General features: G+C 34.8%; 2 protein-coding genes across 7 annotated transcripts; one reads left to right on the top strand and one right to left on the bottom strand.

Annotated features, from left to right (window-relative positions):
- Positions 1-6,181: 6,181 nt before the first annotated feature.
- Positions 6,182-36,276, bottom strand: CENPQ (centromere protein Q). 4 transcript variants are annotated; one of them, XM_056818383.1, is made up of 9 exons: positions 35,954-36,276; positions 31,823-31,986; positions 30,243-30,294; positions 24,071-24,185; positions 21,790-21,858; positions 21,525-21,654; positions 16,230-16,349; positions 15,500-15,577; positions 6,182-7,349 (listed from the first exon to the last, which is right to left on the bottom strand). In XM_056818383.1, the coding sequence occupies exons 1-9, from the start codon at positions 36,063-36,065 to the stop codon at positions 7,218-7,220; spliced, it is 972 nt and encodes a 323-aa protein (XP_056674361.1). In that variant the 5' UTR covers positions 36,066-36,276; the 3' UTR covers positions 6,182-7,217. The 4 variants fall into 4 exon arrangements, with proteins under 4 accessions (XP_056674361.1, XP_056674362.1, XP_056674359.1 ...); XM_056818384.1 differs by having other exon boundaries at positions 24,071-24,182; positions 35,954-36,217; XM_056818381.1 differs by having other exon boundaries at positions 16,209-16,349; positions 35,954-36,190.
- An 11-nt stretch (positions 36,277-36,287) lies between these two features.
- Positions 36,288-78,422, top strand: MMUT (methylmalonyl-CoA mutase). Of its 3 annotated transcripts, XM_056818380.1 has the most exons (14): positions 36,288-36,463; positions 38,573-38,671; positions 39,706-40,126; positions 42,109-42,476; positions 47,678-47,835; positions 50,185-50,356; positions 52,860-53,108; positions 54,908-55,019; positions 64,074-64,189; positions 69,395-69,510; positions 71,348-71,479; positions 72,568-72,715; positions 75,705-75,872; positions 78,000-78,422. In XM_056818380.1, the coding sequence occupies exons 3-14, from the start codon at positions 39,742-39,744 to the stop codon at positions 78,126-78,128; spliced, it is 2,253 nt and encodes a 750-aa protein (XP_056674358.1). In that variant the 5' UTR covers positions 36,288-36,463; positions 38,573-38,671; positions 39,706-39,741; the 3' UTR covers positions 78,129-78,422. The 3 variants fall into 3 exon arrangements, with proteins under 3 accessions (XP_056674358.1, XP_056674357.1, XP_001363687.2); XM_056818379.1 differs by lacking the exon at positions 38,573-38,671 and having other exon boundaries at positions 36,288-36,457; XM_001363650.5 differs by lacking the exon at positions 38,573-38,671 and having other exon boundaries at positions 36,289-36,463.
- The last annotated feature ends 49,170 nt before the right edge of the window (positions 78,423-127,592 follow it).

Genomic DNA, 127,592 nt, shown 5'->3' with positions numbered 1-127,592 from the left:
TTTGTACAAGTCTTTGTGTCCATTATCTCTTTGGGGTACAGACCCAGCAGTGCTATGGCTGGGTCAAAGGGTAGATATTCTTTTGTCGCCCTTTGGGCATAGTTCCAAATTGCCCTCCAGAATGGTTGGATCAATTCACAACTCCACCAGCAATGAATTAATGTCCCTACTTTGCCACATCCCCTCCAGCATTCATTACTTTCCTTTGCTGTTATGTTAGCCAATCTGCTAGGTGTGAGGTGATACCTCAGAGTTGTTTTGATTTGCATCTCTCTGATTATAAGAGATGTAGAACACTTCTTCATGTGCTTGTTAATAGTTTTGATTTCTTTATCTGAGAACTGCCTATCCATTTCCCTTGCCCATTTATCAATTGGAGAATGGCTTGATTTTTTGTACAATTGATTTAGCTCTTTATAAATATAAGTAATTAAACCTTTGTCAGAGGTTTCTATGAAGATTTTTTCCCAATTTGTTGTTTCCCTTCTGATTTTAGTTATATTGGTTTTGTTTGTACAAAAGCTTTTTAGTTTGATGTAGTCAAAATTATTTATTTTACATTTTGTGATTCTTTCTATATCTTGCTTGGTTTTAAAGCCTTTCCCCTCCCAAAGGTCTGACATGTATACTATTCTGTGTTTCCCCAATTTACTTATGGTTTCCTTCTTTATGTTTAAGTCACTCACCCATTTTGAATTTATCTTGGTGTAGGGTGTGAGGTGTTGATCTATTCCTAGTCTCTCCCACACTGTCTTCCAATTTTCCCAGCAGTTTTTATCGAATAGTGGATTTTTGTCCCAAAAGCTGGGATCTTTGGGTTTATCATATACTGTCTTGCTGAGGTCGCTTTCCCCCAGTCTATTCCACTGAACTTCCTTTCTGTTTCTTAGCCAGTACCAAATTGTTTTGATGACTGCTGCTTTGTAATATAGTTTTAGGTCAGGGACTGCAAGGCCCCCATCATATGTGGTTTTTTTCATTATTTCCCTGGATATCCTTGATCTTTTGTTCTTCCAAATGAACTTTGTTATGGTTTTTTCTAAATCAGTGAAGAAGTATTTTGGTAGTTCAATGGGTATGGCACTAAATAGATAAATAAGTTTGGGTAGGATGGTCATTTTTATTATATTGGCTCGTCCTATCCATGAGCAGTTAATGTTTCTCCATTTGTTCAAGTCTAGTTTTAGTTGTGTGGCGAGTGTTTTGTAGTTGTGTTCATATAGTCCCTGTGTTTGTCTTGGGAGATAGATTCCTAGGTATTTTATTTTGTCGAAGGTGATTTTGAATGGGATTTCTCTTTCTATTTCTTGCTGCTGCGCTGTGTTGGAGATATATAGAAAAGCTGATGATTTATGTGGGTTTATTTTGTATCCTGCAACTTTGCTAAAGTTGTTGATTATTTCAATTAGCTTTTTGGTTGAATCTCTAGGATTCTTTAAGTAGACCATCATGTCATACAAAACTTAACTTTCTTATCTGAATAAGCAGGCTAGAAATCCTGAGTCAAGAAAGACACCTGAATAGGTAAAACGCTGATTCCTGGAGGAAGAAAGTTTCAGTTGTCTTCAATCAGCTTCCTTTAGTCTTTTTGTGAAGAACCTTGTAAACCAATGTGAAAAATACCTGTAGCCTTTTGTTTTGTGAATCATTTAAATAAACCCTCTAGGCCACTCTTCCCTTGAATCAGCTTGGCCTTTCACTGATTCCAAAAACTGTCTCTGTGTCTTATCTTCTCTATTTGTCTTTCATTTTCACCCATCCCTTTCAGTCCTCAGCTTCCCTTCTAGGTCAGAAGAATCCATGTGTGTCTGTTGTGGCTGGCTTGTAACAGTTTTGTGACTCCTTTTGTTTTGAGGCACTATTTTAAGGTTGGTTTGAGAACATTCTTGGAGCAGTTCCAGCTTTCACTGCCTCTAAACCGCCATCTTGGCTCTGCCCCCCTTTAATTTCAAATGGATCACACATATGCTTAAATTACATATATGTTCCTTTGACTTACAGGTTTTTCCCTGGCAAGCAGCTAACCGTTCCAGACTATCCATGGGGACTAGTGACTGCAGGGCAGGTTTTTTTAAATCTGTGGCAACAGAACTTATGCTAGTGTTATATGCAGTATTGGTTATCTAGTACCCTATCCATCTGTTTTGACTCATACTACAAGATCAGGAAAGCATGTTTTTAGTAATCTAGGAGTTTATTGGCATAAAAGAACTAAGAAAGTATATATGTATCAAACAACTGGGCAGTACAGGGCTTTCATTTTACTCTTCAGTAGTTCCTGCAGTGGGGGATGCACTTCCTTATGATTAAGCAGTCAGAAATCTCTTCAGTGGAGCTTGAAACTAACGCTTATCGCTCAAGGATTTGTAAACACTAAGGATGCTATTACAAACTTGCAAACTGAAATGAATTCCTTAGTACAGGTGATTATTCAGAATCAATTTTGTTCTTGACTTCATTTCAGCTGCTCAAGGAAGAGTCTGTGCTCTTACTAACCAGACCTGCTGTTCCTACATCAATCGTCATGCCCTCCAAGGAGTCCTAGCTAAGATTCACCAGATGAGAGATGAAACACCTGCTTCAAACACTCACCTTTCGTGGAATCCCTTTTCATGGCTTTCCTCTGGCTTTCATCTGGCTAGCAGGAATAAGCATTTTTCCTACCACATTCAAATGGCCATTATTCTGATCATCATTCTCTTTGGACCTTATATGTTATAACTGTTGTGGCAGGTTTCTATCCAAGATAACTAGGTGTTTTTATAATTGCTTTTTTGAAGTAAAGAGCCAAAAACTCCAGTTTATGAAGATTTACGTAAATAAAGAGGATAATGATGATATTTTCTGGCATGAATATGAATACCCTAGGTGTGACCCATATGATCTGAATCCACATAAATATCTTAGATCTGAGTATACTGTTCGTAATTAGTGACTACTTGTTTATAACAAGTTTCATTTTTTATTATTATTATTTTTTGTTCTCTTAGATTATGTCTAAGCAAGAATTGTGGCCTGAAATTCAATTCTCTGACTTGCAAGAGGACTTCCCTTTTTTGGTTCTATCTAGTCTAAGCTCCCAGATGTCACCTAGGCCTGTTCCCCGGAAAGGGGTGCTAACTGTATCTGTTTTGATAGATCTTAACTCTTCATCATGTAATACAGCATCTATTACAGAAAGGGTCCAGTTCCCCACCAATATCCCCAATCACAGTGATCTATCAGATCTGTGGGGATTATTCCACTAATGGGCTTTTGGAACATTTGTTTGCATCATATGTATAATGTTTTTTAAAGGGAATTTCATTAAATGATATACATTACTGTGTATTGAGAATGTGTCATTACTCTTGTGGAAAAGGAATGCCCATATTATTTTTAAAAGTATCTTGATTTAGGAATGGTTTTGTGTCTAAAATAGGAAAAGCTTTTTCCTGATAGGTATCTGCTGGAATTGCCATTGCTTTAAAGAATTTTGCAATACCTAAAGCTCACTACAAATATTTTTACAGCTGGATCAAGGTAAACAAATCATTTTATCAGGTCATTAGTCTAAACATGTCATTGATAGAAGATAATGTTTCTTTGACCTTAGACATTAATTAGCCATTGCTATTGCCTGTTCTTTGAGAGCCGAACCAGTGGTCTTTCAGAGGGTAGGGTCGTTCTGTCTAGGTGGAGCAGTCAGTTGAATAACGGATGAGAGGCACTGCATGCTCAAGTCCTACGTGCCTAGGCATCACACAGTGCTCTGCCATGGCATGAAGTTCATTTATTATATAGGCTCAATGAGTACAGACTTTTCTGGCATACAATCAATTTTCTACATATATGATCTTCTACATTTAATTGGATGCCACACATGAAGAAATCACTTAATCAACATTCTGTGATCATTTGCCATGTTGCTACAACAGAGAAATTTGTGATGGAGATAAATGACATGGATAGGGTAATCTGGAGGTTAGTTCCTTCTGACCTGCTGAGAGAATGATTGTTGCTTTTGATCAGCTTTCACAATTAATCACAATTACTTAGGAGATGGGTAACAAAACATTTTGTAGCTAGATACAGGGTTAAAGGGTAACTTAAAGCCCACCAAATTTGGGGTTTTCCTCAATTTATAAGTTGTTTTTCTTGTGTTACTTTAAAACACCTGGCAATGGTGCCTGGTTTGTTTGTAAACAAATTCAGTGGAGTGTATTAACAGTGTATGTTTTAGAGGAAAGATTTATTGTGGTGCTTAAGCATTTGGCCAGTGTTGGGAGTGGGGGCCTTAGAATGTGTCTCTGCTTGAGAAAGGAGGAGTAATGGGTAGTAATTTTTAGGTTTTAATTCTGTGAATATAATCTTTTTTGGGGTACTAATATGGGGATATTAGGGTGGGATGTATATTTATTCTATAAATCTGCTCATATCATTTCATTTGTATTAGAGAGAGAACAATAATCATCCATTAGTGAGGGGAATAAGAGAAATCACAGAGGGGGATCAGTGGGGGCCTTACTTTCTGGGGGCTATCTTTCAAATTGTGACTCTTGTCAGCCAGTGAGGGTGTGATGGCTCCACACACCTTTTTCTTGTATTTTGTGTCTCAAAAGGGAAGTTTCCCTTCTGGTTTGTTTTACCCTTTGAGGAATGCTATGTAATAAAATTTTAACCAACTCACTCCTGAATGCAGTCAGGATGTGTCAAAAGGGGAAAATTGAAATGGAAATTGCCATTTATTGCTTTCATATTATAAATCATAAGCTGAGTGATCATATGTAATCCTTTAGTTAATAAACTGCAACTGCTTTGTGTATAAGCATAATAGTAAAGACATTATTAATCTTAATAGGTAAGGATAAAATTTAATAGCAAGTGATAAAATAAGAGCTTCTGCAATGCTAGAAATTGTTTGACATTTCCTGTGCCACTCATTCTAGAGACTGAGACACTCAGGCAAGAGGCCCTGACATTATAATACCTTGACTAGGAAACCCAAAAAAGTAATCCTAACCTAATTAACTCATTAGGACAATGGGTTTGACCCAATTTTAGTCTTTTCCTCACCTTTAACTGAAATGTATTATTTCATCAAAATGTTCTCACTTGGAACATGTTCTACATATTTTTTCTGTTACCTGTTAAGCAACTGCTAAAAGCTTATAGAACCACTAGCCAACTTCAAGAAGAAGCCTCTACCATAATCTGAGCATGGCCACAGACCTTTGCTTTTTTGGATTATTGTACCTACAAATAAAAATCAGATCTTTGGCTTGGGAATTTGGACCCAGGTCTTATTTCTTACATAATCAAACATAATACTTCATCTTCCAACTCTAAATTTTCATTAACTACTCCATAACAAATCTCTCCTTTCTAGTCCCTACTTCCTGGATTACTTGAAGTTTCAACTAAAATCTCACTTTCTGTAAGAAATCTAACTTAGCTTTCTTAGTGCCTTTTTTAGGACTACTTATTTATCCTTTTATGCATCTTATTTGCACAGTTGTTTGCATGTTCCCATTAGATTTTAAGTTCATTCAAGGAAGAGACAGTTTTCATTGTCCTTAGAATTCCTAGAGCTCGGCATAGTGCCTGAAACATGGTAGGTGATTAATGTTTGTGGATTTGAACAGAATAGCAATCTGACCCAGGTAGAAGTAGAGGAAAGTGCTTAGTCTCATGCATCACATAACTGCCAAAATTACTCTCCATGATAAATTCCAGGTAGGAAGGTTATTTTGTAAAGCTCTTTCAGGAAGTGGGTTGCTATGTTCTTCTCTATGTAATACTCTGAATCTACTTAACATATCCACATTTTGATTGTAGCTTTGTAGTCATACAGGAGACTCAGAACTTTGGCTGGGCAGGGCATCTAATATATTTGTTCTTCACAATAATTTTATGAAAGAGGTACCACAGGTATTATTATCTCCATTTTATAGATAAAGAACCTGAGGTTCAGAGTTTAATTTGTGGGTGGTTACCTAATGTACAGATAGGATTTAACCCAGATCCCATCTTACTCCAAATTCAATGCTTTTTTACTAATCTCTTATTTCATGACATTAATTTGCAAATTTGTCAACTGGGGAATTAGATGATTTTCATGCTTTGTATTTTAAGCATTTGTTATTTTAAATAATAAGACATAGCTTTTATATTGATATATAAATACAAAGTAAAAAGAAAATGAACTACATGTATTTTATTTTACAAATAAAAACCAACAGACAATGCACTGATTTCCCCAAAGAATATATCTGAAAGAGTAAAACTGTTTTACTTTTATTTGAAATAGCTTTAAAACTGTACTATTTCAGTTATATAGCAATAAATTTATCATTACTGAAATCACTATATGGTGTCATCAATGAACCAAAAAAAAAAAGCCTCAGGTATTGCAGTGTTAGGTTATTTTTAAGTTGACTGTCTAAGGGGACAGAGTATACATGCATTTCTTTAGTAATCAGTCTTCTGGGACACAATTATGCCTCAATAACCTGGGAAGTAAAAGGGGTTTGGTATTTATACTCTGTAAGAGATTTGAGATCTTGGAAGATAAATGAATCTGGAAGAGCTGAAGGAGTCTACCGCAGTGGGGGATTGGCAAAAAAGGAACACAGAACTGAGGGGGAGGGGGAGGGGAGGGGAGGAAGGGAGGGAGGAGTGAGGTGATCCAGGAGTTGAAAACTGACTTCTGTCTTCTGGCCAATTCTCTAATCCAGTGATCTCTTCCCCTTTGACTCCTGACTCCAGATCCTCACAAGAAGACAAGTCAACTGGACAGGACTTTGAAACATAAACTGTCCACTAAAAAAAGATTTCCATCAACCTCCTTAAACCTTGAACTTGGGGATACTCATTGTGCAGCCAAGAACCAGAGTTTCTGTACTCTGATCCCAAGGGGGTCAGGTGAACCAAAACCTCATCTGCCTGACTTTGAGGGGAAGGGTAGTAGTTAGATAAGGACCCCTTCTCCCTACTTCCTTATCGAACCTCAATTTCCTACATAGATGTGGTCATTTGTGGCAATAATCCAGGGCTTCTCTGGATTTTCAGTTAGTATAAAATGCCCATTTAAAAAAAAAAAGTGCCTGTGATGAATAAGACACCTGTAATCCCCATAATTGTCATATTCTCTATAATATCTACAGGTCATTAAAAGTAACGGTCATTTGCATTGATTTATAAATGTTAAATTGTCCACAAACATATAGTACAAGGACTTAGGAGGTATCCAGCTTCTTATAGGCTTCTTTTATGAAAGTTAACATGTTCTTCATTTCTGCTGAATTATTCATGACATGTAGATCCTTTAGAATATCTTTCTGATTTGGGATTCTTTTCAAAATTTCCTCCTGTGGCATAAAAATGTAGAAAAATGCAGACAAAAAAGTAAGAGATTAATTTTAAAAAAAGTTACCTTAAAATAACAACTAATGTTCTTAAAGAGAAATAACAAGTAAAAAGATTTTCTTTTCAACAGATATTCATACTGCTGTGCATTTTGCACCACTATAAATAACAATTACCACTGTGAAGTCTGCTAAAAATTCAATGAAGCATTTAATGCTATATTAGAATAAATCACAACAGAGGGAAGCTAGTGTTCACAATGCAAAGAAAAAAAATGAGAGTATATATGAACTATTTAATAAATGAACAGAAGACAACAGCAAGTGATTCAGAAAGAAAAAGACAAATCTGGACTATAATATGCTGAATTAATTATGTATTTTTAAAAATACAAGTTGTATATAATGGAGATTTGTGATTCTATGGACAAGTCCTCTTTTTCAGTTTTTCTTTGTAAATGGAAATGGTCAAATTAGTGTTTTTTGAGAACAGAAAAAATAAATCACAATGGTTTATTTTTTAGCACTTCCAAATTAAAATTAAGTATTAGCAATTTGTATAAGTCTAATAGCATCTTTATCTGGGGATTCTTGAGCCTTTTTGGGTGGATGACCTATCTAAAAATCTAAAGTCTGGACACCTCAGAATATTTTAGTTTTATTAAAAAAAAAACAAAAAAGAAAAAAAAACCTTACTTTCTGTCTTTAAAATCAATAACGTTCCAAGGAAGAAGAGTATTAATACTAGGCAAGGGAAGTTAAGTGACTAGGAAGTGTCTGAGGCCATATTTGAACCCAGGATCTCTCATCTCTAGGCTCTCGTTCCACAGAGACACCTAGCTGCCCCAAGAATATTATTTTTAAATGCATAATATATGTAAGACTACAAAGAAATCCAATTATATTAAAATATGGCCATCAAAATAGTTTTAGAGACTTCTGGGTAAACATAGCTACAATCTAGACGTGAATCGCTTCCTTTGCCCAGCACCGAACGAAATAGACCACCTCAAAAGAGCATAAAAATCATCTTTGGAAGAATGGAGGGAATCTCCAGTACCCCACAGAAACGGAGGTATGTGGGGTTTGAACATTGCCACACTATAAGAAGGAAAAGCTTGTACAAAAACGTGAACTGATGAGCCACCTTCCCCCCCCCCTCACCTCCCCCACTGAACCAGAGTAGGGGATCAGAGTGCTCACTGGGACAGCAAGTGAGTGAGGAACGTCTCTGTCTGGGGGGTGGGGGGGTAGAGCACACTAGGGTCCTTGGGATCTAAAGACTGCTAGGAAACGAACTCTCAGGGAGGTTTCACGGGAGAACCCTGCTCACTGGAGAGCGCACAGAAGGCGGAGCCCCTGCAAATTGCGAACAGTGAGGAGTCTCCAGAGTCGGTAAAAACTGCCTAAGGCCAAAGCATTGCCCCTCGCTGTAGTGAGGGGGGAGGGGGGCAAGCCAGGCTCTCTGGAAACTGACAGGGAATACCAGAGATCCACCCCTCAGAGTGGTTTTACAGGAGATTCCTGCGCACGGGTGAGAAGAGATCACAGAGCACGGGGGCAGGCTTGCTAACAAACCTCGGAGGCTGGGAAGAACAATGAGGCATCTTAAATTCACAGAAAACCCTCCCATATCACCCAGACCCCAGACCAAAATGGAAAGGGGAAAATAACCACCAAAGGGATGGCTCACATGGCCCAAAATCAAGCCTCCAAGAAGAAAGGGGAAAAAGTGACTATTGAAAACTTTTATGGTGGGAGTACCCAAGGAAAAGAAGACAAAGAGGATGAAATCCAAACAAAATCAAAACATGCCCCCCAAAATGGAAATTATCCACAAGCTCTGGAAGAACTCAAATCGGAGCTTATCCAAAAGATGGAAACCTTCTGGAAAAAAAATGGGAGAAAGAGACCAGCAGTCTGATAGACAAGACTTCACAATTGGAGAAAGAGCTGGAAGTCTCTAACAAAAGGGTAGAACAAGCTGAAAAACAAATACAGTCCTTAAAGACCAGAAATAAGCAACTGGAAGACAGTGAGCTTGCAAAACAGCAAGAATAAAGCAAAGCCAAAAAATTAATGAATTAGAAGGAAAACAGAGGAAGGAGAGAGAACTTGAGAATCATTGGTCTGCCCAAAAAACTAGAGATAAACAAAAACCTCGATGCTATACTACAGGAGTTTATAGAAGAAAATTCCCCACATGTTCTGGAGCAAGGGGGCAAAATAGAAAAAGAAGGGGTTCATAGAACACCCTCTATACTAAATCCCCAAAAGACAACCCCCAAGAATGTAATCGCCAAATTCAAGAGCTTCCAAGAAAAGGAGAAAATCCTACAAGAAGCCAAGAAGAAGAGCTTCAGATATAAGGGGGCTCCCATAAGGATCACACACGACTTAGCGGCTAACACACTAAGAGACCGCAAAGCATGGAACACGATATTTAGAAAGGCAAGAGAGCTGGGTCTCCAACCAAGAATCAACTACCCAGCAAAACTGACTATATACTTCCAGGGGAAAGTATGGGCATTCAACAAAATAGAAGATTTCCAAGCATTTGCTAAGAAAAGACCAGAGCTCTGTGGAAAATTTGATATCTAATCACAGAAAGCAAGAGAAACATGAAAAGGTAAATATGAAGAAAGGGAAAAGGAGAAAAATCTTATCTTTTTCTTTAAGTCAAACTCTCTTCTATAAAGACTACATTTATATCAAATTATATATATTAATATGTGGGGAAAATGTATTGCGTAACTCTCAAAAATTGTATGCATCATAAGAGTAGTTAGAAGAATCATGTATAGGGAAAGATTGGGGCATCAAGAAGATTTGGTGAAAAGGGGGCAAAGAAAGAAAAGGAGGGGGGCAAAACTAAATAGAATAATCTTTCCCACACAAAGATACACATGGGAAGGGGAGGGGAAGAACTCTCATATGAGAAGGAGAGGAAGAGAGCGCAAAGTGGTATTACTTAAACCTTACTCTCAGTGAAATCAACTCTGAGAGGGAAGGACATCTAGATCCATTGGGATCCTGAATTCTATCTTATCCAACAGGGTAAGAGAGAAAGGAAAATTAAGGAGGGGGGGGGAAGGGAGTATAAAAAGGGAGGGAAGGAGAGGGGGACCAGGAAAGGAAAATAAAAAGGGAGAGGCTAGAATGGGAAGCATATCAAGGGAGGGGACCAGGGGGACTGACTTAAAGTAAATCACTGGGTCTAAAGGTTATAGCTAAAGAAGAAAGGTCAGAATTAGGGGAAGATATCAAAATGCCAGGGAATCCGCAAGTGACAATCATAACTTTGAACGTGAATGGGATGAACTCACTCATAAAACGTAGACAAATAGCAGACTGGATTAGAACCCAAAACCCTACCATATGTTGTCTTCAAGAAACACATATGAGGCAGGTTGATAATCAAAAGGTTAGAATTAAAGGATGGATTAAGACCCTTTGGGCATAAACTGATAGAAAGAAGGAAGGAGTTGCAATCATGATATTTGACAAAGCCAAAGCAAAAACAGACCTGATCAAAAGGGATAGGGAAGGTAAATATATTTTGTTAAAAGGGAGTATAGACAATGAGGAATTATCACTAATCAACATGTATGCACCAAATGGTATAGCATCAGAATTTCTAATGGAGAAACTAGGAAAACTGAAGGAGGAAATAGACAGTAAAACCATATTAGTGGGAGACTTGAACCAACCACTATCAAATTTAGATAAATCAAACAAAGAATAAATAAGAGGTAAAAAAGGTGAATGAAATCTTAGAAAAATTAGTTAACAGACATATGGAGAAAAATAAATAAGGACAAAAAGGAATACATCTTCTCAGCACCACATGGCACATTCACAAAAACAGATCATACACTAGGTCACAAAAACATGGCATTCAAATGCAGAAAAGCAGAAATAATAAATGCAACCTTTTCAGATCATAAGGCAATAAAAATATTGATCAGTAAGGGTACATGGGGAGCCAAATCAAAAATTAATTGGAAATGAAATAATATGATACTCCAAAATCAGTTAGTCAGAGAAGAAATCAGAGGAACAATTAATAATTTCATTGAGTAAAATGACAATGGTGAGACATCCTTTCAAATCTTATGGGATGCAGCCAAAGCGGTATTCAGAGGAAAATTCATATCCCTGAGTGCATATATTAACAAATTAGGGAGGGCAGAGATCAATGAATTGGAAAGGCAAATCAAAAAATTTGAAAGCAAACAAATTAAAACCCCCCAGAAGAAAACCAAGCTAGAGATACTAAAAATTTAGGGAGAAATTAATAAAATTGAAAGTGATAGAAGAACTATTGAACTAATAAACAAGACTAGAAGCTGGTACTTTGAAAAAACAGACAAAATAGACAAAGTACTGGTCAATCTAATTAAAAAAAGTAAAGAAGAAAGGCAAATTAACAGCATTAAGGATGAAAAGGGGGACCTCACCTCCAATGAAGAGGAAATTAAGGTAATCATTAAAAACTACTTTGCCCAACTATATGGCAATAAATATACCAACCTAAGTGATATGGATGAATATTTACAAAAATATAAATTGCCTAGACTAACAGAAGAAGAAATAGATTTCTTAAATAATCCTATATCAGAAAAAGAAATCCAACAGGCCATCAAAGAACTTCCTAAGAAAAAATCCCCAGGACCTGATGGATTCAAAAGTGAATTCTATCAAAAATTCAAACAACAGCTAATCCCAATACTATACAAACTATTTCACATAATAAGCAGAGAGGGAGTTCTACCAGATTCCTTTTTACGACACAAACATGGTACTGATTCCAAAGCCAGGCAGGCCAAAAACAGAGAAAGAAAATTATAGACCAATCTCCCTAATGAATATAGATGCAAAAATCTTAAATAGGATACTAGCAAAAAGACTCCAGCAAGTGATCAGAAGAGTCATTCACCATGATCAAGTAGGATTTATACCAGGGATGCAGGGCTGGTTCAACATTAGGAAAACCATCCACGTAATTGACCATATCAACAAGCACACCAACAAAAATCACATGGTTATTTCAATAGACACAGAAAAAGCCTTTGATAAAATACAACATCCATTACTATTAAAAACAATAGAAAGCACAGGAATAGAAGGTTCTTTCCTAAAAATAATAAATAGTATATATCTAAAACCATCTGCTAACATCATCTGCAATGGGGATAAACTAGATGCATTCCCAATAAGATCAGGAGTGAAACAAGGATGCCCATTATCACCTCTACTATTTGACATTGTACTAGAAACACTAGCAGTAGCAATTAGAGAAGAAAAAGAAATTGAAGGCATCAAAATAGGCAAGGAGGAGACCAAGTTATCGCTCTTTGCAGATGACATGATGGTCTACTTAAAGAATCCTAGATATTCAACCAAAAAGCTAATTGAAATAATCAACAACTTTAGCAAAGTTGCAGGATACAAAATAAACCCGCATAAGTCATCAGCATTTCTATATATTTCCAACAGAGCTCAGCAGCAAGAACTAGAAAGAGAAATCCCATTCAAAATCATCTTAGAAAAAATATAATACTTGGGAATTTATCTCCCGAGACAAACACAGAAACTATATGAACACAACTACAAAACACTCTCCACACAACTAAAGCTAGACTTGAACAATTGGAAAAACATTAACTGCTCACAGGTAGGATGAGCCAATATAATAAAAATGACCATCCTACCCAAACTTATCTATTTAGTGCCATACCCATTGATCTTCCAAAAATTTTTTTTTTACTGATTTAGAAAAAACATAACAAAGTTCATTTGGAAGAACAAAGGATCAAGGATATCCAGGGAAATAATGAAAAAAAAATACAAAGGAAGGGGGCCTTGCAGTCCTAGATCTCAGACTATATTATAAAGCAGCGGTTATCAAAACAATTTGGAACTGGCTAAGAGACAGAAAGGGGGATCAGTGGAATAGACTCAGGGTAAGTGACCTTAGCAAGACAGTATATGACAAACCCAAAGATCCAAGCTTTTGGGACAAAAATCCACTATTTGATAAAAACTGCTGGGAAAACTGGAAGACAGTATGGGAAAGACTAGGTTTAGATCAACATCTCACACCCTACACCAAGATAAATTCAAAATGGGTGAATGACCTGAACATAAAGAAGGAAACTATAAGAAAATTAGGCAAACACAGAATAGTATACATGTCAGACCTTTGTGAAGGGAAAGATTTTAAAACCAAGCAAGACTCAAAATAAATAATTTGGACTACATCAAATTAAAAAGTTTTTGTACAAACAAAACCAATGTAACCAAAATCAGAAGGAAAGCAACAAATTAGGAAACAATCCTCATAAAAACCTCAGACAAAGGTTTAATTACTCAAATTTACAAAGAGCTAAATCAATTGTACAAAAAATCAAGCCATTCTCCAATTGATAAATGGGTATGGGACATGAATAGGCAGTTTTCAGATAAAGAAATCAAAATTATTAATAGGCACATGAGAAAGTGTTTTCAATCTCTTATAATCAAGAGATGCAAATTAAAACCACTCTGAGGTATCACCTCACACCTAGCAGATTGGCTAACATGACAGCAAAGGAAAGTAATGAATGTTGGAGGGGATGTTGCAAAGTAGGGACACTAATCCACTGCTGGTGGGATTGTGAACTGATCCTACCATTCTGGAGGGCAATTTGGAACTATGCCCAAAGGGCGATAAAAGAATGTCTGCCCTATGATCCAGCCATAGCACTGCTGGGCTTGTACCCCAAAGAGATAAGAAGGAAAAAGACTTGCCCAAGAATATTCATAGTTGTGCTCTTTGTGGTGGCCAAAAATAGAAAATGAGGGGATGCCCTTCAGTTGGAGAATGGTTGAACAAACTGTGGTATATGTTGGTGATGGAATACTATTGTGCTCAAAGGAATAATAAAGTGGAGGAATTCCATGGAGACTGGAACAACCTCCAGGAAGTGATGCAGAGTGAAAGGAGTAGAACCAAGAAAACATTGTACACAGATACTGACACACTGTGGTACAATCAAACGTAATGGACTTCTCCATTATTGTCAATGCAATGTCCCTGAACAATCTGCAGGGATCTAGGAGAAAATCCACTACCCACAAGCAGAGGACAAACTGTGGGAGTAAAAACACCGAGTAAAAGCAACTGCTAGACTACAGGGGTTGAGGGGATATGAGTGAGGAGAGACTCTAAATGAACACTCTAATGCAAATACCAACAACATGGAAATGGGTTCGAATCAAGAACACTTGTGATACTAAGTGGAATCGCGCATCAGCTATGGGATAGGTGGGGGAAAAGGGGGAGAAAATGATCTTTGTCTCCAATGAATAATGCTCGGGAATGACCAAATAAAATAATGTTATTAAAAAAAATAGTTTAAAAAAGCTACTAGTTCCCAAGTTTAGAATCTCTGTTTTATATCCTAACCCAATTAAAACAAAAGTGATGCCAATGGGCAAAAAAAGGTGGAAATCATTATATATATATATATATATATATACGTATGTATATTTATATACATACGTATATATATATATATATATATATATATATGTATATACACGCACACACACACATAGATATATATATATTTTTTTACTACCACAAACAATTCTGAGTGAAGTACTACATAGGGAGTAACATGAAAAAAAAAATGTTACACCCATCTCCTTAGCAATGGAGACATTCTTGAATTCTCCTCAGTTCTCTAATTCAGGACTCAGAACATCAAAAGGTAGTTAGCTTCAAATTCCTTTCTCTCTTTGAAAGACAAAGTGCCTTGTATAATGCATTAAACATTTTTAAAGAAGTTTTTTTACACTAACACTGGATGAAAAGATTCCTCACATATAGATGAGAAAACTTACAGGATTGAGACATAGCAAAGAAATTTCCAGTGTCAAAATATAACCAAGCATTTGTTGGAAACAAACATCTATTTTAAGTTGCAATATTTTCCACTTTGCATGCCATTTTGGGCTCTGATTTCACCTTCACTCTTGATTTTAGACTTATGTTGGCCTTTTTTATTTATTACAGGTTCTTTCTCCTTTTCCTTATGGCTAAGTCTCCACAGGGACAATGTAGAGAGCAATTGTGTCACATTCATAATAGGAAAATAGATCCTTACATGAAGTATTGGGGCTTCAATACTTTCCTTGGGGAGTTCTGGAAGAGAAAGTACCTTGGTATCATCTATATGAAGCACCTACAGAAGGAAAATAAATAACTTTTATTTTTTCTGAAACAAGTGTATAACTTAAAATATATATAACATGTCAGGTACTATGCTAGGTGGCAGAGATACAAATATAATGAGTAAAATAAACCCTTCTCCCTAAGGACAAAAGCAAATAAGAGTACATACACAGAGAAACATAAATAGGTAACTACAAATAAATATCAAGTAATTTAATACAAGGTAGCTGAGGATAAGGGAAGGTGATATTTGAGCTGGATCTTGAAGGAAGGCAGATTCTATGAGATGCCAAGTGAGGAGGGACAACTTTCCAGGCAAGGAGGACAACTAGTGGAAAGGCACATGGTTAAGAGATAGAGTCTCTAGTATGGGGTTTGATTCCACTATGATCAGTTTGGCTGGAATGCCCCATTTGGTAGGGGGAATAATTAGGCTGGAAGGATAGGCTGATTTAAGATTGCAAAGGGTTTAAAAGCTAAACAGACATTAAGGAATTGATTCCAGAGGCAAGATAAAGTTATTGGAATTAATGAATAGTATTTAATGCAATCCCTATTATTTCACTAGTATATTGTCAGAATCACATCTTTAAATAAATTGCTTTGACATGAGAGATTTTATTTAGCCTCCAGGATCTTACAATACATTTTATTTTCAGTACCAGCTTGGCCTTTTCCTCTTCTTCCTCCAACTCATTCTCAAGAATCCGAATTTTGTCCTGAAGTTTCTGAATATTCTCTTTTATTAATTCTGTTGCCTTCACTGCTTTTTCAGTTTCTTCCTAGGTTAGAGAGAACAAAACAAAATATGATGTCAAGAATACATTTTTTAAGAAGCTAAGACATTATAAGAAATTTGTGAATTACAAATTTTAAAAAATGTGATACAATAAGAGTGGCAGGGGACAAAAGAATCCTCTATAATAAACAACAATACTGAAAATGTGCAGGAAAACTGTTCAAGTAGTACTTTATGGTTTTTAGTATTAAAAGTCCTAGTTGTACTAGACATAAACACAGATGATATACAGGAAAGCTGTAGTAGCTTCCCTCAAGAAATGGATTACTTCAGCTAGTGGTAATATCTGTGTTAAAGAGCACCAAGAATGAACACAGAATCAGAAGATGCTGACAAATGGAAGGTGATGGATGCTGGCACTGATGCCTTAAACAAGACCCTTAGCTAAAATATCTGCTGAGTCACATAACCCCCACTGCCTAGCCCTTACCACTCTTTTGCCTTGGAACCAAGACAGAAGGTAAAGATTCTTAAAAATAAACAAATAAATAAATAAAATAAAATGTCTGCTCAGGAAGGCTTTCCCAATTTCTAGTTTCAGGGCTGGTACTGCTGCCAGACTTTTACTACAAAAGGCATTCCTAAATCTTCTATTTTCAGGCTAAAGTCTTCCAGAAGGTATAGGAAATTATGGTGCTTACACCTGAGAAATCTTTTGGGTCAAAGCATATCCTTTGAACTGACAATTTCCATTTCTACAATGGAAGGGGCATGCTTAAATCCATCTAGAACATTAAAATTAACAAATAACATGGTTTTGCAGCATTTTATTCCCTTGTTCCCTGTTGTTCTAATCTAATCTAATCTAATCTAATCTAATCTAATCTAATCTAATCTAATCTAATCAGCAAATCATGACAAAAGTAAAGACATTTCCTCTTCTCCCTAAAAAAAAAAAAGCCCCCAAAATGAATGAAAACAGAAAGACTAGCTAAATTAAATAAGTTCCAAGTTCAAATGAACTGCATTTCCTCATAATAAAAGAATTTGAAGATGTGATGTGTCAGGCTTCTTTGAGAAATCTTGTTACTTAAATCTTAAAGACTGAGTTATCAAAAATTAATAAATCAACAATCAATAAAGATTGAGTTATCAATTAAATTACAGATTGAATAACATTTACCTATCTCCACTTTTCTGTCACCTTCTCACTCTCTAAGATATGATCTAGATGCCTTTTAAACATTAAGAAAAGAAACATACAGGAGTACTAGGAGGCAGAGCTTCACAAGGTAATTTACATCAAATTTGATTTTTAGATGGGATCATTAGATTGGTAGATGTGTGAAGAACAAAGAGTTTAAATTAAATTCCTCTATTGAAGGAGGGACGTCAAGTTGTTCAATGGTGCGGTTTTGGGGGATCTGGTCAAGGGCACTTTGGTCAACTGAAGAGGGTCAGTTGAGAAGCTGACTGAAGTGTTCTTTCCACCTGTTGCTGATGCCTTTTTTATCTTTTATGAGAGTGTCACCGTCAGAGGATAGCAAGGGAGTGGTGGTGGGTTTTGATGGCCCATAGACAGTCTTGAGGGCACTGAAAAATTGTTTGTAGTTTTTCGTATCAGCAAAACACTGGATTTCTTCTGCCTTTTTTCCCCACCATCGGTCTTGTATGTTCCTGATCTCACGCTGCGCTGTGGCTTGGAGAGACTTGAATCTGTCCTTTTTAGGAGCAGAGTTTGGGTTATTTTGCCACTCCATAAAGGCTTTGTTCTTTTTGCTCAATAGGTCTTCAATAGCAGTGTTGTTCTCGTCGAACCAGTCCTGGTGGTTGCGTTGTTTGGGGCCTAGGACTGCCTTTGATGTTTCCTTCACTGCGTCTCTGAACTGGTTCCATTTCTCGGTTGAGCTTCCAGTGAGTGGTCCCTTGGCAGACAGCTTGTCGTCCAGGCAGAACTGGAATGTTTGCAAATAAGATGGAAAAGACGGCTCACGTTGTAAAATGCGCGAAGTGTCTGGGCACGTTTTGGATGGCGAGGCGCAATGCGCATTTGAAGAGCTGCTCTAACCAATTGTGGTCTGTCCAGCATTCAGCTCCTCTCATGGCTCTGGTGATCTATACATCCTGGATGTCTTGCCGGCATACAATGATGTAGTCAATGAGATGCCACTGTTTTGATCGTGGGTGCATCCATGTTGTTTTATATTTGTTCGCCGTTCTGAACACAGTGTTCGTGATGGTCAAACTCTGAGCATTTGCTGAGTAGCAGTAGGCCGTTGTTCATTTTGCCCACGCCGTGTTTGCCGAGCACTCCTTTCCATCTTTCATGGTCCTGGCCAACACGGGCGTTGAAGTCTCCCAGTAGTATCAGCTTGTCATTTGTGGGCACTGAGTGCAGGAAGGCACTCAGGTCAGAGTAGAACTGCTGGATGGTCTCCTCTGTGCTGGTCAGTGTTGGGGCATATGCGCTGATGATTGTGGCTTACCGGTCTTTGCTGAGAGGCAAACGGATCTTCATGAGCCTCTCGCTGATGCCCACAGGCAAGTCTGGCAGCTGTTTGAGCAAACTGGTCTTGATAGCCAGGCCAACACCGTGGATTCTGTCTTCATTTGAGGCTCTACCTTTCCAGAAGAAGGTATATCCAGTGGTGGGTTCGCTGAGTGATCCCTCTTCTGGTAAGTCTGTTTCGCTTAGGACTGCAATGTCAATGTTATATCGTGCCAGTTCTTTACTGATTAGAGCTGTTCTTCTCTCAGTTCTTGGGGTATTCCCTCTATCAAGTAATGTCCTGATGTTCCATGCTTCTAGTAGGAGTTTCTTTGTATTATGTTTTCTTTGGTTTCGACTACTTAAGGGGATGACCCACCAGCCGCGGTGTGCTGACCGGGTGTTTGTAGGGCAGGCAATGTTTGGGACACCTTTTCTAGTCCCCTCCCTTGATTAGGGTGAGCAGTGCTGTCCTAGAGAGGGCTGCTCAATCGCCCAGGATGCTGCCAAACGTCCCTGCTGCCCACAGGGCCAAGCAACCACTGGTCCGTGGGCCGCCTACGTGCAGGATCGTGACTACAACTGCCAGTGGTCACCTCTACCTGTTGTGTCACCACTCCCCCATCGCCGCAGGTCTTGAAGAAGGTGGACGGGGTCAGGATAGATGAGTGTGCACAAAGATACTTGTGCATGAAGGAGATTTAAGTGGAAAAGTTGATGCACAGAGACAGTCCCACTCTCTTGGCGTTGGAAGCCTGGGTCCAGTGGCACGAAAAATTGTTATGTCTGGAGACTTCCTCAGCTGCATTGGATGGCCGTGTTGTCTTTTGTGCTCCAACATGCCCTAAGCACTCCACAGTGCTTTGCTGCATCGTCATCTTCACATGCTGGGTGAACAAAGCCCTGGTTCACCAGGGGTCAATGACCCGATGGCTACCCTCACAAGGTTTAGCCGGCCTGTCGAAGCTGTTGCCTGGGGTGTGGCCGCTGCCGCATGCTAGCAGCTACTGGGAGCCACAAGTGAGAGCTGGGTGTCAGGTGGGGGTCAGAGGCTGGAGAGCTGCCTTAGGAGGGCACGACAAGCCCTCCATACCAGAGATACTACCCCTCCCTGAGCACCCCATACACCCTTGTACCTAGTATATGGCATCCTAAACTACTGTCTTTTTTATGTCAGAGACCCAAAAGCAGCCCTCCACCTCCTGACTGTCTTATATACATGCAGCAAGGTGTGGTGGGCCTGGTAGAAACTCTTGGATTATAGGCTTAAGGTCAAAGTGTCTGTCAGCAAGATTTAATACCACCTTAAGCTATATTTTTCTTAGTTAATACTTATAATTCATATAAAGCAAACTATATTATTTGAGTATTAACTCAAAACTAATGATTGTGTTAAATAAAAATAACCATAAAGGATAATGCTATTATAATCATAAAAGGGGGTAGGGGACTTCACATTCACAGCTAGCAGTCATATTTTGGTTCAAAAATGCTCTCCACCCTAAATTCTTTTACTCAAATAAGATAATTAACTTTTAGAGTCAAAGGACCAGTCCTTGAATCCTGGCTCTGTCATTTGCTAATTGGAGGGCATATCACTTGTTTGGAATTCAATGGATGAGATCTCCAAGGTCCTTTCTAGCTCTGAATTCCATGACCTTGATTTTACAGACAAGAAAACTGAAGCTTGAAGAACTTCAAGTAATGGTTTATAATAGAAACACATTTAAGCATGAGTCCAGGTAGGGCTTGATTTGCACTGTATTTATAAAAGGGTCTTCTTAAGTTACAGAACTTTTATCAGAACATAACAGCAGCATTTCTCATAATACTCAATCACAAAATTAATCATAATCAATTTTAACATCTGATTTGTAGATTACTATTTCTTGAACTAAATCCTAGGAACCCAAGCTATAAGTGAAATCAAAATGCAAAAGGGAAAGAGAAGTTAGGTTTGTGGCCTACAAGTATAGGAAGGAAGCAGAAGAATATTGGAAGATAAATATCTTTGAAGAGCTCAATTCAAATTCTAATTATTTCTGTGATATCTAATACTTTGTATTATCTATAACTTTTCTTCCTTGCATTTATGTGTACAACTGACTAGTACTACTCTGTACTGCCAATTAGATTAGAAGCTTTTAAGCAGTCTGAAAGGGAAAATGCCTTATACGTCTAAATATATGGTATTTCACTGACTGCCAGCTTAGGAAATAAGGACATTAAAAGATTAAATTAGATTGAGCACTAGAATTTGGTGGCCAGAATTCAAGGACATAAAACTTTTTTTTGTTCTGAGATTAGCTATTAAATACATCCTATAATTTGTTGCTATTAGCTTATTGTAGTAGTTTAAACAAACAAAAAGATTTGGGGTAAATTTGGACAGTTATTAGTACTGCTTGCTAATTACATACAACAGCATATTAAATATAAGTGGAAGAAAGAAGATTATGGAAAAAAAAAGGCCCACAATTGGATTAAAAATATTTAAGGGAATAAAAGGAGAAAAAAACCACACTCAACTACAACAGCCCAAGGTTTTATACATATGATAGCCTGATGAAAAAGGATTTATGATAATAACTTTATTCAAGGAACTGGGACACTATTTTCTAGGTCATATTAGCAGTTATCACTCTGATTTGTGACAAGTTTTCAGTTCTTTTTTCTTTCACTTTACTTCCTGGGCATTGCCAATCCCTCCCACTTACATTTTCATAATACCTGCAATAACTTCAAGTCTTCTTGATTTGCCTCAAGAGTCTCCATTTCCTTTAGACAGAGATCTGATACTTTCTTTAGACTGCTCCACTCTCCTAGAGAGACTTTCTGCTTTTCACACAATTGAAGAAATCTTCAAAAATGGAAGAGAGTATAATTAGCTTTTATCACAGCTGTTATCGATTTTCTTTTCAGTCTTGGTGATAGGGGGAGCAGTGGACAAAAATCTTTATTTTTTTTTAACTCTTTACAATGGCATGACTATTACCTTTCCTTTAGGCAGTTAAGATGAATTTGAATGTTTTCCTTTTCTTTAACTTCATCTCTCAAAACAGATCTAAAAGAGCAATTAAATATAATTAAAGAAAAAATAAGCAGACTTTTGAACATTAATTTAAACTAAGTGCATTTTTCCTGATTGCTGAGATAAACCCTCCTTATCTCTCTATTTCTAGATGGAATTCTTGGCTTAGTCCTTTGTCTATCTTTTTCATATCTGAATTACCTCATTTTTTTTCCAAATGCTCTTTCTATCCATATCTTTTCTCCGTTTCTAGACGATTCTCAGTTTTGCTAGTTAAAATCACCTCTTACTAGTGACTTTTTGGGTATAAGCATGGAATTAGTGCTTCATCTCCAGGATTTTCTTGTTTGATCCCAAGTTTAACCACTGCATTTCTACAATCGTAAGCATAGACACAATGGCTACACATGGGGACAAAGAGATTATAAAAACTTAACAGAAACATAAAAAAGCAGCCTCAAAATGACCACAAGGTCATATTTCTTTCCTTGGATCTAAAATTAGAATGGGGTAGCCGGAATTCTTCTCAAAAGGATTTTTAGCAGTCCCCTTGAATTTTAGAAAACTCTTCAAGGTTCACAATGTAGACATCTGTAAAGGGAGGAAGCTAGTTTTGAAAGGGAAATAGAGGACTTATTAACAATTTTTGATAAGCTTATCAATGATACATTCCATTATCATTTCAGTTACTTACTAGTGCTATGATAAAAAGCACAGAAATCTTTGAGGACATCTGAATAAAATAGATTAAACTGAACCTCTATGTCCAAAAAAGCTACAAACAAAAGAGACACAAATTTGGCAGTACCAATGGAAGCTTTATCATCTTGTCTTCTTAGTTACAAGGGAGCTCTTTAATTGTATGATACAAAACAAGGGATATAAATTGTTCTGGGATAGTAAATTAGGGACCTATCACTCTAGAAAAATCTAATCTCAATTCCCCATTAAAGTCCTATTACAACGCCTCATCCTAGAGAGAATTCTGAGTTCTTGAAGACTATTCTCTTAAAGCTCAAATTCTATTGAGTTCTACCCAAGCTGGAAAGTCTTCTAATATCAACTTGTGTCTATGGTCCAAAGACCAGCCCTGTTGAATGATAAAAGGGTCATCATCAGGTTGTCTGTATGGTAATGAACATTCTTGTCACAGAAACTTTTAAAGATTGCCTATTAAGTTGTAGAGATGTTGTTTAATCGCCAGTCCCCAAATCACATATCCTTAAAAAATTGCTATAGCTCAGATTTAAAAATGAATCAGCTAGATGTAGGAGAGTACTCCTATATCTGAGGTCTGAGTAGCTGCAGCTTATTATTGGTAATTCCGATCTTGTTATGGGTTATTGATATAGATAGCTGATTTATCCTTATCAATTGGGATAGATAGGCTTGAGCTGTTAGGGTCATCTTGTAGACAGTGGATGAATTTGCTGGACATGGCTTAATCTAATACTTATTTATTATTCACTATCAGGAGAGGCAGGGACAGGATAAAGGAGGTAGAGATAAAAATAGGAAAACTCTTATCCTAATTCTAAGATTTCTAAATATAACCCCCCCCCCAATCTAATCCTTGAGGATTTGCATCTTCTTCACCAAAGTTGAACCTCCTTAAAACTATTCTCAACCAACTACCTAAATCTCAATTCTATCTATCTAAACTTATTTTAATATATAAACTTCAAATATTGTTAACCTCCTTAAATATATATAAAAAATCACAAGTTGCCTTCTCTAACTGTTTAGATCTGACAGAACTCAATGACTTCCTCTGACCCTTCCCTGCAAGGAGTGAGACCTCACACTGTTCCAATGAGAAAAATTGCACCCCCACTGGCAGTTGCTTCTCCCTTCAAGAACAGCTCTCACACAAAAAAAAAAAAAACAACACACAACCACCCAAAACTCATCCCACCTTCATAGACATTCTTTTAAGGTTTCAAAGTTAAGTTTAACCAAAATTACTAACTGATAATATCCAGAGAAAAGTCACCAACCACCTCTCAAGGCAGTGAGTTCAAGAGAGTGGACAAGAGTTCACTAACAGTCTTCCCAGCATGCAAATCTTCCTTAAAGTGATCACCGTGATTTTTCCCTGGTTATGTTTTATGGGGACATGGAAAGAATCCTTTCTCTGGTATTTATTTCTCTGCTTCTAATTATGCCAGATAATTAAACTTAACAAGCTTTAGAAAAGAGGAAAAACTGAAGCAAACATAGTGATACAGAAAACCTACATACTCACAATATCACAGACTCCATCATGTCTTCAAAATGTTCTTGACTATCTTTTGAAAGAGGCTGCCATGTTATTTTATTTTTAAAAGTTTTCTTTTTTGTATTTGTATTTTTCTTAGCTGCTGGCAAGCAAAGAGAAAGAGCATGACAGTAAGTTCTTGCTGAAAATGTATTTCGTTTTATTTTTAAAACTAAACTCATAGAATTATATGAATTCAATTATCATTCTTATGAAACCAGAGAAGTGCTTAAGTCACTTAATATTTATAGTAAAAATGGCCCACATTGCTGTTCATGAAGATACCCAATAAAGCTGGAGTTCTTCCTATGTTTATGTCATGGACCACATTGCAAGTATGGAGGAAACTATGTACATATTATATGTAACATTATATTACATAATTATGTAACATACAAATATTATATAACCACAACATATATAATATATACTATAATAGAATAATATGTAATTAAATGCATAAAACAAAATACTGTATTTTCATTTTAAATCCAGTATTTTTGATCTTTTGTTTGAGATTGTATTTTTATAAAAATCCAAGATTTTTATTTTGTTCGAGAAAAGATCTTCAAGGAAGAAGCTTGCTAACTCCTAATCCAGAAAATGAACTGTTGCAGAAAGATGCCAGAAAACCCACAGTACATCAAGATCAAGAATGAACTTTGGGTGTGGTTGATTGAACTGAAGTTTGATTGAACATTTATTGTAAATGTATACATTTATGCCAAAAGGGACTGCCCCTAATTTGGCTTTTTGTCAATGCGCCTAGCAAAACATTGGTTTTGTTTTCTTTCTTTTCTATTCCTACCTAACTACTCTAATTTCCTCTTAGAAAATTGAATGAATCTGTAATTAGAAATGCATTTAGGACTACAAGATGATTATGCTAAATGATCAATGGGGAGACTAGTCTCCCAATGATCATCAGGGGGAATTGTGAATCTTAAAATTTCTCAGACTTGTGAATCTTAAAAATTCTCAACTCTACCTTGGAACATTATCTTAAGGTTAAGTTTAAGGTTATCCCCCATTTAAACAATGTAGGTACTTGATCAGTAATGTATGTGAGAACTTTACATTACTCCACCCATACTTAGGCATACTTTAGGGGAAGATAAAGTTGCAAAACTCCTTACTGAACAATGAAAAAGTACTTAACCCAAACCCATACTTCTAGTGAGGCAAAAGCCCTTAAGCTAGGTCTATTTTTAGATCTATACAAAAGGGTGCTAAGTACCTATGAAGGTCAAATTAATCACTAAAAGGTCAGGCAACTTGCAAACTTGCAAGGGACAAGCTTAACAAAAGAGGTGTGAAGTTTTAGTCTACTCAAGGGTGAATTACTCAAAAGTTTTAGTCTACTCAGGTGTGAATTAAGAATGGTCAGTCCTCTGGAAAACATCTACTGTGATTGGTAGATGTGAAAACTTAGGGGAGGTGACATAGGAGAAAATTCTCTTTAAAAGGAGGTCAGAAGGCCTCTGAAAAAGAAATTCAGCTATGGAGCTGAATTGGAGGCTGGTCTGTCTCGGTGGCTGAAAGGGAATTCAGCCTTGGAAGCTGAAGTGGAGCTTCCTGAGCTAAACTGGAGGGTCTCTCTGAACACTAGAATCTTGCTTGGGACAAATCTTGTGGTGAGTGGATTAAAGACTGACTGATCTCTTTCTTAAGGCGTAAGCCTAGGCTGGCCTAGCCCCTTTCTCATTATTTCCTCTTACTCTCTCTTTCCCTTTCATTAATTCCTTAATTTGTATTAATTCAAATCTCCATAAAAACCCAGCTGACTTGGGTATTTCATATTTGGGAATTTTCCCATGGCGACCACTATATTTCTGATATGAAACCATATTTCCGCGGTCACAGTTTATGGCAACCACTCTTTTATCTGTAACAATACACAGGAATAACAGGGAATCCAATTACACAGAAATATCATTATCTAACTTAAAAACTGAAATGAAAAAAAAAAGTTTATGTGCTATGGTGAAGTTAGTATTTTATAACTGGTAATTCATGTACATACCTAAAATATGAACCTTCAAACTGAAATAATAAGGAATATTATAAGTTATTCAAAATTGACATGGAACTTTGGTTCTCAGAAGAGATGAAAAAGTTGAGACTATTACCAATATATGCCAAGGGGACAGAATGCTAATCAGTTACAGTTGTTCAATGAAGATTCAACGGATTGAGTTGAATCATAAGAAAGTGGCTCAAGATTCTCTAATATAAGTGACAACTGTGAAATAGTTTGTTAGCACCAAACCAAGGGGAAAAAAGTGTGAACACATCTGCATTAGAGGTTAGAGATACATACCTTTTACCTGTTAAGATTCTTTCCCAGTTGCTCTAATTCTTTTTGAATAACTGCTACAGTCTTTGGTTACTTTTTTTCATCAGGCAAGTATCATGTTTTGATCATTTGACTACAATCATCTACTGTATAGAAAGAATGGATTTCTAATTATAGAAGTGTGACTGTGATAGTACTAAGCTATTTTTATTATCACCATGGAAGTCACCATCAATATTACTACTACTATTCTTTGTGTACTGGCATTTTCCTGTAACTCCCATTTTGGGAGACAACTCTTTTAAGTAGAAGAACCTTTTATATTCATTATAATTTACTGTAATTCTTTTGGATTAAGTATTATAATATAGTTTAATATATAGTAATAGTTTGAAACAGTTTTTTATAGTCTTGTAAAATTTTCTTTTCCACAAAAAGCTTTGCTTTCACCATTATTCTAAGGTAACTATAGCTTCTGTCAAGGTTATTCTCAGTCCTCAAGTTCATCATATTATCCATTGTGAGATAAGTTACATTTCTCTATGTCCTTGATTGCAAATCACCTTTAGGCTAATTATAATAAGTTTCCGTCAACAATCAGGTGTCTGCAAGGTTTAGGGTCTGGACTGTGTGCTACAGCCAAGTTGTCTCAGAGATCAATATAGAGAAAAATGTTGACAAGTTAGGCATATGAACTTCATTCAATTAGAGCTCTTAAATTTTCAAAAACAAAAAAACCCTTAAGTCCCTTACTGATAGTGAGTAAATGCCAAAAACTTATTGTGTGACCCAGAATATTTATATTTATATTGTATTAGTGTGGAGAAAGCTGGAGCAAAAACAGAAATTCTACAAATCTAAAAAAGCATGCTCCTCATGCATAAATATCTGAGGGGTCAATTTTTGTGTCTTCTATGTTTGCTTTTTGTCTGAGATCCAGCTAGCTGTAATTAAAATCTTTCATAGAATATACATGAGTGGTTTCCCCTTTTAGTGGTGTAAGCATAATAATTTCCACAAGCTATTCCTTTAGAGAACATATGTGGCCAAATGTTGAGGAATAGGAAGGCAGGCAAAACTACCTTTTGTAAGGAAGTGACGCAAAATATATAGACGGTTTTACATCACTTTCCTGCGTCTCACATGTACCAATGTTATCTTAGGCTTGACTTAGGACAGCCCATGGGTCTGTCAGTTGTTTCTGATTTGTCATTTGCCAGCACATGTCTGTCATAGGCCATCCTCCTAAATACTTAATCCTTAAGTATGGGTGTAGACATTCCCCATTTTGTTAGACTAAGTAGGGTGGAGTAATCTAAAGTTTACACTTTTCAGCCATTGGAAATAGTACCAGGAACTTAGGAAAAGCAGCCCCTCTAGAGCATCTCATTAAAAGAAAAAAGTTGACTTTTAAGTGGCTCAAATATTTAATGAATCACTAGCCCTTATTCCTTCAGTGTGCCAACTAACATCTTTTACTGTACAATCTTAGTCTAGAAGACAAATTAGTCAGATATGATACTAAGCAAGGAAAAGGGAGAATCCTGATTGCTAAAAGTTTAATATGTTATGGACGAGAGACAATATGTTTAGTGGGTAGAAGGCCAGCACTGAAGAAAACTGCTAGATTTATGTCTGTTTCTAACAGCTATTAGTTGGATAAATATAGTTATGTTATTTAACTAACTGCTCCTCATTGTTCCAGGCAAGACTTTAAGAAATGAGCTGCTAATCTGAATCCATGGAGGGAATTTTTACACCAGTCTTTCCCCAGAGCAATGAATCACCTGGTCTGGAACTTTCTCTCTCTCCTACAAAGATATATATATATATATATATATATAAAAGTCTCATTACTTTATTAGTCACAACTATAGTGATGTCTAAGAGCTATGGAAAAGGCATTACTTTAAGTTGTGAAATAATAAAGCAATGAGACTAAAAACATGCAAACGTATAGAAAAATATCCAAATACATTAATCCATTCATAAGTCATCCTGAACCTAAACATGCATCACAATGCTGCCATTTGTAAAAAATTTTGAACCTCCCTTTAGAATGGCCACTATTATAGTCAAATTAATTGTTAAGAAAAGAAAGTTTCAACTGCCTAAGGACATTAATGCCTCCTTTTTTACCTAGTCTCCCAATCAATAAGTGACAAAGTATATCTTTGATTTAGGGCAGTAATGGCTAATCTTTTAGACGGGCAGGTAATGTGAGAAATGTCCTCAGGTGCCAGTGGAGAGGGGAGCAGCCAGACCTGCATCCCTCTGGCTTTCTGGTAATAAACTCTAGGGAACTCTGTGTTGGGGCAATGGTATGCCTGCCCACAGAGAGGGTGCCATAGGTTTGCCACCATAGATCATACTAAGGCAACCAGAGAAAAGACCATATTAAAAGACATATTCCTTAACTATTGATATATATTCTTAGCAAGTCTATCTTTTTTCTTTTTATAATCAACTGCATTGCAATTAGCAGCAATTTTTTTCCCTCTTTGTCTCATTTAACATAAATTTTACTACCCAAATAGTAAGGGATACAAATGTCCATCAATTACTGATGGAATATATCCCACTCTGAGAGAATAAGCTGCAGTAACTGTTTCTGTGAATGATGACTAATTTAGCAAGTCAATGGACCCAGGCAGAACTAGAAAAATACATCCAAGGAAAGTGTTCTTTAAGACAGGAAACAGAAGAGAGAATAGTTTAGATTTTTATCTTTAATCCAGTTTTGCATTAGCTATCTGGACAATTCTTGGTATGAACTAACCTCAATGATAGATATCAGCACCTCATCTTCAACTTTTACTGTTACAGAGTTGTTTGTGGATACTAAGAAATTAAGTTCCTTGCTTATAATCACATAGCTAGTCTGTGTCTGGGGCAAGCCTTCAAATTAGGACTAGCCCCTCTACCAACTATGCCACACGATTTCCCTTGAATTCTTGTATTGTAGTATATTCCAAAGCATTTTCTTTGTTATACTTTAATTTTTAAAAAACCCACATAGTTGGCAACCTCCTAAATACATATTTTTAGAAATGTGATTATTTGACTTTGGAGAGAAAATTCTAACCATGATTCAACTGCCACCTACATTACAATCCTTTTTTGTTTTTTTTTTTTAATTTTATAGTATTTTATTTGATCATTTCCATGCATTATTCATTAAAGACAAAGATCATTTTCTTTTCCTCCCCCCACCCCCCCGTAGCCGACACGTGATTCCACTGGGTATCATATGTGTTCTTGATTCGAACCCATTGCCAGTACATTACAATTCTGATGCAGATAATATTGTTCTGTTACACTGTCACTTTCCAGACTTCTTCCTCAATTATTTACACATATCCAAACCTGTGATCTAAAAGCAGGGGTAAGATCAGTGCTAGGAAATGAATTTGTTGCCACATATCTGACATATGTTCTCTTTTTATTCTTTCCTTCTACCAACCATGACTCAAGGCCAGCAGAACGATTACCACCACTAATAACAACTGTGGGTCCCTTTTAGCCTATTCCTTGAAAAGGATTAAAAAAAAAAAAACCACTATTCAATCTTTTACGATTTATAGCAGAGTAACACTTCTAACTAGCACTTGGTTTAAGGATACTAGGAAACTTCAGAACTGCCTAATTAAGAGGAAAAGTTGGAATTAATATTATAATAGATACTATTATTGCTACTAACACCACTACTACTACTAGCAACCAAAGAGAATATTACCACGTCTAATTTTATGTAAAATTTATAAAAATGGTAATTTAAACATTTTTATATAGTCTGGGGTAATCTCTTTAAATAATTTCTAGGACTTAGTCATGAGCAAAGGAAAAGAGGTGAAAAATTAGTACCTTGACAAGGATTTTTTGGTTGTTTCTTCATTTGTTTGGTTGATAGTCTTACCTAGATAAAAAAAAAAAGTTTAGAGAAACAATTTTCTAACAAAATTGTACATATGTTAGGTAGAGGAAAAATATTACTCAACTCTTATTTTTTTTTAAACATTTACCTTCCATTGATTTCAAGACAGAATGTGTATTGGTTCCAAGGCAGAAGGGCGGTAAGGGCTTGGCTCCAAGGGGTTAAGTGACTTGCCCAGGATCACAGAGCCAAGAATATGGGGTCAGATTCTGTACTAGATGACAGCAGCTGGGAATGGCTATCACTGAACAGAACTGATATATAGACAGCTAGAACTTACTGATCAGACCTCCAAAACAGTCTTTAATAGGTCAATGTAAACTTGAAGGGAGGTCTCTTGTAGAGTGTCCTGTGTAAATATATATTTTTTAAATCAATGACAGAGATAAAGGTTTATTAAATTTTCCAATAACCTTAGAAATTGAAAGGATAATTAACACATTTGATGACAGGATCCTAAAAGATCTTGGCAGGTTAGAATAAGGGGCTGTATCTGATAAAATTAAGTTTCATATTGGTAAACTTGACAAATACAGGCTGAAGAGCCTTATGGGGTGGGGGGAGGAAGAGAAAAAGATTTCCTGACTAAGATGAATAGAGGCAAATTACAGAATAAGACAAACACTGTGCCCATTGCAATTGTCACAAAGGAGCTTTAGGGGTGGGTGGGGGATATAGAGGTTTTGGACAGATAGCGATATCAGCCTGATAAACTTCTGGGGTTTCCTATAAATTCTAGAATTAAATATAAACTATTTGTTTTGGTATTCAAAGTTCTTCACAAACATGACCCTACCTCTTTCCACTTTTTCTAGAGTTTTATTACTCTTCTCCACATACCCAATAATCCATTCATCCTAGCCTACTTGCTATTCTTCATATAGGACACTCCCATTTCCCATCTCTATGCCTTTACTCTGAGTGTCCCCTAAACCTAGGTTTCGCTTTCTTCTCAAATCTGGATATTCCTAGTCTCCTTTAAGATTTAGCTCTACATAAGGCCTTTCTTGGAATACCACATATCCCCAAGTTATTAGTACCCCCCCTTCCAGAACTACCTCGTATTCATTTTGTACATATGAAGCATGCATTTTTATGTACACTTGTTTTCTCCCTATTTATAACATAACTACTAGAGGGAAAGGCCTGCTTCACTTGGATTTTTATATCTCTGGTACATGAAATGTCTGATATCTCTGGTACATGAAATGTCTGACCTAAAGTAGGCAATATTTTTACTTTGGAGAAGTTGTTTAATTTGAGCCTTAGATTTTGAACTACTAAATTAAAAGTCTGGGACTAGAAAAGTTTCAAGAGAGTTTTCAACTCTAAAATTGTATTATTTAATAGTTTTAGCATTCCCTTTCCCTCTTTTCAATTCTAATACTAAACTGGCTTTATCTCTAAATACCCTTTTCCTCTGTTTTACAGGGAATGCCAAGAAAGAAGAAAACCCATTTTTATCTCAAATTTTTTTTTCCTGAATGGTTAAGTATGACTTTGTCAATACCTCTTTTTCTGCATCCTCAGTATCTCCATTATCAACATTCCTTTTTCTAGTTTTTGTACAGTGTTCAAGTTTGCTCTCCTGTTTTGACTTGTTTCCTATTTTTCTACTTGCACCTGCTTTGCCAGGCATCTTGACTTTCATGGAACAAATTAATACTTCAATATCTGTGGAGAAACAACAAATATAAATGGAAAATTCTGAAAATATCATGCAACTTCAATCAGTTAAAATAAGCAAAATGCAAATCAATATTATAAATAAGTATTTTGCTTTTGGTTTCTCTCATCATGCTACAAAAGTTATAAAACAACTGAGATGTCTTTAGGGGCTTATCTAGATAATTTATTCCTTTTTTAACTTCTAAAAATCTCTGCATTTGTACCACTGTTTACATTTTCAAATGTTTTCACATGTCTTTCATTTTAGCCAAACAACTATGTATATGTGGAGCTATATTATGTCTAGTTTTTAATAAACAATTACAGAAAATTTAAATGTCTTGCCCATGGTCCCAAAGCCAAGCACTAAGAAAATGAACACAAAATAAAATGAAGATCTTTCACTTTACAAAATGAAAATTTCTTCTGTCTACAGCTTAAAACATTTATGTTAAAGGCAGAAGTAAAGAGCCAAGGTAGTATAAATAAGTGTTACTAGGGGTTGAGGTTCATAAAAGTTGTGAAAACTTATTTATTTTCCCACTCCTCTGCTCATTCTTCCTAGCCTCTTCTTGCTTCTCTAGTTTGTTCTACTTTTCTATTTTTGATTCAGTACTTAAAATTTCCTCCTTCTGTCAATATTTACTGTGGATATATTAAGAAGCCTGGATTTATATGAGGATATAGGCTACCTATTCACTACACTCACCATCATCCCTTTGCAAGGAAGTGAGTGAATGAAGATTGACAAAAAATAATTGCTGACTCTTGCCCTAAGTGAAAGTTTGGATTTAGTGTTAAAAAATATTTTTATTTGATAAAACTTTCCCAAATTCTATTTAAAAGCATACTTTTCAACCAATATAAATTCCATTCTACAATAAAGTAATTTAATATTCACAGAGCTGCTTCAGAGGTTGGCAAGAGACAAAGCTCTGTAAGTAAATTTAATTCCTCCAAACTTTTATATATTTATTTTAAATTTAAAAGCAAAAGGCTTCAAGCACCACCTAGTGGTTACTTTATTCGGAAATTTTAGTGTATCAACAATTCAAACCATAGTAGGGTAAAGATGGGTAAAAGAGGAATAAAGGGAAAGTGGAGAGGGGTAACAAGGTTTTTCTCAATGAATGGAGGTATCTCTTCAGTGAGAAGTTGAAAGGAAATAAGGAGGTAAAGGAGGTGTGAGGAAACTGAAGGGTCTGTAAAGAGATAGTTTTGTCTCTCCTTCCCCAAAGCTGACTGACTTTAGGGCTATGAATCTATCAGGGAGCAAGGGAAGGAATCTATCTTTATCTCTTCCTTGGAATAGTGTTCAACTGCTGGGCGGATGTGATATCCCAATTCTTTTCTGGGGTAAGGGTCTTTGTTTTGAGACCCTTCCCTATAACCCCAAAGGCAAGCTGACTTTTGCTTGTCTCAGATGAAACAAAGGTTTCACCCTTTGGTCTTGTGCCCACACACCTGACCTCTATCCTTCAAGAAACCTCTGACCAATCTCTTACTGACAGTAACTGACAATTTATTTAGAAAGAAATGGGGAATGAAGGTACAAGGGATTAGGAAGCAGGAAGGAGGGATTAAGGGATCCCTAACAGTTAATATCAACAGATGTTTGAAACCCAATGTCCTTTGCCAGAGACCTGATGCCTCAAAGCCTATTAGCCTCAAATACCCCGATCCTTATCTCCTAACTTTACTATAACTAAAGCTAAATCTCTGTTATCCTATCCAGGAATGATGTAAAGAATGAGGAAAGAAAAGCTTTGGTCAAGGGTCTAAACTATTGACTCTTGATGATTCTATTTGAGGTTTTCTGTGATAAAGATACTGGAGGGGTTTCACTATTTCTTTCTCCAGCCCAGCTTACTTTATGGATGAGGAGCTCAGGCAAACCAAGTTTAGTGTCTTACCCTGGCTCAAAATAGTATCTAAGGCCAATCTCCCTCACTTGTCCACTTGCTTCAAGTCAATATAATTCAACTAATTACCACAAAATCTGACAATTCCCACCTCTCTGCCTCTTCACCTGTTTTCATGCTTTCTTATGTCATTGCTCATTACTTTGAAGAGCTTGCAAAAATCCCTTTTCCGGGAAGCCTCCTACTTCCAGTTCTACTCATAAATATCATCATGTTCTTATTTGGTTAAAAAAAAAAGAAGCTCTCTGACTCTTGCTCCAAACTGAATAATAGGTCTCTAAACATCTCCCAGGCATTTTGGTTAGGAGTGGTGGATATAGTCAAGACCCGCTTTGTGCCCTAGCATTGAGATACAAGCTTTGAAGTAACCAGTCAGTGGTCCTTCATTTCATATATTTCCTAGGGTATAAATATAACTCCAAGTTCTTTAGTTCAAAGGAAATTCTCATTCTTGGTGTTTCCCCCCCAGAAAAAGTATTTCCAAAGTGCCAGAGCTTGGCTCTGTATGGTAGGGGCCATAATAATACTGTCTCCCTTGTCCTTATTAAATACATGTTCTACTGTGACTGTATTGGTGTTTTTTTTTTTCTTTCCAGGTTGACATCCATAATGAATAACTGTTGGAATTAGGACTATTTTGAATAACATCAGACTTGCAGTTCACTAAAAACTCTAGAATTATTTTTTAAACTATAGCTTTTATCTAGACAATTCACCTGACCTAGTCTCACCTGACCTTATCTTGCACTTGAGCAGCCTATGTTTGAACCTAACATCATATTATACATGATAGTAAGGCACTGCCTTTTCCCAAATATTACTGAATAAACTAAGCTTTCCAATAGCAAGTGTCCTGTTTTGGGTATTCCTCATAACCTTCTAGTATAGAGGCTTTGCTTATAATCTTGAAAGAATTTATCTTTTAAAGACATTCTTTTTACTAAAGTAAAAGATAGACTTTATAAAGGGAACACCAAGTGAAAAAATACCTTCGAAATCTCACTAACTCAATTGTTAATTTACATTAGCTGGAACATAAGATAAGGTGATGAAGGAGATCTCAAAATCTGTATGAAAATCTAACCTGGAGGCAGATTGTGGAGCATTTTAAAGATAATCAATAAACTTTTTATTAGGCCTCTACTATAGGTGACAAGTAATAAGGAAGTATGGGAGAAAGTGAGAGACGTTTAAGTCTATACATCTCTCATCAGATTCCCTTAATCAATTAAATAACAAGGCTTTAGACCTACAGCTATATATCAGGTACTGAGTTTGCAAAGTAAAAGAAATTCACATTCTATTGGGGGGAGGGAAGGATAAGTGCCTAGATCATAATTATGCTTCTGGAGGACAGGGGCTGTCTTCTGCTTTATTTCCAGGTATTTGCTGCACAATGACTGGCACATAGGAACTTAATGTTTATTCTAGCAGCAAAGCTTTCCAAAGGTTCTTTCTTTTGATCCTTAACACCTGGGTGAGGTAGGTACTATTAACATTCCTTTTTTTAACAAACGAGGAAAATAAAGCAGAAATTAAATAACTAGCCCAGAGTCACAGCCTCTATATCTCTGAGGCAGCATTCGAATTCAAGTCTTCCAGACACCAAATCCAACACTATCCATTAAGCAAACTAGTCTGCTACACATATGGTCAAATACATTATAAAGGGTGTCCCCAAAGTCTTAGTTAAGTTTTAAACTTTAATAGGTTTGTTGCTCAAGGTTTAATAGTTTAAAACCGCACTAAGACTTTGGCGTCACATTGTATACATACATATTATAAATTACGGTAGCTAGGTAGGTACAGGTCAATAGGAAATCATCACGTAGACCATTACTGAATCCGCACCACCTATAAGCTCCACTTTCCTCGCTAACAAAAAGGTCTCGGTCACAACAAATATCCCCCTAACCACTTAAAACGGCCTTTTCTGGCACACCGGTGGTTACTACGCGATCAGTTAACTCTGCTTCTCCAAACTTTACCCTCTCTCTTTCCTTCGGGCTCCAAAACGCTGGGAAATGTGGACTCTTGGATAAATTACTTACCATGCTGGATTCCACCGCCTTCTTTCAAACAATCCCAAACGGTTTTTCCGGTGACGCATGCGTATTTGCTATGCAGGCACCCTAGATGGATTGCAACTAGCGCGCAAACCATCAACAACAACCCCCCCCCCCAAAAAAAAAGTGGGTGGAGACAAGGGCGTCTTCCGGTTTGTCAACCTCCTTGTCCCCCAGCAATACGAGAGAAGCCCCTTCCTTGTGGGGGAAGTTCTAGAGAAACACACTTCGATTGGTTGACTGGCCACGCCCCTGCGGCTGTATGGATACGACCAGCCTCCTCCCCCTACACTCTCAGCTCCCTCCAACCTACATTCTTCTCGCGCATGCGCAGAGGACATTTTCTCGGGCAATCCCTTCCTTGTCCTTGGTAGAAGGGAGGAGCGACCAAGTGATTGGTCTGGCTTGGATCTTCCTGGGTACAGGGTAGGGGTTAGGTGTCTTACCCTAACTCCATTCGGGGAAGGGCCAAAAAGGCCCATTAAATAGGTACTGGTAAGTGAGCACACGACTGTCTCTCTCCTTTTTCCATGACTCCCCTTTCTTCCCTCCTACCCCTGTCCCACGTTTCCTCCCGTTACCTCCCTCTTAACTGCCCATCCCCTAACCCTTTTAATCCTCTATTTTCTTCTATCTCTTTCTCTTTACCTCCTTTTCCTTTTCATCCGTCCTACCCCTTGAAATGAAAGTTCCAATCTTGTTCCTTCATTCTCAGATATTTGAGAAGAAACGGTTCATTGCTCACCCTTAACCATAATCTGCTGGGTTTTATTCTAGTTTTCTTAACCCCGCTCCTTCCCCAGGTAACTTAATTCGATATTGAAAAGCATATATACTTACCAGAAAATAGCTGTCACTGTTCTGCCACAAAGAAGTTTCTGTCAGTGCCTCTTGTAAAGGAAGACCCGGTTCCCCGCCTCTCCCCCCAAGAGAACATTACTTTCCATATGTAGGGGCATGGCATTACAGGTGTGGCCGACCTTAACACTTTGGCTGCACCAGTTTTACTAAAAGGTACTAAAAAGACTTTTGATTATCTAGAAGGTGTTTTTTTTTTGTTTTTGTTTTTTTTTTTATCTTTTATGTGTCATGAGCTTCTCTTTGGGAATATTGGGAAATCTCAGAATAATGTTTTAATGTATAAAATAAAAAAGCCTAGGATTACCAAGGAAACCAATTACATTAAAATACTTATCGAAAATTAAAAAAACAAAATAGCTCTGTAGGATCTCAACTTTAAAACTACTTCTCTAATAATGGGAAGTGAAGGGACTTTAAAGAGGAAACAGTAAAATAGACAATCCCAGACAGCAGAAAACTAACTTAATATTTTTATTAGTATTTTAAATACATTTTCCACAGCACATTTACATAACTAATTGGTTTTGCTCTCCTTAAAATGATTATCTCAAAACCCTGCTCAGTGGCAGAGGGAACATGGAATTAGAATGTTGTTGTGGATGACTGGGATGTGGATAATTGCAAGTTGATTTGTGGTTCATATTACCTAGCTATTTTTTTTGCTTCTCTATGCAGCTTTTGGCTGTAAGCTGGAACCACTTTTTACTTTCTATTAATTAATAATTTGAATTGTGTTGGTTTATATTTTCATTAATTGTTTCTTGTAGCCTCTTTTCCCAACCATGTTCTAAATACTGAAATAAAAGCATCAAAAATTTCTCATCAAGGGGGCAGCTGGGTAGCTCAGCGGATTGAGAGCCAGGCCTAGAGATGGGAGGTCCTGGGTTCAAATCCAGCCTCAGACACTTTCCAGCTGTGTGAACCTGGGCAAGTCACTTGACCCCCATTGCCCAGCCCTTACCACTCTTCTGCCTTGGAACAATACACAGATTGATTCCAAGACAGAAGGTAAGGGTTTAAAAAAAATTTCTCATCAAATGAAAAATTGTTGAAATGTCCATATTTGAAAATTAACTCAACTTACTGAACAAATTTTTCCCAAGTATAGAATGGTCATAAGTGTATCCCAATAAAATGCCTGTGATACTTGTTTATTCTCTGGGCCTATATAGACTGTTCTCAGACAATTTTTAGAATAACTTTTTGTATCATTACAATGAAGATTTTATTTTTGGACTTTTTCATCTTTATTTTCTTATTGATAAAACTAGAATAGAGGTTATAGCTTGGGAAAAGATATGAATATGAAAAAGCATCTTTGCTAGTTAGGTGGCTCAGTAGATAAGGGTACTGAGGCTGGAGTTAGGAAGACCTGAATTCAAATGCAACCTCAGACACTTAGCTGTGGGACTCTGGGCAAGTCATTTAAAAACACACATAAAATCACCACAATCTGCCTCAGTTCCCCCACCTGTAAAAGAGGGATAATAATAGCACTTCCCTCTTACAGTTGTTGTGAGGGTCAAATGAGAATAATTTTAAAGCACTTGCCATAGTGCCTTTAACATTGTACATATATATAAAAGTTACCTATTATATTTTAGAGAAATGTATTCCAACCTCTCTTTAGTTCATTTCATCCAACTGGTAAATAATGATGGTTGTTACCAATAAAACATAATTAAGTTTTATAAAAGCATCTTTAAAAATGCAGTGATAGGCTGTGTGTCTCTGTTTTCCTAGGACTAGTTTATTATCTTAGAGAACCTCCCATGATCAAATTGACCACATGATAATGGGTTTTTCTGTATTGGAGAAAATGATATAGTTATAAAGCACAGGGTAAGTCTTAAAGTGTTGGATAGATGCTAGTTATTATAATTTGTAATCTTTGTCCATAGAACATTACTTTGGACTTTTCATTAACTTGTTTCTTAAAAAAAGTTTTGATAACTATATTTCAATATAATTAGTTTTACAATACTATATATTTTATATATTCAAAACATTTTATATGAAGGGTTCCATAGACTTCCAAAGGGGCCCATTACTCAAAATATGTTAAAAATCCCTACCATAAATGGAATATCCATAAAAAATTAGGATACAGGTCTGTAAAGTGCTCAAGTATTTTCTTTGACCAGTTCCTATTGATTAATAAAATACTTGGTTACTTAGGTAAATTCAGAAGTATAAAGATATAGAAGAAAATTATTCTGAATTGAACATCAAATTAATCTGTTATTTTGATGTTTATAAGCAAAAAGATAAAAGTGAGAAGAAAACAGAAAGTAAATGAAACAGATAAGTAAAGAGCAATAATAGACTTAGAATAAAAATAATACATAATCAGAATTTTAAAGTTCGAAGAAACCTTGACTATAATCATTTCAGAAATGAGGAACAATATACAAAGATGTTAAATCACTTTTTTAAAGGACTGGCTTAGCCAGTATTTGAAACCCAAGGCCTAATGGCTCCAAATCTAATTCCTCTTTCTTTAGATCACAAAGGTCACACAGTTAGAAAGCAGCATAGCCACGATTTGAATCTAATCTTGAACTAGATCTGTTGCTCTTTCCATTGAGTGGTATTAGCACTATATAGTATCATTCTATGAAAGATCATACTTAGGAATAGAAAGGCATTTTGTTAAATTATTTTATTAGGAAAAGATTTGGAAGGAATCCTAAGGATAGTTCCTTGTGCATAGTTTCTTAATAATGTGATGGGGGTAAGGATGAGAAAATGGTCAATTCCAACATGAAAAATATGATAAACTTTTACTGTATTTTTCTCATCTACCTTTTTTCACTAGCTTCTCATGAAATTCCTATTCCCTGAATGTATATTTGAAGCATTTTTCTTTTTCTCAGGTTGTCTCTTGTTCCTATTAAGTAACTTCAGTAGTCATGTTAAGGGCTAAAATTGGACTCCTTTTGTTTCCTCCACATCACCTGAAAAAACTAAAAGAGTCTAAGATTCCAAGGCATGCATGCCAATGCCTTCTTCATCAGCAACTCCCTCTACATCCAGAGTGGGCTGTTTTGGCCAAAAAGCAGCTGAAAGGCAAGAATCCAGAAAATTTGATATGGCATACCCCAGAAGGAATCTCCATAAAGCCCTTGTATTCAAGCAGGGATACCAAAAATCTACCTGAAGAGTTACCAGGAGTGAATCCATTTACTCGTGGACCATATCCCACCATGTATACCTTTAGACCATGGACGATCCGCCAATATGCTGGATTTAGCACTGTGGAAGAAAGCAATAAGTTCTATAAGGACAACATCAAGGGTAAGATGTTTTTATCTTACCTAGAAGAACAAATGGAGAAAAGCCTAGTTAGAGGATTTGAGAAATGTATTTATAACTGAAGTTTGGTTAATATTATGTAGAATGGCTATATTAAAATTTTAAAGGTAAAAAAATAACATTAATTTTATCAAAATTCACATGAATATTAGGTGTAGAATGGGAAAATAAAATAGAAACAGAAACAGCACTACCAAAATTAATTTACTTATTTAGTGCCAAACCAAACTACCAAAGAATTACTTTTAGAGCTATTACTTTATAGAGTTAAAAAAATGTACAAAATTCAACTGGAAGAACAAAAAGATAAAATATATGAAGGGAATCATTAAAAAAAAAAGGAGGGATAGTAATAGTATGAGAGACAATACTAAAAAGGTGTGGTCTTCAAAACAATTTGGTACAAAATAAGGAAATGAAGAGATTTGAGAGATTGATCAGTTGAACAGATTTATATATACATATATATATAACTATACTAATTAATATATATAATATATGTAATACACAGAAGCAAATGAGCATAGTAATTCAATGTTCAATAAACTCAAAGATCCCAGCTATTGGGACTAGAACTCATTATTCAAAAACTTTGGAAAACTAGAAGAGTTGACAGAAACTAGGCATAGATAAACATCTCACCCAAGATAACAACTTAAACTTAAAATGAGTACATTATTTAGACATTAAGGGTGACATCATAAGCAAGTCAGTGGAGCAGGGAAGAAATGACCTGTCGGATTTATAGAGAAAGAGTTCATGACCAAGACAGAGAGGCTCATAGGAGGCAAAACAAGTAACTGATTATATGAAATTTAAATTTCTTTTTCAGAAACATGACCAAATATTAGAGTTGGGAAACTGGGTAATTTTTTTTAATTTAATGGTATAATTTCCAATATGTATAAGGAGCTGAGTCAAATTATAAAAGAGTAAGATCCATGTCCCAGTTAGTAAATGGTCAAAGGATGTGTTAAGCTGTTTTTAGAGGAAGAATTATACAGTCCATCATTAACCATATAATTAGAGAAATGGAAATGAAAACCTCTCTGAGGTATCACCTCATATTCATTAAATCGGCTAAGATGACAAAAACAGAAATTGACATTCTAGAGTAAATGTGAAAAAACAGGTACATCACTCTGCTGTTGGCACTGTGAACTAGTCCAACCATTCTGGAAAGCAGTTTGGAACTATGCCCCAAAAGTTAATAAACTGTGCAGATCTTTGACTGAGTGATATTATTGTAAGTCTACTTACCAAAGTGCACCCACATTTAGGCTAAAGCTTAGTATTAACACTTATGTATAAAATTAAAATTACTGATTTAACAAATATGATCATTCAGTTTTCCCTGATCATCTTAGTTCTGTTTTGTTGATTACAGTAGATTATAAGCAGTGACAACTGACAGGGAGGAAACAAAAGAGTCATCAACTAAAAAAGCAAAATAGCTCAGGGACATTTTATATAGATACAAATGACACTAGCATGTTAATTTAAATTTGTAATGATAACATTGAGTCCTGAGTTAATTTATATTCACTACATTCAGTATTTTCTAACAAGGCAAGGAACTGCAATTTATTTTCAAAATACTTCTATTAAAAATTATCAAATATAAAATAGTTTTGATGCTTTAAAGGCTGTTATCCAAAAAAAAATTCACTTATATGGAACATTTATTTTGTGATGATATTGTTAGTGTGTCAGTTACGAAGTGTGGGACCCAATGTAAGCCCTTTAGGGAAAGAACCAGTATTAGAAAATGAGAAAGAAAAAAAAAGAAAATGAGATGTCTTCTGTAAATTTAAGTTGTTCAAGAATACTAAAAAAAATCTATAAACTATAATAATGCCAATCTCTGTGAGATAAATAGCTGATTTCCCTGTAATATGATTAAAAACAGTTTTATTTTAAGACTACTCTCTCTGATTCTGATATTCTTTCCTTTGTACATTTAGCTGGTCAACAGGGATTATCAGTTGCCTTTGATCTTGCAACTCATCGAGGATATGATTCAGATAATCCACGGGTCTGTGGTGATGTTGGAATGGCAGGAGTTGCCATTGACACTGTGGAAGATACCAAAATTCTTTTTGATGGAATTCCTCTAGAAAAAATGTCAGTTTCTATGACAATGAATGGGGCAGTTATTCCAATTCTTGCAACATTTATTGTAACTGGGGAAGAACAAGGAGTACCTCAAGAAAAACTAACTGGTACAATCCAAAATGACATATTAAAAGAGTTCATGGTCAGAAATACTTACATTTTTCCTCCAGAGCCATCTATGAGGATAATTGCAGACATCTTCCAATATACAGCAAAGGTATCCTTTGTTTTGCTCTACTTGGAAAAATTTGCTGATATAGCCCTATTAAAAGCTAAAAAGTAGAATTTAAAACTTATAAGTAAATGAATTGATATACTATATATATGTGTATATATACATTATAGCAATCACTTAAACAAGAAAATAATTTCCTGCAGTATGTGAGATTTAAAATGGTTGAGATCTTAAACTGTAGTGATTAAAATAGTGGAAGATAGATATAAGAGAGGGTGAGTAAATTTGACCACAGAAATATGTTTCACTACAGTGTCTTGGGTTTAAAATCAAATATAAGGTGGTCGCCAAGGAAATATTCCCAATTATTCAAATACCCAAGTCAATCGGGTTTTATAGAGATTTTAATTAACAATACAATGAGTAATCAAAGAAAGAGAGAGAGAGTAAGAAAGGAATAAGTATGAAGGGCCTCAAGCCAATATGGCCTAGACCTAAGTCCTAAAAGAGAAATCAGTCAGTTTTTTTATAACTCACCATAAGATCTGTCTAAATAAGGATTTCTAATGACACCAGGCCAGCAGCATCTCAGCTGCTTTCACCAGCTTCCTCCTTCATCTGAATGTTTCAGAATGACTTTGCAGCTCTTCCCTGAGCTTTTATTTTTAAGGGCAAAATCTCCTTTGTCACCTCCTCTAAGTCCTTACATCTATCAATCACTGTAGATGTTTCTAAAGGACCGCCCATTCTTAGTCCACACCTATGAAGGTGTGGATTTTTGAGTAATTCACACCAGGAAAGCTCTGAGTAAGTTTTCCAGTTCTTTGTTCCTTGTAAATTCACAAGTTGCTTGACCTTTATAGGTACTTAGCTTAAGAAAAGTATGGGTTTAAGTACTTTTCATTGTTCAGAAAAGAGTTTACAACTTTATCTTCCCCTAGGGCAGACCCAAGTAGGTAAAGTAGAATTCTCACATTCCTGCTTTAAGTAGAGTTCACTGCCCAAATGGGGAATGGTCTTAATCCAATCTTATAAAGTAGGGTCTGGGAAATTTTAAGGTTTACAAGTATTACCTTAATAAGTTCTTTTTCTTTTAAAAAATGATTCAAAATACAAAGACACAGTTTGTATCATTTTTAGGGACAAATTACTTTTATAAAGATAAAATGTTGTATAGTAACAGCAAAAAAATTACAAAGTAGTTGACATAAGCAAAACTATATTTAGGTTATTTTTTCTTATGAGCTGTTGCCACCTAAAATTTATTTGCTCAATATCAGAGATGCAATATCTAAATTTTCTGAAATTTCAAATTGAGAACTAATGAACGAATTGACATTTAGTAAGTCACTTTTGTGTGCATATCCCACGCCTTTCCAACCAGATTCAAGATCCTAAAGAACAGAGACAGTATCTTAATTTCAGAAGTCATATTGAAAGTTTTAATGTGGCTTAACATATAAGGTATCAATAGATCTTAATAACTTAAAATTTGCATTATAACTTCTTAAAATCAGTACCACAAGTTCTGTTGTAGTCTTTTGAGAAAGTGAATGAATTTCTACAAATAAATTAATCTTACCTCTTCTCCAATATGGTTTAATTATTAACCTGTTTTTTTTTTCCCTTTCCTTTCAATTTTCCTCTCTTTTTCTTGCCCTGGTTATTCTGTAATCTACTCCTTTAGCCCCTTACCTCCAGAACTAATTTCCACTGCTTCTTAATTTCTCTCCTTAGGCATTCTACCTTCCTCTCAAACTTAACATATTTAAAAACCCAGCTCATCATCTTCCTTCTAAAATCTTAGTTCCTTCTGGATTTGTCTGTTTCTGTCAATACCATGATCATTTTCCCTGTCATTTAGCATTGAAAGAAGTTCATTCCATCCTTAACTCCTTTTCTTTCCCCACTTATTTCCAAAAGTAACTAAATCCTTTCAGTTTTTCTTTGTAAGTGATTGGTCAGTCAGTAAAATTTAATTAGTGCTTACTATGAGCCTGACACAGTCCTAACCTCTAGTCCCTTTCCTTTCCTTTTTTCTCCTCTTTTCTTTTTTAACCCTTATGTTCTATCTTAGAATTGATACAAGTATTAGTTCTGAGGCAGAAGAGTGGTAAGAGCTAGTTAAGTAGGGTTAAGTGACTTGCCCAGAGTCACATAGCTAGGACTCTGAGATCACATTTGAACCCAGGACCTCTAGTCTCTAGGCCTGGCTAGAAAGCCAGTGAACCCACTAGCAGCCTTCCTTCCTTTCCATTCTTGCTGCTATCGTTATAGTCTGACATATCACACACTTGGAGTATTATTGCAGTAGTCTCTTAACTTATTTTTATACCTTTGGTCCTTTTCTCCTTCAGAACCATCTTGAATATTCCTATAATTCAGTTCACATTTATTGAAAATATGCCTACTTTCTGCATACATTATGCTGAATACCAGACTAATTTTATTAATCTTCCTAAAATGCAGTTTTTTTAGCTCTTTTTATGTTTCCCTTTACTAAATAAATAGTTCCTAATTGCCTAAAGGATAAAGACTTGTTAATTTGACATTGAGTACCCCCAGTAATCCATCATCTCTGGTTTTATTTCCCAATATTACTATTCTTTCTTGCTTTAGGAAGAGAGATCCCAAACCATTTATGCTTACTCTCTTTTTATTTTTCTAATATACTTTTTTGATATACTCTCTAACCTCACAGAAACAAAGGGTATTGCCGTTGGAAGGAACCATAAAAATAATGTTTTCATTGTAGAAAATTCTTCCCTGTATTTCTCAGGACATTATGTTTTTTTTCTATATAGTGAGAAAAAAATCAGTCAAGAAATTGGAAAAGAGTATAATAATTCTGTAAGAATTAAAAGAGAGCAATCAATATAGAGATGTTACTGGTTTTAAGGAATCCACTGACCTCAAGTCAGAAGCAATAGCAGAAAATACTGGCATGCAGAGTCAAAAATTCAATAAACTATAATGTCATTTTTGCCTATAACTTCTTGCTTGTAACAGTTTCTATATAAGTTTGGTCTGCTGCTAATGGCAAGTCATCCTTGCCAATAAAATAATTCAGATTTATAGCATAGTATGCTTTATACACATCCTATAAGTGGTATTCCAAGAAAAAAAATTTGGAAGCAACATAAATCCTTAAATTGACAATTTAGATATGATTCTTTTTGTGTAGTGCTGTTAACCTTGCTAGGAGATCTGTGTCTCTGACAATAAAATTTAATGTCATTTTCCAGTGTTAGAGTATTTGGGTTATATAGTATATAGCTTATCTAGTGTGTAGGTTGTATAGTCTTTTGTAAATGCTACTAAACTTAATACTTCTTATTAATTACTTTTCCTATATCTGTAATAATGAGTAAATATATGAAGAATTTTTGAAATATTTCAAGAAAGCTAAAGGAAATCAGCCATCTCATTACCTGATGTGCTTTAAATCATTGTCTCAATATACTAGTTCAAAATGATAATAAACCACACAAATTATTATGTATTTTAAAAATAGAAAACCTTTGAAACCTGTAGGATAATGCTGTCACAGAAAAAATGATTTATTGTATATTTTTCAGTCATTCATTTTTATTTAAAAATACTCAAAGTGATATGAAATAATACAAAATTATTTATGATCTCAGGAATTCCTCCAAATTCACAAGAAATCAGATTTCTTGTTCCAATACCAAAGATTAATTTCTTAGCAAATTTGAAACACTACATAAAAGAAATCTGATTCAGCTTTTACCTGATACAGAAACTCCTTGCTGCATCTCTGATGTATAATCATCTAGCTTCTACTTTTACACTTTCAGTGATAAGAGTTCTTTCTGTAGATGGGCATTTATAAATTTTAAGAAGCCTTTTCATAGATTAAGCCAAAATCTGACTCTCCATAGTTAATAACACCAATAATAGTAATAATATAATTGTAAAAATTAATGTAGTGCCTTAAAGTTTTCAAAGCTATTAATCCATATTTATCCTATTTAATTTTTCTAACAGTCCAATGAAATAGGCATTATCAGACCTATCCTTACAGATGAAAAAACTGATGCTGAGAGATGTTGAGTGACTCGCCGAAGTTCACACAAAATCTGAGACAGGTTATGAACTTGAGTTTTCCAAGTCCATTCCATCCTTCATTATACTACCTAGCTCTTGGCTTCCTCAGTTTATACCCTTCGATCAGAATTCTACTCTTTTGAGTCACATATATGTCAAATCCCTTTTCCATATGTTAGCCATTCACATATTTAAAAATAGCAATTGTATCTTCTGATTATTAATTTCTTTTGAGTACAGATTCCCAATTTAATGATTTTTTCATATATTATTCATTCAGTAATTCATTCAGCATTTACTCTGCTAGGCACTGGGATATAAATAAAAATAAGACAACCCCTGCTTTCAGAGCTTACATTCATTGTGGATAATAAGGGGGAAGTTGTGCACATACATTTTCAAAAAGTATATAAAGTAGATGTAAAATAATTTTTTTGGGAAGACTGTACTAAGGGGAAGTAGGTTTCCTACAGGAGGTACTTACTTGAGATCTGAAGATCTGGATTCTATGAGGCTACTTGTGTATAATCATGGAGATGGAATGGAATATCATGTATGAGAAACCGAAGGCACAATGCTGTTTCTTAAGCATGGGGATAACAGATCTATGCTTTAGGAATACTGATTTCCCAGCTTTGTGGAGTGTGGATTGGAGAGGGGAGAAAATAACACAAGGATGGTAGTTAGGAAACTGTTAAAAGCTTGGTTAAAGATGATAAAGATCGAAACTAGAATGAAAGCTTTGTAATTTGAGAGAAGGAATAGATATGAGATAAATTATGGAAATAGAATCAAATAGACTTGGAAACTAATTGAATTTGAGGAATAATGAAGAATTCACAGTGACTCTGAGGTTGTAAACCAGGGTGATAAAGTATGGTGTTACCTTCAAAAGAAATAGGGTATTTAAGAAGGGTAGAGATGGTAGGATGTGACTACAGGTTTCCTCACCATTCCTCCTATTTCTGTATACACTCCACTTTTAAATGCCTCTCTTATTGGACATAATTTAACATAAAATGAATTGTTAAGAGTAATATTACTTTTTTTACTGGCACTATACTATGAATGCAGATTAAACTCATACAAGTTATTCAGTTTAAGATTGTATTTTGTTTTTGGCCAGTCACTTCATTTTGAATAATTAATTTTTGATTTTAAATTTCTTTATGTAGCATATGCCAAAGTTTAATTCAATTTCCATTAGTGGATACCATATGCAAGAGGCAGGAGCTGATGCCATTCTGGAATTAGCATATACTATAGCTGATGGTTTAGAATACTGCAGAACTGGCCTCCAAGCTGGCCTTAGCATTGATGAATTTGCACCAAGGTGAGTAAAACTCATATGTGATCTCTCCTGCATTTGTAAAATGATGGGGAAAAAACTTAAAAATTCTGAGAGAATGTTAGCATCTAACAAAATAAATGATTAAATACTTATAAATATCACACTAAATTGTTTTCTCTGTTTTCTGTCTTATTGATAACAAGGAAGTTGGTTAATGAAATTTGGAATTTGAAACTTTGGAATAAAATCTAGTTTATAGTTGTACATACTTCTTTATTTGAAATAGTAATTGAAGGAAATAAATCTGAAACTTATGCATGAGCATAGTTATATTGTAAGAGGAGCTATCATCTTAGAACTTTAGTTTCCCCAAAACTACTAATTTAAAATGAAATGAAATGCTAAAAGCAAATGTATTTCCTTTTAAAAAAAATGCTAATAATTTTATTCAGCTATGAAAATGTTATTTTGTCCACCTATATAAGTCTGTAGAGCATTAAATTAAGTATGAAACAACAAAGGCAGATAATGGCTTATTCCTTGTCCATTTCTGATTGAATCTCATTGGGAAAAGGTGAGTAGTGAGATAATATTTGTTATGAAAATGATGACATTTTCATCATCTATTTGAATGAAAAAGACTTTGTTTATAATGCGCCCTTTAAGTGGCAGATTAAGCATTTATTTTAGTGCATTACTATTTCTGATTTACTTATAGTGAGAAAATCAACATAGGACCTATACAGTTAATTGATTTTGTCCTGGAATTGCTTTAGTCATGATTCTCTTAGTTCGAAATTTAGCTGACCTGTAATGGGGTTAAGTTCAGAAATCCAGTTCTCTTGCTAACCACTAGTATATTCTTGCCTCAAGGAATTTTGCAAACCTTGAGGGATGCCGTTGGACATAAGGGAGTCTGACCTCTTATCTTTAAATCACCAAGCTATCCTTCAGGATGTCTGGTTTGCTATCTCTAAAATGCACACTGGACTTAAATAATGAACATTTCTTAGTCATAGCAGGGAAAGGAAGGAGTTCATTCCTAAACTCCAAGCAGTCATATTGTTCCCCTTGTAGCCAGTCATGTTGTCTTCAATTCCTTGATGTCACCTACCTTGATTTCTTTGTACTCCCTAAAATATATAAAAGGGGAGCTGTTCTTTTGCTTGGGGTCTTTGGCAGAAATAGAGGCAAGTCACTGGACCATCTTATTCTCAGGTTACTGACCCTAATAAATAAAATATAATGTTATTTGAAGAAATGTGTCTCACTTTATCTGTTTGTTAAATTTCACTCATGATGATAGGTATCTTAGTAATATTGCATGAATTTCTTAAAATGTTACTGTAGTTGTACATTTGTTGACTTTCAACTTTCTGAACCACTCAGCCATGGCAGTAGCATGAAGCAAGAGAAGCATTGCTGAACTTGAAGTCAGCAAAGAATTGGATTCAAATCCTACCTGTCACATTCTGGCTGTGTGACTTTGGACAAGTCACTTGATTTCTAATCAAAGGCAATTTTGGGGAGCATTAATTACAGATTTATGAAGAATATAAAGAACAAATGCTCTACTACATTGTTAAAACAATATCTTTATTGGATGTTCCTTACAGAAATTAAATTATAGGTCTGACACAAAGATAAAGGTTTAATAATAAAAGTTATTGCTTATGTAGTATTTTAAAGTTTTCAAAGTGCTTTATAGACATTGTGCCATTTAACAAATTTACTTTCCATCCTGTCTCTTATTTTTGTCTTTCTTAATGGGTAAATTGACTTGTGAATGTCATTTTGTATATAGATTAGTATAGAATCACTGCACTTGGTAACAGGACACTTCAAAAAATGCATTCTAAGAAACCTATTAGTGAAAAGTTATGAAAAATACATTTGTAGTTTTACTTAGTTTTATATGACATATAAATTAGTGGTTCATTAATACCAAGTAATATTGCACATTTATCAAGGAAACAAATTATTGTCCTAGTAGAGTAAGAAGGCTTTTTTCAAAATTTTATATATTTCTTCTTCCTGTTTTATATACTGTATGTTAAATGAACTGGAAAGTTAACATGTGTCAAATTTTTGTAAGGTGAATTATACTTTAGTTGTATGAAAGAAATTATTTAATAAGAACCTGTTATAAAATGGAGATTCCTTTTATAATGCGAATAAACTTTTTAAATGTGTATGAGTTAGCATTTTCATATGTTGTACTTAAATAAGTCAAATATTCTTGTCTTAGTTTTACTTCATATTAATCTGAAATAACAATTTAAATATTGTTTTTATTTATTATGAGAATATTATAATATATGTAGAATAAGCATTTTTTCATTGCATGCCATCTACATAAGTAAACTTTGGTACATTTGTTATTTTTTTCAGATTATCTTTTTTCTGGGGAATCGGAATGAATTTTTATATGGAAATAGCGAAAATGAGAGCAGGGAGAAGACTCTGGGCACATTTAGTAGAGAAAATGTTTCAGCCCCAAAATACCAAATCTCTTCTTTTACGGGCACATTGTCAGACTTCAGGATGGTCACTTACTGAGCAGGTTGTGTGTGTGTGTGTGTTTTTAAAATTTATTTTGAAATCTTTTAATGTATATCGTATTGATAAAAATTTTTTTTTTATAATTTATGTTTTTATCTAATACTTCAAAACTTTATTGTTTCCTTTTAAAAATAAATTTTATTTAGGTTTTATTTAGGTTGCCTTTAATTTTTAAAGTCATTTTCATGTTTGTTTGGGGATCTCTTTTCAGTATAAATATTCATGGCCATATATTTCCTACTGTAATTGATTATGTTGTCTTATTAACATTCACTTTAGTATAACTTTTTAAAAATTCTATGATTTATTCTTTTACCTACTCATTTTTGAAAGATACTTTCATTTTTTAGTTTCCATTTAGTCTCTACATTTTTTATTCATGTTTCCTTTATTATAATATATATTATGCTCTGATTTATAAAGGATGTTCCCAGCATTTCTGCCTTCATTTATGAGTTCTTTGTGTTATAGCATATGTTTAAATCCCATAGGCCACTAGACTTATTCTTTAATGCCCTTATTCATAAGGCTCTGGAGGTCTAGCATATAGAATTTTCCTAATGTATTCAGGTTTGTTAATTGTTCATTCTGTGTGTAGAACATTAAGGTTTTTTAGAAATAATGTCTTACTATCTAAATATATATATTTTTTAAATTGTAGTTATGTCTTATTTTTTCCCCAAGAATTTTGTTGCTATGCCATTTGTGTGTGTGTTTTTCCCCCTTCCCTGGACCCATAATTTAATCAGACACCTGATATTGAGGAGATTTCCTTTCCTAATACATATAGTGACTCATACATTGTAGTTTAAATTTTTTATAGTGTGTATTTTCATAAGGCTTTTTATGTTAAAACCCCCAAATTCTTCTTTGATTTATCATCAATATTTAGCAAAAATAGTCTATTACAGGTCTTTATATGTATTATCTTATCTGAACATGACAAAGCAATGTCATTATGGTAAATGGAAACAATTGAAGCAATTGACTTCCAGATCATTTTCTTTTCCATATTGCTTGCCAGACTTGGGGGAGAAACAAATAAATCCCGAGAACTTTTTTTTTTAAATGTTGTTTAAATTTGTTGGGTTTTTTTATACCCTATTTTTTTTTTAAGCTTTCAGCATTGTATTTTACCATTCTCATGAATAAAATGTGCACCCTCTTGTGGTTGAGAATATAAGCTTGACTGTTCTATGATGGTTCATGTTAAATGGTGATTAACCTGCCACTAATATGAAGTTATGGTCAAGAAACATTAACGTGAATATAATCTAATTATATCAACTATTCAAAATTTGTCATTGAAAGCTTTCAGAACCTTTGTCATATAAAAGAAAAACATTTTTTAAATTATAGAAAGAGGAATTGTTAGGAATTTTTTACCTTTTAGACTATAATGCTTTAGTTTCAATAAGTTTAATCCTTTTTGAACTTTTCTACTCTCCATGCTTTCATGATATATAGATCCATGCTTGACCTAGAGTTTGGAAGACCCGAGTTCAAATCTAACCTCAGATTCTTAACTAGCTTTCTGACCTTGGCAAGTCACTTAACTTTTATTTGTCTTAATTTTCCCTTTTGTACAATGTAAAATACCTTCCAGGATTGTTGCAACTATAATTATTATATTTGTAGAGCACTTTTTAAATGTTAAAGTGCTATTTAAATGCTAGCTATGATCTTATCATTATTTGTGTGGGATTTAATAAACATAAGGTAAGTAAACATATAAAGCATATTGAATGGGGGGTGTCAGTGTCTTTTCTCTAACATTGAGATCATCATATGGCAGGAAATTTGTGATTCCATGTAGTAGAGGTGAGGCATGAGTATATTGTAGACATTGAGAAATATATGTCTAAAAGGACAGAAGTAGAAGAAAGAATGCTATGTTTGTAAGTGTTGTAACGTGGACATTTCAAGCAAGAAGAAACTGGTAGATATGTGAGTTTTTTCATCTGTATTAAGAGGTGATAGATTTTGTCCAACAGAGATTATCTCGTTCATTCATAGAGTCACACAAGTTGGTAGCAAAGTCAGGACTGTCATTATTTTCTGTCCCTTGATTTGTAGTAGTCCAGTTTAATAAACATCAGTTGAGTTTATTACATATCTTTGATATGGTAGGCATGATTTTCCTGAAATTGAAGAATTGATCATTTATTTGAGGTTTAACAACTAGAAATAATCTAAGACTATGCACAAACATTTATAAATCAAATTAGTCTGTATAAATTAAATTCACATTTATAGCATGATAGAGAAAGTGACAAGATAAGAAAAATTGAATGCAGACTATTAATTCTAATTCCTCTGCTTCTACTGATTAGTTTTTGATCTGAGATAATTCCCTATGATTGAGAATTAATGTCCTGTAAGTGCAATATGTATTACTTTATCCTTAATTATATAATAGATGAAACATAGGCATGAAAATAGTATCATAATGGAATAGTGTATTGTCTAGTTAAAGATGTTCTTATTTTTAAAAATTTCTTTAGGATCCTTACAATAATATTATTCGCACCACAGTGGAAGCAATGGCGGCAGTGTTTGGAGGGACTCAGTCCTTGCATACAAATTCATTTGATGAAGCCTTGGGTTTGCCAACAGTAAAAAGTGCTCGAATTGCTAGAAATACTCAGATCATAATTCAAGAAGAATCTGGGATTCCCAAAGTAGCTGATCCATGGGGAGGTTCATATATGATGGAATCACTCACAAATGAAGTCTATAATGCTGCTTTGAAAGTAAGTTTCTTCTTTTGTTTTGTTACTTTGCAACAGTTTAAGTCTTTAACTTTGCACACTCTTCTATATTGAAATAAATTAGTAAAAAAGAATCATTAGAATTACTTTTTTTGGTATTTAAAAGAGTAAATTATATTTTTCTTCTATGAGTATTTGTTTACAATTATTTGATATGCCACTTTGACTATTTTTGTTGCATCTTGATAGTCACTTCTCAGCAAATGTGCTTCCCCTCAGGATCTTAAAATACTTTTCCATAAAAAATATTTAAGCAAAACTGAAATATAATGATAACTAGTGATAGTACATATAACTTTCTCCCTTTTTTTAGTTTAATGATTCTTAAGAGAAAGGATATTTAATTTTAATAATAGGAACTTATAATTTGCTCTTATATTCAACTTAAGTTTTAAAATCTTTTAGTATTGTATTCATTTAAATTTTTGAAGTCATCATGCCCTCATGTTCTTTAATAGTTCATGTATTACTTCCTAAGTCTATCTGAATTCTTTATATTGATCATGCTTTATGGTACAGTAATGTTCCACTGTATTCATACCCCACTATTCTAGCCATTTATCATTTTTTCATATAATTTCTAGCATCAATTGCTAGAAATATTTTGCTATGAATACAAAACCTTCCTTTCTATCATTTTCCTCCTTGGGATATAAGACCAGCTCTAGTAGTCAAGAGATATTAACAAAGTAGTATTTCTTCTCACAGAATCTCCAGTTGTTTCAGAACTTTTAGGTGATCTCTAGTTTTTATCCAGTCAGAGACACATTTATATCTTCCTATAGTTCCTTCAATGTTAATTTTTCCAACTTTCACCATCTGTGCTAATTTAATAGGTATGAAGTTATACTTCAGAATTATTTGAATTTGAAATTATCTGATTATTATTTTGAATACTTTCAAAATAATTCATTTTTGAAAAAATATTTTAAACTATCTTCATCAGAAGAAGGACTAGATGAAGAAAGTTAGATATATAGAACATCTTTGAAATTTTTTAATTAAGTATATATTTAGAAAGAAAGGAAACTTAAAGATAATATATACTTAGGTTTGTGTACAATCCTCTTCTGTTGTACTATGTATATGAAAAAATCTATTTGTTTTAATATTTGTTGGAATTAGGTAGAATAATAAACAATTTTTAAAATGAAGAAAACTCCACATACTTCAAGTACTTGTCATTTGGGGTAACTTTGGAAAGAATTTATTTATTTAGTAACATGATTAAATAATTTGGTAAGATGGGAATTTTTTATTATTTTAAATAATATTTGTATTTTAAAAGTTTTATCCAATCATTTTGATTGCCTCATGGCTTAAAAAAGGTAGACCAATTAAAAATTAAAAATATTAGTTTGTATCTTAATATTTGGCCAATTATCTTTAAGGGTTCTCTGTTATATTAAAATGCAAGCAGCTTTCCCAATATGTTGTACATAATGAATGTTTAATCAGTATTTGTTGGAGGCAATGCTTTTTGTATTCCTTTAAAATTACTAAGTTAGGAGTATTTTAAACTTCAGTTTCAGGAACCAAACTTAAAATGATTGGATAAGTTATGCAAATTTCAGCATTTTGGGCAATTTGTCCCAAATATGAGTGATTTTAAAAATGATAGTAATATCTTTATGCAAGAGATAATTAGGACTAAAAATATAAAAGATATGGTAAAAATGACAACTCTTCACAAACAAAACAAATATTTGATAAATGTTGACTACAAAATAGTTTTATTATATATTTCTAAATATTCTTAATTGAGGTTGTTGCCTTTTTAGCTTATTAATGAAATTGAAGAAATGGGTGGAATGGCCAAAGCTGTAGCTGAAGGAATCCCTAAACTTCGAATTGAAGAATGTGCTGCTCGGAGACAAGCCAGAATAGATTCTGGTATGATGAAATGGAGAAAAAAATTATATATGGAGTCTTTTTGGCTTTTAGGGAGAACATATCTACTAGTTTTCCATTTTGATACATCATCATCTGTTCTTTGCATTTCAGACACACCACTATTATTATTGTCTTTGATTTGATTTAATTTATTTTTTATTGGTCTTGAAAAATTCCTTATCCCCCACTAAATCCTTCCATGGAAGAAAGAAAAATAGTTAAGCAAAAGTAACTATCAACACTAGCTGGATTTGCAAAGGTCTTTTCATAGCAGCATCAGAGGATGTTATATAGTTGTATGAGAAGAAGTAAGTGTTTTTGATTATTTGTTGTTTAGAACCAAGATTAACTGTTGGAATTAATCTCACTTTTGGGTGCCTTTTAGTATTATTTAAATTATTATAGGCATCAGGTATATTTTTTCCCTGGTTATGGATGAAAAATTCTGTATGTTATATTTTTAGCCAGTGTCTTATCAGATGTCATTTATTAATACATAAGTATTCTTGCTTGGAGCAAGATATACAAATAGATAATTTCTAGCTACTTGAAATTTTCCTGAATGTAAGTAATTTTTTCATTACATTTTTTGTGAGGCAAAAACAAATTTCTGCAGTAAGAGTAAAACAAAATATAAAATTGAGTTTCAGGGAATTTTAGTTTGCTAAACAGAATAATTGAAATGTCAATATAGGTGCACCATTGTGGAAATATCTTTCTGAAACCACTTCTCATTTCTTTAACTTCTCTCTCTAAAGGTAGTGCTCTTGGTCTGCTCAAAGGTAGAAAAAGAGTCTTTTCTCTCATTTTAATTAAACAAAGATATTTCCTCTCTTTTGATCAGATCAAAGTAATCAAAAAGGTCAAAGAGTGACTTCTTTTGATATGGTTCCTTAGAAAAGAAGAGATACATTTTTTAATTGTTTGGTATGGTCTTATGGTGGGCACATCCATTTCCAGCAAGGGTTTCTCTTCCTCTTTCTCTTCTCTACCTCCTCTGGCTTCAGGGCTTCCAAAATCCATCAAGGAGGTTTGGTTATTCACAACAGTTGGATAAGATGTGAATCAGTGACTTTGTTGCTTCTGATGAGATGGAGGACTACCAGGCTTTATTGCCTAGTCTCTATGCCCTTTTAGACTCTTGGCACTGTTATTTGACCTATTAAGTAGATTCTGGACTAATGGAACTTCCCACCCACCTTGCTAGACTTACCAGAAGCTAAACATTTTTTTAAATCTTTACCATTTAGAATGTGAACTCCTTGAGAGCAAAGTTCTACTTTTTCTATTTATGTCCCCTATACTTAATACTGTGTAGTTAGAATCCACTTTCCAGGCTCTTCCTCCCCAAACTCTTCCTACCTCATATCCTATTTTGCTTCCTTCCGTATGTTGGGGGACCAAGAAAGCTCTGGGGGTTGGTGTTATGGTGGAACGCTGTCTTGAACAGGAGCTCTGGTGCCTGCAGTGCACTTGAGGCTCAAGGCTTGGGGGCTTAGGCGGCTTGGCAGGCCTTGGATTTCAGCTTCCTGATTAAGCTTAGGGTATTTTAGTTATGTGATGTTTTCTGTCTCCTTCCTACATTTCCCTCTGTTTACTTTATCTCTGTTTTGATTAAAGCTTAATTGTTAAAAGCTACTAACAGACTTGTGATGAGAATAATTTTATGAACAGCGACCACATTCTTTTTTTTTTAATTTTATAACATTGTATTTGATCATTTCCAAGCATTATTCATTAAAGACAAAGATCATTTTCTTTTCCTTCCCCCCCACCCCCCATAGCTGACGCGTGATTTCACTGGGTATCACATGTATTCTTGATTCGAACCCATTGCCATGTTGTTAATATTTGCATTAGAGTGTTCTTTTAGAGTCTCTCCTCTGTCATGTCCCCTCAACCGCTGTAGTCGGGCAGTTGCTTTTCCTCGGTGTTTCTACTCCCACAGTTTATCCTCTGCTTATGAATAGTGTTTTTTCTCCTAGATCCCTGCAGATTGTTCAGGGATGTTACACTGCCACTAATGGAGAAGTCCATTACGTTCGATTATACCACAGTGTATCAATCTCTGTGTACAATGTTCTCCTGGTTCTGCATCACTTCCTGGAGGTCTTTCCAGTCTCCATGGAATTCCTCCACTTTATTATTCCTTTTAGTACAATAGTATTCCATCACCAACATATACCACCAAACGAGGGCGTCCCCTCGTTTTCCAATTTTTGGTCACCACAAAGAGCACAGCTATGAATATTCTTGTACAAGTCTTTTTCTCCATTATCTCTTTGGGGTACAGACCCAGCAGTGCTATGGCTGGATCAAAGGGTAGACATTCTTTTGTTGCCCTTTGAGCATAGTTCCAAATTGCCCTCCAAAATGGTTGGATTAGTTAATAACACCACTAGCAATGCATTTGTGTCCCGGTTTTGCCACATCTCTTCCAACATTTATCCCTTTCCTTTACTGTTATATTGGCCAATATGATAAGTGTGAGGTGGTACCTGAGAGTTGTTTTAATTTGCATCTCTCTGATTATAAGAGATTTAGAACACTTTTTCATGTGCTTATTAATAGTTTTGATTTCTTTATCTGAAAACTGCCTATCCATGTCCCTTGCCCATTTATCAATTGGAGAATGGCTTGATTTTTTTGTACATTTGATTTAGTTCTTTGTAAATTTGAGTAATTAAACCTTTGTCAGAGGTTTCTATGAAGATTTTTTCCCAATTTGTTGTTTCCCTTCTGATTTTAGTTACATTGGTTTTATTTGTACAGAAGCTTTTTAATTTGATGTAGTCAAAATTATTATTTTACATTTTGTGATTCTTTCTATGCCTTGCTTGGTTTTAAAGTCTTTCCCCTCCCAAAGGTCTGACATGTATACTATTCTGTGTTTCCCCAATTTACTTATGGTTTCCTTCTTTATATTTAAGTCATTCACCCATTTTGAATTTATCTTGGTGTAGGGTGTGGGGTGTTGATCAATTCCTAATCTCTCCCACACTGTCTTCCAATTTTCCCAGCAGTTTTTATCGAATAGTGGATTTTTGTCCCAAAAGCTGGCATCTTTGGGTTTATCGTATACTGTCTTGCTGAGGTTGCTTGCCCCCAGTCTATTCTACTGATCCTCCTTTCTGTTTCTTAGCCAGTACCAAATTGTTTTGATGACTGCTGCTTTGTAATATAGTTTAAGGTCTGGAACTGTAAGGCCCCCATCATTTGTGGTTTTTTTTTTTTATTATTTCCCTGGATATCCTTGATCTTTTGTTATTCCAAATGAACTTTGTTATGTTTTTTCTAAATCAGTAAAGAAATTTTTTGGGAGTTCAATGGGTATGGCACTAAATAGATAAATAAGTTTGGGTAGGATGGTCATTTTTATTATGTTGGCTCGTCCTATCCATGATCAGTTAATGTTTTTCCAATTGCTCAAGTCTAGTTTTAGTTGTTTGGAGAGTGTTTTGTAGTTGTGTTCATATAGTTTCTGTGTTTGTCTCGGGAGATAGATTCCTAGGAATTTTATTTTGTCTAAGGTGATTTTGAATAGGATTTCTCTTTCTAGTTTTTGCTGCTGCGCTGTGTTGGAGATATATAGAAATGCTGATGACTTATGTGGGTTTATTTTGTATCCTGCAACTTTGCTAAAGTTGTTGATTATTTCAGTTAGCTTTTTGGTTGAATCTCTAGGATTCTTTAAGTAGACTATCATATCATCTGCAAGGAGCGATAACTTGGTCTCCTCCTTGCCTATTTTGATGCCTTCAATTCCTTTATCTTCTCTAATTGCTACTGCTAGTGTTTCTAGTACAGTGTCAAATAATAGAGGTGATAATGGGCATCCTTGTTTCACTCCTGATCTTATTGGGAATGCATGTAGTTTATCCCCATTGCAGATGATATTAGCTGATGGTTTTAGATATATACTGTTTATTATTTTTAGGAATGACCCTTCTATTCCTATGCTTTCTAGTGTTTTTAATAGGAATGGGTGTTGTATTTTATCCAAGGCTTTTTCTGCGTCTATTGAGATAATCATGTGGTTCTTGTTGGTTTGCTTGTTGATGTAGTCAGTTATGTGGATGGTTTTCCTAATATTGAACCAGCCCTGCATCCCTGGTATAAATCCTACTCGATCATGGTGGATGACCCTTCTTGCTGGAGTCTTTTTGCTAGTATCCTATTTAAGATTTTTGCATCTATGTTCATTAGGGAGATTGGTCTATAGTTTTCTTTCTCTGATTTTGACCTGCCTGGTTTTGGAATCAGTACCATGTTTGTGTCATAAAAGGAGTTTGGTAGAACTCCCTCTTTGCTTATTATGTCAAATAGTTTGTATAGTATTGGGATTAACTGTTCTCTGAATGTTTGATAGAATTCACTGGTGAATCCATCAGGCCCTGGGGATTTTTTCTTAGGAAGTTCTTTGATGGCTTGTTGGATTTCATTTTCTGATATGGGATTATTTAAGAATTTTATTTCTTCTTCTGTTAGTCTAGGCAGTTTGTATTTTTGTATATATTCATCCATATCACCTAAATTGGTGTATTTATTGCCATATAATTGGGCAAAGTAATTTTTAATGATTGCCTTAATTTCCTCTTCATCGGAGGTGCTGTCCCCCTTTTCATCTTTGATGCTGTTAATTTGCTTTTCTTCCTTCCTTTTTTAAATTAGATTGACCAGTACTTTGTCTATTTTGTTTGTTTTTTCAAAGTACCAGCTTCTTGTCTTATTTATTAAATTAATAGTTCTATCACTTTCTATTTTATTAATTTCTCCCTTAATTTTTAGGATTTCTAGTTTGGTTTTCTGCTGGGTTTTAATTTGATTGCTTTTGAGTTTTTTTATTTGCATTTCCAATTGCTTGATCTCTGCTCTCCCTAGTTTGTTAATATATGCACTCAGGAATATGAATTTTCCTCTGATTACTGCTTTGGCTGCATCCCAAAAGGTTTGAAAGGATGTCTCGCCATTGTCATTTTCCTCGATGAAATTATTAATTGTTTTTATGACTTCTCTAACTAAACGATTTTGGAGTATCATATTGTTTAATTTCCAATTAGTTTTTGATTTGGTTTTCCATGTACCATTACTGATCATTATTTTTATTGCCTTGTGATCTAAAAAGGCTGCATTCATTATTTCTGCTTTTCTGCATTTGTGTGCCATGTTTCTGTGACCTAATGTATGGTCAATTTTTGTGAATGTGCCATGTGGTGCTGAGAAGAAAGTGTATTCCTTTTTATCCCTATTTATTTTTCTCCATATGTCTATTAATTCTAATTTTTCTAAAATTTAATTCACTTCTTTTACCTCTTTCTTATTTATTTTTTGATTTGATTTATCTAAATTTGATAATGGTTGGTTCAATTCTCCCACTAATATAGTTTTACTGTCTATTTCTTCCTTCAATTCTCCTAGTTTCTCCATTAGAAATTTGGGTGCTATATTATTTGGTGCATACATGTTGATTAGTGATATTTCCTCATTATCTAAAGTCCCTTTTAACAAAATATAATTACCTTCCCTATCCCTTTTGATCAGGTCTATTTTTGCTTTGGCTTTATCAGATATCATGATTGTCACTCCTGCCTTCTTTCTGTCAGTTGAGGGCCAGAAGGTCTTACTCCATCCTTTAATTCTGACCTTGTGGGTGTCTACCCGCCTCATGTGTGTTTCTTGAAGACAACATATGGTAGGGTTTTGGATTCTAATCCATTCTGCTATTCGTCTAAGTTTTATGGGTGAATTTATCCCATTCATGTTCAAAGTTATGACTGTCACTTGTGGACTCCCTGGCATTTTGATATCCTTCACTAATTCTAACCTTTCTTCATCAGCTCTACCTTTTAGTCCAGTGATTTACTTTAAATCAGTCCCCCTTATCCCCTCCCTTGATAGGTTTCCCTTTCTAGTACCTACCTTTTTGTTCCCTCCCCCTCCCTCTCTTCTTCCCTCCCTTTTTTGTATTCCCTTCCCCCCTTCCCCCTTTGGTTTTCCCTTATCCCTACCCTTGTTGGGTAAGATAGGATTCAAGATCGGCGCTCTGGGTTGGGGGGGATGGGTCCTGGGACCTTCCTTCTACCTGTCCTTTAGACCCGAGTGATCTCAGGTTCTGGCTTTTGGGGGGCCATACCTTTTGATCCAGGTCCAGGAGGAGGATTCCCAGGGTCTATGCTGTTCATTTTGAATTTCGGTGCCCTAGGAGCATATAGTTTGAGTTCAGTAAGGGAATGGTTTCCGGAGATCTGAACTTTATCTTTCTCTCCACAATCTTTTTTAAATTAATATTACATTTAATATTTTACTCATTATTACAATACAATGCTTAACACATAGTAAAGGATTACAAATTTTTTTTAAATTTTAAATGTTTTTATTAATTTATTTTGTTTTGGTTTTTACTTTAGCATAGTTTCCTCCTCTGTCTCCTCTTATACCTCCCATAGAACTATGCTATGTATTATAATATAAAACAATATTTTTAAAAGACAAAAAGTAAAAAGAAGAGGAAAAAAAATCAGTTTAATTGGTTAGCACATCAAAAAGTCTGAAAATATGTTCAGTGTATAATACTTATAGACTGCATACCTCTGTTAAGGGGTGAGTGAATATATGTTTTTATTTAAATAATTTATTCAATAAAGGGACATTAAGTTTTATGATAAAAACAATAAAATACATAATTAAAATTATATCTTTAAGTCTAGTGAGACCAAATGCTACCAAACTAGTTGGACTAAGAGTAGCACTCATATCTGAAAAAATTTCACCTTCTGTGCTCTTGTAATTACGCAAGTTGACAAGTAGCACATGTTGACCAGACAGTTTGCATTGTGTTTTTTGTTTTTTGTTTGTTTGTTGGAGTAGTTTTAGGATTATAGATTTAGAGCTACAAGGGATATTATTATAGGCAGCTTTGTGCGCTTCCACTATTCCTTCAACCTAGAAGGAACTTCTCTGCCTTTCTTACTCATTGAATTCTCACCCCTCATGAAAACCCAATTCAGATGCCATTTCTTTCATAAAATCTTCTCTCATCTTATCCTCAGTCAGTAATCACCTTTCCCCTCAGCCCTCACATAGTGCTTCTTTTGGGCAGTTCTGTAGTATGCTTATCATATAAGATTGTATATTACAGTGTCTATTCTTTTTTCTAAATCCTTTTCTAATTGCTAAGTTCATTATTACAGGGATTATATCTTATATAAAGTTCCTACTTACTCCATTTCCTAACTATACAGTGTTTTGCATATAGTAACATAATAAATGTTGGAGGAATTTGAATGAGCTTGAAGTGAATTACTAGAATAACAATGCTTGATGATTGGAGTTGATTATCATTTTGTTCTGAGACCTGACTTATTCACCTTAGTGACTGATAATTCTCTCTGTAGTAGAAGAATAGAAATTCTTACATAGTTTCTGAGTAAGTACCTCTAGAATATTTGATGTCTTCCAATTTTTTTTTGTAAATTAGTTTTCTTTTGGTTATTTTCCTATTCTTTAGAAAAATTTGAGTGAAGTTCTGAAGTAAATTATAAATAATTGTTTCTTTGAGCTAAATTCTAAATAATCATTAAACCTTACTTAGGCTGTAATCATGATAAAGATACAAATGTAACATACATGAAAACAAAGGTCTCTTGGTCTGAAGAGGATTTATAAGGTCTGCCCTAGAATTTGGGTGCCCAGTGTAGAACTTCATGGCTTCAGAACATATTCCCATTTTCATGATGCTGCTATTGAGCCTTTTTAGTAATTAGTAACTTTTAAATGCTCCACAAGACCCAAAGTTCATAAAAATCTATTTCACCCAGTGTGAACTGATATAACTAACCCTGGAGAGCAATTTAGAACCATTTGTAAAAGGCTATAAAACTGTGCATTCCCTTTGACTTCAATACCACTACTTGTTCTGTATCCCAAAGAGTTCAAAGATAAGGGAAAAGGACCTGTTTGTACAAAGACATTTATGGCAGTCCTTTTTGTGGTAGTAAAGAACTGGAAACTGAAGGGATATCCATCAGTTGGGGAATGGCTGAACAAGTTGTAGTATATGATTGCAATGTTCTATTGTGCCATAAGAAATGACAAACATGATGATCACAATAAATCCTGGAAAGAATTATATGAAGTGATGTAAAGTGTGGAACCAGGAGAATGTTGTACACAGCAATGACAATAATGACCAACTGTTAATGACTAAAGATCCAGGACAACTCAAAGGGATTCATGAGAAAAAAAGGCTTTCTGTTTTAATATTGACAAAGTCTGAATGCAGACCCAAATTCAGTTTATTTCCTACATGACTTTTTCTCTAGTTGTGTAAGCATTATGTATCTTCTCTCACAGCATGATGAATGTGAAAATTAATAACACATGTACAACCCATATCATACATAGAACCTGCTGCCTTGGGGAGGGGAGAAGTATGGAAAGGAGGGAGAAGACATGGATCACAAAATGTTAGCAATTGTTGAAAATTGTATTGACATATAATCTGAAAAAAAAAGTTTTTTTAAAAGTCTCTTACTCCCACCCTTCAAACTGATTCTAGAGAGTGATGACCTGGTTTCAAATCCTACCTCTGACTTTTTATTATCTCTATGACTTTTGAGAAACTGCTTAACTGTTCTTATACCCAGTTTCTTTATCGGTCAGATGAGGGACTAGATAGTCTCTAGAGGCTTTTCCAATTCTAAATTTATGGATTTTGGATTGTAATGGAAATTATTTGAGAAAATAGGAATGTTAATGTGCATTCTTGTTTTCTGTCTGATACATTTAAAAAGGTGCTTGTTATTTAATCATTTTCCTTTACACCCTCTGTCTTGAAGTTAGAATTTTGAAAGTTGTTGATTTCTGTACTATGTTTAACCTCCAAAAGAAACTACTTCCTACTACTCAAAGATTTATTCTTTAATTTTAAAAAATGCATTTTCAGTGATAGTGAGAATTTATAAAAAATCTTAAGCAAGCACATAATCTAATAATGTTGTGATTACACAGCTATATATGAATATTGTCTACATTTTTCCTTTTGGAAATGAACAGGATCTGAAGTAATTGTTGGTGTAAATAAGTACCAGTTGGAAAAAGAAGAACCAGTTGATGTTCTGTCCATTGATAACACTTCAGTTCGTAACAAGCAAATAGAGAAACTTAAAAAGGTAAGCCTACTTTCTGAAATTGTTAATTTAAATTATATGCTATTGTTACAAGTAAATTGTCACCAAACATTATTTTATAGGAACCCACTGCATATTATAATTATTTATATGCTTTGAGATTTTTGAAGTATACAAGATTTTATAGCTTTGAGGTTTTTTTCTCTGAGCCAATTTGAAACTATGCAATCTCTTATTTTGTTTTTATTTTGTGTTAATGTTAACCCCTTATTAAACTATAGTTCACAAATATACATTATATTTAAAAAAATCTTAACTAGAATGCTAAGTATTACCTATAATCCCAATCTGATAAAGACATGCCAAATTATACTAACTATAAAGTCCGTAAAATAATTCTTTCACTGATGTGATCCTAAATCCATTAATCCTCTTTATCCTCTCCCTTTAACCTCAAAAATATCTCCTAGGTTTAGGCTGCTTGGGTTTTTGCTTTTCTTGTTCACTGAGGAGAACCCAGTCTTCCTTCTACCCAACTCTTTTCCTACTCAATTTTCCTAAGATGATTAAAAATGTTTGACCCTTTGTCCCCAATTAAAATCTGACTATGAGTATAATTTAACAAATATCTGTGAGATACACTAAAAAAATAAAATATAAAATAATAAAATAAAAAAGATTAGGACATTGGACATGATGGTCCTTAAGATCTTTTCACCTCTACATCTTATGATCCTATGAAAATATTGCTGTTTGTATAATTCAATATTATTTTTGTTTTTATTTGGTATTTTTATATTGTTAAACATTTTCCAATTATATTTTTTGCATTATTTTATTTTAAAAAATTTACTTTCAGTTTTTACATTTTCATTCTACACCAATCCTTCTCTTACATTCCTAATGAAGTTATGTAAAACTTGTTTCTGCATTAGTTGTGAAAGAAAAAAATGTAAAAAAATAAAAAAGCAAAAGAAAATTTGCTTCAATCTGCATTCAAAGTTCATCAGTTTTTCGTCTGGAAGTGGATAGCATTTTTCATCATCAGGCCTTTGGAATTGTTGTGGATCCCTGTATTGATCAGAGTAGTCAAGTCATGTCACAATTGAAATTTAACAAAAAGTTAAACTGACACATGTTTCTCTGAGCAGGGCATGCTATCTGTCAATAAAAGGGTCAGTGAATGCCCCTGGCCAAAGATCCTGGACAAAAGAATAGCTCCCCTTTCATAGATTTTGGGAGATACAAAACAATAACCAAATAGGTAACATCATGGAGTTGAGGGCAACATGATTGGCTACAGAGCTGAGGCTTAGGGAACAATATGATGGGTTGGGAGTTTGGTAAAGAGTAGTAATGGATAGTGCCCACTCTTTCCCTCCCAGACTAAGAAGCTGTTTGAGTCCAGGAAAGAGATCAGACCTCACTTTAGAATACCAAACCAGACATTCTTGAAGATCAGCTTAGTGATATAAAGATACAAGACCAGACTCTATTGTATTCATTTGCATTCCTCTAGGTCTTAGTTGAAAAAAAAATTTTTTTTAAACCCTTTCCTTTCGGTCTTAAAATCAAAAGTATCAGTTCCAAGGCAGAAGAGCAGTAAGGGTCCAGCAATTGAGGTTAAATGACTTTCTCAGGGTCACACAGCTTGGAATTGTCAGAGGCCAGATTGGAATCGAGGATCTATTGTCACTAGGACTGGCTTTCTAGCCACTGAGCCGCCTAGCTGCTCCCCCCCCCCTTTTTTTTATAAGTACCCTTACCTCTTTTAACATAAGAACTAGATAATTGTAACCAGCTACCATCCTACTGTCACTTATTTGTGTTGTGGCTGATCTTGACTTAAACTTTAGCTGCTAAAGGAATAAGTAGTTGAGTCTCTCCTAGCATAGTAAGAAGGCTTTGGTAAATGGAAGTTGTCACTTGGAATGAACAGCATATAATGTATTACAGGGATAATGATAATGTCATAAGGTAATTACTTGAAAATGATTGGTTAGGATTGAATTTTAGTCACATCCTATAAATGTCCTAAATCCTTTTCCTAAACTTTTTTATTTTGCTATTTTCCTTTCCAGAAGTGCTTTTGACTTTGCTATCATAGCTCTTAAATTTGGTATGCAAGTTTTCTGCAGATGATATAATGAAAACAAGTTTATTAATAATTGGCTCATTTATGTATGTTACCCTTTAGTAGACTATAAGATCTTTGAAGGCAAGTCCTTCTTCATTTTTGTCTGTATATTTTTAATGCCTAGCTTAATGCCTTCAACATTGCAAAGAGCTGCTTAGTGTTTAATTAATGAAGAAACTAAGCCATAGAGATAAGTGACTTTCTCAGGACCACACAACTATTAATTGTTAGAGCCAGGATTCAAGCCTTACTGTAATTCCACTCTTTGTACACTACTCTACAACAAATTACTTCTTTGAAATAATTATCAAAATATTAATTAAACATTTAAATAGCTGATAGAAGAATATACTATATTGAAATGAGAACATTTACTGGAAATACCTGTGGGGGTGGGTGGGGAAGGAGTGTCATCTAAACAACTTTGTTCAGTTCAGATGTTAGCAAATCATGGAATGGAATGTCTTCTTGACATGTTGGAGGAGTTCTTGTCCTTGAAACTATTAAAAGGAATTCTGAGCTCTGAAGCTTTGGTTTTTAAAAAATTAAATCTTTATTACATCTTTTCATTTCTAGATACCTTTGAGTGGGATACTTTCAACTTTCTGTAATCAGAAACTGTTTCAACAAACTGTAATCAGAGAGCAGCAGCAGTGATAAGGCAGCATTTTAATTCTCTTTTGTGAAAGATAGCAAAATGCCCTAATGGCAAAATGCAAAAGCCTAGGTGTAAGAACAGACTTTTTAATAGTATTCCTGATGTGAAATTCCCCCTCATTCTCTGTCCAGCCCCCTTGTCTGGGGGGCAGCTGTGATGTATAATCTTGAGCATGTGAACTAGTTTTCAATATATAGAAGAGAAAATTACGTACCCCATAAGAGTTACATCCCCCATTACTCTCATGAGATAAAAAGTAACTGAGCTGTGCTGTTGCTCTTGAATTTAGAAGCCTCTATATTTTCTCAGGCTGACTTGTCTTGCTGTCAATCACCTTCTCCCAGACTTGTCCTGGGACTTTAAACAACCAAGTATTCTTTGTGAATTTAGAACATTACTGCCAACCTAACTTTTCTGTGAAAAAAACCAAATGCTTAATCTGGGAAAGGGACATGAATCCATTTCACACACCTTCCTACATGTCCTTCTAAGTAATTCATACATTCCGTATAACAAAGAAGAAAAACAATTTTGTCCAAGTTCAGTTCTATTTAGTCAAAAATAACCAACACATTGACCAAGTCTGACAGCATATGGCCATAATTCCTCACCTATGCAAAGAAGGAAGAAATGTACATTTTTTTCTTTTCTTCTGAGTCAAACTTGATCATTATAATTTCTGAATAAAGTGTTCAGATTTTACTTTTTGTTCTTTCCATTTTCCTTGCTGTAATCATATATATAATTTTCCTTTACCTGCATGCTTCACTTTTGCAAAGTTCCTTTTTGTATCAGCTCACTTTGCATCCACTTTGCAAAGTCTTCCCAGGAGTCTATGAATTCGCATAATTCTTTTTTTCTTTCTGTGCAATGATGTTTTATTACATTCAGTTTCAAAATTTGTTAAGCCATTCCAGTATAGATGGGTATATGCTTTGTTATCAGTTCTTTGCTGTCATAAAAAGTGCCATTGTAAGAATTTTGGTAAATATGTGACTGTCTTTTACTTCAAAGTTTATCATATGATATGCAAAATAGTACACTGTCTGAGTCAAAAACTATGGGCATTTTAGTCATTTTTTAATAATAATTTCAAATTGTTTTCTAGAATTGTGGGACCAATTCATAGCTCTTCCAGTGTTATATTAGTTTACCTAACATTGACTTCCCATTTTGTTGCTTTGCTAATTTGTTGAGTCTTTTTTTAGACTATACCTGTTTCAGACTGGCCTGGTGATTCATGTTTAAGATTGGGATGAAATGAGACATTTTCAGACCACCTTCTAGTTGACAAAAGTAGGTAAATAGCATACAAAGGATATTTGAAAAGGATACAAGCATTGGTTCAGGTAGACTTGGCTCTGTTTATCTACATTTGGCAATGTATATAGTCAGAAAAGTGTATCGACTCACATGATTTTGGGACATCTATCCAATCTGAAAGGGCACTAATTCCTTGTGGTCTGCCCTTTTTAAAAATATTCTACTAGACAAAAAAAAAAAGCATTACTGCATTATAGCTCGCCCTTGTACCATTGAGTCTCAGGGACAGTTCTCTTGCCTTTTAAGGAGAAAAATAACTTCAGTTTGCATGGCAGAGTTAAATGAATAGGGTGCTGCACTTAATCCCTTGGAACAGTCAAATCTTAGGGACAATTTTCCTGTTCTTTAGGTAAAAAAATGGAAAACAAAATACCTATCTTAGCTTACATGATAAGTATTGCTCTTATGAAGGAAGTGAAATCTTAATATATATTTAGAACAAAATTTTCACTTGTATTACTTTTCTTCTTTTGAGATAATGGCCACTGGGGAGTGGCTCTTTGACTATATTTTTGGGGAACAATGTATACTTCTAATCAAATATTTCTAAAATATAGTTGGCTTATATTTTGCTTGTCTTTTTTTTTAACTTGCTATCTTAAAAATAAGAAAAGTTTGTAATATCCCAGTGAATATAACCACCAATTTCCCCGACTATTGGTAATTCTTATATATCATAAAATTTGTCAGTTCCAAGTCCATTATTTCATCTTTCTCCTTATTATTTAACTTTTAGCATATATTTGAAATATTTAATCCAGTGTCTGTTTTCATCCCAATTTGTATCTTTCAAGTACAAGTCATGTAATTCTAGAAGAGGTACATTATTTTTTTCTTTCATTCTCATTTGAATAAATTATCAGAATTATGCCATAATTTCTATGGTTTCTTCTATTTCTGTGATTTAGCACCATAAAGAGCTTAATCTACATATAATGTTTTTTCAAATTGGTCATCATCCATAATTGGATGCCATTCCTTTAATTTACTTCATTTTCTCTTTATTTAACAGTACTTTATTGCTACCAACAACAGGGAAAACTTTTCATGTCTCTTATCTCTGGTTCTTCTGATAAAAAACAACAAAACATTTGCCTAATGTTTTTCTTTTTCTTACCTCACCCACAAGGTGAAAGCCAACAGAGATCAAGAGGCAGCTAAAAAATGTCTTGCTGCAATCACTGCTTGTGCTGCCACTGGGGAAGGAAACATCCTGCAACTTGCAGTAGAGGCAGCTCGAGCAAGGTAGCTATAAATTTGAAAATTTAAAGTTGTAGAGTTTCATTCTTGTGTGATTTTGTTTTATAAGAATATTTTTTTAAAAACAGGAGTTGTCTATTAAACAAAGCAAAACTCTGTATACCTTCTGACCATTAAAAAATGTAAAGAAAACTAAAACTTTTTTTCTTGTGTCTCTTACAATTGTTTTTTGAAAGCATTATTTATAATGAGCATTTCTTAGCAGTAATTGTGATGGAATGCATAAGACATTAAATTTAAATTGAATTTTGCTACAGTTAATCACTGGCATGATATAGTTTGTGGTTTATATTGTAGTTTTTCAGATATATGATAAAGAATTATTCCAATCACCTTGATGCGCCTTTAGCCAAAAAGGCTCCCTTGCAAAGTGATAATTTTTTTGGCCCATTGTTACTGAGCTCATTCTTTTTTTCTCATACAAACTAGAACAAGAAGATTGGAAAAGTGTGCTACTTATCATATGTTGGCATATTTTGAGTTTCTTTTCAGTCAATGAGATTGGGTGAACATTTATTCAAAGCAGCTCTATTTTATATAGAGAGACTTATCAGTTTTTCATCATGCTACATTTCTATGGAAAATACCTAAAACTCTTAAAAGAAAACAAAGAATTATGATTAATACTTAAGACTTTGTTCCGGTAAAAACCTTCCTATTTCTCTGTTTCCTCATCTTAAAATGTGAATATTGGACTAGATCATCTTTGGGGTCCCTCCTAGCAATAACATTCTATGAAAGCATATGAGTATTTAGATTCTCTCAAGAAAGCAGTCTTTGAGTCTGGGTACTGAACTCAATTTTGTGATAGCTATAGGAGAGTTTAGTGAAATGACCCTGAAAGCCTACATTGCTTTTCTGTTAAAATATGCCACTTAGCCTTGGGAATTGCCAAGCGTTTTCTGTGAGTTTTTTTAAATATAGGAAACAATGAACTCTGCTGTGAGATAAATCAGAAAAGTTACTATTAAAGTTGTTCAAAGTTGGCACGAGGAGGAAATCTAGGGATTTGTGCCTCTTTCTTATAGAAATAGGAGTTCACTTGAAGGTTAATGTAGTTTGCCACTATACTCTGAATCTTTCTTTGTGGTGACCTATAGCATATTTGTTATTTTATCACTTTGAGTCTCTTGGGTAGAACTGTCAAAATTCATGAAATAATGTATGAATTTTAATGTGTATAAACATTCACTAGGGTATAGATTGTTATTACCACACTTTTATTAATCCAGATTTCCTTCATATTAGAATTTTCTGATACCTTATATATATATTATACAGTAATATTCATTATTAATCAAATTTACCATTAATTTACTGCACTATCACACTAACACCTAGCTTTCAAGTTGTGATGGTCTAATAGACAAAATAGTCTAATAATTTTTCCTTACCAGTTTTAGTATTTTGAGTAATATTAAGATGCCCTGAAAAATCAAGAAAGAGTAATGGCCAATGTAGAGTTTCTATTTCCAAACAATTTCATGTAAGAAATTTATTTTAAAAAATAATTGCACATAATTATTGGTAAAAGCAAAATTATTTCTGAAACAAAAGACTTTTTCATTATAATTCTTAAATGGTTGGATTTAAAAATACCTATACAATATTACGAGATTTGTGGTCTTTAATTCACTGGGTAGAATGGATAATAAAAATATATTTGATCTTTATATTTTTAAAATCCTTATTATTGTGTTTATGGTTTTCAGGTTATCATTTTTGTAGGTAGTAAGATCAACTTGCATCCAGTTTCATGGAAAATGTTTCCATCTTATATAAAACATATTTATCAGGCCATTCTTTCATTGCATTATTTTAGATGTACAGTTGGAGAAATAACAGAGGCAATGAAAAAAGTGTTTGGTGAACATAAAGCTAATGATCGATTAGTAAGTGGAGCATACCGTCAGGAATTTGGAGAGAATGAAGAAATAACCCTTGCTCTTAATAGGTAAAAATGTGAAAATTTTCAGAAGTATCCAATAATCGTATTTTTGTTTTCTCAGAAACATCATATATAAGTATTTGTAACAAAGATTTAATTTTCTTTTTGAACCACAGGTGTTGAAAAATTGTAAAATAGTGCCCATAGAACTCATGGAAATTTAAGAAAGTTAATGAAATCCTATGTCTACATTTTAAAACTCATCAGTTTGTTTGCAAGGGTGTAGTTTTTTCTCATGTTTGTTAAACAATTAAAATTGATTTAACCATTTTCTCTGATTATTTAAGACTTTCTTTTCAAAATTTTATTTTTATGGTCAAATGATATCTATAAAACACCTAAATGCACATGACACTAATAACGGAGCAGTTTGTGAAAATGTATCTTTACAGTGACTTCCCCTTCATGCAAATACTTAAAATCTAACCTACCCTAGATGCATGCTGATCTTTTCCACAGGGCTTTTTGTACCCTTTCCCCCACCTTCAGCCCCCTTTCAACTCCCTTTTTATATGTTATCTTTGTTTATTATAATGTAAGCTCCTTGAAAGCAGGTCTGCATTTCTTTATGCCTTTATTTGTGTTCCCAGTGCTTAGTACCATGCCTGGCACATAGTAAATACTTTAATGCTTCTTGAGTTAACTTGATGTGTATTCTCCCAGAAGTCAAATTACACCTAGGTTCTAATCCAAATTCTTCCACCAACTAGCTACATGACTTTAAAGAAATGCCTTAACTTTTTTTAAATTAAAGAAATACCTCAGTTTATTCTGTAAAGTGAGAAGTTTTCAGCTGGATAACATGAGTTTCAAAGTTGCCCACTTTCCTATCTTTCTTATCTATGATCTCCATCCTGGAAATAGATCAATGTGTTCTAAAATGTTAAAAGTTCTGGCTTTACAAAGTTTCCTAGAATCATGTAGATTTGAAAAGAAATTTCTTAATTACAAAAAATAATTTGGAATATTAATCAAGTAATAACTAACCACTTGAAGAATTGTTTGGGAACATGAAAGATTGTCAGTAGTAAATCACAATTTGTATAATGTACCACCAAGCAATCAATTTGAATATAATTATACCTGTTCTTTAGAGTCCAGAAGTTCATGGAGTGCGAAGGTCGTAGACCTCGTCTTCTTGTGGCAAAAATGGGACAAGATGGCCATGACAGAGGAGCAAAAGTTATTGCTACAGGTTTTGCTGATCTTGGCTTTGATGTGGATATAGGCCCTCTTTTTCAGGTACCTAAAAAATCATGGGGAAATTTTAAAAAGAATACCATGGTTTAGAGTTAATAACCTAATGAAGAAATTTCCTTTATAAGAAAATGAATGTAAGGGTCAGTTTGTAAACTTGCAGTGTAATGTAAAATCAGCAAAAGTTATGAAAAATGACTTGTAAACTGTTAACAGCTTTTAAATGAAGAGAATTGAATTTTATTTGATAAGAAATCAAAGATTAATTCAATATGGTTTAATTGTATCTGAGTTAGTACAGCATTTTTGGGCAAGCAGCAGGTTATAACAGGACATCAGAACTCTAGTTCTCTCTCTCTTTTTTTTTTATAAACCCTTACCTTCCGTCTTGGAGTCAATACTGTGTATTGGCTCCAAGGCAGAAGAGTGGTAAGGGCTAGGCAATGGAGGTCAAGTGACTTGCCCAGGGTCACACAGCTAGGAAGTGGCTGAGGCCAGATTTGAACCTAGGACCTCCCGTCTCTAGGCCTGGTTCTCAATCCACTGAGCTACCCAGCTGCCCCCTCTAGTTCTCTTTTAATAACTACATTACCATGAACATGTCATCTTCACTTTTCTAATCCCAATTTTCCTCTTTATTAAAATTAGAGATGTGAACCAGAGAGATCTAGGATGCTATACCAGTCTAAAATGTTATGATTCTTATCAGGTATTTTGGAAAGAAAAATTAATTCAGAGTCAAAACTTTTCAAGATATTTATTGTTGATATAATTAGCTAAGATGAATATTAAGGATTTTGTTTTGCCACATGTTGAAAAGTGATGGCTTTGCTTTCTGTTAAGTCACAAAATGAACTTATTTTGGTTAATATTGCACATGCCCTCAGACTTCTACCTATGCAGAACTTATCACAATTTCTTGGGCATAAATATTTATTATTTTGTGTCTTGTCTTTTAGACAGGAATGATTATTATGCCCCCAAACCTGAGGTTTTCTCTCCTTTGTGTTATTTTGGATACAAACAAACCGGATGGTTAGATAGCTATGTAGCACATAGATAGCACATGGAAAGAATGTTGAACCTGGAGCTAGGAAGACTTGAAATCAAATATGGCCTCAGGCACTTAGTAGGTGAGTGGCACCCTGAACAAGAGGCAAGAGGAAGCCTATGCTAGGCAAGTCAAATTACTACCACCTTGACTGACATGTACCTTTAGCCCTTGATGGAGATAGTCCAGGATCCTGAATCTAAAAGCATCTGGCAAAATAGTACTTACAGGCCAGTGTTTATAGCCATCATTCTGGAAAGGTAGCATCCCTCAGTGGAGATGAATCTGGCAGAAACTTCTACAGGTGCTACAGTTAGCTATTGAAGACTCTGAAAACAAAGTTCTTGTAATCAAAGTCCTTTGCACTATCAAATGGTTCAGTATCACTAACTAATATTATTTTTTCAGTGCAAATGATGTTTTAAAAGAAGTATAACCATCTGCTTTGCCTCATACCCCCTAGGACTATTCCATCTGACTAAAGCCTGGAGATTTCAGAGTTGACACCTTCTCTAAGGGGTTTTTTTTTCCCTCAATGAGAATATGAACTTTATGAGAGGCAGACAGGGAATGCCACACTTATTTATTTGTAACCCTAGTGCTTTGCTTTCACTTTTTTCAAGACCCAGCTACGATCCTGCTTTCTAAAGGAAGCCTTTCTAGATCCCTCTTAATTCTCGTGCTTTCCCTCTGTTGATTATTTCCAGTTCACTTTTTCTAAAACTTGTTTGTAGATAGATGTTTGCATGTTTTCTCCACTATTAGACTGTGAGCTAGCTCCTTTAGAGCAGGGGCTAGTTTTTACTTTTCTTGTATTCTCAATGCTTAGCACAGTGCCTATCACCCAAAAGGTACTTAATAAATGTTTGTTGACTATTGATTACCTGACTAAGCAGTTAATAAATGCTTTATTCATTCATTCATTTTATTCATTATTAAAGAATTTATTGAATATCTTCCTAATATAACTTAAGTTTCTTTTGGGAGAAATATACTGGGGGTATTCTATGTCCCAGTGAGTGCTCTGATAGCTTACTCTGGTTTGGTGGGGGGGGGGGATGGGGGTGGAGGGGCGACTCAGTTCACGTTTTTGTGCGAGCTTTTCCTCCTCCTTGTAGTGTGGAAATGTTCAAACCCCACGTACCTTCGTTTCTGTGGGGTATTGGAGAGTTCCTCCATTCTTCCAAAGGTGATTTTTATGCTCTTTTGAGGTAGTCTATTTCGTTCGGTGCCGGGGAGGGGAAGCGAGTCGCGTCTAGATTGCAGCCATGTTTACCCAGAAGTCAGGGGAAATATACTGAAGACATTAATATCACTGGTAGAGTTTTAATGCTGTAAAATAAATCATCTTTTTTTTTTTTTGGTCATTCAGTTGTATCTGACTCTTTGTGACCTCAAGGAGCATAGCACACCAGGTCCTTCTATCCTCTACTATTTCTCAAAGTATGTTCCAGTTTACATTTGTTCTTTCCATGATTATCCATCTTATCCTCTGTTGACCTATCTTCTCATGTGGCCAAAAAAGACAATATTAAACCGAAATCATTTTGTGCATCTGAAATATAAGATGTATTTGAAAGAAGTTTGAATTAATGTAATTAATTAAATTGGGTTAGGTACTGGGCCTATTATTTCACCTACGAGGTATTTAAAGGTGAGGAAACTTCTACCAATAAAGATTAATATCTTGTTTACAACTTATAGTCTTGGAGTTGCCTTGGACATTGAGAAGTTAGGTAATTTAGTTAGGGCCAGATTCATCAGAGGAGGAACTTGAACAAAAGTGTTCCTTATTTCAAGGCTATTTCTCTGACTGCTTTGCTACTGGACCATTACCATAAAGGAATATTTTCAATCTACTCAGAGATTTCTAATGAAGGAAATGTTTTTATTTTTAAAGTAGCATATATATGTCATTCATGACCACTTTAAAAAATCTTGACCTAAAAGTATTCATGATTTGTCATACTTCTGTTTATTTAGACTCCTCGTGAAGTGGCCCAGCAGGCTGTGGATGCAGATGTTCATGCAGTAGGTGTGAGTACACTAGCAGCAGGTCATAAAACCCTGGTTCCAGAGCTCATTAAAGAGCTGTCTTCTCTTGGACGGCCAGATATTCTTGTCATGTGTGGAGGAGTAATACCACCTCAGGTAGTCTTCAGTTCTGTCTGTTTTAAGTAAAAATATGTTGATGGGACTTCTTAGTAAAGACAGCTCTTATGAAGTTCTTATATTTAATATTTGCTCTTTTTGAAGAACAACTTTATTTTATAAATGAATATATGAAAGGGTTTCTTGAGGATTTTAGTTAGTTTTTAAGCTAGTTCTAAGGATCAAAAGGCTTTTTCATCTGCTCTGCAATGAAACTTTCCTATAGTGTTTATCTCCTCCAATTAGAATGTATGCTTCTTGTAAGCAGAGACTATCTTGCTTTTCTGTTTGTATCCTCACCATTTAGCACAGTGCTTGCCATATGTTAATTATTTAATAAATGTTTTTCCATTCCATTCTTTTATGCCCAAAAAAGACTAACAGCACAATTTTCAAAGAAATTGCATTCCAATTTACTCAGATAATTCATTTTAATAACTTATTGGGCTTAGAAATATAAAATTTTGTTCTGCTTTGATTCCAAAAGAATTGTCATGCTAAAATATATTTTTAAAAACTAATTTTCAACATGATATAGTTTTTTTTACTAATTTTAAAGGAATTATAATCTCCTATTTGAATCAATCAATCAAATATTAAGCACCTACTATGTGCAAGATACTGCATTAGCACTTGCATAAGTACAAAGAATAAAATAATTTTTACCCTGTGGTAAGCTTATATTCAAATGGAAATGAATATGTGTGTATATATATGCACATACATATATAATAAATAAGTTAAGATACATATGTATGTACTCAGAGTAGTTAAATACAGGGTAATTTAGGAGGGAAGAGAACACTAGTCTTTGATAGAAATCAGGAAAGACTTCATGCAGAAAGTGGTACTTGAACTACATTTTTAAAGGAAGAGAGAGATTTTATGAAATGTACATAAGGAAGAAATGCACCCCAGGTATATGGGGCAGCTAGTACAAAGTCATGGAAACAGGAGATGATGAATTGTCAAGATTGAAGAACTGGAGAGAAGACCATTTTGGCTGTATTGCAGTGTGTAAGAAGAAGAATGTCTAGTGAGGTGGGGAAGATATTATGAGGCCAGATTGCATAAGGCTTTAAAAGCTAAACAAAATATTATGAACTTTCTTGACAAGGAAAATTTGTATATAGCTAAATCACTGATCCTCATTTTTATTTTAGGTGATGTACTTTGATCATTTTAATAGTCCTTTCTGGATAAAATAAAGACTATGAAAAATAATTCCCTTCTACCTTTCTGGAACCTGCTAAAACTGTGCCTATGCTTTCTTCATGCATTAAAGAAAATAAAGGAGATTTGGGTGTTCTAATGAATATAAAATACATAGTCAAAATAAATCTACCCTTGCTCTTATCATCTCCTGTAAGACAGCAGATATTATCACATTAAGTGGCAGGAGATGAAAGACTTTTTTTTTTTCCCCAACAGGCCAGAATGATATTTATTGACTAGAATGGAAGAAAGTGCCAGTCAGAAATTATGCAGCTGCCCTTTAAGTTTCAAATGAAGCAAAATTCAAGATAGCTCTTAGTTTTATTATAAAACATTTCAAATATGTTATGTTTGCCACACATCATTTTAATAGCTTAGATCAGCTCTTAGAACCCCTCTAAAAGTCTCACTCCAGTACCTTAGCATATCATAAAGATAATTGCAGATGAAATCCATGAGAATGTAAACAAGTCTGTTGTGAGTTGGCTTGCAAACTTAGCCCTACAGAACAGGGACTCCCAGGTGAGGAAACTCCTTTTCTGAAAACTGTAATTAGAGTTGTCTAGACCAGTGACAGGTTAAGTCACTGGTTAGGGTTAGGGTTAGATAGCCATTATGTTTCAGAAACAGGACCTGAACTCAAGTCTTCCTGGCTTTACGGCCAGCTCTCCATCCACTACAACATACTTCCTTCTTAGCTCTACTGAATGACAATAGATGTCACAAGATAAGTGAGAGGTAACAGAAATCAAAGTGATTGATAACTGTAGTTTACATTGGGTTTCACATAATGAGGTCAGGGAAGAAATGATGGATTCATGCTTCTGATTTGCTTCACATTCTTTATAATCACAAAAGACTTAGAATCACTTGTCTCCTTGCTCCCTGAACTTAAAAAATTTCTCTCAACAGGATTATGAATTTCTGTACAACATTGGTGTTGCCAATGTTTTTGGTCCTGGAACTCGGATTCCAAAGGCTGCAGTTCAGGTGCTTGAAGATATTGAAAAATGTTTGGAAAAGAAGCAAGAATCTATGTAATATCAAATAATTTGTCTTAATGTATTATCAGACTTCTATGATTAACTCTTGATTAATGAAGAGGAGAAAGACATGTCTAAAAATGATCTATGCCACATTTTGCCTTGTATGCTTCCTGAGAAAGTTTGAAATCAAAACCTTATTTGTGAAAATTGTATAATACCTCGGTCATATATACACTTGTAGACATACACATTTCATCTTCCACATGAAAGTCTATTAGTTCTCCGAAAAAACAATTATACTTTAACATTCTGCCACAACCCCCAGATAAATAAAGTTATAATTAAATTATTTTGTTTTGAACTACTTTTTTTTCATTAACCAATGGGCATTCAGATATAATAAATATTCATGCAAAAGGAAAATTCCTAGTACTGATCTTTATTTATTTCATCATGGTATATTTATGATTTAGTTCTTCTCTAAAAAGACACCTATATAGTATAACAATAATAGGAGAAATAGGGGAGATTTTACATGATGTTGAATTTTGGCTCAATCTAAAGAAAATATCTGCTTCTGTATCACTTTAGAAATAGTTATCCTCTTATTTTCTGCCTTCCTCTGGAAGAGGAAAGAATGTCCTTACTAGATTTTTTTCCTTTTTATTTTTTTTTTTACATTGAAGTCCATCTAATTTAGAAAAAAGTTACTTTTACTTTTTCAGAATTATGAATTTTAACATTGAGAGAAACTAGAAATATTTCTTTTTGTTGCTATATAGCCACTTTAGTGAACCTATGACATGCGTGCCAGAGAGGGCTGCTCCCTTTCTCACTCCATGTATGCCTGAGGACATTTCTCACATGACCCATCCCTCTGTCCAGCAGCCCAATGGGAGTGCTTCCTCCCTCCCCTGCCTGGTGTAAGGGGTGGGGGAGCTCACATGCAGTGTGAGGGTTGCCGTTTGGGCACTCCATCTCTAAAAAGTTCACCACTGCTATATAGTATCAAATGAAATAATTTATATGAAAATGCTATGTAAATTGTCAAGGACCATCCAGATACAGAGTGTTCTTGTTATTAACAGACTGAAAGTATAATATTTTAATGTAACTTGTTATTTGCAGTATGTTATTCATCCTCTCAGTTGCTGGGAGATTGTTGAGATCTGTTGACCATGGCAGAAAGACAAATATAACATACTGTATTCAGCTCCCTACAAAATTTCCACTGTTCTTTTTAAAAACAAACTTCCCAGACTTTTGTTCTTTTGACATGATTAGTTGCATTTAATTATGTTCAGTTGTGTTTAAAATGAATTTTAATTTAGTTTAAATGTTGGCATTATTACAGCATTGTTTAATTCACTACTTTCCTAGCTCATGCTAAGCACAAAAGGGCTAACTAAATTATTAACTGAAGCACCTGACCTTTAAAGTATTGTAGAGAAAGAATATATTTAGGAATATTTTCACAATATTTCTTGTTAAATGTTTTCAGGCTGGAATTTCATTCTTCCAAGTGTTGACAAAAGAGTAAAATTTTCCTACACTAAAATTTAATGTTACATCATTCAAGTGTAAGTTAAATGTAATTTTAACCTGGCTTTCAGTTCTTCACTTAAACCCTTTTATTCTTTTCTATCACTGTATCTTTTGCAAACTGTCTTTTCTAAGGCCACCTGTATCACCTTAATTCTCCCTATGAGCACAAAACTTTGCTTCACTGAAGTAACTGAGTACATTCATCATGAGTTTCCCCTTCTCTCCAATTTTGTGCTTTAAAATCATTTATGTTTCCTCTTTCTTTTCCTCCAGTTTTGACAGAAGAGATACTCCTCGTGAATACTATCCCCTTTTACTTGTGTCTTTTCATCTTCATCAATGAGCTAACCACTTTGATCATTCCCCCTCTCTACTCTGACAAAAAATTCCAAGACTAGGTGCTAGGTAAAAAAAAATAAATTTATTAATCTAGCAATAGCCAAATAAACTAATTGATTAGTGATCTCTCTCAGTGATCAAAGGCAAATTCATTCAGCATCTTGTCCTTGTATCTAGCACTTGACTCACTGCACCACGTAGCTATAACAAAACATTTCTTAAAGCATTTCCTATTTTATTAGGCTAAGTGCTAGGGGTGGGGTAGAAAGGTATCAACTTTTTTTAGAACTGAATTAACCCCATTAAGCATTAGGATTGGTTAACTACACTCTGGTAGTTATTATTTGAAAATATTCTATGATAATGAATAACTTCCTTTGACTGTATAGGCAGCAAAGCCAAATAAGTATGCTGTTGGTCTTATATAGACTCAGCCTGCCCTCTGCTGTCCTATGGGAAGTCTGGGCTTGTTATGATTTGGGGCTGAGAGACCTTAAACAAAGATATCTTACACCAGAGATTACCTATTGATGTGCAGAGCAAACACCCATTCTCTCAGAACCCATAGATGAAAATAACTCTGTCAGTCTCACATTTTGCATTCATACAAACCTATCCCCAAAGGAGAGGTATGTTGTCAGTGGTTTCTAAGCATGAGATGTAAAGGAATCTCACCCTTTTTGGCCCCTGGGTTAGGCAAAGGAATGCCTTGGGGAGCTATTAAATACATCATACTTTAAACCCCAGAGAAAAGAAAGAATAATTGCCAATAAGAAAGAAGCTTATAAAATGCAAACTATAGTTATTTCCCTACTTGTCAACATACAGGTCCCAGGATCAGTGATTAATTTCATTGAAGCATACTTTGTTTGGGGTAGAGTAGAGTGCTAAAAAAAAGCTTCTTTCCTATACTTTATTCTACTTTGGTGTTAGTCACAAGGACAAGCCTGGGCACTAGTTTTTTTCCAGAAAGATTGTCTGTAAAACTTAATAGCACAAACATTTTCTCTTTCTGTTAGAATATAATGTAAACCCTGGTACAAATCCACTGCCTCCTATCCCTTACCCCTTGACCCCCAATCTCCATATTTTAAAATAAATTGATCTCTCAGGGCTCAACTCAGGTTCTGTCTTCTCTGTGAAGACTCCTAATTCCCCAGGTATAATTTTTCCTCTGAACTCCCAGAGCATTTTGTATCTTATGGCATTTATCCAGCTTTCCTTATAATACAATTTTCTTTACCATTTCTTTCCCCCTTTTAAAAAATTGCCTATGTTTCTATTTATTTATTTGTTCATTTATTTTTGAACTCGATCTCTAATTCTATAGTTAAAGAGAATTCCTGGTGAGGAACCTCTCTCTACAAAAGCAGATGTTCTCCAAAACACACAAGCACTTTCCCCTCTACCCAATACATTCCCTTATCTAAAAGCGATTGCGAGTAAAATCTGTGTCTCTTTCTAATTCTATAATTTATCATCTGTTAATGGAAAGAAAAGTTGTTTACTTCGAGTACCATTGTTGTTCATTGAATGTGGTCTGTGCTTTATTACATTTAGTGTGTTATATATCTTTATTTACATGATTGCAATCATGTATATTGTTCCTTTGGCTCTGCTCTCTTTATTCAGCATCCTGAACTCTTCATTATTCCTTATGGCACAAAAATATTACATCACATTAATATCTAACAGTTTATTCACCCATTCCTTAATTGTTCGACATACAGTTAGCTTTAGCCATTTGCTTTACCAAATAGTGTTGCTGTGATTTTTTTTTTGCAAAGCTGCACTGCTTGCCTACCTCCACTTCTTTGTGGATAAACCCAGAAGTGAGATCTCTAGTTCAAAGATTATGAACTATTTAACAATTTTTCCTTTTTAAAAATCCTTGTCTTCTGTTTTTGAGTTGATAATAATATCAGTTCCAGAGCAAGGAGCAGCAAGGGGCAGGACTTGCCCAGGGTCACACAGCTAGGAAGTGGCAGAGGTCACATTGGTACCCAGGACCTCCTGGCCTGGCTCTCTAGTCACTGAGCTACCTAACTGCCCCTGTTTAACAATTCTTCAAATATTTTCCCACATTGTGAGCCCCTTCATTATACTGAAGCTCCTTAAATAGTTAAAAAAAATCATTCTTTGTATCTCTTGTGCTTATCATTGTGTGCAACTCTTAGTAGATGTACTTGTTGACTGACTCTTTGCTAAAAGAGTTGAACTACTTTGTAACTTCACCCTATGCTATTATTATTTGTATTATTGCATATTTACTTTATGTTCCCTGATAAGAATGCAAGCACATTCATTCATTAAAAAAATTTCCTTTCTATGGGAAAGTCTGTATAAGAGACACCAGTGGAGGTACAAAGACTAAGGAAGTAAAAAATCATATCTACCTGGAGGAATCAGTGAAGGGTTCTTGGAAGATGTAGCCCTGGAGCCGGGTCTTGAGGAGTTTGTAAAACCTTAGGAAATAGAGAGTGAGGTCAGTACAGGCTAGGAAAGGAGACTGAATAGTATTGTGGACAAGGGAAACAAGTCATCTAACTTGATACATGTAGAATGAGGTATGTTTGGAATGGGATAGAAAGGTGCCAGATTACTATTACTAGTGATATTTGTAATCCTTAGGTCAGAGAATTGGACTGAGTATCAAATTAATATCTATATTATATCTATGTCTTTATTTTTGTCTATATCTGCAGAAATATGTATACATATATGTATGTGAACACATATATTTACATCTATACACAGAGACAGAAAGAAAGGCAAAGAGAGAAGCAGAACCAGAAGAGTGATATATTTTAATATATTAAATTATTTCTTTTTCTGAAGTTCTTAATTGAGTCTCAGACTCATCTCCCATTCCTCTGTTCTTAAGGAATTTGGAGAAATTTCTCACTCTGGAGAATCTTCCTCTGAAGGCAGATAGAAAAAAGAAATTATTGGGGTCTATCTAGCTTAGTAAATAGAACCAGCTTTTGCCAAATGTACCAGCATGTAGCAAAATTGAGTCCTTCGGTTTCCCATTAAAATCATTAAGAAGAACACTCCTGAAGGGACAGAACTCGATCGATCCCCACCTTCCTAAGTTTAGGAGCCCAAGACTAAGTACAAGTGAATCAGTGGATCAGGAGACGAAGAGAGTTTTCATGGCCCAGTTCTGCATCTGCTATTGACCAGTTGGAGATGCTCAAGAGAAGGACTGCATAATGAGATCCTAAATTGTATTTAGGAATCTGTGCATGGGAATTTTGCATTTTAGATTACTGCAAAGATCATACACCATTAATCTATTTGTTATTTCTAACCTAATTAAGAAATTGATTCCTACTCAGAATGTTTAATCATAACAGCACATATATGTTTTAAATTCCTATCTATCCAGCTGCTTGTCTATCTATCTATCTATCTATCTATCTATCTATCTATCTATCTATCTATCTATCCATGTATCTTTCTCTCTAGGTATCTGTGTGTCTATGTATCCATCCATTAGCTTTCTTTCTTTCTTTCTCTCTTTCTCTCTTTCTCTCTCTTTCTTTCTTTCTTTCTTTCTTTCTTTCTTTCTTTCTTTCTTTCTTTCTTTCTTTCTTTCTTTCTTTCTTTCTTTCTTTCTTTCTTTCTTTCTTTCCTTCTTTCCTTCTTTCCTTCCTTCTTTCCTTCTTTCCTTCTTTCTTTCTTTCCTTCTTTCTTTCTTTCTTTCTTTCTTTCTTTCTTTCTTTCTTTCTTTCTTTCTTTCTTTCTTTCTTTCTTTCTTTCTTTCTTTCTTTCTTTCTTTCTTTCTTTCTTTCTTTCTTTCTTTCTTTCTTTCTTTCTTTCTTTCTTTCTTTCTTTCTTTCTTTCTTTCTTTCTTTCTCTCTCTCTTTCTCTCTCTCTCTCTCTCTCTCGCTCTCTCTCTCTCTCTCTCTCTCTCTCTCTCTCTCTCTCTCTTTCTTTCCATCTCCCTTTCTTTCTTTTTCTCTGTTTATTTCTTTTTCTCTTTCTCTGTCTCTCTCTTGGAAATTGAAACAGATTAAAGCTGATATCTGGACCTGGCTCCACCTAGAGGTTTTCTTCCTATGCTTTTTGCCATCTCTTTCATTTGCACTCAAGAACAAAAAAAGAAATCCAACAAAAGAAACAACAATAACAACAACAACAACAAAAAACAAAGGAATCTCAGTTTTAGAAAAAAGACTTTGGATCCAGCTAGTCCTACATAAGATAGAAGTTTGGAATGATACTCCGAACAGGAAATATAAGTTTAAAAAACATACAATGCCTTCAGGCCCTACTTGTCTAATTGCTCTGTATTCCAAAAGAGCTTGAATCTGAGATCCAAAGTTCTCCTTTAAGGAAAAAAAAGCCTATCTTAGTCAAAGCTGTGATAGAGTGCCTCTTCTATCATTCAACAACCCTATTATGTGCAGTCTGGTAGGAAGGCAGTTCATGTAATGCTCGGGGTAGTTACTCCAGGACACTCTTGCACTTACCTTAAAGGGGCAGCACAGTAATATGACATGATACTTTTATTCCATGACAGCTTCATTCCCATGTGTCACCTTAGGCAATGGATCCCCAGAAATTATATGGTTCCATCTAGCAGGAAATCAGAAGACAAAATATGGGCACTGCCATAATCACAGAGAGTTAGCACTATCCTCTGTGAGGTGTTGGTACCTACTGTAAGACAGATGTGTGTGTGTGTGTGTGTGTGTATGTGTGTGTGTGTGTGTGTGTGTGTGTGTTCCCTACCATAGTTATGGCCTACATGCTTATGAAGGGACTTGTATGTCAGACTGGAGAGTTTGAACATCATTCAGGAGGCTTTAAGGAATCATTGCAAGATTTGTGCAGGAAATAGTGTGAAGCATAGATTAAAGCAGAAATACTGGAAGCAGAGAACAGCTAGATCTTGAGTAGTTCATTTAGGGTGGTAGAGGGGACCTGAATCACTGTGGGGGCCTGGGGAAGTGGAAGAAGGAGATTGATTAGAGCTATAGAGCATAGGTAGAATGACAGGGCTCAGTAAATTATTTAATGAGCGAGCTGAGGGAGAGGGAAAAATCAAATTGAATCATGAAGATTGAGTATAGGTGTCAGGATAAATCAAGATTTTATTGATGAAATGAGGAAGTCAGAAAGAATCTCCTTTTAATGTGGTAAAGATGCTCTCTTCATCTTTGTATCCCTAAAAACTTCAGACATTATTCTTAATTGATTGAATGGCTGAATCTATGAATGAATGAATGAATCTAATGAACTATAATGTATATTTAAATGGGGTTGATCAGAGAAGTATCTTATCGGTTTGATGAACTCTCCATTCAACTTGATGATAAGTGGGGCAGATCCCAGAAGACCCTTATCAATTTGAACAACACCCCAATCAACTTAATGATTTTGACTGTGGTATTTTGAAGGCACTTGAAGGGATATCTTCTTACTACTAAAAAGACATGGAAAGTTAGTCCTTACTAATAGGACCTAGGGAATTCAACATGACTAATTGACACTAAATATAAAATTGTCCCCTTTCTATGGTTTATAAAAACAAACTAAGATTCTTCCTCTGCCTTTGTTTCTCTCTCTTAATCTCTGTCTTTGGCTCTGCCTCTGGCTTCCTCCCTCCCTCTCCTCCAGATCAAAAAATAGCAGAACAAACCTGAATTTTGTGAGTTTGAGTGAATGGGAAAAACGTGGGGAACCTGTGACAATTAATAATTTTAGACCCTCTAATCCCCAGAAACAGTTGATGGTGACTTGCTGTAAAATCACATGGTTGTGGTAAACATGCTCTATCTAGTACATGTCCTTATTTGGAAAACTCAGAGAAATAATACTCATCAAAATCTTAAAGAATTGCCAGGACAGCGATTCTAAATTTGTTTCCTCTGCCAGTTGGAGAACTGAGGGACTATTTTGAATATATCCTATGATTCTTCATCTGTTCACAAGCACTTGTAAGTGCTTCATGTTTTAATTTTTGTAGAGTGAAATAAAGGTTGTCCCATGTCCAATTTTTCAATACAATTTTTAAGTCATTTTCTGATATTTTGTGTTCTATATTCTTTCTCCTCCCACTTCTCAAAGACAGCAGGTAATATGCATGTTATAGGTTGTGCATGAGTTATCATGCAGCACATTTCCCCTTGTTCATCATGATATGAAAAAAGACATATTGTTTACATTAGAGAAAAATTAATGGAGGAAATAAAATGAAGAATGGCATGCTTCAGTTTGCTATCAGGTTCCATCAGTTCCTTCAGTGGTGGTGGATAGTCTTTTTTTTTTTTCATCATAAGTCCCTTTGAGTTGCCCTAATACTTGCATTGCTGATAATAAAGATTCACAGTTGATTGTCAGATTTTATTGCTATTACTGCGTTCAGTGTTCTCCTGGTTCTGCTCACTTCACTTTGCATTGCTTCATATCAGTCTTTCCAGGCTGTTTTGTGATCATCTTGTTCATCATTTCTTATGGCACAATAAGATTACATTACAATCATATACCACAATTTGTTCAGCCATTTCCCAATTGATGGATATCCCTTCAGTATCCAGTTTATTGCCACCACAAAAAGAATTGCTCTAAATATTTTTCTACAAGTAGATTCTTTTCTCCTATCTTTGATCTCTTTGGAATGCAGACCTCATAGTGGTATCTTTGGGTCTGTAAGAATATAAATTTAGGGTTTTTACCAAATATGAGAATTCTAAAGTCATATTAGTCACCAGATATAACATGTCAAAATTGACTTTAGTATCTTTATTTACAAAGAGGTAGAGTGAAAATGGAAAAAGGTAGCTAAAGAGACAGGTTTTAACAAGCCTACTATTCCTTCTCCAGTGAAGTGAGGCTCAGCCTCACAGGGGCTTCCCCACATCCCATGGTGTCTTCAGCTAGAATTCCACCAATGCAGCCTCTTCCAAAGCCAAGGCAGGAATCTCTGGAACCAATCTCTCCAGAAGCCAGGAAAGGAAGGCCAGCTACTCAACTATGCAAGATGAAGACCAAAGACCAAGTTCCAAGGCAAAGTCCTCCAACATTGACGTCCAAAGAAGATCCAGGAGTAGTCCTTCAAGAAGCAGTCCAAGAGCCAAGATCCCAAGTGAAGGTGAAGGTCCCTTGGACAAGAAATTCAGGACTTTTTGTAGTCCTTTTTCTACGTCACTTCTTGTCCCTTCTTACACTTTATGGGAACCAATTGCAGTCTTTCAATTTGCCTAGCACTGCCCAGGGGCAGGGCAATGGCCTTTGGAGTTGTCACCCACTTTAGCAAGTGACTTGAAAATACTTTTACTTAGTGTTAAATATGGGTGCTTAAGTTTCTGATTGATTCACTTAAAAATTGCTGATTGATAGACAAAGAAAGCTTATTTCACTTTTCACAGATCAAAGGGTATACACAATTTTATGGTCCTTTGGGTATGGTTCCAAATTATTCTCCAGAATGGTTGTATTAGTTCATAGCTCCAGCAACAGTATATTAGTGTTCCAGTTTTACCATATCCCCTCCAATATTTGTCATTTTCCTTTTTTTTTGTCATAAATCTGATAGGTCTGAGGTGGTACCTCAGAGTGGTTTTAATTTTGCATTCCTCTAATAGTAATTTAGAAAATTTTTATATGACTAAAGATAATTTTAATTTCTTCATCTGAGAATTGCCTGTTTATATCCTTTGATCATTTGCCAATTGGGGAATGATTGTATTCTTATAAATTTGAATCAGTTCTCTATTTATTTGAAGAATGAGACATGTGTTAGAGAAACTTGCCATAAAATGAATTTCTAGTTTTCTAGGTCTAGTTCTAGTTTTATTTCTAGACTTGTTTGCATTGGTTTTGTTCGTGCAAGAACTTTTATAATTCAATGTAGTCAAAGTTGTCTATTTTACATTTTAATATTCTCTATATATTGTTTGGACACAAGTTCTTCTTTTATCCATAGATCTAACAGGTAAACTATTCCATCTTCCCTAATTTTTTTTTAGTTTCACCCTAAATTTCAAAATCATGAATCCATTTTGAATTTATCTTGCTATATGGTATGAAATGTTGGTCTGTGCCCATGTTCTGTCCATATGTAATTTTCACATGCTAACTTAAATGTTTGTACATGAGTTAGGCACCCTCTACATATATTTGGAGAATCCTAGATATTGGTTATACTTAATATTTTAGGAGATTTTCCTAGAGTAATCATTTTTTCTTTCAACATTTTTTCCCATTAATTCAACTCAACTTTCTTTTTTAATTACTCTTCTTCCCACTGAAAAGGAAAGAATGAAACCTTTGTAACAAATATTATTTTATCATGGGTTCTCCAGGGCAATTCCAAAGAAATGTAGTGGAAGTCAAAGTGAGAAAAATGTCTCTTATAGACCACATTTTTGCTTTAATCTCAGAGGATTTAGGAAGCTATAGGCCATGACTTATATATAGATTACTGACGCTTTTATCTTCTTTTAGTTTCTGCAACTGCAAAATACATTCATTTTTATTATTTTAACATGCACTCTAGCTTGCCAAAAGAGAAAAGCAAAAAAACAAAACAAAACAGAAAAACAACCAAACAAGCAACAGAACTAAACAGAACAGATACCTCATCTACCCTGTGGGTATTTAAGATAGACACAATTTTTAAAAGATATCTTTTGCATGGTGCAGAATGAGAAAACAGCATAGGTTAAAGAGTCTAACAGTGGAGAATGAGTTCATAGATGCATCAAAATGTCAAAACATATTTTTAAAATTAAGCAAGGTAGAAAGTGTCTGAGCTGTATCATTAATGATTTCATGGAACAAATTACGTTTGTTAATATTAGAACTGGCCTTTTCCTCCAAGCTCATTTATAAGGAGCAATAAATTCTGACTCTTGCAAGCTGACATTTTGATTGTCAGCTTGTTAAACATTAGGTTTACCTTCACTAGCTCATGCTTTGAACAAAATTATATATCAGATGAGGTATAACTAGCCTCCCAGTTCTGTACTATTTCTATAGATCTCCTAATTCCTCTTTCAATCACCCAGTCCTCTTAGTCTCAAAAAAGCAAACATTTTTATAAATCTGCTGGATTTAATTCATATAACTGGTATTTCTAAGCCCAAGATTCGAGTACTCTGTGGCCTAAAATACATTCATATTTGTATCATAAAACACATTCATGTGCTTTAGTTAAAGAAATGAAGAGAGATAAATGGGAAAAGGAAGAAAAAAGAATCTTTCTGAATCCCTGAAATCATCTTTCTGAAATTTTATAGCTGTAGTATGTGGCAGAAAGTTGGAAGAGTGGCTAATTTGGCTTCTTACTAGTGTGATCTTATGTTAGTCACTTGTCACTGGGTGGCATTGATAAAATGAGGTGGTTGGACTTGATATCTCCAAGGTCCTTTTCAGCTACCAAATCTATGATTATGATCTTGCTATTTATCGACTTACTCAAGTACAATGTTAAATATTTAAATTTATTCTCCATTTGCTTCCGGAAAAAAAAGATATAAAAAATCACAGAACTGCTTGGTTTTAGATATTCTCCCTTTCTGGCTATTTTAGGGAGATCATCAGGAAATTGTTCAGTAAACTATATGTCCCTGATATATGTTTCCTCACCACAGAACTGGGAATCCAATATTTATGTGGTACTTCACAAGTCAGCCTAGAAAAATAGCAGAATTACCAAAGTAGTGGTATTTAATGGGGGCAAGGAGAATATAATCAAGAGACACCGCACAGAGCTGTCACCCTGGGAAGATTATATTCCTAGGAAGTCACATAGAACTAAAGCTATGAGACTTACTGGTGAACTGGAGAAAATGGGGTGATTATATAAATTTTTGGAAAAGAGGGAAAACATAAGTCTGGTTATATGAGTCTACTGAAGTTTGGGAAAGAGGAATAGCCATAGTCACAAATGCTTAGGTGATTGAGTTGTTTGTAATGTTTCTTTTTTTTTTTAAGCGAATGCTGGCTAGAATGATTGGAAAGATACTTTAGAGTATGTCTTTTTTAAATGTAGTCTTTGGTAAAAAGGCAAACCTAATTCATAGTTAATTCAGTCTTTGTCTATCTTTTGTTTTAACTCTCTGGGAATAGTCAATCTGGGGTTTCAATGAAGACAATGTTATATATATATATGTATATATATATTATCTCATAGTTCCATAACAAGTGACATTTAAGAAAGATTTTACTTAAAATTTCCTTACATTTGAACCTCAAAACAGCTGCATGAAATGGGTACTATATATATCATTAACTCCATTTCATAGACAAGGAAACTGAGGCTTGGCGAGGTTAAATGGCTGTAGGTAGTATGTATCAGAGATGGAATTTGAATCAGGTCTTCCTCATATCCATCATACTAGCCAGCACACTACACTGATTCCTGTCCTTATCATGGCCCTTTGAAGTTCCTACCAAATAGCTCAAGGCTATTTTTAATTCTATTTTACATCTGAGAAAGAAAGGCAGCATGGTGGAATGGATATAGAACTGGTCTCAAATTAAGGAAGCTCCATCTCTCATAAATAATGACTATGACCCTCGTCAAGTTGCTTAGCTTTTAAGCACTCACAATCAACTTTCTGAGACTCCTAAATTTTAGGGCAAGGGCTGATCTACTTTTGCAGAGAGAGATCCCTCACTGGGAATTTCCTTTAACTGTAGAATTAGTGATCGATTCCAAAAAACTAACAAATAAATAGAAACATAGGCAAACAAACAAAAGAATGAAGAAAGAAAAGTAGAATGAAGCTGGAGCTCAGAGAGGTAAATCCTATTTGCCCAAGGTTATGCAAAATAATCAGTGGCCAAGACGATATTAAAGCATAAAACTTCTGATTCCAAATCTTTCCACTACACTAAAATGTCTTAGAGAATAATAGGCTCTATTACAGTTCTCACCCTATTGAGGTGGCTGAATTAGAGGAACATAGATTCTGATTTGGAAGGAATCTTAGAAATCATCTAATCTCTCATTTTATATATGAGGAATTTAAGTGCTAGAGAAGTTAAATGACTTTCCTAGGGTCACGTAGGTAATAAAAAACTGAAATGGGATCCAAGTACAAGCTTTCTTGACTCCAAATCTACCATGTTTTACTGCCCCCAAACCAAATCAATGGTTGGTTGGGGGAGGGAGTCAGGATGTGAATGAATGCAAGCATTATGAATTATGAATGCACTACAACAATTGCGTTATAAAATATTATATCATTTGATCCTTGCAACACTACAGCTGAGAATATTAAGGCAAATAGAGATTAGGTGACTTGCCTAACATTACATAGCTACTGAGAACTGAAACTGGATTTGAAGTCAGGTCCTCCTGACTTCAGGCCCAAAGCTTTATCCCTCTCTTTTCTTGGTGGCCAAGAACTGGAATCCGAGGGAATGCCTATCAGGAGGGGAAATGAAGGAACAATTTGTGTTATTTGATTTTGATAGCAGAGATGCTAAAAGAATTGATGAGGGGGATAATTTCAGAAAAACCTGGGAAGATGCATATGAACTCCTATAAAGCAAAGTAAGCAGAATCAGAAGAACATTATAGACAGTAGCAACAATATTGTGAAAGACTTAGCTACTCTGATCAATACAATGATTTATAATAATTTTGAAGGATTTATGATGAAATATGCTATTTATTTCCATAGAGAACTGTTGAACTTTGAATAGAGATTGAAGCATATCTTTTCACTTTGTTTTTCCTGCCTTTTAAAAATAACATGACCAATATGGAAATTTTTGTATGATTTCACAAATATTAAGGGTATCATATTGCTTGATTTCTCAATGGTTGGTAGAGGGGCTAGAGGAAGGAAAAAATTTAGAACTCAAAATAAAAAAGACTAATGTTAAAATTTTTAAAAAAGACAAAAACAAAAAACAAAAAACAAACCCATACCTATAAAATGGTTACCTACATTTTCTTTGAAGACCTCAGTAACAGGGAAGTCAGTATATCTTAAATCAAGAAGTTTTTTCTTAAGCCTAAATTTTACTGACCTTGATGCCTTTTCAGAAATTGCTCCTTGTTTTGCCTTCTGGGACTAAGCAGATTAAAAATATAGCAGGCTAATCACCTTCTCAGTTCTGGGCACTGTGCCTCTCTTAATGTAACCTAAGATTATATTAATTTTCTTGGCTTCTAGATCATAGTATTGACTCATGTTGAGTTTCAATCCACTTAAATCTCTAGATCTTTTCTGCCAAAGAGTTGTGTCTGCTCCATTTTTTTGTGAAGTTAATTTTTTTTAAGAACAACACAAGCATAATATTTTGGTTTAAAAAATAAAACTGGCACCAACCTATTTTTTTCTCTCTGCTCACTTATATGAAACACCAAAATAGTTTTGGTTTTGAGAAATATAGGAGCAGAAATTTGAAAACCCTCAGAGTGGATGTACTTATTGGAGTATGTTCTCTCAGCTTATGAATGTTTTACTGATACTGTTCTTATTGTTATTTCATTAAATTCCTCTGGCTTAATTAATGCTGTCTTGTGGGGACAAGTAAAGAAAATATCAATCATTTCCTGAGCTATGGATTTGAGTCAATGTGGACCCACAGAGTTCTTTGAACCTGAAAGATCTTTTTTGTCTGGGCAGCTCATTGTGTGAACAGAGGGATCCTCCAACTGATAAACAAACATTCTTCATGCTTCTTTTTCAAGATTTTGTAATCCCTCCCCATCCCTCCTTGACTTTTCTACTTCAGCTTTAAACTTGTACAAACTTGTTTCTTATCTTGAAAACAACGGCAAAGCTTTTTGGCTCCTCAATCTTATTTTTTTGTTTGTTTCTACCAAATTCCTTGAACAAATTATTTATCTTACTGTCTACATTACAACACCACTTATTTTTTCTTTCTTTCCTTTTAAAATAACTTTGATTTTTATTATCATGCAAAACACATTTACATATTGGTCATTATATAAGAGCAAACTATACAAAACCAAAATCCTAAAATAAAACCATAAATACACTGATGTGAAAGATAGTATGCTTTGATTTGCATCCATCCAACTCCAACAGTTCTTTCTCTGGAGGTGGATGGCATTCCCTATCATAAGTCTTTCAGGATTGTCCCAGATCATTACATTGCTGAGAAGAGACAAATTTTCACAGTTGGTTATCATACAATACAATATTTTCTTGTTCTGCTTATCTAGCTCTGCATCAATTCTTGCAGATCTTTACAGCTTTTTCTGAATTCGTCTTGTTTATTGTTTCTTATAGCACAATAGCATTCCATTACCAACATGTACAACAATTTGTTGAGTTATTCCCCAGTTGATGGACATCACCTTAAACTATACTATAAAGCAGTGATCATCAAAACAATTTGGTACTGGCTAAGAGTCAGAAAGGAGGATCAGTGGAATAGACTTGGGGCAAATGACCTCAGCAAGACAATATATGATAAACCCAAAGATCCCAGCTTTTGGGTCAAAAATCCACTATTTGATAAAAACTGCTGGGAAAATTGGACGACAGTATGGGAGAAATTAGGTTTGATCAACTCTCACATCCTACACCAAGATAAACTCAGAATGGGTGAATGACCTGAATATAAAGAAGGAAACTATAAGCAAATTAGGCGAACACAGAATAGTATACTTGTCAGATCTATGGGAAAGGAAAGACTTTAAAACCAAGCAAGAGGTAGAAAAAAATCACAAAATGTAAAATCAATAATTTTGATTACATCAAATTAAAAAAGTTTTTGTACAAACAAAACTAATGCATCCAAAATTAGAAGGGAAATAATAAACTGGGAAACAATCTTCATAACAAAAACCTCTGACAATGGTCTAATTACTCAAATTTATAAAGAGCTAAACCAATTGTACAAAAACTCAATCCATTCTCCAATTGATAAATGGGCAAGGGACATGAATAGGCAATTTTCAGTTAAAGAAAGCAAAAGTATTAAAAAGCACATGAAAAAGTGCTCTAAATCTCTTATAATCAGAGAAATGCAAATCAAAACAACTCTGAGGGATCACCTCACAGCTAGCAGATTGACTAACATGACAGCAAAGGAAAGTAATGAATGCTGGAGGGGATGTGGCAAAGTTGAGACATTAATGCATTGCTTGTGGAGTTTTGAATTGATCCAACCATTCTGGAGGGCAATTTGGAACTATGCCCAAAGGGTGCTAAAAGACTGTCTGCCCTTTGACCCAGCTATAGCACTGCTTGTTTTGTACCCCAAAGAGATAATAAGGAAAAAGACTTGTACAAGAATATTCATAGCTGCACTCATTGTGGTGGCAAAAAATTGGAAAATGAGGAGATGTCCTTCAATTGGGGAATGGCTGAATAAATTGTGGTATATGTTGGTGATGGAATACTATTGTGCTCAAAGGAATAATAAAGTGGAGGAATTCCATGGAGACTGGAACAACCTCCAGGAATTGATGCAGAGTGAGAGGAGCAGAACTAGGAAAACATTATACACAGAGACTGACACACTGTGGTACAATTGAATATAATGGACTTCTCCATTAGTGGCAATGCAGTGATCCTGAACAACTCGGAGGAACCTATGAGAAAAACCACTATCCACATCCAGAGGAAACACTGTGGGAGTAAAAACACCAAAGAAAAACAACTGCTTGAATACATGGGTTGAGAGGATATGGCTGGGGATGTAGACTCTAAATGAACATCCTAGTGCAAACATCAAAAACATGGAAATAGGTTCTGATCAAGGATACAAGTAGTACCCAATGAAATTGCATGTCGGCTGTGGGAAGGGTGAGTGGAGGGGAGGGAGGGAAATAAGGCAATTATTGTAACCAAGGAATAATGTTCTAAATTGACTAAATAAACTAATTCAAATGGGAAAAATAAAAATATTTCCTTTACTCCTATTTTTGACATCACTACTACCAACTCCCCATCCCCTTCCCTCTCACCCAGGTCCTTCCTTAATTAAAAAACAAAAGAGAAAAAATCAGAACAACCTAGTCAGTCAATCAGCTAGACTTTATCAAGCACCTTCTATGTGTCAGGCATTGTGCTAAATGGCAGTGATACAAAGAAAGATAAAAACCACTCCCTGCTTTTTAAACATCTCATAGTGTAATGCATGAGAGAACATGCAAGCAATAATATAAAATAAGATATTTTGTACATATATATATATAAACATGTAAGTATAATATGTATCACATACATATTATATATGCTCTATATTTACATTTTAAATTATATATATATGCATATATATATATATATGCAATAAATTGTGGTTAATCCAGAGATACAGGCTTGAAGAAGGTGCTAGATTGATGAAAATTTTCTACGTGGTGAATCTGGAGCTCTTGCTTCTGGAAGAGTTGTTATGTCATAGGAAATGTCTCAAAGAGACATTCTGTAGCTAGTTCTTGTCTACTAACAATGTAGTTAAGATGAACCCTTTTCAATTAGCTGCATAGCATGGATGGACCTGAGCCAGCTCCAATCCTCCTGATGGTACTCCTTTCCTCATAGCAACCTAGAGAGAGACTGCTGTAAGGCTTTGGGGCTTTCACTCTGTGAAGTCCATGTTGCCCTGGGAAACAAATCAGTCATTTGCCTCTGTTTTTCTTATTTTCCATTTTAGGTGAAAGGAGTAGAGTGGCTAGTCTTTTGAATTCTGAAAAGTCAGGAAGATTCTCTGTTGCCTCAGCATTTTAGAGCCCAAGTTTGCAGCCAGTGCAGCATTTTTGCTTCCAGGAGCAAGGAGTGACTTTTTATAGGATTTAGCTTAGTGGTAGTAGAGACAAAGTTTTATCTGCAGTCATGCCTCATCTGGATGTGATCTTGCCCAGATTAGTACTTTGAAAGAACTGAGCTAAATGAGCCCATTCCCATCAGGGAATGATGTGGGATAAAGGACAGTGTGTCCCCAGGGTGTTCTAATGAGTCAATTAGCATTTATTAAATACCTATCATATTCTATGAATGGTGCTAAGTGATAAAGATACAAAGAAAGACAAAAAAAAAGTCCCAAACCAAACCAAATAAAAACAAAATAGTCTGCGTCCAATGAAGGGAATTAACGTGCAAAAAATACATATAGATAAGATAAATACAAGACAAATTGAAAAAAGACTCATAGGGACAGCATTATCATTAAAGAGAACTTAGAAAAACTTCTTGGGAAAGGTATGAATTTATCTGAGGCTTGAAAGAATCTAGGAAAGCTAGAAGGCAGAGATGAGGTGGCAGAGAGTTCTGAGAATGAGGGACAGTCAGGGGAAACACTCAGATCTGGGAGATGGAGTACTGGGTTCAAGGAAAAGGTAAGAGACCAATGTCACTGGATTATAGAGTACATGGAAAGCAATAAGGTATTAGAAGAATAAAAATGTATGTAGGAAGAGTCTAGGTTTTGAAAGGCTTTAAAAGTCAAACAAAATTTTATATTTGATCCTGGACTTGAGAAGGAACCCCTGGAGTTTTTTGAATGATGCAAGGGGTATTGTTACTTTAATCATATCTGGGCTTTAAGAAGATTAATTTGACTGGAGTGGTGAAATACTAGAGGTAGGGAGACCAACCAATTGAGTTCTATAATAGTCTTAGCATGAGGTGATGAAGGTCTGGATGAATAAGGTAACAGTGTTGGGAGAAAAAGGATCATATTAGAGAAATATTATATATTAGAGAATTGTAGAAATGACAGAACTTGTTAACTGATTGGATATGGGAGGTGAGAAAGAATTAGGAGTCAAAGATGACACTTAGGTTGTGAATGTGGGTAACTGGGAAGATAGTGGAAGCCTTAACAGTAATAGAGAAGTTAGGAAGAGAGGAAGGCTTGGGAGAAAAGGTATTGAGTTTAGTTTTGAATATGTTGAGATTAAGATGATGTTTGTGCAAAATTCAATTCAAGTGAGAGGCTGGATTGAAGGGTAATGAGACTGAAGACAAGGAAACTAGTTAGGAATCTATTATAATAGTCCAGGTGGTGGTCATTGATAATGAGAGCCTGGACTAAGATGCTATCATTGGGAAGAATGCTAATGAGAACATGTACTCAATCCTTTTGGTGAACCAGTTAGGTTTATTGTCTTCCACAAGTACAGATGAATGTTGGTATATTAGCTTCATCTTTCATACCAATGGTGGCATTTAGTTAATTTCATTCCCATGCCTGTCTTCCCAACAGCTTTAGTATAGTGAAATAGCTGTGGTCCTTGAGGGGAGGCAATTACAGATTTAGTTGGTGATAAAAAATATGAAAAAGAAAATAATCTTTATATCGTAAATGATTTTCCCTTGCTAAACCTATTTCTTATGTAAAACAAAGGTTTTGTACTAGATGATCTCTAAACTCTTTTCCTAGATTCTAAATCCTCAAACATTTGCATTCACACATGCCTAGGAAAAAAGTTTCTTGAAAAACCAAGTCTATTGAAAAGGCAGCCAGATATATGTGGATTCCAGGGGCCCTAAAAGACTTTGTGTCAAACTGCATCAGGTTGGAATGGAAAATTCAAAAGCATGACAGAGATGGACATGGCTGACATTATCGTTTTAGCTGAGAGGAGCCTTCACTTTTATCATTCTTCAAATATTGCTTTGATCACAGACTGTGGTACAGAAATTTCACTGTCTACTGCATGGATCAAAGATGAATGGAGCCAAGCTGAAACTGTGACAGAAATAGATGGCATCTCAGAACCCCAAGTGGAATGAACTCTTGGTTAGTCTTCTACTTATTCTCACAAAGCACTTCCAGCAGTGTTTTGAGTTCTCCAGGCAGTTCCCTCAGTTGCCAGAAGTCTTTTAACTGGAAACATTTTCCCTAGGGGTCAGCAATCTTGGTCCACCTCTCCCTAGTCTTACACTTTATCAAAATGTTGGCTCTTCCCTAAAGAATTGTAGTGTAAAATAACCTCAAAAAAAGAGCTCTGGATTGATGAAATCTAGAAATTCGAATCACTTAATTACTTCTAACTATTACTGAGTGAGTCACTAAAATTCTTTGTACCTTAGTTAACCTAACTAAAAATCAAGTAGGAAGGGTAGTGGAAAGTGGCCCTGCTACTTGGAATAAATGGATCTTGGTTCAAATCTTGGCTCTATGGCTTTCTACATAATCTTGAGTAAATTATTTAGGCTCAAAGGGCCTCAGTTCACCAACTATAAAAAGAGGGTTATAATGGATGCTTTCCAAGGTTCTTCCTGTTCTAGAGCTATGATCTTGTCAATATCTTTTTCTTCCTTTTTTAAAAATAATTTAATTCTGAACTTAACAAATATCAAATGAAGTGTAAATGTGTGAGAAACCACAGATCTCTATTATGTACCACTCATTTTTCTTTTTAGATATTTGTTTAACTTGTAGATTCCAAGTCTATGTAATTGCCTGTTTTTCTGTGTAGTCCTTCTATTCTCTCCATTGCATTTTAAAATTAGATTGTATATCTCACAGGGTATAATGATAGTAAATGGGTTGAGGTTTCAAATGTTCCAGTGTCTAAATTTCAAAAGAAACTGCCACACCTTCACATATTTACAATTGAGTCATTATAAACAGTTAATTGGTTCAGTGGTTAAAATGCTGGTCTTAAAGTCAAGAGTAGCCTCAGACATTTATTAGTTTTGTGATCCTTGGTAAATCACTTAATCACTCTGTGTGTCTCAGTTTTCTTAACTTCAAATGAGGACATAACAACTAACTCAGGGTTGTTGTGAAGATCAAATGAAATATTTGTAAAGGACATAACATAAGTGCCTGGCACTGCAGGTACTTAATAAATGCTTCTACCCTTTCCTAACCCTAAATTAGAGAACTTTAAATTTACACATGCACACACATACTCACATGCATATTTTAAACCACACCTTTAGTTCTTTCCCTCTTGTGTAAGAAGAACTGCATAGCCTTCTTTCTAAGACTCACCTCTCTATCTCTTGACCCTTCCTTGAAATCCTTCTCTAATAATTATTTTATCTCTTGGATAATGTGTTTATTTATTTACATCTTCTACTCTTCTATCTGCAAATATTCTCAGTTTTCTTCTATTTCAAAGAGTCTTTCTATTCCACTTTTCCCTCCCCGATACTGGTTTATCTAATGCAATGGATACTGTATAGCCAGACAGAAACAAATTTTAATTGAAAAAGCATATTACTTTTATTTTGGCAAATTTGTTACATCTTTAATTGCTATATTAAAAATGTGATTTTTAAAGTTATGCTAAAAATAAAACTGTGCAAAGTGCACAAAACCACCCTTTGCAAATTCATGTCAAGAATATCAGATCTTTCAGTATATAGTCTGGGGTGGAGATTTATGCACTCACATCATAGGGAGTTTTCCAAGACTACTTTTCCACCTACTAGAAATACAACTATAAAATGATGTAACAATAATCATTCAGATAAATCTAATTATAATAATTTTAAATGAATAAAAGGCTGGATTAAGCAAGATATGCTTTATTAAAGCAATTCCTATGGGAAACATTTCACATAAAATCTATTTGCTGTGTTGCAGGCATGTAACCTCATCATGGATAGCGAGGGGGCACAAAAGATAGAGCACTGGGCTTGAAGTTAGTATGATTTCAAATCTGGCCTCAGACACTTACTAGCTCTGTGACCTTGTGCAAGTCATTTAACCATGTTTGCCTCATTTAACCTCAGTTTCCTCATCTGTAAAACGAGCTGGAGAAGGAAATGCCAAACCATTCCAGAATCTTGCCAACAAAACCCCAAGTGGGGTTTTTATTTAATTTTGTTTTGACATGACTTAAGTAACTGAATAACAACAACAAATCTCATCATATATACATCTAAAATTTTAAAGGCAATTAAAAAATTTATATATTCATATGATAAATTATATAATTTTCTAAAAGTTAGCAAAACATTTGCTACACAAGATTGCTATCTTCTATGCTTTTTGTTACATGATATTTTGTCATTTTCACTCATGTATTCAACTAAAACTTATCAGTCTGCTAAATTACCTACCACACTTAGATTTTTATTTTTTAATTTATTTTTATTTTTTTCCATTTGAATTAATTTATTTAGTCAATTCAGAACATCATTCCTTGGTTACAATAATCGTATTTTCCCTCCCTCCTCTCCACCCACTCTTCCCTCAACCAATGTGCAATTTCATTGGGTATTACTTGTGTCCCTGGTCAGAACCTATTTCCATGTCATTGTTTACACTAGGATGTTCATTTAGAGTCTACATCCCCAACCATATCCCTTTGACCCATGTTTTCAAGCAATTGTTTTTCTTCTGTGTTTTTACTCCCAATGTGTTTCTTCTGGATGTGGATCACACTTAGATTTTTTAGTTTTTACATAAAAATAATCCTTACATCATTTATTGCTCTAATGTTCATAATCAAGGAGAAAAAATAAATATACATACACACAATGAATTTCTTTCCTTTCTTGGAGCAGGTGAGAGTAAAAAAAAGTCTTCTGATGAACCAAATATTGATCCTAACCCTAATTCTTTTGCACTGTACAAAATAATGTTTAACATAGATAGTCAGAAAAAATGAGGTAGAATTTGTATCTGATATAGCTTATCTGTTGGAGGTGATTTTTAAAAACAATTTGTGTGCTGAAATAATGCAATAAAAAGATATTCTAGTCATAACTTAAAACAGTCAGATCATAATGGGGCTGAATGTGTCTTTCAAATCCTTGCTAGTCATAATCTGGAAGGAACTATTCACTGTACATGGGTCACACCGTCCAGTGAACTTTCAAAATGTTCTTCAAACTTTCTTTGATTGTAGTTGGGAGGAAACATTAATTCATGGAGGGGATGCTTCTTTTGAGCATTGAATTTGGAAGCAAAACAGAAACTTTCATGTAAAAGCTGTCCTGGAAGATCTGTATCAATAAGAACATTCTCACCATCATCGTTATCATCGGAGTCTTCAAAACCATTAGACCTAATGAGGTTTTGAACAGGTTGGCTACAGATTACATTATCTACCAATCTCAAAGAAAAAATTCTTACAGGTGTCCTTTGGATTTCTTCTGGGTAAAAAGCATAATTTGCTCAATATCTTGAGATCTGGGATATGTAGAGGTTTCTGAACTGTAGAACTGATTTCCTCTTTAGCAATGAAGGAATAGGACCATTTTGCTCTTTAAGGGTGATGCACACATGGGATTTCCAGGACATGGTTTTTCCATGACTTTGTGATTGATTTCCAAATCTTTCAAGTTTCTTCTTTTCCTTCTCCCTGGTAAAGGTTTCCATATCTGTGATATAAGATAATTCATTTCTTGTTCTTTCCATACCAACTGAAATTTATGTTGGTCCTCAACTTCATGAAGACTTAGCTGCGCATTATTTCTAATTTTCACATATTCCTTCCATTTTAATTTTAATTTTAGGTTTATTACCTACCACACTTAGATTTTTTATTTTTTACATGAAAATAATCCTTACATTCATTTTCCTGTTCATCTAATAGTAGTTATATTTGTTATATTTTTTCAGTTTTTTTCCTAGCAATTGCTTTGTTGTTTTTCCTCCACAAATTTGTCCCTTTGCACCATCTAAGAAATTATCTCAGAAGTAGCAAGTCCAAGTATAGCAGCTGATGAGCAGGGGAGCCAGTGACTGTTGCTTGAGGCATCTATTATTTTCTTTTGGTTCTCACTTTTAGCCTCTCACTTCCTAGTGAGAGCCTGGCCACTTGCTTTTTGAGCCTCCAACTCTCTATGAATTACTCTTTGTTATTGTCTTCAGTCAATTGCTGAGGATGCTTCAGGTCTTTCACCTCTCTGTGCAGGTCCTCTTCAACTAGACATTTTTCTCCTGTTGTTTTTTTTTTCATAATCATGACTTTTAGTTCAGCCATCCTATCCATTAGGTGTTTTTTAACTTACTCATTTTTGAGCCCAATGCTATGAAGATCAACTATTGTCTTATCACTTGCTTTGACTGTTTAACTTAGTTCTTTGGCCAGATACATGACTTCTTTGTTTTTTTTTTAATGTAACTATTGGGGAATGATCAAAGTTGCTTAACTTTGTTTTTTCTAGATTTATAGAGATTGGTGCTTCAATAAGATCCTTTCACTCCATTTATAGCTGATCACACCTCTCTTTTTCTTTAAGTTCCTTTTCCAGTCTTTCACCTAGTTCTCTAAGCTGCAAAAACCTCCTTCATCAGAACTTTAAACACATCTTTTTCTTACATTGTTTTCTCACTTTTGCACTTAAGAAGCTTTTGTAGTCATGACCAACATCTCTGAATTTCTTTCACCTTCCATAGAAAGAAGTTCCTCCTGTGGAGAAGACACTCAAAATTAGAATGGTGTACTTGCTCCACAAAATCTCACTCTTATGGATAATGATAAAATTTCCCGTCATCATTTGAAAGGTAATACTCTTGAAAGGGCAATGAACAACTGATTATTCATCTTCCACATGATGTGCATGGAACAAGGACCATAAAAATGCATAACTATTTCTAGCTTTAGTCTGACAATCATAAAAATGCCAATCTAGACTTTTGGATAGGAGTAGATATCCTATCTTAAGATTCAAAGTGATTGAGCATTAGGAAAATAATTTGGTGGCATTTTATTTTTATTTTTTTGAAAAAATTTTTAGTCATTTTAGAACATTATTCCTGGGTTCAAGACTCATATTTTTTCCCTCCCTCCCCTGCCCCCACTGCTTCCCATAGCTGACACCACGCAAATCCACTGGGTTTTACATGTGTCCTTTATCAGAACCTATTTCCAAGTTGTTGATGTTTGCCCTAGGATGTTCATTTAGGGTCTATATCCCCAATCATATCTCCATTGACCCATGTGATCAAGCAGTTGGTTTTTTTTTTTTTTTTGGTGTTTTTACTCTCATAGTTCTTCCTCTGAATGTAGATAGTACTCTTTCTCATAGATCCCTCCTGGTTGTTCAGGATCACTGCATTGCCACTAATGGAGAAATCCATTACATTCTATTATACCACAGTGTATCAGTCTCTGGGTACAGTGTTCTCCTGGTTCTGTTCCTTTGGCACTGCATCACTTCTTGGAGGTCATTCCAGTTCCCATGGAATTCCTCCACTTTATTATTCCTTTGAGCACAATAGTATTCCATCACCAACATATACCACAATTTATTCAGCCATTCCCCAATTGAAGGGCATCCCCTCATTTTCCAATTTTTTTGCCACCACAAAGAGCACAGCTATGAATATTTTTGTACAAGTCTTTTTCCTTATTATCTCTTTGGGGTACAAACCCAGCAGTGCTATGGATGGATCAAAAGGCAGACAGTCTTTTATCACCCTTTGGGAATAGATCCAAATTGTCCTCCAGAATGGTTGGATCAATTCGTAACTCCATTTGGTGGCATTTTAAAAGATGGAATGCAAAGTTTGACGTCTGAAAAGTGTTTGAGAATGAATGAAAGGATGTCATAGTTTGACCAAGGTGGGTCTCCAGTGAGATGCAATGAAGGCTTATCAGTGTCAAGGCCTCCCACCCAGAGTCATCACTGACTGCCAAATGCCTTCTTCCATAAAATGGCTAAACAACCCTCTTGATTCATAGAATTTTCTGCTCCTTTCTTCGTTTCTTTGTCTTTCTTTCTCACCATCATTCATTCCTTAATTCTTTCATCATATTTCCCTCCATATCAAAGTAAACTACTCTTGCCAAGGGTATCATTAGCCTTGGAGTCATCAAATTCAGAGACATTTTTTCCCAGCTTTGAATTCTCCTTGACTTCTCTGAATAGTTTTACTCTATTATCCATCTCCTCCATAAAACATTATTTGGTTTCTAACCTCCCCAACAAAAACTGTTACCTTCTTAAATCTCCAATAGTACTTTGTATTATTCATCATGCCACATGACAGCTTCCTCCCCTTGCCACTGCTCCCCTTGCCCACCATGGCTATGAGTCATTACCAAAATGCAAACTTTTAAATCTGTTATATAGAGAGATAGACTTATTTATACTTTACATATGTCATTTCATTTCATTAGTATAACAATCCTGGGAAATATATGCTATGACCTTCATTTTGCAAAAAAGTAACCTGAGACAGAGAGATTAAGTGACTTGCATATATTCACCTATTAGGCAAGTGGTAGAGGTGGGATTTTAGTTTAGGTCACTTCTGACTTCATGTGCAGTACATTTTCTACTTTGCCATATTGTTTTTAGGTAAATCCATTCATTATATGGTACTAATTGATTTTTCCAACCTTCTCATTCATAATGTCCCTATTAATGTCCCCTTATATGCCAGAGTATGGTATTCATTTTTTCTTAAACACACCTTGTAGTTTTTTTTTCTACTGCAATGAATTACTAATATTTTCCCCCACACAATGAGCATACCCTTCTCCCCATTCACAGCATCACCTCAATTTATTAAATCCTACTTTTTTTTTCAGGGATCAGTTCAAATTCCACCTTTTTCAAGTATCCTTTTCTCCTCACCTTAGATGATTTCTCCTTCCTCAGGTCTGCTAGCATTTTGTACCACTGCCATAAGTTAATCAGTCAATAAACATTAAATACCTATTATTTGCCATGACCTAGGCATACAAAAAAAAACAGTAGAAATTGTCCTTGCTCTCAAGGAGATCGTAACACATAAATATTTTTTTTTAAAGAGGAGAGGACCTGGGAGTACTCTGAGAGAATACATATGATGAAGACCTACAGCCTGGGGGTCAATGATATTTGCCATGGGACTCGTACTTACTTTATTTATTTAAAATTTTTGAATTTAAAATTTTTATTTATTTAATTAATTTAGAATATTTTTCCATGGTTATATGATTCATGTTCTTTCCCTCCCATCCCCTTCCCATAGACGTGGTGCAATTCCACTGGGTTTTACATGTGTAATTGATGAAGACCTATTTCTATTAATTGTACTAGGGTGATCATTTAGAGTTTACATCCCCAGTTATATCACCATCAACCCATGTGATCAAGCAGTTGTTAGTCTTCTGTGTTTCTATTCCCACAATTCTTCCTCTGAATGTGAATAGTGTTCTTTCTCATAAGTCCCTCAGAATTATCCTGAATTATTGCATTACTGATAGTAGAGAAGTCCATTATGTTCGATTGTACCACAGTGTATCTGTCTCTGTGTACAATGTTCTCTGGGTTCTGTTCCTTTCACTCTGTATCAATTCCTGGAGGTCATTCCAGTCTCCATGGAATTCCTCCAGTTTATTATTCCTTTAAGCACAATAGTATTCCATCACCAACATATACCACAATTTGTTCAGCCATTCCCCAATTGAAGGACATCCTCTCATTTCCATATTTTTTTTGCCACCACAAAGAGTGTGGCTATAAATATTTTTATGCAAGACTTTTTCTGAGACCCTTACTTAAATGGAGGATTTGGAGGATCTTTCTAATGTCCAATGTCCAAAATCCTCTCCAATCAGAGGAGAAGGAGCCCCAGGGACAGTGGTAGGAATTTCAGAGTTAATGTGCTATTTCCAGAAGATGAGTTTCTGTAGACCATGATGTAGTCAAGGGGAGCAGCCAGGCAGATGCCCATGTGCTATTTCTCCTAATACATGTGGTAAACTGTTAAAGGAACAGAATTATGTGTATCAGAGTGCCAGTGCATAAATTGTGTGTTAAGTGGATATTAGCTGGATAAATGAATTGATGTATTTTATAGTATTATTTTTATGCCAGACCTTTGATTTTATTGGCATAGGAAATTCTGACTGAGAATATTCCCTCTGCCAATACCTGCATATACCATGAAATTTATGATCTTAGAAAGTTGCCTGTTTCATTGAGAGTTGAAACAACTTGCCTAGGATTATATAGCCAGTATCCTTCAGGAGCTTTAATCCAGTTCTTACTGTCATAGTCTAGGTCTCAAGATTAGGTATTTGCATAACATTTTTCTCTCCCAACATCTTGTAGACCCAAAACATTTAATAGAAATGAGGAAAGTTATGCCTCCTGACTTAAAAGGCAGTCTCCTAGAAATAACTTCATATTGCCTGTCCTGTTAGAGTTAACTTTAGTGAGTAATAATGAGATTTGAATATAGGGAAAATTCAGTTATTTAGAATGATCAAAAGATCATAGAATTCAGAGCTGGGAAAATTTGGGGAATTATCTTGTCTAACCCTTTCATATTCTATATAAAGAAACTAACGCCAATCTCTAAGTCAGTGACAACAAATTGCAATCCCCTTTTTAAGTATATGACTTCTTTTTAACATTCCACAACTATCCATTGGTTCTGTTTTGATTGTACCAATTACAATTAAAAGATAGCCTAAAAATTCATTCTGAGATGACTAACATTGAAGAATATTTCTCAGAATACCTCTTGAGCAGTCAAAATTGAAGATGGATATTAATTTTCTTACATTCTCCAACTTCAGAGTTCCCAGAGCGAGCTTCCCAATAATGGACAAAAGCCAATTCTTTTTAGAATTCATATTAATTATATTTTTCTAATGAAATTATCAGCATACTGTAGGAAAATGTTTGCCTAGTGTGTCTTCCTTGCCCACTCAGCTAAATTTAAACTTGCTATCTAATTTTGGAACTCCATTAGATACTGGGAACAGTAGTAACACTTAACATGTTTTGAAGTTACTTATAACCATTTTCCTGGTAAATCTCTGACCAGTCAGTAGTGCTCTTTTTATACATTGTGGATAAGCATTGAGAAATTTTAATAGACCTATATTTAAAAAAACCAACAACTTTATGCAGGTCTAAGCATATATTTTCAATCTAAAGAGCATCAAATTCATTGAAAAGTTATTAGAGTTGGGGCATTGGGTGGCTAAGTGAATTGAGAGCCAGGCCTAGAGCTGGGAGGTCTTAGGTTCAAATTTGACCTCAGACACTTCCTAGCTGTGTGACCCTGGGCAAGTCACTTAATCCCCATTGCCTAGCCTTTACCACTCTTCTGCCTTGGAACCAACACAGAGTATTGATTCTAAGACAGAAGGTAAGGGTTAAAAAAAAGGAAAGTTATTGGAGGGAGTTTAAAAGGGAAAAGAGAAAGATGAAATAATTTCTGAAGACTGACTATAACAATGAATAAAGGAACCTGGGTCATTATTCCATCTGAGGGAAACAGAGACTCAGAAAGAAATTCATTAAAGGAGAGCCTTAATGAATTAGGTTCCTACCTAATACTCAAAATTATGATTTCTTTTTTCCTGTGAAAATAAAGGTATAACAAGATGAACTTTCTTCATTATTATTTATATTTAAAACATTCTAATCCATCATTTTTTTCATTCTGCTTCATTTTTGTTTTTAGTATACAAAATTATAAATTATTATTTCACTCACATTGTTTTCTCTAGGACTCTGGGCAGTCATTTACCTACGTGCATATTCAAAGCATTCACTCGTACTGTAGGCAGACTTTTCTTTCTGTTAGTTTGATTTTGTTGCTAACTATATCACTGTCAGCCAGAGTTACTGGTGTGGAGCTTACATAGAGCCACTGACATAGAGCAGTGTAGCTTTTTTTTTTTTTTGATTCCTCTTCTACTGGAAAGCAACAAGCCATATATTAAAGTATAGAAATTGACTTTGTAGGTGTATGCATATACATTTCCAGTTGTTTATTCTTTTGTAAACTATGAAACAAATGGTAGAACCTCGAAGATGGAATGAAGGAAACAAGCATTCATTTGGCATTTATAAAATGTGTCAGTTACTGTGCTAGGTACTTTACAAAAATTATCAGTTTAAATCCTTACAACACCCCTGGGAGGTAGGTACTATTATTATCCATTTTTGCAAAGTACAACAAATTAATAATAGGATGATTATGGGTACAAAGATTAAATATCTTATTGTGAAAGTTATTAATTATACTTTCCTTTTAAAATTTTCATTCAAAAATATTTTATTTCCCCAATTACATGTAATAATAATTTTCCACACACATTTTCTGTAAAGATAAGATCCAAATTATCTCCCTCTCTCCCTTCCCTTCCACCTTCTCAGAGATGGTAAGCAATTTGATCTGAATTATGCATGTATTATCATACAAAACATATTTCCACATTGGTCACTGTAAGAAAATACGTTTGTAAAACCAAAACCCCCAAATAAAATTGTAAATAAAATAACGTGAAAGATAGTGTGCTTTCATCTGCATTTGACTTCAACAGTTCCTTTACTGGAGATTGATAGCATTCTTTATAATAATTCCTTCAGATTTCTCCCAGATCACTATGTTGCTGAGAGCAAGTCTTTCACAGTTGATCATTGTCCAATATTGTTGTCTCTGTGTACCCTATTCTCCTGGTTCTGTTTATTTAGTTCCGCATCAGTTCATGTAGATATTTCAAGCTTTTGCTGATATCATCTTGTTTATCAGCACGGCAGTATTCCATCACCAACATATACAATTTGTTCAGCTATTCCTCAGCTGATAGATTTCACCTTAATTTCCAACTCTTTGTCAACACAAAAAGAATAGCTATAAATATTTTTGTACAAATAGGTTCTTTCCCCTTTTTAATTATATTTTTGGTATATAGACCCAGTATTGATGTTGCAGAATCAAAGGGTACACATGGTTTTATAGTTCTTTGGATACAGTTACAAATTGTCCTCAAGATTGGTTGAATCAGTTAGCAACTCCACTAACAATGCAATAGTATCCCAATTTTGCCACATCTCTTCTTACATTTATGACTTTCCTTTATTGTCATATTGACCAACCTTATACATCTGATGTGATAGCTCAGAGTTGTTTTAATTTGCATTTTTCTAATCAGGAGTGATTTAGAACATTTTTTTATATGATTAATGATAGCTTTGATTTCTTCATCTGAAAACTGCTTGCTCCTTTTCTTGGACCATTTGTCAATTGGGTAATGACTTTTATCCCTATAAATTTGACTTAATTCTCTGTAAATATGAGAAATTAGACCTTTATCTGAGAAAATCATAATAAAATTTTTTCTTCAATTTGTTCTTTTCCTTCTAATCTTCATTACATTGGTTTTGTCTGTACAAAAGCTTTTAAATTTAATATAAACAAATGTATTCATTTTATATCTCAATGCTTTTTCTCTCTTGATTGGTTATAAATTCTTCCCCTTTTCATAGATCTGACAGGTAAACTACTTTATGTTCATCTAATTTACTCATGATATCACCATTTAAAAATGATATACCTATTTTGATTTTATCTTTTGATCTTATAGTATAGGATGTAAGATATTGGTCTGTCCCTATTTTCTGCCATATTGTTTTTTCAGTTTCCCCAGCAGTGTTTGTTAAATACTGAATTCTTATCCCAAAAGCTTGGATTTGGGGTTTATCAAACACTAAGTTGCCAAAGTAATTTATCCCTGTATATTGTGCGTCTAATCTATTACACTGATCCACCATTTTATTTCTTAGAAGTACAAGGGTTTTTTGATGATTATTGCTTTATAGATCTGGTACTGCTAGTTTACTTTTCTTTCACTTTTTCCCCCATTAATTACCTTGGTATTGCTGACTTTTGTTCTTCTAGATGAATTTTGTTATTATTTTTTTCTAGTTTGATAAAATAATTATTGGGTAGTTTGATTGGTAATGACACTGAATAAATAAGTTAATTTAGATAGAATTGTCATTTTTATTATATTATCTTGGCCTACCCACGAGCAATTAATATCTTTTCAGTTGTTTAGATCTTACCTTATTTTTGTGAAAAGTGTTTTCTAATTGTGTTCATTTATTTCCTGGGCTTGTCTTGGCAAGTAGATTCCCAGGTATTTATATTGCCTAAAGTTATTTTTTAATAGAATTACACTTTTAATTTTTTGCTGCTGAACTATGTTGATAATATATAGAAATGCTTATGATTTATGAGGATTTATTTTCTATCCTAATGTTTTGTTAAAGTTATTAATCATTTCAACTAATTTTTAGTTGATTCGCTAGGATTCTTCCAGTATATGATCATATCATCTGCAAGGAATGATAGTTGAGTTTCCTTGTTGCCTACTTTATTTGCCTATATTTATTTATTGCATACTTTAATTCCTCCAGTTTCTTTTTCTTTTCTTACTGTAAAAGTTAGAATTTCTAGTACAATATTAAATAATAATGGTGATAATGGGAATCCTTGCTTCACCATTGATCTTATTGGAAAGGCTTCTAATTTATTCCCATTGCAGATGATACTGCTAATGGGTTTGGGTAGATATTTCTAATCATTTTAAGAAATGGCCCACTTACTCCAGTGCTTTCTGGTGTTTTTAATAGGAGTGGATGTTACATTTTGTTGAAGGCTTTTTTTAATGCAACTATTGAGATAATCAAGTGATTTCTTTTAGTTTGAATATTGATATGGTCAATTATGCTGACAATTCTCCTAATATTAAACCTACCCTATATTCCTTGTATAAATTCCACCTGGTCATGGTAAATGATCTTTGTGATGTATAATTGTAGTCTCCTTGTTAATATTTTATTTGAAATTTCTGCATCTATATCCATTAATAAAATTAGCTTATAGTTTTCTTTCTATGTTTTTCCTCTGGGCTTAGGTAATGATACCATTTTTGTGTAATAAAAAGAGTCTAGTAGGATTTTTTCTCTGCATGTTTCCTCAGTTTATATAGTATTGAAATTAATCATTCTTTAGGTGGTGGAATTCACTTGTGAATCCATCTGGCCCTAGTTATTTTCTTAGGGAGTTCACTGATAGCTTGTTCAATTTCTTTTTCTGAGATGGCATTATTTCAGTATTCTATTTTCTCAAATTTGGGAAATTTATATTTTTTAAAATATTCATCCATTTCACTTAGATTTTCAGATTTATTGTAATATAATTGGGCAAAAAAGCTCCTAATGATTGTTTTAATTTCATTTTCATTGGTGGTGAGTTCATCTTTTTCATTTTTCATAATAATTATTTGATTATCTTCTTTCATGTTTTAAATCAAATTAACCAATGTTCTATTTGATTTGCCTTCCCCAAGAACTCCCCAGGTCCTAGTCTTATTTATTAGTACAATGGTTTTTACTTTTATTAATTTTTCCTTTGATTTTTTTAGAATTTCTAATTTGGTCTTTAATTGAACATTTTTAATTTGTCTTTTTTCTATTTTATTTAGTTGTATGCCCAATTCATTAATCTGCTTTTTCTCTATTTTATTGATGCAAACATTAAGAGATATACATTTTCCCCGAAGTACAGCTTTCATTTTGTCCCATAAATTTTGATATATAGTCTCTTCATTATCATTTCTGTTAATGAAATTGTTAATTATTTCTATAATTTATTCTTTGACCCATCCCCCTTTTTTAGCATTATATTATTTAATTTCCAAATGATTTTTGATTTGTCTTTCCATAAATCCTTATTGATTATAATTTTATTGCATTATTTCTGCTTTTGTGCTTTGGTTGTGAAGTTTTTGTGCCCTAATACATGGTCAGGTTTTTGGATATGCCATGTTTTGCTGAAATGAAAGTATATTCCTTTCTATTTCCATTTAGCTTTCTCCACATATCTATTAGTTCTAACTTTTAAAAAATTTCATTCACTTACTACACTTCTTTCTTGTTTAAGTTTTTGGTTCAATTAACTATATCTGAAAGGGAGAAGTTGAGGTTCCCCACTAGTATAGTTTTACTATTTCCATCTGAAACTCATTTTATTTCTCCTTTAAAAATTTGGATGCTATATCATTTGGTACATATGGGTTTAGAACTGATATTATGCCATTGTCTATGATACCTTTTAGCAAGATGTAAATACTTTCCTCATCTCTTTTAATCAGATTTATTTTTGCTTTAGCTTTGTCTGAAATCATGATTGGTACTCCTGTTTTCTTTAATTCAGTGATGCACAATAAGTTATCTAACCCCTTACCTTTACTTCTTGTGTATCTGCCTCAAATGTTTTTCTTATAAACAATATATTATAGGATTCTAGATTTTAATCACTTTGCTGTCTACTTCCATTTTATGGATGAGTTCATCTTGTTCAATTCACAGTTATGATTACCAACTATGTATTCCCTTCCATCTTATTTTATCTTTGTGATCCTTCTCTTTCTCTTCCCTTTTACTCCATACCTATCACATGTATTTTTATTTCAATCAACACCCCCTACTTCCTCTTTCCTTCTATTACCTTCTTTGACTCATTTTCCCTTCTATTTCTCTATTGGATGTGGTAGAATTCTATACCCAAAGGAATGTGATTGTTATTCCCTCTCTGAACCAATTTTGATTAGAGTAAGGTTTAAGCATTGTCTGTCACTACTTTCATCCTCACCTCCATAGTAATAGTTTTCCTTGCTTTTTTTAGGCGAGATAATTTCCTCTATTCTACCTGTCACTTCTTTTTTCTCTCAGTGTAATCCTCTTTTTCACCCTTTGGTTTATTATTTTTTTTGCATATCCTATCATTCTAATTAGTTTACTGCCACCCCTCCATGTATACTCCTTTTAACTGCTCTAATACTGATAAAATTTTCAAGAATTTTCAATTTCATATTTCTACATAGGAATATAAACTGTTTAACATTACTGAATCTCTTAAATGTTCTCTTTCTTATTTATCTTATTTATCCTAGTGTTTGTTACATTTTCCAATCAATTCAGTAACACAGGAGATGGAATTTGAAAAAAAAATCTCAACAGCTTTAAGATAATTTTGCTCCCTTATCTTTAGGGTTAGGGCTAGGATATTTTCAACAAGAATACTTATAAATTTATATTATTAAATGACTCTTTTTTTTGCCTAAACGAATATACTTAATTTTGCTGAGTAGGTAATTTTGAATTATAATCCCAGTTTTTTTGCCTTCTGGTATATCATATTCCAAAGTCTTCTGATCCTTTAATGTGGAGGCTGCTAAGCCCTGTGTATTCCTGACTGGAGCTCCATGATATTTGAATGGTATCTTTCTGTCTGCTTGCAGTATTTGCTCCTTGGATTAGGAGCTCTTGAATGTAGCTATAATATTCCTGGGAGCAGTCATTTGGTGATTTATTTTAGGGGTTGGTCTGTGGATTCTTCCAATTTCTATTTTAACCTTTTGTTAAGAAGATCATGACAGGGGACAGCTGGATGGCTCAGTGGATTGAGAATCAGACCCAGAGATGGGTGGTCCTAGGTTCAAACCTGTCCTCAGCCACTTCCTAGCTGTGTGACTCTGGGCAAATCCCTTTATCCCAATTGCCTAGTCCTTACCACTCTTCTGCCTTGGAATCAATACGTAGTGTTGATTCTAAGGTGAAAGGTAAGAGTTTAAAAAAAAAAGAATATCATGACATTTTTTAGATAATTTCTTCTAATATGTTGTTTAGTTGGTCCCTCCCTCCCCATGGGCTTCAGAGAATTTAATATTTCTTAAACTGTCTCTCCTAGATCTCTTTTCCAGGTCAGCTTTTCCCCTTTTGGGATATTTCATGTTTTCTTCTGTTTTTGTTTTTTTCATTCTTTTGGATTTTGTTTTATTATTTTTTCTTCTATGAGTTTTTGATCCTCTTTTTCCATTTGACCAATTCTGCTTTTTAAGTTGTCATTTTCACTTTGTATTGTTTTCATTTGTCTTCCCTATTTTCCTTCTGCCTCTCTTAATTGCATTTTAAAAATGTTATTTATTTTAGTAATTAATTTTGAATATTTTTCCATGCTTACATGATTCATGTTCTTCCCCTCCCTTCCCCAACCAACCCCACTCCTGTAGCCAATGCACAATTACACTGGTTTTTACTTGTGTCATTGATCAAGACCTATTTCCATATTATTAATATTTGCAATGAGTGATCATTTAGAGTCTACATCCTCAATCATATCCTCATTGAACCATGTGATCAAGCAAATATTTTTCTTCTGTGTTTCTACTCCCACAGTTCTTTCTCTGGATGTGGATAGTGTTCTTTCTCATAAGTCTCTCAGGATTGCCCTGGATCATTGCATTGCTGATGGTAGAGAAGTTATTTACATTCAATTGTACTACAGTATATTAGTCTCTGTGTACAACGTTCTCCTTGTTCTGTTCCTTTTGCTCTGGATCAGTTCCTGGAGGTCATTCCAGTTCATATGGAATTCCTTCAGTTTATTATTCCTTAAGCACTATAGCATTCCATCACCAACAGATAACACAACTTGTTCATCCATTTCCCAATTAAAGGGCATCCTCTCAATTTTCCAATTATTTTGCTACTATAAAGAGCACAGCTAAAAAATCTTGAGTTTTGAAATTATTTTGAGCTCTTTCAGAGCTTATGACCAATTAATAATTTTCTTTGAAGTTTTACATGTAGCTGCTTTGCTTTTACTTTTCCTTTCTGAGTCTGTGCTTTACTCTTTTTTGTCACCATAAAATTTTTCCATGGTTAGAATTTTTTTATGTTTACTTATTTTCCCACTTTTGATTTTCCTTTTAACATAATGGTGGGCTCTGATCTCAGAGCAGAGGGGACAGTCAAACTTCAATTATTGCTTGCTCTTCTGCTCAACTCTAGTTCTGGGTTTCTGCAAGTTTCAGTCCTTCCACTTGTGTCTGCTGATTCAATCACTCCCTGAGACTGCTGATGGTTTGCAGGGCTTAGAGCACTGTGCTGGGCTCATGTCTAGCCTCAGTCTTGGTCAGAGACTTTTGGTCTCACTCTTGGCTTAATTAGGTCAGGCACATTATGAATTGCCTTGCCCTGGGGCTTGTAACCTTGTCTTGATTTTGGGTAGCGGTTCTGGGCTTTACTCTGGGCTTATATAGGGTAGATGCTATGGACTGCCTTGTGTTAGGGTTCACATCTTCACTGTAGGCTTGGGTGAGGGTTCTGAGCTTTCCCTTGGTCTTACACCATCTAGGTTCCTTGCCAACTATCTTGTGCTGGGGCTTGAGGCCCTGGTTTGGGTTTAGTCAGGTGTCATGGGCAAAGTCTTTACTCAGAGTCTACTTCGGGGCCTGCACAAGCTAGGCATACTGTGGAATACCCTGTACTAGGGCTTGAGGCCTCACTATAGGCCTGTGCTAGGGCTTGGAACTTTAAGGTATGTGTGTGGCATTGCTTTTGACTTTGGCATGGTCTCAGGGTCTCTTGTCTTGGATCCAGGTTCAGAACCTGGAACCATAGATGGTGGGGAGGGGGCTTGCTGTTAACCGGTGCTGGTACTTCTTAGTGGGACTTTGCTGCAGGCCATGCTCCCCTCTAACCCCAGTGAACAGGTTCAGAACCTCTCTATGTTCCAAGTTGTTTTCTGTTGAAAAGTTGCTTTATACCATTCTCTTGTTAGTTCTGTTATTACAATATTTGTTTTGAAGCATTATTTTAAGATTGATTGGAGACAATTAGAGTGGTTTGAGCTTTCCCTACTTCTACTCTGTCATTTTGGTTTTGTCTCCCTCTCAGCAACAACCTATACTTATTTTCAAAAACCTATCCTAGTGTTTGTTACATTTTCCAATCAACTAAGTAACACAGGAGATGGAATTTGAAAAAAAAATCTCAACAACTTTAAGGTAATTTTGCTACCTTATCTTTAGGCTACTTCACAACCCCAGGAAAGGCACCAGGCTTATTTGAACCTTGACTCTCCCTTAAGCCTAAGTTAAAAAATCTTTTTTGGGGGAGCTCCATATTGAAGGGTGTCACTATAAATCTTTGAGGATAGGTAAAGCTCACAGAGAAAATAGGAGAGTTATCTTTACTATTATGACTATTATGAATTCTTTGCTTTGCATTTGTAAAATTAAAATTCTGAGACTGGTTATTATAATTTAATAAAGTTTATTAGAATCACTTGGATAGGTAAAAGATTAGAAATACGTAGAAGGATAAGAGTAAAATAGTCTAATCTAACTACCATGTGGGTGCTCTCAGCCTGATTTCCAGCAGCAGCTTTCTTGACCCATTACCAGAGAGAATAGAAAGCAAAAGCTTCCTCGATTTCCCTTTTCTCCTCTCTCTCACTTCTGGGTCAAATAGTCATATCTGGATTAAGTTTGTAGGTCACAGTCCTGTGACTCAAACTCATGTAAACTCACTTAGACTCGAGTGATCTGATTTGCCCAATGATTTCTCTCATAGTCCTGGATTCCTGGTCAAATGGTTAACAGGAGATGAAGTCAAGTGTGAGAACCCAGAAGAGTAAAATTCCTTCACGAATCACCCCCTTTGATTTTTTGGGAGAACAGCAAGTTAAATTTCCTTACTTAGGGTTTCTGGGAGATTAACATGTCAGGTTTCCCCAATGAATCATTCCACATATGTAGCCTATACATCTAAAGATTCACTTATTAGAAGTGTATAAAATATTGCACATTGTATAGAGGGAATTACAATAATTTGGGGAGTAAGAGGGAAAAAAGAAAAAAGAGAAAGAAAACAAAAAAGATTGATAGATGCCTTGGCAAAAAAGCCAATTAGAAGATATTTCCCTAATGCATAAGAGTTTACATTCAGAATAAATGAAAGGTTCAACCCCCTTCAGTTCAGTTCATTATAACCCAGTATTCACTCTGGATCTCTTGATGTAGTATGTAATTTCTATAGGCATCCTTATGATATCTTCTCCAGAAGATCCACTTTTCTTGATTCAGGGTGTTGGCCATCTTCTTTTCCTAAAGTTGCTTTAAAAGATCTCAAACCTTGGATTTTAAGGTTAATTACACGACCCCCCATTAGGAGGGTATTGATCAACACTAGAATTGCCCCAGGACACATGGCTGAGCTATGAGGTATATGAATTAATTCTCAAAAGAAAACCAAAAACCCAAAAACTAAATAGAGGAGAAAGAAATTAAAATCTTCATAAAATAAATATATATCAAAATCCTATGTGTATAAAATTACAAGTGAAAATAAAACCAAAACAGGTACTTGAATCACCAGCAAGGTCCAATTAAAGTGGCTTATATCCTACAAGATTGCAGGACAATTGCAGCAATATTGCACTTACCCATTGGCAGTTGGGGGTGTTCTCTATTCTCTGGTGATGGACCAAGGAAGATGCTGCTGGATGTGAGACTGAGAGCACCCACATGGTAGTTAGATTCAACTATTTTACTCTTATTTCTCTAACCTATTTCTCATCTTTTACCTATCCTAGTGATTCTAATAAACTTTACTAATTTAAGACCAGTCTCAGAATTTCAATTCTTATACATTGTCTGTGGGGAATAAAATAAAGACTACTATATATCCTATTCATAGCTTGAAGTCTTGTAAACAATAGCAGCAGAAAGCTCTTTTTAAAAATCAACTTTCTTATTTTCTTGGGCAGTGGAGTTGAGGGTGTAGGTGATGGAGAGGAAAGCCTTGGATAATGTAGCATAACAAGACAAATTCTGATATTTCCAAGGTAAGCCCTGGAAAAGAGCTGAAAGAGTGATAGGGTCAAAGAGATATGAGTCTGACACAGTGAGAAAAGATCCATGAATGTTGGGGTCTGATGCAGGGAGAAAGAAGCCACAAAAAGTTCTCATAGTAAATGCCTTTGTGTTCTCTTTAAGGACTTGTTTAATGTAAGCTGCAAGTGTACTATCTAGGGAACTGTTCAAGGCTCAATTTGAAGTGCTTTTGTAAGCCTCCAGAAAAGTTTATATTCTGTTCTGGGAAAGATTTAGACTTCTTGCAGCAACCCTCCATAAACAAAAAATCTTTATGTCATCTCACAGGAAGATGTTTCACCACTGTACATATATCTTGAAGTATGGATCTAATTGCCTAATAGAATTCTCTCATTATAAAAGCTTGCCTTTTTGTCATAATAGATGGAGCTTCTGCAAGGTCCCTGCCTAGCCCAAGTCCCTGTTCATTCTTCAGCATTTGGATCCTAACAAGTCCAGAAGCTGGCAAAAGAGTGATTGAGTTAAGGAGTCATGTATGAGAAATCTCTCCCTTCTACCCTATGATGAATTTAATTCATATAAAACCAAAATTTGTGATTCTGGGTCATGAATCTCATTTTCAAAAGTCACATATTGTGTTTTCATCAGTGAGGAGAATGTTTAGTGAGAAGACTCTTTTGATAGTTACATATCATCTATATCTATATGTATAATCAATTTTTGTAGACTTAGAGAATTGCATAGGAGTCCTGAAAGATTAAGTGGTTCATTTTGATGATATAGTTATATATAACAAACTCAGAGCTTGAAGCTTGGTTATATTAATGCTATTAAATTATCTCTTTTAAGTAAAATGAATTATTAACTTAATGACAATTTACTTTTAGCCTCACTTCTAAAACATTCTTGGATTAGAACAGACATAGCCTAACTTTGAAAAAAATATATATCAGGAGAACTTTCCATCCAGTTTAGGTATTGTTCTAAATTTAGATTTTAGAATTTTGGCCTGTTATATATTTGGTCTGTTCATACAGGTGTCAGTAATCCCCAAAGAAGTGTAAGTTCTGATTCAGTCACTTACTATCCTTGACTTTTTCAGTCTCTAAATCTTGGGCTAACAAATTCCAGAATTTAGCATTTGTTTTGTAAATCATTCTTTCTTAGTTTGTTATTTCTCAAGTTTTAATTAAAATCAATGTTATGAAGAGATATGTTGAGTCTTATCAAGAAAACCAGCCTTTGCTTCAAAATTTCCTGGTGGTGGGTTAGAGAATTCTAGGAAATTATAGGGGAAAATATTGCATCAACTTTACTTACCATTAGGCTCTATCTTTGTTGTTCTAATATCCTCTTTCAAACTTCTGTTTAGGAACACCTTTAATAAAAAGGAAAGATAACCAGTCTAGCCAGTCTGCTGGAAATTCCACATATTAACTCTGTGACCTTGGGAGAGTAATTGTATTTCTTAATTTCTTTTCTTTCAATTTTCTCATCAGCTAATCTACCTTACAGAGTAACTAACTATGGTGAAAGTATTTTGTTTCCCAAAGCACTAAAGCACTAAAATAAAACTAAAATTATAATAATTATAACTGGTCTTGTCTAAGGATAGAAAAATACAAGTCAAAATTCACTCTCCAATTTCCTTTAGGATAATATTTAGGGCTATTTTCAGCTTATTTTTTCTTTATCAGTTCACTGAATTGAACAACAAATATTTATTGAAGAACTCCTTCGTGCAGAGATTTATGGAAGATGCTGAGATCGACACAACCTTTAAGTCCAACAGATATAAAGCCCTTCTCCCTACTGGCAATTTGTAAAGAAATTAAAATCAGTGACACAAGGAAGAAAAGCAAATTTTTATGGGAAGATCCATAAGTTTCTTCTTTCCTTTGCCCTGGAAGAGATTTTCTGTTCTACCATTTCATTCCATTCTATCCTTGAAGCCAAGAGCAGAGAAGGTAATTAGGGTAGGAGCACTTGGGGGACAGAAGTCCTTAGCCACTTTGCTGTTTTCCACTCTTGCCATTGCTACTGAATCTCTGTATGTTAAAAGCAGAACTGGGACAGGATCCAGAAGAACTGCATTGATCAAGACAGACACCTGTAGTGAAGATGTAACCAATGCTTTGGAGAAGCAATGAGAAGCAAATACAGTGAAACTAGAATGCATCACAATGACATCTCAGCAACCCATCAGCTGAGTGATCATTTCCCAGTTTTAATACACCTACTTCATTTTATTCATTTACTTGAAAAACTGATTTCAGTGTGTTCATAATGCAATTTCTTTCCTTATCCTTGTCCCCTTTCCTTGTCTGCTGACTGGGATGGGGCTTTTGTTGGGGATTAATCATTTGATTCTTATGAATGAGGCTGGTTAATAGTGAGCAGATTTTTTAGACAAGAGGGACATGCCAAATTGAGATGTCCAGAATGTTAACATTTAAGAACAATTTTCCTTCCCCCCCTCCAAACTGAAAGTAGATCCATATTGAATTAAGGCCATCAGGTGTTCCACAGATTTCCTGACAGCTCTGGGAGGTGAGTGAAATATTCAGGCATTATATCTTGTAGATATGCCCTTTGGTGAGAAATGAGGATATCACTTGGGAAAGCAAGAGGCTTTTCTTGGATAAAACCACTGGACTAACAGCTTGAAAGTGGCCAAAGTACATATTCACTCCTTTGCTTATTAATTAAAATGAATAGATCAACAACCTGCTTTTTAAATGTTACAGAAAACAGATAAATGAGTCAGTTCCATGTTAATGTCTATTGCTATGGCAGAATCTGAAGTGCCACCTGGAATGATAACTAAACACATGCCTATTCTGCACCAATCTCACATAAGCAAACTCCAATGTCTGTCCTTACTGAACTTAGAGTTTAGTGGAGGTATATGCCATGCTTATTAATAACTATATTCCAGAATATATATATGTATATATATAAATATAGTAAGGACAAAATAGAAAAAAGAAAGTGGGGTTGGAGGAATTACTCTCTAGAGTAGAGAGGATTGAATCTTCTGAGAATGAGCTTAGATCTAAGAGAAATTAAAATCTTTAGAAGAACTGGAGACTTTTTCTATTCCACAAATCCCTACCTCAATCACTAGGGAGAAAAGAGGTTATAGATTAAGCAAGTGCAGGAAATAAATAAAAATACAATAAAACTTAATGTTAATGAGTGGTTTAATAAGTCAATATATGCCCTCAAGAATCCTTATATATGTTTAGCAGCCTTCCTTTCTATTTGAATTTTACACTATTGCTGAAGAGTGTGGGAAGGGGCCTAATGCATTATGGAAGTGGAAATATGACTTGAAGTCAAGCTATCAAAACATTTTTAATAAGTTTTTTAAATTGATGTTTCTGTTTCTTATATCATCATAGCTATTCCAAGAATCCTTTCCTCTCCAGAGCCATAGAGTCTTTTTTGAAGATGAAAAAAAAAATAAACCCAACTGATCAATGCATTGAAAAAATTTGAAGATGGGCATTGTTCAAATTTTGTTGAACCCCCTCTCACCTCACCCCCATCCCCAGCATGACAAACTGGGTTGGGGATTTTTTTTTCATTTGAGTCAAGCTTGATCTTTATAGTTTTTTTTTAACCCTTACCTTTCATCTTAGAACCTGTGTACTGGTTCTAAGGCAGAAGAGTGGAAAGGGCTAGGCAATGGGAGTTAAGTGACCTGACCAGGGTCACACAACTAGGAAGTGTCCAAGGACAGATTTAAACCTAGGACCTCCCATCTCTGACCCTGGCTCTCAACCCACTGACCCCCCTAGCTGCCCTGATCCTTATAGTTTTGTAACATGTACTTTTTAGTACATAGCTGATCTTTCAGTTTACATTGTTGTAGTTACAAGGTATATTGCTTTCTTGATTCTGTTTACTTTACTCATTGTTAGTTTATGGAAATCTCTCCATGTATCTCTATATTCTTCATATACACAATTTCTTACAGCATAGCAACAATGCATTACTTCCATATACCATGATTTGTTCAGTCATTCCCCAATCAATGACATTTACTTTGCTTCCAGTTCTTTGCTATCACAAAAAAATGCTGCTATAAATATTTTGGTGTGTATTGGAACTCTTTTCCTATTGATGGCTTCCTTGAAGAATAAACCAATAACAGGGTCTGGGGTTCAAAAGATATAAATATTTTAGTTATCTTAATTGCATAATTCCAGAATGTTATTTAAATTATATCATTTCACAAATCCATCAACAATGTAGGTTATGTCTATCATTCTCAAATTCCTCCACTGTTCACTATTGCCACTCTGTCATATTTTACAAGATGAGAGGTAAAATTGTTTTGATTTACATTTAGTTCATTATTAAGTGGTTTAGAACATCCTTTCAGATGGCTATGGCTACTCTGAAATTCTTCTTTTGAGAAATATTTGTTCATATCTTTTGAAAGCTTATATGTTTGGTATAATAGTTAAATTAGTCTCTTGTAATAAAAGTATTATATTGTTGAGGTTTATTAAAGATTATTAGAAAACAAGGAACAAAGAAATACAAAATAAGAAAAGCATGTGCCTAGATAAAAAAAATAAGAAAGCATGTGCCTAGGGCACATTAGCCCATTCACAGCCACTTACTACATCTTGCATGCCTAGTAGAGAGCTGTGTGTGCTTAGAAGAGGAAGAAGAGAGAGCCTTGGGAGACAGAGAGCCCTTTAAATACTAAATTGTGTTCTCTCACTTAGGTGAGGACTCAGGTAAGATTATAGGGAATTCTGGGAAGTACTAAGGACTTCTGGGGATTGAAGTCCAGGGTTCAAATCTCCATTTTACATTGGGTTAGGGCTAATTTTTATCTACATAGCTGCCATTATACTGTGCTGTATTGTATCTACAACATGCTCTAAAACATGGTTGATTGTGGTGAAAATTCTATGTGATACTGAGTAATTTGAATTTTCTTTGGGAATCTATTTTAGAAGACCACATAAATTTTTTAACTCCTTTCTCCAAAAAAATGTTCAATTCCATATTTCCTATTTTATCTTTTTATTAGATTTATCTAAACCTGAGAGAAGGATATTGAAATCTCTCATCATTATTGCATTACCATCTTTGTTGCCTTGTAGCTAAGATCATATTTCCTATATGAATTTGGATGCTAATACATTTGAAGTATATATTTTTATTATTGATATTGGTTTTTTGTCTATGGTTTCTTTTTACATAAATTGTTTCCTGGTATTTTCATTTTTTGAATATTTTTGCTTTGTCACATAGCATGATTACAATTCCTTTTTAAAAATTCACTTGATGAATAGTAAATTTCTTTTCCATTTTCTTAGTTTTATTGTGTGTGTATATATATGTATACACACACATATATATTTCTTTTTATTTATTTTAACATATTACCAGGACCATATTTTGCTAGATTGGCTCTAAGACTAGGCACAGTGTGTTGCCAGGACCATACTCTTTCCAAGAAAAGTCTTTCCAGCTTGGTCCTACCAGAAACTATGTTTGGATTATGTGTTTGCTCAAGCTTAGCTGTTAGCTTCATGCGGGTATGTGGGGACTCTCAGGAAAAATGAAAGTCTGCCACTATTATTATTTTGTTATATACTTCCATCTGTATCTCATTTGGTTTTTCCTTTAAAAATCTGGATGCTTGATGCATACAGGTTTAATATTGATAATGCTTCATTATAAATAGTGCTCCCCCCAACATTATATGATTACCCTGTTCATTCCTTTCATTATATTCATTTTAGCCACAACTCTGTCAGAGATCAAGACTGCTGCCTCTGTCAGCACTCTGATCAGTGAGGCATAGTATATTCTGCTGCAGCCCTCCACTTTCATTCTTTGTGTATATCTCATTTTCCTTGGGTTTCTTGTAGATAACACATTGTCTGATCCTGGTTTTTGATACTTTCTGCTATCTTCCCATGAGAGAATTCATTCCATTACACTCAATGTCATAGTTACGAGTTGTGCCTTTCCATCAATTGTGTTCCTTCTCACTGTGCCTTTCCTTTCTTTTGTTATATCTTTAGATGTCCAATTTCCTTAGATCAATAGCTTTCCTATTTCTACCCCTTCCCCAAACCCTCCCTTATCTTCTCCCTTTATCCTGGTACTTTCAAAATGGTCCACCTTTCCCTTACCCTTATCTTTTAATTTTTATTTTGTCCAGCCTTTTCAAAATTCCTTCCTTATGCCCCAACTGTGCCCTGCTGCTTCTTGATTCCCTTATCCCTTTCCTTACTCCCTTCAGCCCACACACCTTGATATCTATCTATTCCTCTCTTGGCATCCCTTCCCTCCCTCTTCTTATACCCTTGTTCTTATTTCTCTTAATCCATTTTTTTCTTCTCTTATTCTCTCAGAACCCCAAGGGGACTCTCAATCCCTCCCTCATTTCATCCTCCTTTCCCTCCTGTTTCTCTTTACATTAAGAAAATAGTTACACTTCTAATTGGCTATGTTGTTCTCCCTTTATCCTGTGTTTGAAGAGAGTAGGGTTTTTGTACTTCCAGACTTCCACCCCCCTGCTGTGGCAGTTCTTCCTCTTGTTCTTCCTCCATATGACAATCATTCATTCCTGCCTCCTTCTGGTCTTTTCTACTACCATTTTTAGCTGGGTCCTATTTAGTTATTATAGTTTTTATAGTCTAGAATGGGATGGATTCCTAGACCCACAATGCAATATTCTGCCCTTGATTCATCTCATTTGCTACAACCAGAGCCTGAAGGCAGTTCAACAGGAATTCTGCTTCCTTCTGCAACAACCAATGATTCCTCTCTCTAGGAGATGATCACAGCTGAGGGGCCTCAGTTCTTCACCAAACCTACTAATTTATGCAGGGGCTCCTTTCTTATTCCTTACTCCTCCTGTCTTACTGCCAGAGCCAGCATCAGGTCAGAGCAGGTGTCCTGTTTTCATTTTTCAAGCCTCCAAAGTTTTGTTAGCAATAAGGCTTGATTTCCTAGCCTTAGGGCCCAGTTCCCTTGGACTTCAAGGTTTCCACTCCTTCAGTTCCCAGCAGTGGTCCAGCCAGAGTCTCCTGAGTCCTGGCTGCAGCAGCATACAGAGCTGCTCCCAAGATCCTCCACCTGAGGACTCAGATTACAGTGATGTCCTCAGGTGTGAAAGTTCCCTGGTTCAGCAAACAAATCGAGTTTGGTGATCCTGCCCTCCTGGGCTGCTTCATGGATTCTCTCTGTTCTGTACTTGCCCCCAGGGCCAAGGGGCAGGACAAATCTTTCTCCCTAGTTGACTTTTGCTGTTCAGCTTCACTCAGTACTCCTATCTGGTTTTGCAGCTTTTAGTATTGATTTTATGAAGTTATTTTCTGTTGTTTTGGGAAGAAAGCTTCAGACCCTACTCCTTCATCTTCCCTGACAACAATTTTCATGTCTTTATTTTTTAAAGTGTTTCCTATAAGCAATGGCTTGTAGAATTTTGTTTCTGATCCAAATTATTACTCTTTTTCCATTTTACTGGATTGCTTAATCATTCACATTTAAAATTATGAGTCAAGTTTATATTTTTCCCATTACTTTAAAATACCTGTCTTTTTTCAAATTATGATTCCCCAACCCCACACACACCTTTTATGCTGTGAACTGTTCTCTCAGTTGTATGTGTAATTTTTTTTAAGGTAGCCTTATTCCCACTGGCTCTCTTCCTCTCATCCTGGATCCCTTCTTGTTTGCTATCCCTTTCTTTTTGGGTTTTCACTTATTAGCCCCTTTATCTTTCTTGCTTTTATCTGGTTATATGCTTCATCTCCTTGATGGAAGTCTCTGCTGTCAGTTTCAGTTAAATAGTAAAGGGTGAGACATTCACCATTAATTCTGTTAAAGGGAAGGAGGCAATAGGGCTAATCAAGGAAAACATTTTGAGAAATTTCAGGAAGGAGATCTCATTAAGAGTTGGGGAGAATTGGAAAAGTATGTTCTACTCTTCCAATCATCAAGCAATTGCCTAGATATCCTCTAAGGTATTTTGACCTTGTATTTAAGTTGAGGCTGGCAGAGGCTTAAAACTGATAAGCCAGAAAGAGAAAATTTCTGCTAACTTTTGTTCCTGACTAAAAGGGAACGCTTATGCCAGTGTTTATCTAGGCTAGACTAAAACAGTATGACAATCTATAATATCATGTATAAAAATCTTGATAGCTGACTAATATGGAGAAATTGATAATTTTTAGCCTAATTCAATTTAGCTACTTCCTTTTCAGAAGTTCTTAAACTGGGGTCCCTAAGCTGGTTTCTTTAATAATCAGATTTCAATATAACTTGTTTACTCTGGAATCCCATTCACTTTTAAAAAATTTAAAAATAGGAATCTGAAGAGTCCATATATAACTGTCCTGCCAAAAAGTTTTGATATACAAAATATTAAGAATTCTTGCTCTTGGGGGCAGCTGGGTAGCTCAGTGGATTTAGGGACAGGAAGTCCTAGGTTCAAATCTTACCTCATACACTTTCTAGCTATATAACCCTGGGCAAGTCACTTAACCCCCAGTGCATAGCCCTGCTTTGGAACAAAATACACAGTATTGATTCTAAAATGGAAGGTAAAGGTTTTAAAAAACTCTTGCTCTTCAGAAACTTATATAGGTCTGGCATAGTGGAGAGAATTCTGGACCTGGTCCCCAGAAGTCCCAAGTTCAAATCCATCCTCAGGTTCTCCCTAAGTGACCCTGAACAGATGACAACCTCTCTTTGGGTCAATTTTGTCATCTGTTAAATGGGGTTAATAAAAAAGACCTATCTCCCAGGGGGGTTGTAAAGAGAAAATGAGATAGTCATTGTAAAATACGTTTCACACCGTAAAACTTTATAGAAATGTTAGCTTTATTTTTATCATTACTTGGGCACCAAGTGGAAAAAGGCAGAAATAGATATTCATACTGTAATCTTTGAAATAGCCACCAGGTGGCAATCAAAGCTAGAGCTATGGACATTAAGGCTCCTCTCAATCTTAAGGGTGTGAGAAATGAACAGGAGCTCATCTAGAATACTTTAAGATATGTAAAGATCATCATATGGTATTTCATGAGTTTATAAAAACTTGTCTTAATCCCCATCCATTAAGATCCTCATCTCTTCCCTCCCCCAACTTCCTAAAACCCCAAGGAATACGTATTTACAGTATATGTTAGATTATACTTATTGAATGAAATTAGAAAAAAAAAATAAGATATGCCATTAAAACTTCTGGCCACCCCACTGCTTAATAACTGAAATCTTTACTTCTCCTTTCCTCAGGAAAATAAGTGTCCAGAAATACTTTGCAAAGCAGAATTGTTGGGTATCTCCTGCCTCAAAATTAACACCATAAAAAGAAAAAAAAAGGAAATGGTATATGCAGCATCTCTGTGATGGCATTCGGAGATCCTTAGAGGCAATGATTACTTCCGGGCTAACCACCCGGAAGTAATGTCTGATGATCCTCAGGGGTTTCTCTGAATGTGATGATATCTCCCTTCTCTCATAGCACATTGCTTATGTTAGGAGATTGGACCTTATAGTTATTTGTAATCATGCCTCATTCTTCCTCCTCCCACTATATTATTGCCTAATATTAGTTAGGCTGACTAATCCATTGGGTAATGCACATAGTCGCTATAGAGTAGGTACTTTAAAACATCATTATTATCAAATTATGGATTTGAAGGTATAGTAGACAGAAATCAAAATTTAAAAGAAAGAAATTGATGTGGCAACATGAAAGTCATGATGTTTTCATATTATACTTCTTACATTTGCCAACTGTATTCACCCAGGCAAGGAAGACACTTAACCTTTAATGCCCCAGATATTTCTTTTTCTTTCCTTTTCTTTTTTAAACCCTTACCTTCCACCTTAGAATCAAGGCAGAAGAGTGGTAAGGACTAGGCAATGGGAGTTAAGTGACTTGTTAAGGGACACACAGCTAGGAAGTGTCTGAGGCCAAATTTGAACCTAGGCCATCCTGTCTCTAAATCCACTGATATACCCAGCTGCCCCACTCCCTAGGTATTTCTTAAGACTTACTGATCAGAACTTTCAGAAGCAGTTTTCTCACCAGCATGCTATCAATCTCAGTGAAGTCACCAATCTAGTTTAAAAATAGAGATAAACCAAACTGCCCCCCACCCCCAAAGTCCTAAATAGGTGATAGTGATTGAATGAATTTTCCTGTAGGAACTTACAAGGTGATTTTTTTTCTCTGAAATTTATATTTTTGAATTTCTTTCTCCTAATGTAGCTGTAGAGGGCTCTCTAAGTCCAGAGTTTACTAGCATTTCCCTACATGAGCATTTGATAATAATTTTCAGTTTGGGAAATCCAAGCAAT

The sequence above is a fragment of the Monodelphis domestica genome, chromosome 2 (genome assembly GCF_027887165.1).
Source record: "Monodelphis domestica isolate mMonDom1 chromosome 2, mMonDom1.pri, whole genome shotgun sequence".
Taxonomy (NCBI): Eukaryota; Metazoa; Chordata; class Mammalia; order Didelphimorphia; family Didelphidae; genus Monodelphis; species Monodelphis domestica.
This window is presented reverse-complemented; position numbering and strand designations above follow the sequence as displayed.

Coding starts and splice junctions, on each gene's coding strand:
- CENPQ (XM_056818381.1), bottom strand. CDS start 36,065: ATGGTTTGCGCGCTAGTTGCAATCCATCTAGGGTGCCTGCATAGCAAA. Junction 30,295..31,822: donor CTGAGGATGCAGAAAAAGAG/GTATTGACAAAG, acceptor TTTTTTATCTAG/GTAAGACTATCAACCAAACA. Junction 21,859..24,070: donor ATGATGGAGTCTGTGATATT/GTGAGTATGTAG, acceptor TTGCTCTTTTAG/ATCTGTTTTGAGAGATGAAG.
- MMUT (XM_056818379.1), top strand. CDS start 39,742: ATGTTAAGGGCTAAAATTGGACTCCTTTTGTTTCCTCCACATCACCTG. Junction 47,836..50,184: donor ATTGATGAATTTGCACCAAG/GTGAGTAAAACT, acceptor TATTTTTTTCAG/ATTATCTTTTTTCTGGGGAA. Junction 69,511..71,347: donor GTAGAGGCAGCTCGAGCAAG/GTAGCTATAAAT, acceptor GCATTATTTTAG/ATGTACAGTTGGAGAAATAA.